This window comes from Vicia villosa, linkage group LG1, assembly GCF_029867415.1.
Source record: "Vicia villosa cultivar HV-30 ecotype Madison, WI linkage group LG1, Vvil1.0, whole genome shotgun sequence".
NCBI lineage: Eukaryota > Viridiplantae > Streptophyta > Magnoliopsida > Fabales > Fabaceae > Vicia > Vicia villosa.
In genome coordinates this window covers 54,242,996-54,373,619 of record NC_081180.1, presented here as the reverse complement: position 1 = coordinate 54,373,619, position 130,624 = coordinate 54,242,996, and the positions used below count along the sequence as shown (strand labels likewise).

General features: G+C 34.8%; 8 protein-coding genes and 1 pseudogene across 9 annotated transcripts; 6 read left to right on the top strand and 3 right to left on the bottom strand.

The window, feature by feature from the left end:
- Positions 1-9,147: 9,147 nt before the first annotated feature.
- Positions 9,148-14,571, top strand: LOC131638189 (ATP-dependent Clp protease proteolytic subunit-related protein 4, chloroplastic). Of its 2 annotated transcripts, none has more exons than XM_058908744.1 (8): positions 9,148-9,488; positions 11,426-11,629; positions 12,290-12,345; positions 12,982-13,108; positions 13,205-13,282; positions 13,495-13,608; positions 13,693-13,800; positions 14,355-14,571. In XM_058908744.1, the coding sequence occupies exons 1-7, from the start codon at positions 9,228-9,230 to the stop codon at positions 13,762-13,764; spliced, it is 912 nt and encodes a 303-aa protein (XP_058764727.1). In that variant the 5' UTR covers positions 9,148-9,227; the 3' UTR covers positions 13,765-13,800; positions 14,355-14,571. The 2 variants fall into 2 exon arrangements, with proteins under 2 accessions (XP_058764727.1, XP_058764720.1); XM_058908737.1 differs by having other exon boundaries at positions 14,335-14,571.
- Positions 14,572-16,886: 2,315 nt separating this feature from the next.
- LOC131638201 (expansin-like B1) lies at positions 16,887-18,101 on the top strand. Its single transcript, XM_058908755.1, has 3 exons — positions 16,887-17,089; positions 17,197-17,303; positions 17,392-18,101. The coding sequence occupies exons 1-3, from the start codon at positions 16,951-16,953 to the stop codon at positions 17,902-17,904; spliced, it is 759 nt and encodes a 252-aa protein (XP_058764738.1). The 5' UTR covers positions 16,887-16,950; the 3' UTR covers positions 17,905-18,101.
- An 11,678-nt stretch (positions 18,102-29,779) lies between these two features.
- Positions 29,780-46,651, bottom strand: LOC131639861 (uncharacterized). The gene is made up of 5 exons (XM_058910330.1): positions 46,269-46,651; positions 45,821-46,178; positions 45,592-45,660; positions 44,740-45,326; positions 29,780-30,146 (listed from the first exon to the last, which is right to left on the bottom strand). The coding sequence occupies exons 1-5, from the start codon at positions 46,649-46,651 to the stop codon at positions 29,780-29,782; spliced, it is 1,764 nt and encodes a 587-aa protein (XP_058766313.1).
- An 8,161-nt stretch (positions 46,652-54,812) lies between these two features.
- Positions 54,813-56,198, top strand: LOC131638181 (expansin-like B1). Its single transcript, XM_058908729.1, has 4 exons — positions 54,813-55,179; positions 55,254-55,363; positions 55,439-55,753; positions 55,837-56,198. Exons 1-4 carry the CDS (start codon positions 55,044-55,046, stop codon positions 56,032-56,034), a joined length of 759 nt encoding a protein of 252 aa, XP_058764712.1. The 5' UTR covers positions 54,813-55,043; the 3' UTR covers positions 56,035-56,198.
- Positions 56,199-65,961: 9,763 nt separating this feature from the next.
- LOC131638165 (uncharacterized) lies at positions 65,962-68,445 on the top strand (annotated as a pseudogene).
- A 4,565-nt stretch (positions 68,446-73,010) lies between these two features.
- Positions 73,011-75,528, top strand: LOC131638153 (uncharacterized). The gene is made up of 2 exons (XM_058908705.1): positions 73,011-73,918; positions 74,030-75,528. Exons 1-2 carry the CDS (start codon positions 73,011-73,013, stop codon positions 75,492-75,494), a joined length of 2,373 nt encoding a protein of 790 aa, XP_058764688.1. The 3' UTR covers positions 75,495-75,528.
- Positions 75,529-77,629: 2,101 nt separating this feature from the next.
- On the top strand, positions 77,630-78,956 carry LOC131638174 (expansin-like B1). Its single transcript, XM_058908721.1, has 4 exons — positions 77,630-77,961; positions 78,032-78,141; positions 78,229-78,543; positions 78,625-78,956. Exons 1-4 carry the CDS (start codon positions 77,703-77,705, stop codon positions 78,820-78,822), a joined length of 882 nt encoding a protein of 293 aa, XP_058764704.1. The 5' UTR covers positions 77,630-77,702; the 3' UTR covers positions 78,823-78,956.
- A 17,001-nt stretch (positions 78,957-95,957) lies between these two features.
- On the bottom strand, positions 95,958-100,580 carry LOC131638144 (GATA transcription factor 26-like). Its single transcript, XM_058908695.1, has 8 exons — positions 100,089-100,580; positions 98,573-98,950; positions 98,020-98,455; positions 97,837-97,909; positions 97,456-97,559; positions 97,144-97,264; positions 96,783-96,894; positions 95,958-96,590 (listed from the first exon to the last, which is right to left on the bottom strand). The coding sequence occupies exons 1-8, from the start codon at positions 100,126-100,128 to the stop codon at positions 96,316-96,318; spliced, it is 1,539 nt and encodes a 512-aa protein (XP_058764678.1). The 5' UTR covers positions 100,129-100,580; the 3' UTR covers positions 95,958-96,315.
- A 1,522-nt stretch (positions 100,581-102,102) lies between these two features.
- Positions 102,103-102,636, bottom strand: LOC131639779 (uncharacterized). Its single transcript, XM_058910261.1, has one exon. It carries the CDS (start codon positions 102,634-102,636, stop codon positions 102,103-102,105), a length of 534 nt encoding a protein of 177 aa, XP_058766244.1.
- Between the last annotated feature and the right edge of the window lie 27,988 nt (positions 102,637-130,624).

The window sequence follows — 130,624 nt, the reverse complement described above, 5'->3', positions numbered from 1 at the left end:
TATGCATCTCACCCTTGATATCATAACCAGAGGATTCAATGGGAGAAGGGAGACCAATTCCACCTGCAGGAGGTATGCATGCAATATTTTCACCATTAAAGGGTCTCCCACAAACCCCGACTTAGGGAAAATAGAACCTTGGAATTTGAAAGTAGCTTATCTGAGAAGAACATTGCAGACATCCACCCACACGGTAACAACCCCATGGTCATAATGGTAGGGTGTGACGATTAGGAGATTAAGAGAGTGTTGATTGATCAAGGAAACTTCACAAACTTCCTCTATTTGGATTATTTTGAAAGACTTTGCCTATACTTGAACGACCTAAAAGCTTTCCAAGGATCATTGGTAGGGTTCTCGAGTGAGAAAGTATATATAAAGGGATATATTACCATTAAGACCATGTTTGGTGATGGGGAGAACGTTGAGCTGATCAAGGTAAGGTATCTTGTTAGAGATGCACCTTCCTCATATAACATGATTATATGTGGCCTACTTTCAACCATTTTTAAGTCTACCTATATATATATATATATATATATATATATATATATTGTATCTATACATGAAATACTCACTTGCAGATGGGCAAGTTAAGGTTATATAGGGGGTCAAAAGATCTTTAGGAAATGTTATGTAAAGAGTCTAAATTTGAAGAAGATAATGGCTGTGACCCACACACAACAAACATATACAAAAGAAGTGAACATTGTAGACGTGAAGTTGGGGCTTAAGCCACAAGATGCAACTTTCGAGAATGAAGATTTGGCCACCCTACTCCAGGAGAGCACATAGATGGCTAAAGAAGAGACTTGTTGAAAACCTTTAATTTTTTATGCGTTAAGCCATATTTAGTTTACTTTAACTTATTTTTTTGATTTGATTAAGGCGAGATATTGTCTATGTCGTTTTAATTCTTATGGCATTCTTTGTTTTGTGGGGAACACTCTTTTCCCATGCGTTGGTAATAAGGCTCATGGATTTTTAATGAGGCGCCACATGTTATCCTATAAATTTTGGCATGTTATTCCTTTATTTTTTGGGAACTAAAGATTGAAAGGAAACATGTACTGGTCAAAAAAATACAGGTGTGTGTGTGTTCCCCCTACAAGGGCAGGGAAACTCATAGGACTTTGTGGGGATATTACATTGTAAGGTGGTTTGTGTAACACCCTTCTATTTTCCCGCGTAAATTATAAAGCAATCAGAGTTTAACATGAATAAAAGGGCGTCACAATTCATTTAAATAAATTCTACATATGATCATTCTCTGTTGAGAAACAACATTTGATTGGAATAAAATTCATGTTTATCACAGCGGAAATTAAACAAACTTTGGATAATTCTTAAAACCACATAAAATACTATTCATAAGGTCACATGCCTTAGTTTCAAAAGAAATAATTATCCAAACAATCAAAATAAAATAATAGAGTATAATCAACTCTCAATCAAGCGTCCCCCAGTGTTACAAGTCTCAGAGCATGACACCGACACCTATTTATTAAAACTAAAGACATGACTTTACAAGTCATCCTCACCGATCGCTTAAGCCGCTACTTCAATCTGAAATCATCAAAGTAAGGGTGACACTACATCATAAATTAAATAGCATTATAAATCGTCAGATATAGAATTCATAAGCAATTATCCACCCTACTTAGCATATTCAGATTTACCAATTCATACCAATCACAAGCACAAGTCAAAAGTATGCACCAATAACACAACACAATCATAACACCGGATTTCATCCTGACATGTCACAATTTATACACACATCCACCAATCACAATCATTAATCAACACACAATATTATAACATTGGAACACTTCCATTCTAGTTATAGTGATTCATACACCTAATGCAATGCAACTATATGCATGTGGTACCAAACATGGGATAACTCATCTCACCGATCCACCATCGTCAAGGATACGGCAACACCCACTCACTAATTCCACACAATGGGAATTAGCTACCACTGATCCACCATCGTCAAGGATCAGCCACATGATGATTATGAAATGCATGCATCACCCATAACATGCTCATCATCAACATTAATCAACCAGATGTCATAATCATCAACCAACACAACAATCAATAGCCACACACAGTTATGCTATTTCTCAGCCATAACAACACATATTTTACATCAACAATATATGTATATCAATCACCAGTTACAACCACGACATCATAACAGATAAAACATTCCTCCAAACACATGATAACCATATTTACCACGAATAACATCCATTTGTATAACAAGCAGAAGCAATCACATTATAACAACTCACATCATTGCACATATTCAATTATGCAAACAACAAATCATTGCACCTCATTAACTATGCAAAACAAGAATAAACCACATTTGGAGAAAACGATACTTTTCAAAATAAAATCAAGTTATTGTTGTTTTCTTTATTTCATATGGTAGAGCATTCAATTTAAGGAACAACGTCCAAAATGGACTTACGGTTTGAAAGTTAGAAGCTTTTAAAGTTAAGTGAAAATTAAGAAAAATCTGTGGAACCCGGTTCCTCCCCATCTGGGAACCGATTCCTGCTGGACAAAATCACCCCGTTTCGGGTTTTTACTATGGGAACCCGGTTCCTCCCACCTGGGAACCGGTTCCTGGCGCTGCTGTAGCAGAAAACTCCAATTTTATGACTTTTCTTCATTCCTATCTTCACTATCAACACCAAATACGAACCCACACATTATAGTGACCAATTTTCATCAATTTTCATGATTCTAACACAACAACAATGCAATATAACTATCATCCATCAATTATAACAAACCAATTGTATTATATTCATCAAATTAGGCATGTCAGTGTCAGAATCTCATAAACCTTAACATCCTAAATAGAGGTTCAACTCTTAATCTATTCTACCATCATCAAAACTATAATACTATTTAATAAAGAATAGTCACCCCTTACCTTAATTCACGGTTGGATTCTATTTCTCTTCGCGTTCTCTCTACGTATTCCTCCATGTTCTTCGTGCCCTAGCTCTCTCCCTCTGCCTCTTCTCAAAACTTTGATCGTACATAATGATTACTTATTTCCTCTTTTCTCTTTTTACCCCTAGGACCCCTAATATGGTCTTCCCATATTTCCCTCACTTACTCTTCACAAATGACCACTCTTACCCTTAATATCTCTAACACTGATATTATTTTATTCTACTAATTAAAATAATTCCACTTATTATTCTAAAATACGCCAAAATTCATCAATGCACATAAGCATCACGCAAACCATCACGATATCAGATGAATCACCAAGACATCACATAAGTCATCATAATCTCAAACATCACAGATCATCACAAACCATAATAAGGACTCAATATATCATCACTTTTTCAATACTTCACAACGACTCATAGATTCACGCTAAAATAATTAAATAAATAATTAGTCTAGAATTTGGGGTGTTACAGTTTGGGCTAATCCACGATGACGAGAAGCCTTGTATGATGGTGTTTTACAATGGTTTTTAAAGTCCTGCTTACATGAGGTGAGAGGCTTTATAGATGAATGTTGCGCTTAGGTATAAGCACGAGGGGTATGATCAATATGAATTATGATCTTATTGAGCTCTATACTCTAGTGTTTAATTATTTGTATCACTTTTCTATATAGGAGATTATTTATAGAGGCCTTTTGAGCCTAGGGTTTGAGTAACCTAAAGTGGCAACAATCTCTTCCTTCTTATCAAGAGAGGTTATTCACCACCTATCCTTCATGAGTTAGTGGAAGGCTCTCTCTCTCTCTCTCTATCTCTCTCTCTCTCTCTCTCATTTGACTAATATTCTTACACATCACCAGTGCCCTCGGGCGAGTCATTGGGAGTCGCTTAGGCGGTACCATTATTTGGAGAGGGTGCCCTTGTTCAGGACACTCACAAATATAACACTACATAGTCCCCTTAAGCACGAGTGATTTGCTAAGGATGAAGTATTTTCAAGCTCCTTTTTCATTGAAAGTGAGCCATTCGCCTTACCAGTGAGTCCCCCTGCTGAAGGCAACTATATTTAAAGGGCGAGTACCTTAGCTTGAGGCAACTCCCACGACATAAAATGACTATCTTAAAAGGAAGAGTCCCTCGACTATAAGTGAGGCTCTCAACTTGAGGTGACTACTTACTTGAGCCCTCGATGGATGAGTCAGATGCCAGATGTTTCCTGGATAACTAAAAAATGTTAGTTTTGGAATGTCAGTCAATCATCCAGCATGTCACACTTACTTTCATTTAATGTAAGCAATTATAGTTTGTTTTCGAGACCCTATACGTTAGTGGCACGTGTCGGAAACATGCTGATTTTTTTATAAAAATATTGTGAGGGAATCTATATGGTCATTTACATTTTGTTCCATTGCATTATATATCTTGCAAGCTTGCCTGAACTTTTCACTTTTTTCATCTCTCCATTCGCAACCTCCTTCCAAGTATGACTTCCTTTTTTTTCTTTACCTTCTACATTGAGTAGGTTTTACGAAGATTTTATCTAGATAGGGTTTAAGCTAGGTACATGCCTTTAGGTTAACATTCTTTTTTTTTTTTTATGATTATGGCGATGGTGGTGATTTATTTTTGTTCTACTATTTTCTCAGTAACATAAAGGATAATGTCTACCTCCTTCATCGTGTCCAACAACGCTGATGATTTTTAGTCTAGTTACCCCTTTGAGGCTTCTTCTTTAGAGATCTTAAGGGTTTTTAGTTTCGCTCCCTCTTAGTTGTTTCCCAATAGTTTGGGTTTCATCAAGGCTTTTGAGATGGTTTGTGAATACATGGTTATTACATCAACCGCATGAGTCTTTTTCTCCTTCTTCACCACCAAGTTGGCGAAGGATAGTTGGGGTGTCTTTGAGTAGTTGTCTGGGGATATCCCTTTTTACGTCCCACTATAATTGCTCGATTCTGTCATGCGTACCTGTGTATTTTTTGTCGCCCTTGGCCATAGGGATTTGATTGTTTCCCGAATATGCGTCCATGAACGATAGTAGTTTAAAACTGGCGGAATTATCTACTAGTTTATCTATGTTCGATAGTGGGTATGCGTCTTTAGGGCAAGCCCTATTGAGATCAGTATAGTCAATATACATGCGCCATTTTCCATTATTCTTTTTGACAAGTACAACATTGGACAACCAAGTAGTATACTTGGCCTCCAAAATAAAATTCGCCTCTAAGAGATCCCTAACAACTAACTCAGCCACGACCGTTTTCTCTGGGGACCGTTTCCTCTTCCTATGGACGATGGCTTTACACGCAGGGTCGATCATCAGTTGGTGACACGCTACCTCTGGGTCGAGACCGGGCATCTATGCGACGCTCAAAGCAAATAGATCAGCATTCTCTCGTAGGCACGCCTCCAGCTATTTTTTGGCCAATTTGGGCAGGTCGGCTCCGATCTTTACCCATTTGGTCGAGTCTTCTCCGAGTGGTACGAGCTTGAAGTCTCTGTCTAGGATGGGACACAAGATATCCTCTATTTTCATCGCCATAGATTTCCTTGCTTCTACTCTTCCTTCGGATTCCCTGTAGAAGCGACTATCCAGATCGACAGCATCTATGTGCGGCAACGGCTTGGATGCCCCGTAACTGGCAGGCAATGTTAACTTGGCCTCTAGCCGAGGAGCAATCTTTATGGAGTTGAGGCTTTTGGCAGATGCTTCGAAGGAATGTGAGTGTTCGTGAGGGGGAGTCTCGGCGAATGTTGACGTTTCTTGGCTTCCAAGGTATCCTGCTCGGAACGTGAGTGTTTGTGAGGGGGAGTCTTGGCGCGGTGCCTCTATTCCAATGCTCCACTCCGATCGTTCTACTGTCAGATCAAGGTGTTGGTCTGATTCAGGGTGGCGAAGATGGCGACCATGGTAGGGTCGGCCTGCGTTGGCTCGGTGACCAGGAAGGTGTTCTCAAGAATTTCCTCTTGATGATCTTTGTCGCTGGTGCCTTCGTAGTGGAAGGTGGTATTGTTGCGGGCATCCTTTGAGGAAGAAGAAGTCGTGTGACCATCACGAGGCTGAGAGACGTTGGTGTTGGGAGGTACGACGAGCTCAACGTCGTTCTTTCCCATCTGCGCAGCGTCAAGAGTGGAGAAATCTTCGTTGTTGCCAACCATGAGAGATGAAAGGTAATAACTTTGGTTTCTGAGCTCTTGAAAGCGCAAGAAGCGGTCAAGAAAGAGAAATAGGGAAGCTAGAGTTTCCCACAAACGACGCCACTATTCTCTACGGGCAGAATAGGTGGCCAGCAACGGTGGGCTTGATCTTCAGTGATGGTAGAGGAAAAAAGGGGGTTGTACCTGCAAGGTACTCCGATGCCAAAGTAAGTAAGAGAACAACAAGGTACAACAAAAAGTATGAGATTTTGGGCAAAGTTTGGGTTACCTTGCCCTCTAGGGATAGATGGCTATTTATAAGTGTTCTCATTGGAGTATAGTGGATCTCATATCTTCATCGGCCTGCGCGTTATTTCCGGCCCAGAATATAGGGGACTGTTGACTAGGTCTTAACTAGTCGTGCCCGGGATACTAGCCATTTCCAGGGACGGGATCCCAGCGTGCTCGACTAATCTCTAATCGTGCTCAGAATGAGGGGGAGAAATTTACCCTATTGGCTCTCATGGGTTGAACCAATGCTTCTTGGGCCGATTTACGCCAAATAGTGGATTGAGCCAATTGGAACATTTGGGCTAGTCCAGGACAATGTTAGATAGGAAAAACGTGACAAATTTGTGAAGAAGTTGGAGGAGAGGCTCCAAGAGCAGGGGGCTGCTTATCACGAGAGCTAGAGGTTGTTGTTATCCCTTCAACAAGACAAAATATAAATGGTTTTATTCATGAGCAGGGGGCTGCTTATCATGAGAGCTAGAGGTGGTTGTTATTCCACTTATATTCATTCATTTATTTTTTATTTCCAAACTCCATTGTATGAACCTCTTATCGCATACAATAAAAAATAAATGAATGCGATGAATATAAAAATGACTCATTCATGTTATCCAGGTTCCCCTTAGAAAAGGTTAGTCCCGTCCACCCGCCAATGTGATTTTTCCTTAGAAAATGACTTAACCCACTAATCATCAAAATGATTACAATTGCACGAGCCAATTGCCGGTGACTAACAACCAAAGCATTGATCAATCTGTTAGTGATGTCTTAAGAATTCTGACCCACCTGGTCCCCTAAGAGATATAACGATCAATGACTCCTCAAGAATTCTGACCCAACTGGCCGCTTGAAGGAGATTTCTCCATAATGACAAACTATCAAAGTCTTGTTGAGTATACAGACTAACACTAGTCACTCAAGGAACAAATAACTAACAGTTTCTTAATGTTTGTGTTTACATAATTGCTTCTATTAAGCTGATTACACAAATGTTTAAGTACAAGAGAAATTAACACAAAAGTGTTAAGCAAGATATGAGCAACAACTCCTTACTTTTACATGATTCTACAAAGATGTATTTGATGAATGTTTGGGTAACATCTTGTAGTAATTTTCTTTCTCTTCTTTCTTTTCTTTCTCTTCATTCTTTATCCTATTTTATGTCTGGCTTCAGCTTTCAGCTTCGCTTGAATATTTTGGCTTCTTTAGCATCATTGGTGGCTTCAGCATGAGCTTTTGGCATTCGCTATTTTAGTGTTTGCAATCAGCATCTTTGGTATTGAGCATCAAGCCTTGGATATTTCCAGCAGTCTTTCTTCTGAAATTTTGATCTTCTTTTATAGTCTTCTGAAAAAGAGTCATTGTGAGGATATAAGAGTCTTTTCCAGAGCCAACGGTTACTTTCCAACGGATAGTATCAATGTAGATGTTGGATAGTACAACACGTTACTTCCTTAGCCTGTAGCTTGCAACTTCATCACGATAGTGTGGAAGACAACTTTTGAATAGTACAAACGTCTTTGAAATTGTTAAGCATACTGTTGTACTGAAATCTTCTTGATAAAGTTTTTTATCTTATCTTCAAATGAAGTACTTCTGATATGAAGTAATAAGCTAGGAAGAGATCAACTTTTTGTCTTTGTTTTTCTGATGAGTTTTTTTGATGAGTAGTTTAGAAACTACTATGTTATGATATCATGAAAACATCAGTGCCATTAGAAACAAAACCTTGTATTTCATAATTGATTGCAACATCCTTTATGAAATACGATGCATAACTTCCTAAATTAAATACGTATCTGAAGTAATATAAATAATTTGAGGAGTGAGAAAGAATCCATATAACATTACGTGCAATAGTGTCCGAATCTTTCAGAAATAGAACAAGGTTTTTCAGATATCTAAAGCAACAACTTTTATGAAAACAAGTCATAATATCTGAACTTTGAGTCATGACAACTAATCTGTACTTCTGATCATGATCTTTATCAGCTGATCTTAACTATGTCATCAGAGTTGAAAGCAACAACTCTTTTGACAAACATATCTTGAAATTTGATCTTTTGAAGCAACAACTTGTATATGATGTAGACTTGTTTTCTGATCTCGAAGCAACAACTTCTTATAGACTTATTTCTTCTGGAGACACTTGAGATTTCTGAAGCAGTAGCTTATTCAGACGTACATGAGATTCTCTTTCTGGTTAACATTCAACATTCTTCAGAACTACTGATGTTTCTTCAGAAGTAGAAGAGAATAGTCTTTCTAACGTGCCAAGCATATTTGATAATTCTTTAGACAACAATCCTGAATCAATAAGCATTTCTAATCTGCACACTCAAGAAACCATTAAAAACAAAATTATTTACATATAAAATATATGTGTTGTTATCATCAAAATTTAAAGATAAAGTGCAAAACCAAATCTTATTCTAACATAACATTCCTTCTTTCTCATTTTTTACCTCTATGCTAAGATAATATGAAAGTCGTCCAATATCAATCATCTAAAACTCCTTGATCTTACACTCTGTGAAGATCAAGTCATCCACATATATGCACACAATAAACTATAAGAGAGGCATTATTGGTATTATGAAATTAAATAGGGGGTGCAGGTCAGCTTGTGGGGTGTTTAGTACATTCTTCGAGATATTTTTAAAGAGTATTCAATTAGGCCGATGGCCCAATTAGATGAGTGGCCCAATATAAAAAAAAGTACGTAATCAAAATTTGTGGCAATCTCCCTCGACCCTCGCATTTTCACTATCTGAATTCCGAACACCACCGTGGAGTGTAGAACATAACCATGGAGGTTGCAACCGCCAACTCAGCTTTTACCTTCGCAGTCAACAAGCCCATGCTACTGTTTCCTTCTTCATCAAGAACCCTAACCCCTATCAAAGCCATCAAATCCTCTTTCAGGAACTCTATCTCCACCGATTTCGTCGCACCTTCAACCGTAATCACCAGTTCCTCTAGCCTTTTCTCCGGTCACAAGCTCCGACCTCCTTGCCTCAATCCGGCGTCATTTCAAAGTTCCGGCGCCAAAAGAGGCGTCGTTACTATGGTACTAATTTTTTCTTAACATTTTTCAACTTATCTTTACATTCATATTTCTAGTGTAAAATTGGTATTGGATAAGCAATTGAAGTTAAAATTCATAGCATGTAATAATTTCGAGTATGGTTTTAAGAATTTAAACATTATTAGAGGGTTTTATTTTAAGGGTTTATAACTTTCGTTTTGCAAATGAGAAAAAATGGTTGAGTTACTTGTGTTTTAAAATTTGTCATGGCTAATGAACAAGGAAGAAGTTTTGTTTTTCAAGAGTTTTACTCTGGGATTGGAAATGTATTATGTAGTCAACCAAGTCAAACACACTTTATCCAAATGCCCTACTGTATGTTTCCCATTTTAGCCGAAAAGGAACATCTTCATCCTTGAACCGAAAGAATTCTATATCAAATGCAGAATTCCTCAGAGCATACCTTACAAAGTAAGGAATTTTGAATCAGGGTTGCTTCATCTTACCATTAAATGAAAATAACCTATCATCAATTGACAAAATGTAAAAATGAAGATTTGAATACTTCTCTTCACAGAATTGATCTTATATTTGGTATAAATGACCTCTCCCTATGTCAGTCTTGGTCATGTGGGGTACCTCAAGTCTGGAGAGCACGCAATTTTTTGTTTGCTCGAGAGGTTTGGCAGAAATGGGAAGTGGATACACTTTAGTTCAGTCTTCCCCGACTGTTTTGTCTTTGATTAAAGCATATATTCAAATTCTTACATTGCAGGGGAAGACCTTTGTTCATTTGTCCTTATACTTTATATGATATATTTTGTTTTTTTGGTACGGGGAGCTTCTTTTATTGAAAGGTAGACTGATGTGTGTTTGGTAAATATGGTGTAACATATAGAAGATGTAAATAATCATCATTATGCATTGTCTCATTCAAACTAACACTCCATTACCTATGATATCTAGAGTCTAGTTTGATTCTAGAACCTGTGGGTTATGGGCCCACTTTTGAGGGTTTCCTTGCCGCTGTTCGAGTGTTTCATGACTATGCGTTGTTCAGCCTCACTTGACTTGGTTTTAATTTTCTGCCTTCGTTAGGTGGTTGTTAAGCTTTGATAATTTTGCTTCAGTTTTGAGTGGTTAAGACTCATCTTTTACATTCTGCAGTTGATGGTTAAGCTTTGGTAGCTTCTCCCTTATGTAGTTGTTAAGCTTATATTTGCTTATGTTAAGTAGTTTAGCCTTGAGTTACGGGTTCTACTTAATGGTCAAGCTACTATCAAGTTATTCATATCATTGATATTCATGGTCTTACATAACTTCAACATGGTATCTAGAGCTTGATTCAATCCTACCTGATATGTTCTGTTGCTACTCTGCTGTTGAGTTCCCGTAAGTTTCGGAATGTAATGACAATTGTATTCAAAATAGTTTCCTCTTTTCTATTGTGATCTGTGCTCGTCTTTGTTAAACCTTGTTTAGGACACCTACCGGCTCAAGGTCCTACTTATGAAGGTTTCTTTACTGCTGATTGAGTCATTGAGCGTTTCTTGACTACTGCCCTTTGTTCGGTCTCACTTGACTTGGTTTTAGCTTCCTCCTTAGTAGGTGATTAAGCTTTGATATTTTTGTTTTTCTCTCAATGGTTTAGCTTTGGTAGCCTCTGATTCACGTGGGAGTTAAGCTTGTTTTATTATGCTAAGTGGTTCAGTCTTGAGTTATGAATTTTGCTTAATGGTTAAGCTTCTATCAAGTTATTTTATCAATAAATATTCAAGTTCTTATTTTTTTCTTCTCTTTTTATTTTTAAATTAAAACCCTTAAGTTCAACAGATAATGCTGCTCATGCACAATTTATACTTTATGCAAATAAATATATAACATGTATGTACAATAATTTATGGCACACCAAGCTACAATATATGCTACTTATATTATTTATACAGGCTTGACGTTCAATTTTTCTTGTCTTTGGATAGGTTATTCCTTTCAAAAGAGGGACTGCATGGGAGCAACCTCCACCAGACTTGGCTTCTTACTTGTTCAAAAATCGAATTGTTTACTTGGGCATGTCTCTCGTTCCATCTGTCACAGAGTTGATGGTTGCTGAATTTCTTTACCTTCAATATGATGATGAAAAAAAACCCATTTATATGTACATAAACTCCACTGGGACAACCAAGGTAAATGATGTTTTTTAATTTTCGGTTTAAATATGTATTATCTAGTATAGTACCAGGTTGGGATGGAAATGGACCAGGATGCCTATTGGGAAGTCTATGACCTATTCTACATCAGGTCTAGACAAGGCCAACCTTATTTACTAAAAAACTAGGCCAAAACTTTTCTCAAAGCTTATTTTGGCTATCTACTAGCCAATTTTTAAGTTAAAAGGTTTTTTAATCTTGGAGATATACAGTGATATCTAACCTTTACCTAAGGCATGTATACTATTATAAATTAATAATTCAATAGTTACTTTAAATAGCATGTCTATCCGAAGTTAACAAAATCAATACAACCTACGACATTTATTTTTGTATCAAATTGTAGAAGTTATTTTCGAGTAGAGAACTGCCTAATTTCAGGAAAATATCATATTCAACATTGACAGGAGCAACAATTAAGACTTTTCCTGCCAGGAGTGTTGGCTACATTAATCTATATGATTGGGCTATAGCGTTTCATTTCTGGCTTCGGACATGTGAATTATTGTTCCAATTTTTTTGCCAAGCAGAAATATCCACAAATAATTCTGATCAGATACTAAAAAAATGGGGCTCAAGCTCAAGTTTCCATGAAAAGATCCATTTGTTTAACAGAATATTGTTTCCTTCTTTCAGGGAGATGTGAAGTTGGGTTATGAGACTGAAGCACTTGCAGTTTATGATTTAATGAGGTTATCACCTGTTAGACCCTGTCATCTATTTTCTTTTATCATACTTTTGTTGGGTCATTAGAAAGTGTTTTAACTACTTCAACTGACTGGCTAATTGCTAAATTATGTTTTGGCATGATTTATGAAGATATGCTTAACATATAAGAGTGAGCTTAAAATGAGATCTATTAGTGAAGATAAATTGTATTTTCTAGAATTTTGTTTTTTTTAGGCATAACAGGTAACAGTGTTCTATTCTGTAACCAAATGCCATTTTGTCTTTAAAAATGTTAATTTACCCGGGTTTGCGCCTACATAGTCATGCCGTGCTGCAGGCATGCTACTTGGTGGAGATTTTGCACTAACATATTACCTTCTTTCTCTATTCTATTTGTTTTCTGGATTCACATTTCTCCCCATAGTTATTAGAAATATGATGTCAAATGGTCAATATCTATTGGTGGTTTTTAAGTGGACAACTGGACATATTGCCAAATATTTATTAATGGAATAATTATATTTTACTCTTCTCTGCACCGCCCCAACCTCAATGAATTGGCATACTATCTCTTTATCGTATAACCTGTTCCCAACTTGTAGAAGTCCCTGTAAAACATTTATATGATTATTAAACCTAGCTAAGTAATTCTCGTACAGCTATATCAAAGCTCCTATTTTTACTCTATGTGTTGGCAATGCTTGGGGAGAGGCAGCCTTACTTTTGGCTGCTGGTTCAAAGGGTAACCGTTCTGCTTTGCCATCATCAACTATAATGATAAGACAGGTTTGATTTCAACCATTTAGTTCTATATTCAGTTTATTTTGTGTTTGACTATCTTTTTCCAAACACCTTAACCATGTTTTCTTTTTCAATTTGCAGCCAATTACACGGTATCAAGGTCAAGCAACAGATGTCAACCTTGCAAGAAGAGAAATCTCGAAAGTGAAGACAGAATTGGTTAGAATAACAATCTTTTAGCTTACTTCAATCTAAATTGAGATTATGAATAACGACTTATGTTTTAAAAGCTATATATTTGGGCTTCACAATAAACTTTGTCTTTTGAAGTATGATTCTTATCGGTGTAGTTTTAAATCATCATCTGTGACAAAGATTGATATAAAGATTATTATGGTAACTGACACACCCACTGTTTGATTTCTTTCAAGGTTAATTTGTTAGCCAAACACACTGAAAAAACACCCGAGCAGATTGAAGCTGATGTTCGGCGTCCAAAGTATTTTAGTCCTAGTGAAGCTATTGAGTATGGAATCATAGACAAGGTATTTGCCATATCTAGGTTAGACTGTTTTTTTCTTGGAGTCAGTTATTTACTTTGCAAACTAAAATAAATTGTCTTTTTGCAGGTATTGTACAATGAGAGGGGCTCTAAGGACCATGGCGTTGTTTCTGACCTTAAAAAGGCACAGCTTATTTGACTTACAGGAGATAAACCCTATTTTCTTGAAGTTGAGGTAATGTACATCTGGTGTCATTGTCATATTAAAAATTGAATGCAACTTCAACATTGAATAAATTTATCTAAGTAAAGGGTGAACATTCCCAATAACCAACACTTTTTCAATGCTGTGGTTCTTCATTTTTTTCTGCCTGGTTGTTTGTGGTGTCTAGCAACTTGATGCATATGAAGCCATGGTTGGTCAATTAGGCGATCACTTGTTTTTATCATTTTACCCTTCCCCCTTAGGGTTATGCGTTGCATTTGGTATTTGCTACTATAAAATGGGTATTTGGAAATGGTCTATTGACTGCACTGCACCGACCATGAGTTAACGTTTAATTTTTATGTAAAAGTAAAGTCCTAAAGCTCGAATGTTTAAACTCGTTTGGGAAAATCATCACCCTTTCAATCAACCTCTCACTCTTAAATGACATGAAGAGTAATTTTTAAATCCTGTGGTTCTTCATTATTGGGGCATATGTAATATGTGGCTTTTGTGATATGTTTTTCTTACGGAATAGTTCCTGATCATGATTCATGACTACAGAAATTTGCATGGAAATGTAGATCAGCGAAAATGAAGGACCTAAGAGATCAGCAGCCAAAAAGATACAACTGTGCCAAGTACTGGTACAATTAACCTGCAATATTGGAATATCATGTTTATAACACCATAGACTGCTTTGTATCCCATAAGATAAGGTAGTAGAAACAAATCCCAAGTGTTTGTAAAATGCTGTATACATGTTTGATTCTGATTTATTCAAATTTGAAATTTTATGAATAGTTGTCTCACTACATGAAAGAAATGCAACATAGAGATTAGACCAGAAATGCACTACACAAGTGCAATAGCGAACGGTGAGAGTAGAATAAAAGTTTCTAATGGCATAATTATTAGTAATTTGAGTGGAGCATTTTGCGTTTTAATGAAATAATGATTGACTTTCAAATTCAAAGAACTGTCCTCATAGTGTTTAGCATATCAAGTATCAACAGCTGCATGTTAAGCTCTGTTTTCAACTTGGGAGCCACCAGATGGATGGCTTGGCTTAAGAAGCACCTACTTTAGTCCCACTTATTTATATGAATCGTGCCAACACGTAACGAATATACACGTGCTAGTTACATATTTGTATTTTATTAATCTCACATCTAATCTCTGCCTCTTTGGCATTAGAAAAAGGGTCATGCTAACGAGACTGCTTAAGCATTCTAAATAAAGAAAATAAAGAAAATATTCAAGCTTCCAAATAAAGAAAATAAAGAAAATATTCAAGGTTCCAAATAAAGAAGGGAAAAGCTAACATGTGCCCCAAGGGCACAAGTTAATGAGATATTTATAGAAATATTTTTTTGGAACGCGTGCATTCAATGTATTGAAACTTTAAATATGATTCTATTGCATTTAATTACATTTAACTTTTTTTAATTATAGTATCCATAACATCTGCCCTTAGGACACATGTTAGCATGACCCAATAAAGAAAATACTCAAGAAGGTTCAATGCATTGAATACACAAAATATTCTTTAAAAAGATACTCCCTCCGTTCCTTTTTAAGTGTCGTTTTAGCAAAAAGCTCTCCAACCAAGATAGTGGATTATTAGAGTTAATTTTCCTAATATACCCTTATTTATTTTTCTCTTTCCAAATAAATTCAATCATACACTCTCTTTTTCCAATAACTAATTGAAAATTTTGAGGTGAAGTTATTGAGAAAATAAGGGTATAAATGACAAATTATAACATTAAATTATAAAACGACACTTAAATAGGAACAAAAAAATTCTTCTAAAACGACACTTAAAAAGGAACGGAGGGAGTACAACTATGCCAAGTACTTTTAAAATTCAATACAAGTATTATTTTGTCAAAAATGATTTTAACTACTTACCACACAGAAAAAGTAGATAGAATGAGACAATAAATAAATAATCATTTTATCCATGTATAGTCTAATTGGACTATTACTAACTATCATTATGACTAAGGGTGAAGATGAGTTACATTCTATTCCATGAACTCAAAGTTTTCACAATTAAATTGCACAATGTCTTAATAGATTTGTCATAGTTAAACTATAATATAATTATTTTGTTACGGTTAAAACATAATTAACATACACAACACATAAAAAAAAAACTTATATCAACCCTAATTATAACATAATTAACATACACAACACATCAAAAAACTTGAATCAACCCTAATTATGACTACCACTTTAGCCATTATCAACCACCACTCTAAACACTACTGATCATAATTCAAACTATTTTTGATCACCATTTCATTCAAAATAATCATTATCGATGACCACTCATACAGTTACTTGTCACCACACTCATACAATAACCCCATCACCACTTCATTCATTGTGAACCACCACTTAACCAAAGTCGATCACTATTGCATTCATCATCGATCACCAATTTAATAATTAATTATGATTCTAAATCACCATTACAACCATTATAAGCTGCCAGTGACCACCACCTACTACTACTTCAACCACTATTTCAATCACTAAAAACCACAACAGAATCTCATTCATCATTACTGATTACTATTATAACAACTAGCATTCACTACTATGTCTATCGATACCTACTTTTTTAACAAATAAATATATTATATATTTGTAATATTTTGCAATTGATTTTTGTATTTTTGTAAAACTTAAAAAAAAAAATTTTAATTTTTGAAAAATTTAAATATAATACAAAAATTACTTATGTTTATAAAGCATATCTTGATGTAATCTATTCTCACTCTAAAATTATATATATATATATATATATATATATATATATATATATATATATATATATATATATATATATATATATATATATATATATATTTTTTTTTTTTTTTTTTTGTGGGAGTAATTATTATTACTATAATTTTGATTTTTGAAAACTAATACTTCATTTCGGTTTAGATTTTTATGATTGAGGCTCTACGTGTACATATCATTATTATCTCAAGCATTTTGCACATCATATAGTCCTTAAGTGGGAGAAAACCTAGACCACCACCTGTACTACCAAGTATGGCTTGGGTGCACTATAAATATAACCCATCTCATTTCTCAGCTTCCCATCTCATAAAGCTTTGTATACTCTTAATTACTATTCTGAGTATTTGTCCTTTCAACATGGAACTCACTTTTAACCACCAACAACTTGGCCTTGTTTGTGTCATACTACTCTTACCTCACCTTTGTTTCTCACAAGACTCTTTTACTGACTCAAGAGCAACATATTACGGTAGTCCAGATTGCTACGGGACCCCAAGTATATATCACCCTCCTCTTCTGTCTTAAATATAAGTAAATATGTATGTTATATATGCATATAACAAATATATATAACATGATTTGTATTATTCATATATATTTTAGGGGGAGCTTGTGGCTTTGGAGAATATGGAAGGACAGTGAATGATGGCAGTGTTGCAGGTGTGTCTAAGCTATGGAAGAATGGTAGTGGCTGTGGTGCATGCTATCAGGTAGAGAAACAAAATATTTATTTAATTTACATAACAAAAACTATTCATTTCCACTAATATTGGTGATGTTTGATCGATTTATAATTAGGTGAGGTGTAAAATACCTCAATACTGCGATGAAAATGGAGCAAACATTGTGGTAACAGACTACGGCGAAGGAGATAGAACAGACTTCATAATGAGTCCTCGCGGCTACTCAAGATTAGGGCGCAACGAAGACGCATCTGCAGAGCTCTTCAAATACGGTGTAGTAGATGTTGAATACAAAAGAGTTCCATGCATGTACAACGGCTATAACATAGTGACTCAAGTCCATGAAAACAGCAAAAACCCTGATTACTTGGCTGTTGTGGTTCTGTACGTAGATGGAATGTATGATGTCAATGCTGTTGAGATATGGCAGGAAGATTGCCAAGAATGGGAGCTAATGAGGAGGGCCTATGGAGTGGTGTTTGACTCGGCGGATCCTCCAAATGGTGAAATATATTTGAGGTTTCAAGTGAGTGGAAATGATGGTGTTTATTGGGTGCAGTCGAAGAATGCTATTCCTAGTGATTGGAAAGCTGGTGCTGCATATGACACCATGGTTCAGCTTAATTAGAATTAGAAAGATCTCAGGAACACAATAAATATATTGGCACCAGTATCCAATTAGTTTCTGATAGTGATGCTCTTTTGTCTTAAGGTTTCTAAATAAGAATTCATGTACTTTTCATCTTAGACTATACATGGAATTTGAATAAAATAAAATGTACTACACTTTCTCTTTAATGAATAGAAAGATCCTAGACATTTCTCTTGGTACTTTATCAACTGAGAATCATTCATTTGGAATTCAACTATCATCTGTCATGTGAGTAACTAAGAGTTGCTCTTGGCTCTGCGGTTGGATACTTCTATTTCCTTTCTAAGGCCATGCTTGTAATGAAAGCTTCATACTCCGTTTGATTGTTACTTGATTTTATTTAAAGCGGAGATTGTTCGATTAAGATTCCGTCCGATCATTCTAGCACCATACCAGCCTCATTCCCCTCAAGATTGACGCTCCATCAACTGAAATTGTTAAAACTTGAGCAATTAATTGTTAATTAAGACTGATTGTTCCACCGAGAAATATGCTATAACTTAAAACGTTAATTTAGTACTTCCTTTAAATACGAAGGCGGTATACTGTAGTAAAATATCTTTGAAAATCTAAAATTAATACTAATGAATTGAAAGTAACCAAAAAAATGTCAAATAGTATAATCAAATCCATGACAAGTAAGAGAAAGATAAAGGACGAGCATATTAAATTTGTTTAATCAGTTTGATCAAACCGATCTAATTTAAAGGAAAGAGTAACTATCCGATTCACTATACTTTCAAAAGTCGTTATTAGAGATTACAAATATGTTACAAGAAAATAGTCTTTAAATTTTTCAAAAACATACTCTTTTCTACCAAAGTGTTTCTCAATCCCTCTGACTCTATATGAATCACACAAACTAAGGTGTTTAGAAGTGTTTTCTATTCCACTTAAATACCTTAGAAATGTTTCCCATATTTTTTAAATAAGTGCATTTAGAAGTGTTTTCTATTCCACTTAAATACCTTAGAAATGTTTCCCATATTTTTTAAATAAGTGCATTTTTCCCATCTCTTCTTCATATTACAATCACATATGCCTTATATATACCCAACCATGTGATTTATATACCTTGAGTCAAGATATCATAACTTTCACAGATGATTTTCATCAATGGTTGTGACCATTAGCAAAATTACTTATGATTCATAGTCATCATCATGAGGTATGTATATCTCTTCACCACTTATTTGATTCCTCTCCTCTTCTTTCTTGCACCAACATTCATCAGAAAATGTTCAAACTTTTCACATAACATTGTATATTTCTTTAATCAAATTCCTACTTCTTTTTTGGTTGGTGCCAAAACCACCCGATGAAGATTATTGTAATTACTGCTATGGTTGCGAGGATAATGGCAGACAATTGAAACAAGTGACATTCTACATTTTTATTTTTTTAAAAAATATAAGCAGAAATTATTGATTAGAGTACAAGGGATACGAAGGAGATAATGTATCGGTGAAAAACAAATTAATCGACAATTTCAAGCAAACTTAGTAAAACATACTATTTGGAAGCAAAAGAGCGCCAAATTCACCTCATCTAATTTTAAGCAAGAACCAAAAGAGCCCAATAACAAATGGATGCATCAGATATCAAATAGCCATTCTTGTTGTTCATATTTGAAACAAAGATGCAGCTATTCTTCCTCTATCCTATCCTTATCATAATGTAATCACAAAGTAGTAGACGATGACGGTTGAACAAATACACAAAGGCTTGTGCGTTCAGAGCATTATGCTTCAGACTGACCAATTCAATCACTTACGAGGCAGGTGTTGGATCCTAAATATATTGATGTTTAACTTACAAAGGACAACACAAAATTCAGTTTCAGTTAAAATTTTAACGAGGCATGTTAGTATAAGTAACAAAATGCTTTCCAGTACAACAAAGCCAACATCATAACCAAATGAATCATGATGTTTAACTCACATAATAGCAGAGAAATTTGAAAACATTTCACATTCATATTCTTAAGGTGGTTGATATTAATTCAAGTTCAGAAATTCCAATGGATACTTAAAATAACTTATGACCTTGCTCTAGAGAGATAAACCCTTAAGGTTGATCGAGGTCAACTGACTTCCTTGGTACATGGAACAAGTGGAAAATATGATCTGTGTAGGCACACTGTTTTTATACTCACCAATAATGGAAATATTTCACATATGAATATCGCACTAGATGCAATTGAGATGGACAAGCTTCCACAATCAAACATGTTTAGCAATACTTTGGAAGGACAAGCTCCAACAATGCAATATATCATTAATAAAACTTCATATAATATGTGGTACTATAGTGTATATGGTATATATCTCAAGTGGACAACATGTGTCTAGATCATTCCAATGAAGGAGTGAGAAAAGAGATAATCACTCTCCCAACAGGAAGAATAAACAAGAAAGGACTGCTACCCATCTCAATTTGTGACTATATGTGGCTCAATGCATGATTGGCACATGAATACGCTTTAACATACTCCTATAACATGTTAAAGCCTATTCATGTGCCATTGAAAACAAACAACATATAGATGAAGATAATTTTGATTACTCCTATAATAACGAGCATAATCGCGTCTCCAATTGAAACATGTAACAATCTTCATTTTAATCTTGTAACAAGACTACAAAGACAATGTATCCATAAAAATCGTCAATTTCAAGCAAACTTATTAAAACATACTATTTGGAAGCGAAAGAGCGCCAAATTCACTTCATCTAATTTTAAGCAAGAACCAAAAGAGCACCCAATAACACATGCATGCATCAAATATCAAATAGCCATTCTTCTTGTTCTACATATTTCAAACAAGGATGTAGCTATTCTTCCTCTATCCTACCCTTATCATAATGTAATTAAAAAGCAGCAGAGGATGACGGTTGAACAAACACACAAATTATGGTTCCTCTAGAGGCTTGTGCATTCAGAGCATTATGCTTCAAACTGACCAATTCAATCACTTAGGAGGCAGGTGTTGTGTTGGATCCTAAATATATTGATGTTTAACTTACAAAAGACAAGACAAAATTCAGTTTCAATTAATACATTCTTGAGGCATGTTAGTAAATAGTAACAAAATGCTTTTCTGTGCAACAAAGCCAATACATAACCAAATGAATTATGATGTTCAACTTACATAATAGAAGAGAAACTTGAAAACATTTCACATCCATGTTCTTAAGGTGGTTGATATTAACTCAAGTTCAGAGCCACAGTTACAAGTGATAGACAACATTCACAAACTGATAGAAATTAGAATTAGAATCCTACCATAGATCAATTAACATCAAAACACAATTGAGAGTCCTCCATGAAAGCACCATCAACCTACTCAAACAAACAAAAATTTACCCAAAAAAAGAGTTTCATTTCCTCTACTCTTTAACCTAATCATCAAAGTTGAATAAATCGGATTTCATATGGTCAGGCCACCACGTAGGACGGGGTAAAGTCATACCAGAATGCTTTGCAGCTTCCAAGACTGTAACACCATCATCATCATCATCATCATCTTCTTCAACAGTGTTCTCAGAGAGAATTTTCAATACATCAAAAACAAACTTTTTCTCCTCATCATTTGCAGTTGCAAGTGATTTCTCCAATAGACAACGGATTGAGTTTGGCAGCACCGAATCCTCCTGAATCCCAGAACCTTCTCCGATCTCACCGCTTGAGCTATTCCCCTCAACCAAGTTAACATCCCCAGCATTTTGAACAACTTGAGCTTCAACATTTTCCTCAGGAACCGAGTTATCATCCATTGGAATTTCTCTGCAAAAATCATCATTATCATCATTGTTCACAGCATTCACTTGTTCACCAACTACAACATTACAGGGACTTTCCACCTTTTCCACCTCAGAACTTCTCATACCTTCTACAACATTCTGTGACTGCTGACCTCCCAAACTATTCCCCAAGGAATCAAAACCTAATTTCAAATTTTTCATCGGCGACTTACCCAAATCAGAAATTCCTCTTTCGGAAACCCTAAATTCATTCTTCAACCGACCGTCCAAAAACCCTAATTCAGAATCCTTACCAGAATTCACAAACTCCGAACTATCTGAATACCCAGCCAAATCAACAGACACCTGGGAGCCAGAGTCAACATCAACGACCTGATTAACCGGACAGTGAGGAACATCGACGTCGGAAGAGGGGAGCGAATACTCCTCGGGTGGAGCGTGGAAAACGTCTTGGGGGCCGTCTTGGGTATCGGGAGGAGAGAGAAAGAGAATGGGGGCGGAGGAGATTGGGATTTCGGGTTCAAACTGAGATGTCATATCTGGGAGGGTGCGAGTGTCTCCGACGAAAGGGGTGTATTGTAAGAGGCACTCCTTGAGTTATTATATAAACTAGACTTTGACAACGCGCGGCAAAATAAAATGTATTTATTTATTTTAAAAATTATTGGGGTCTATGATTATAATTTGAAGGATGATGGTTTCAATTAAGATAAATAAAGATAAATAGTGTTAAAAGTTTTTAAAAGTTTAAGATAATGTTTTTAAATTACAATTTTACATTTTAGTAAAAACTAAGGGCAAAATATTATTTTAGTCTCTTAACTATATTAGATTGGTTCCTTAATTTTTTTTCGTGTTACTTTAGTCTCTTAACTTCTAAAATATTTTATTTTAATATTTTTACTAATTAGAGACAAATTTAGCGACTGATTTTAAAGTTTTTTCATCGCTAAGTAAACAAAAAGGAGAAAAATGAAACATTTTAAAAATTAAGGGAGCAAAATAACTCAAAAAAAATTAAATGATTAATCTGAACTCAATGATATAATTAAGGGAGCAAAATGAATATTTTACTAAAAAGTAAGTACTACAATAATAAATTATGCATTATTTAAAATATTAAGAACAATTCAAAATACATAATAGATACAAATGACCTATTTAAAATAGGAAATTTCTCGAAAATATAAAGATTAATGTAAATTATCGCTTGTTGCTTTTTCTTTTTTGATTTTCGGGGAGTTTGTGTGTAGTTCCATTTTCTTTTCAAGATATCACCATACAATTATAAATTTTGAAGGTATCATAATTGTAATTTGAAAAACATTATGAAATAATTATAACGGTGGAATATTAAAGACATTAATGAATATATTATGATTGATAAAGAGTTTTTATTAATTACAAACTATTTTATATTATGATAATTATAAATATTAGTGGAAAATCCGTGCGTCTGCATAGATTCTGGTGTGGACCGCGGATATGTCACCTGTTTGTCATGAGAATTCAAACAAATTAGAAAAAAAAAATTATTGATAAAGGAAAAAAATAGATTGCAAGATAATTGTAAAAGTTTTCAAAAATTTCTATTATTAAGAAAAAATATTAAACACGTAATTTGTAAAAACAATTTGTGAAAAATAGAAAAAATAATTTTTTTTGGGGGTTGATAGAAAAAAATTAATAGTTAATAGTATAACTTATAAGTTTTACTTTATTTTTCTAAAAGAAAAACATATTTTTAAAATAAAAACAAAATTATATCAATTTTTTAAAAATGACAGCAATAATATAAATTTCAATTATTCGTATATTATCTTAAAAATTATTGTATTTGAAATTAAAAATATAAATAATTAAAAAATAACACATTTTGTTCGTGTTTAAATTTATACATTATTTTAAATATATATATATATATATATATATATATATATATATATATATATATATATATATATATATATATATATTTTGGCTTAATTACAATTTTAGTTCCCATATTTTCTCATTTTTTGAGTTTTGATCCTTTATTTTAAAATCCGAAATTTTGATCCCTTTATTAAGTTTTTTTTGTATGTTAGTCTCTCATTTTATTTAAGTGTTATTTTTATGACGTGGTGGTTGAATCGATGATGTGGCATGAGTTAAGTGACAAAAAAAAAATTCCACATCATTTAGAATTATTTTTAATTCATACTCATTTTTTATTTCATATTTGTTTAGGTTAATGTTTTTTTAAAAACTTATTCATTTATTTTTAAAAATAAACCTTAAGAAATTGACATTTATATACGAAGACTTCTCAACTTCTATTGTTCTTCATCAAGATTGGGTTTCAATAAAAATGAACTCTTTCAAAATCCAATATCACTCTACTTATCAATTTTAAAATAGTCAATCAACAACAACCACTTCTCTCTCAAAACTCATTAATCTTTCTTCTTCCACTCTATACCCATTTTCATAACTCCAATCCATACCCAGAATCAAGGGCGGTTTTAAGGCCCGGCCAGGCCGGGCACATGCCCAGGCTCTGGCACAATTTTTTTATTTGTGGTTAAAAAACGAAGCAAACGATAGGTCAACAAAAGGGAAAAAAACAGGAAGTCGAAAAAAGAGAGGAAGAAGGTCCTTCCGCACCACTGTGTCGGCGTTAGAATCTGCACCGCTGTCACCATAGGAGAATCACCCTCGCCATCGCGCCACCATATCACTGTCGTGCTTCCACCCTCTGCGAGATCTACAACAGTCTCTCTTAAGGTTACACTATAGCTTTTTTTGTTTGAAGTAAAGGGTTCACATCAGTGTTGTTAATATCGGATCGCGGAAACTATCGGATCACCAAAAACCCGATATGAGAAATATCGGATATCGTAACGGGCAAATAGCGGAAATCACAAAGGAGATTAAAATAAATAATTATATATAAAATAAAACATGAAACACATATAAAAGCAGAAAGCTAATAACATAAACAATTTTTAAAAAAGTTTACTTAAGATTAAACTAAAAATGTCAAGTTCTAACGACCAAATAGTTCAAACTTCAAAATCAAAATGACTTAAAACTTAAAATTATATAGTTCAAAATTTAAAATAAGTAATAACTAATAGTTCTTCTAAGCATAACTAGTGATAAATGACTAATTATTCCCCAATCTAATTATTCTCCAACATAATCCTGTTTATGATGATGGAGGCACTATGACTCCTATAAGTCCTATATATAATCACACCAACTAATATTACTTCTATTCTCTTGAGACTACCAAGATTATGTTAATATCCATACTGCTCTCCACTTTATTATTACTTCACCTCTTCAAATTTGCACTTGATTACTGTGCACCTCTTCACCTCTTCACAGCCTACTTACTAATTATTACTGTCCACCTATTACTGTCCACCTCTTCACCTCTTCGTAGCCTACTTTTACCTTCCACCTCTTCACATTCAATATTTCAATTATTTTTTAATATAACTTAATAAAAAATATCAGAAAAATATAAATTCTGATATGAAATTCAAAACCGGTATACCGGTATACTGGAAAACGGCCGATATGCGGAGCATGGTGAAGTTGAAACGGAATATCGGATCTCGTATCGGATAGGCAAATTCTGATATGGAAAACCGGTATATCGGCGATATAACCGATATTTGACAACACTGGTTCATATTACTGATCAATCTAGGGTTCAAGATTTTTTTTGGGTTTTGATATGATTCATTTGATCTATTTCCCTTCTTTAGTTATTTTAAATTTCTGGGTTTTGTTGGATTTCATGTCTTGAGTTATATTGAATTATAAAATTGTAAATTTTAGGTTTTATTTGGGAATTGGTTATCTGGGTATGTGTTGGAGGTGGAGGGTGTTTAAGGTTTGATGATTGATTACTCGGTTTGATTGTTTAGGGCTTGATGAAAATTGGGTTAGGTGGTGAGAATGCTAAGGTGGTAGTAGAGTCTTTGGATGTGTGTAAATCAAAATGGAGAAAGAAGGAGAAGAAGCAAGATTGGGGTAATGGAAGATGAAGAGACTGAATCCATGCATTGTTCTTATGATTCAAAAGGAAATAGTGTCCTGATGATTCAAGTTTGTTTGTTTTCTAGTTTGTTTCATGGATCCCGTTTGATGTTAAAATTGATATGGAGGACAAGGTATCTTGGAACTGCATTCTAGAGCAATCAATAATGTACCTGGCATTCATATGTTGGGTTATTGATCTAAATCTCACTGGTGTTTTTCTTTCCACACAGGTGAATATTTTAAGAATGAGTTTTCCTTCATTGATGGTTCATTTTTTTTCAGAGGCATCTGCTAAGATTAAGAAGGTGACAACCCTTTATTCTTCTGTCCTTCATTTTCTTTGATTTCTCAACAGTTCCTTTTTCTAAATGCCCAGTGGTGCTTTTATTTCTTGATTTCCAAGTTTAAATTCTAATCATGTTTTTCTTGCTAGGTTAATGTTGTTGCTCCAGGATTTATTGCATCTGACATGACTGCCAAGTTAGGAAAATACATAGAAAAAAAGATTTTGGAGGCAACTTCATTAGGTGAACAAAAGAAATTTTTATAAGTTGTAATTTATTGAAGATGTTGTTAACTACTTAAACTTACTATTATCACGTTGGATTCATGATGTTATTTCCAAATGTATTTTTCATAAGTGCATCATGTTATAGTTCTTTAGTTTTTGTTATTTTCAAGTGTTTATTTTTTCCATCATCACAAAAGCTTACTTTTATTATATGATTATTGGGTTACCAGTTTTCACCATTGATGAAGGCATGGTGATGTAAATCAGCAATTTGTTTCTGTAGTAGTCTTAGTCTGAGCTCCCGCACCTAAATCATAGTTTATTCAAATGGTTTTCAACCACTTCTATATATGATAAGGTCATTCTTTTATGAGCTTTTCTTGAGCTCTACCTTGTATTTTACAGTAGAAATGTAGTGTTATATTTTAGAAATGTAGAGAATGAAATGCACAGATATCTACCTTGTTGATTATTGTGATGCTTGATACTATATACAATGGAAATTTGCGGTCCTTAAATTTTTGCCCAGGCTTTATAATTTTTCTGGCTCCGCCACTGCTCAGAATATTCACTCCAATAAACATTGAAATTAGCATTTTCTTCTTGTTGAGATTTGAAAGAAGAAGTTTTAGAGTTTGTTGTTTTTTATTTCCATTGCTTTTTGAGTTAGATTAAGTTGAAAATGTCATAGTAAGGCTTGTTGTTGCAATTTGTTCATCAATTTTTAAGAGTTTTGCTAGTGTCAAATGAAATTAAGTTGAGATTTAGGTAATGACATATATCAAGAAGAAATAAAAGAAGTGTTTAGGAAGGAGAAAAAGAAAATTAATTCATTGTACTGATTATTAATTTTACCCGCTTAAAAATACAACACAGTTCTCATCTTTTTGATATAACTAAGTTAAGCTTCCAAGTAATTGCAATTTCTAACAAAAGAAAGTTTTCTGCTTTTGCTTTCCATGAACTTCTTCATGAATGAACGATGACAGCAAGGCACCATTTTGGAGAGAAGAAGAAAATTTGAAACGGCCCAATGTAGAAAATTCAGTCAATAAATAGGTCAATCTTCAACTTTAAAAAAGTTTAATTTTTTTTAGATAGGTGATTTATTTTTGACGTGGTGATTAGATTTTCTAGGCTTGGATAAAGGTGTGTATAGAAGGGGATGAATGAGAATGGTTAATATTAGAATACAAAATAATAATTTATTCTACTATTTTTTAATCATCATAATTTAATTTAAGTTTTTTTAAATAAATATAATAATTATTATTAAAATAAAAAATATATAAATGATGTGGAATATCAATTATGCCACATAACATATGCCACCTCATCAATTTAGTTGCCTCGTCATAAAAATTAACACTCAAATGAAGTGAGTAGGGGTGGAAATAGGCCAGTCCGATAACAGGGGCCTACAGGCTAGTCTATATAGGCTCAGGGCAGGCCACAAATTATTTTTAAATAGAAAAGGCCTAGGCTTTTTTATAAGCCTATCTAGTTAAAAAGGCTAGGCCTCAGACTCTAAAAAAAACCTTTTAAGATTATCAGACCGGCCTATTTAGATAAATATGAATACTTTTTTTTTATTATCATTATGTTATGTTTTGTACTTTGAATTAAAATACATCAATAAAACTTAGTTATCTTGAAGAACTTGTGAAAATAAGATGAAAACACCTGATGAACATCATTCTCTTAAGTTCTTTTAGTTAGTTAGTCTATTTAAACATCATTTTAATTGCTTATCTACATATGTCTAAAACAAATAGGCTTTTATGTAGGCTAACAGGCTAACCAGGCCTTCGGAAAGACCAAACTCAGGCCTAAAAAATAAGCCTACGATAGGCTACTGGCCAGACTTAGGCTCAGTCTTTTTGACAGGCCACGCTTAGGCTTGACAAAGCCTAACTCGGCCCAGCATATTTTCACCCCTAGAAGTGAGGGACTAAAATGTAAAAAATAACTTAAAAAAAGACCAAAATTTCAAGTTTTAAAATAGGGGGATCAAAATTCAAATAAAAAAACAGGGGGACCAAAATTACAATTTAGCCTATTTTTTTAATTGTATAAAAAAATATAGGCTTAATTGCAGTTTTGGTCCCCCTATTATGCATTTTTTCCATTTTTGATCCCCATAGTTTAAAATCCGGAATTTTGGTCTCTTAACTATGTTTTTTTTGAGGATTTTAGTCCCTTTGTAAATCTGAGACCAATTTTTGATGACATGGCACATAACCTCATGACGTGTCACATGCCAAGTCATGTTTTACTTTTTTCAGTTTTTTTATTTATTAATTTCGTATTTAATTTAATGTTATATTAAGAAAACATTAAAACAATATAATATTAGAAAAACTTAAATAAATAGATTGGAACCCTAAATTTGTAACGTGAATGTAAAACCCAGCAGCTCTATTGTTCCCTTGCAACCAAGCGACAACTACCTCCATTGTTCTTCAGTTTTTTCTAATTTCTTCTTCTGTTTCATCTTCTTCACTAATGGCTGGCTCAAATTTCTCATTTACCTCAACTAACCAATCAGGTCTTAGAAAAAGAGGGATTAGATGCTGGTGTGATATTGAGTCCCCATTGATGACTTCATGGACGTATGAGAATCCTGGAAGGTTTCATGGATGTGGTAATTTTAGGGTCATGAGGAAAAAGGGATGTAACTATTTTCAATGGGTTGATGAATAAATGAGCAGTCGTGCAAAAGAAATGCTTTGTTCTTTAAAAGACAAGAATGATGAGCTTATGGATCTAATTAGGGACACAAAGAAAAATGAAGAAATGTTGAAGATGAAAATTAAGTTCATGGGATATTTTTTGATTTTGTCATTATTGTTGTTACTGTTAGTAGTATTTGTCTTTGTTACAACACATGTAATGAAATGATGAAATTGGTTTGTATAATATGATGTAATATCTCTTTTAATGAAATGAAATGTCTTGATTTTGGCATAATTTTGACATAATCTGTTAGTTTCATAAGATCATGTAAATATGGCATAATTTATTCCCAGACAATCTTTCTAATGTTAATGACTGGCCGATATTATATGAAATTGGATGTAAATTTGAAGATGTTATCAAGGCCTAACACACACCATGATTACATGTATTTTCTCTATTAGGGATGCCAGTAAGCAACTTCAAATTTTTGATATACTTTTCAATGCTTACATGTATTCATTTTGAAGGAATATTGTCTAAAAGAAAATGGACATAATGCAACTTGTAACTTAGATTTTAGCAAAATTTTGACATAATCTATTTGTTTCACACATAATTCAACCTGTAATTTATAACATAATGTAACCTGTATTAACACTTGGTTCAAAAAGCTAACATAGCTTATAGCTAACAAAACCTGTTTTAACATAGAGCTAACATAATGTAGCCAGTAGAAACACTTGGTTCAAAAAGCTAGCATAGCCTGTTTTGACAGTAGCATGGTCCAAAAAGCTAACATAACTACTTGTTTTGACAGAATAATAACATAGTTCAAAAAACATAATAGAAAATAAACTAATAACTAGTCTTGGATTGCTTGCGACCCTCCTTCTATAACTGTTTGTGCAGCACCATTCATTGACTTCTTTCCCTTCGCCTTTTTGTTGCCACCTTTTGGAATCACTCTCTCAGCTGGAATTTTCCCTTTGCAAGCTCGTTTGTTATGTCCCATGTTCTCGCATTTTTGACATTTCACAGTTTGATGATTTCGGGGCAAAGAGTTTGTATTTCTAGGTTCATCATTTGCCTTGTTGGGGTTCTTCTTTGGATGGCCAATTGCTCTCCGCATGATCGGTGGCTTGATTGGCTCAGATCCTTCGGATGGCCATATTTGTGGGCCATTTGTCGGCAAAATAATGTGGCTATAAGTAGCCAGGACAGTAGACCTCCTAGATACATAAACAAACATAGACACATAATATGGTAAGCAATTTGATATGACTATAAAATGAAATAATTTGCATATAGTCAATTGATTACCTATAATACGAAGAAACATACTCTTGTGGCTCTTTTTTGTTATACCATATGCATGCTATAACATGACAACATGGTATCCCAGTTAGATCCTGTCATACCCCAAAATTTGCCCATGCTATTTTTCATACACAAAACCAAATCAAAAGACAAAGCTCCCAAAACACAGTCTCCTACACAGAAGTTCTAAACTAGGGTTTGAATAATTCAGAGGAAAATCATTGAATCAATGGCTCAAGGGGGTTCCATAGGGTCACTAACATCCCAAAGTATCTCCATATAAAGTTTCAAGTCGAACAGAGCAAATTTAGTCCCTCAAATCCTGATTAGGTCAACAGTCGACACCCAAGGGCAAAACAATCATTATACAGTCAAAACTCAAGATATTTGGTCAACAACATTCTCATAACCCTAAAATCATCATTTGATCAAGGGTTGATCATGATGATGCAAGGAAAGATCAGAGAAGTCAAAAGTCAAAAGTTACTATTTTAGGCATGAACTGAAAAAGTCAACCAAACTTTGAAAATTCACCAAGTATTCATACTTCATCAGAAAAATTCCCACCAAAGCTCATTTTGAAGAGAATTCATTCCTCTATCCAATGATCCAAGAATCAAAGCTCACAGGTCAATGGTTCAAGAAATATGGCTTCATACATTATAGGTCCTCTTTAAAAGTCAACAAAAAGACATGTTTTTCAAAAGGTCATAAAGGGAGAATGGAAAATGATTTTGATACGAGACCAAAGACATTGGTTAGAGGATTCTCTAAGGTTTCCAAAATGTCTTAGAACACCTCCATACCTCAAAAATTGAGGGAGATGGGCCTTGTCAAAGTTAGGCTATTTTGGAGGGAAAAATGTGAAGAAGTTTGATTTTCTTGCTAATGGGCCTATATTTTTAAATCCAAAACTTGTTCCTTAGGACATTGAGAGCCCATAGATCATTTCCCACGAATTTATTTAAATTATTTGATTTATTATGGATTTTTATTCATATTAAAAGTGATTTTAATCCAAATAAATCATATAATTGAAAAAGATTTGATTTGATTCAATTTTTTAACTAATGCCAATCACCATTAAACCACATATTTCATATAATTTCGTGCACAAGAGATTGAGAGAAAATTGATTCAATTAAAGCCAAATTTAGAATGAATATAAACCAAATTTCAATCAAATTTGCATGATTACAAATCAAAGATTCAATGAGATTTGATCATATTATGTTGACCTAATCCTCCTAGTATAAGTACTAATCAGCATCAGGGGCAAGGGGGACGAATTTTTTCTGCAAGAAAGAACCCTAAAACGAATTGAAAAAGTGGAGAAAATTTCAAGAGTCAATTTTCGATTGCAGCCTGGTTCAGACAATTTGAAGCATTCCAATACGTTCCTGGACATCCATTGAAGGTGTGTGGATCGTTAAACGACTTCAGCAACCCCAGAATCACCTCCATTAAGTCAAGGTAAGTCGCAAATATTCTTGATTCGATTTGCATAATTCATGACTCATTAGCATGTTTTGATTGCATAATATTATTTGTGATGATGTATGGATGGATTCTGGATCGTTAATTGCAATTCTGTGCCGGTATATGCTAGTAGCCATTGTTAGGGTTACGAGCTTCAAATTAGGGCTTTTCTTATTATGCAAAATTAGGGTCAATTATTGGTACCATTGGGACCGTGAGGCCTGGACGATCACGTCCATGGGGTCGCGAAACATTTTTGGTGTTGTTTTGTTGTATTCGTAGATGCAGGTTTGTAGCAACGGATGATTCGTCCGTAGGCAAAAGCTGGAGAACCTAAGGCGACGGTTCTGAGGAAGGAGATGACTGCGTGGCGTCATCTGAGTGGCCCATTCAAATCCCATACGCGCGCGAAGCAAATTGGGAATGCTCAACAATCCAGTGCATTATGACTCACGACCATACGGTACTCCCTCAGCGCATCACCTTCAGATTTCCAGATGGACTCATCCAACGTTTCCAGAGCTGCGACCACACCATGTTCCACACACGCGAGCCACACCTGATCGCAAGCTAAGTTTTGCAATTTTTTTTATATTTAATTACATAAGTCTAATCTTATTATTTATTTTAATCATTTATTTTTTCTTTTGTATTAATAAAACCTAATATATTATTTTTCATCAAATTTTTCATACAATAATAATAATTACTTTATTTATTAATATTAATATTTATATATTTTTATCTATATTATTTAATCTATTCTATTTTAATTTACCTTTAAAATCTCTACAAAAAAATCATAATAATTTTATTTAAATTCCAAAAATTCCATAAAATTATTTTTACACTCGATTTAATTATCCCGATTTAATTAATTAGGTCGTGAGACCAATAATTAATTAAATCGGTTGTATTCTCTTATTTTCATTTTGTGCCCTAATCAGGGTTTATGGAGAATATTCCAATACACTAAAAATCTTCTTCTTCTGTGCCTTTTTCAGGGTTATCTTTTCAAACGCCTTCCGACTACGCGCCTGACTCAAAAGCCAAAGTTAAGCGCTTAGTTTAATTTAATTTAAATTATATTTGATTTATATTTTAAATTAGGGTTTGCCTTGCCTTCACCCATTTTCTGCCTTGTTTCAGGGTCAATCCTAAAGGCGCCTAACAACCATATCAGATCAAATTCGAATCAAAGCTAAGTATTCCCTATTTATTCATTATTAGTTTATTTCTCTTTCATTTTATTTACGTTAACCCTGATTATCTTCGAATTAATAATACACTCACGCCTTGTCCGTTTCCTTGTCTGTTCTAATGATCAGAGTCAATGTTTCTGATAAACCCTTGCCCTCAACCCTGTCAGGCAAACACCAAAGCTAAGTACACTCTCTCTGTTTTACCTTTATTTCATTATTTTATTTTTCTTAATTAATGAAGTCTGCCCTCGAACCGATTATGCACTCACCTTCAATTTTCTGTTTCTTCTTTTTTGTCAGGTTTATCAATTGTCAAAGCTACGTTACTGGTAACCCTGTCTTAATATTTTCTCTGTTTTATTATTACTTGTGTCAACCCCGATAAGGGATCCGCTGGTTACAATTCCCCTCTCCTCCGCTGGTTTCATTTTCCCCCTTCCCTTTATTGCTTTATATACTGCGTGGTTAGTAATCTTAGGGAGTGCAAGCCTTAAACTGAATTAGAATAATTAATTAAAAGATAAATATCCGAATTGAATCACGTGATTGATGCACACACGCACACTTTTTTGGGTAACCCTCTCTGTTGCCTGTTGCCTTGTTGCCTGTTGCCTTTGTGTTTTTGCAGAATAAGCCACGTCCCTCGAATTCGAGGATACCTCAGCCATGTTGCCTCGATAAAAAGGTCACGACCCTAATGATGCTGCCTTCGATACACAAATGACCTCGACCCTCGGATGTTGCCTACGAAAAAGGCTGAGGTATCTTCTGGCTGCCTACGAAAATGGCTTATTCTGATCCTTGCCTTAGACTACCTGCCCTTCTATGGCATGGGACAGTCTTATGGCAAAGGATGCTTCGATGACCCTTCAACCTCCAAACGAAAGGCTTCCTGCCCTCTTATGGCAAGGATAGACCCTTTCATTCTGAAAGGCAAAAAGAGACCTATCATCTGAGTTTAAGGTAATTGCCCCTAATTGCCTTGCAATGCTCAAACCTTTTTATTATATTCTTTCTCATAATTTTTCAAAAGGGCAACGCTTATTCACAAGCTAAAGTCCCTATCTTTTTCATCTACTTTTTTCTGAAAACGAGCAAGCAAAGCAATTAAGAGCCCATGGAAAACCATGGATGCAAAGGGTGCCTTACACCTTCCCTTTGCATAAATTACCCCCCGAACTTAGATTTCTTTAAAAAGGTTTTTTTTCTGTTTCTTTTTGCCTTTCCGAATTTGTTTGGATAAAATAAAAGTCGGTGGCGACTCATGCTTAACCGCGACATTCTCGATTATAAAAAAGTCAGTTCACCGTGTTACAGAACTGGCGACTCTGCTGGGGAAATTTCGATTAAGAGGGGTTACCTTAAAGGTTTAGGATTCACTTAAATGTTTTCTATTGCTTGTTTTGCTTGCTTTACTTTTGCAGGGCTGTTTTGGGTATTCTGTTGTGTGAAAGATCCTAACCCGGATCTGAGTACCTTAGGTGTGTGGCATGAGACCAGGGAGGCTGTACGACATGTATCGTTACGGTTGAACTGGTGGCCACCGTTAGTGCGACGCTTTGGTTTGTCCTGATGGCCCTTGAATCTGATCGAGGAGACATTTGGCTACCGCGTGGTGTCATGAGCACTAATTCGCCCTTAGAACCTTAGTCGAACTTGACTTTGGCTTATAAGAAGTAGCGAGATGGCTGGCTTCGGATTCCTGACTGAAGCCGGTTGATACTCGATGCTACACTCATTGAGATTGGACTCAAGGGATGCTTTTGGCTGGCCGATTGAGTGCTATGTTGAGACAATGCCCACGAGAAAGATCAGGGATATGAGCACCATAGAACCTGGTTACTTTTTAGGACAGGTTGAACCAACTAAACGAAAGGAAGAAGGGTATATACCTATGAACTTCATGCAAGCCTACCCTTAAGGCAATTGTGTGACTTGTTTGTGTTTGTTATCTACTTGGCATCATAACATCATAACATCATAACATCATGACATATCATAACCACTAACAAATTTCAAGGACCGAGAAATTTATATTTACACTGTTTTGTAGGACATGGCTTTTTCTACCAGAGATTATGTACGACTCAACTTTGTAGGGATACCTTCTGAGCTTAAGGAGCTCGCCTTGGAAGTCCCTGGAGACTCTAAGTTTGCTGAAAGACATGGTTACCTTCTTCGACTGGTCACCTCTCAATTTGAAGAAGATATGATGAGAGTCTTATGCCAATTCTTTGATCCCGAACATCATTGCTTCACTTTTCCGGATTATCAGTTGGTACCTACTTTGGAGGAGTTCTCAAACTTACTTGGTGTACCTATATCTAAGCATATGCCCTTTACTGGATTGGAAAGCACTCCGAAACTCGAGACTATTGCTGCTGCACTTCACCTAAAGAGGTCAGACATCGCCTCCAACTGGGACACCAAGAATGGAGTAGAAGGTCTCTCAGCCAAATTCTTACTTGGAAAAGCTCGACAATTTCTGAAGGCCATGAGCTACCATGCTTTTGAAGATGTTTTGGCTTTATTAATATATAGTTTGGTTTTGTTTCCTAATCCTGATCAATTCATTGATGTGCACGCAATCAAGATTTTTCTGACTCACAACCCCGTGCCTACACTACTTGGAGATATTCTACATTCCCTTCACTCTCGTATCATGAAGAAGCGAGGGACTCTTATGTGTTGCACACCCTTGCTGGCTAGGTGGTTTATTTCGCACCTTCCACGCTCAGTAGTCAGAAACGATCAAAAGATGCAATGGTCTCGAAGAATCATGTCACTTTCTCACTCAGATATCCGTTGGCACGTTATGTCTCAAGAGTACGTCACTATCATCGATCATTGTGGGAAATTCCCTAATGTGCCTCTCCTTGGCATTAGAGGAGGAATCACCTACAATCCTTCATTAGCCCTACGACAATTTGGTTATGCTCGAAGGGATGGTCCTCATCATTTGCTCATTGAAGGGGTTGTTTTCAACTATGAAGAAGATGTTCGTAATCAACGCCAAGAGTTCATACGCGCTTGGAACAAGGTGTACAGGGTGGATAGCAAAAGTTGGGGGCAAAAGAACTCCCTTCCCTCGGAACCTTATCTTAGATGGGTACGCACTCGCGCTCAACGTTTCGTCATGCCATACCCTTATGTTAGACCTGTGATTGTTGAACCTGAATGTGAAGAAAAGGTTCCTTTGGTTGTTCTCCATCCAGACATGCCCACTGATCTAGAAGAACTACAAAAGTCATGGGTTCAATTGAAAGAAGAAAGGGATACTTTTGAGGCTCAATTCCGCGCCAAAGAGAAACAAGTGTTAGAACTCACAAGGCTACTTCAAGCAGAACAGAACGTCAACAGCTTCATCGGATCAAAGAGGAAGCGTCCATGGGAAGCTTGAAAAAATTCTAGTTTATTGTTATTATTATTCCTAGTTGTTTACATATTTATTTTTGTAAGCCAAAATGGCAAAGAACCATAAACTAAAGTACAATTTAATTATTATTATTATTAACAAAGTTTTTTCTTTCTTTCTTGTTTAAAGTGAATTTAAATTTTAAGGTCCTTGAAAACATTGCATATGCATAATCATATCATTCATAAACATCGCATCACAGGTTTCATAAAATCAAATGCCTCATCTTTCCGCTGTTTATTTTAGTAAGAAAGATGGATCTCGAACAATCTGTCAAAAATCTTCAGGCTCAGAATAACCAGTTCCAAAAAGTAATCTTTCACTTGGCCAAGGGGCAAGAAGAATTGAAGGCACTTCTGATCGAGAAGGAGAAGAATCAATATAAGTATCAAGGTGGTCAAGATAATCAGAGATCCAAGCCTAAGCGGTCATTTACTCCATTACATATGCCGCTGTCTCAAGCTCTGCAACAACTGCTCAATCAGAACTTGATAACTCTATTGCCTCCATATTCACTTCCTACTAATCCCACTCCTGGGTACAAGTACCATGCAAGATGTGCTTATCATTCAAACAGTCCTGGTCACGATACAGAGGATTGTGGACCGTTGAAACACAAGATCCAAGACCTCATTGATTGCAAGATCATTGACTTCAATTCACCTGAGAAACCTCATATGGCCAATACTGGGTACAATCGGAAAGGTCGCAATGAACCTAACCAATCTGTGGGGACGATTCTAATCTCTACACCAGTTCAACAACAAAGACACAAGTCAGATACACCTAAGCGCCAATTCGCAAAGATCAATATGACTCTGGCCGAAGCGTTGCAACAATTGCTGAAGAAAGGGCTAATCACTTTGAAGGATCCTCCGAGAAACCCTAGTACTTCCTCTTCTCGTTATAATCCTAATGCAAGGTGTGCGTATCACTCTGATAGTCCTGGACATGACACTAACAACTGTTGGACACTGAAGAATAAGATCCAAGACTTAATCGATGACAAGACCATTGACTGCCACTCTCCGGAGAAACCTCACACTGTGTACGACCAGAAAGATCACGATGAACATAACCAATCTATGGGGACAGTTCTGACTTCTACACTAGCTCCGCAACAAAGACGCAAGTCAGATACATCTAAACGTCAGTTTACAAAGATCAACATGTCACTGGCTCAAGCATTACAACATTTGCTGAGAAAGAACTTGATTACTTTAAGGGATCCTCCTGTAAAGCCTAACACTTCCGCCCCTAGCTACAAGCCCAATGCGAGGTGCGCATATCACTCCGATAGCCCTGGGCATGATACGAATGATTGTTGGCCATTGAAGAACAAGATTCAAGACATGATCGATGCGGGTGAAATTGAATTCTATCATCCCAAGACCCCTGTGGTGATCACTGCTCCCATGCCTAATCACGAAAAGATTGATTAATACCTAGAAGGATGAACTTTTTAGATCATTAGATTTACTTTCACTTGCAATTTCTATTCTGTTTGTTTAAACACTCCAATTATGATAGACATTATTTGTTTTAATAATCATCATCAGTGCATTGCATATGTTTGTCTTGAATAAATTATTTCGCTATCACTCTTTTTTAAATTATGTCGTTACTCTGCATATGTTTTGTGATACTCAACTCCGGCTAAGCTGTAAGCTTTTTAAGGGAGGATGACGAAAATGATACCGCAACCTCATACAGTATGCTTTTGAGCGGACTATGCTGACGATGTACAGGCATTGTTTCAATTCCTAAACAGTGGAGATATAAGGATGTTAATCCCTCGTCAACCCCTTTGAGCCTAAGAAGTAGAAGTTTTACACTAATTAAAACCCTTGATCATAACCTGGGGCAGGGTAGTCCTCAGTTAATTTGGCTGCGCATTCTATTTTAAGAGAATCATTCAGTACACCTTCCAATAAAGATTTCAAACACAAGCGTTCATCCGCACACATCAAAGAAGTGTTGGAGATGTCAATCAAAAGCCAATGATGGTTCATCAATCATTAAGCAAGGCAGTCAATATCTTTCAAAAAAAAAATGGAAGAAACATATATACAAAGAAAAGCCTGCTAAGTCAAAAAAGACTTAGGCAAAAATCAAGGCGTCCCGCTGACTGTAAGCTCAAAAGAGACAGTTCAGGCAAAAGTTAGGGATATCAAAAAGATGAAAAAGAAGTCAATAAATTCTTGAACAACTCAAAGTTATGACTACCAAAAGGAAGAAGTGACTGCCATCTCAAAAGTTCTCTCTGCTTGTGAACCATCATCATTATCAAAGGTGCAAATCCAAAAGTCTCTTGGAACCTGAATGCGTAAGTTGAATTAACTGAGCTTAGGACTGAAGATCATCACGAAGAGGGGTGGGTACAATCAAATTTTGAGCCTTTATCCTTTGTTTCTTAAACCGTGAACCAAGCCACGTTACAACCCTTGAAAGTCCTAACTGAAGCATGGTTAGTTCGAAAGCATACTGTCACGACAAAGGTATCCTGACTCCTTAAGGTTTACCACAAATGCCGAGTTGATATCACGTTTTTACAAACATCACATTGTTACAAATATCATGTTTTTACAAATATCACGCCTTTACATATCCTGTTTTAACGTTTTTCAAAAACTCAAGACAAACGTATGCATTGCATCTCATGAATTCATTATTAAACATATTCTGCTACATAATTTCAAATGTTAGCATCAGAAAGAACTTGCACAGGGTACAACTAATGACTGAAAGTTATCCCGACAGACAAGATTACGCCGAGAAGCAATGCATCCTACGTATACAAGGGGCATGGCATGCTTTGCTCAACCAATCTGGGGCAATCCAGTCAAGATTATAAGAATCTCTCAAAAGCCAAACAATCAAAGGCATACACCTCAAGTGGGTTTCAAACTATTTGTCCAAACAATCTGGGGCAATCAAGTCAAGATTCCGAGAACCTCTCAAGGATGCCAAAATAATCAGGGGCACGCATCCAAGAAAATCTGAAGCTACTTCTCAACCAACATAGGACATCATATTGGGCATATGATTACTAGGGGCATGTCTCCTAAAGTGCACATCTTATAAAGGCCTCGCAAGGCGAATCTTTCCAAAGTTCCTGCTAACTGGGGGCAAATCTATACAAGTCCAGTTTGACATTTTAAGTGACGTGTCCTAAATCAAGTAGTAGTTACTATAATACTGGGGGCAACTTTCACCCATGTCTCCCCACAAAGCCGGGTTCACAAGATCATATCCCCACAGAGTAATCATTAAGAAGATATCTTCAAACGCTCCCGATAGAGACATGACTGCCCAACAGAGTTTACATCTTCAACACTGTCGCTCCCCTCCAACATGATTTATCAATATCTTTATCACCAATCAGGGAACATCAAGTCACTGATCATCTCCAAGCAGAAATCATAAATTCCCAGCTGAGCATCTTCAAGACAAGATCAGACAGTACAATTACAAGGACATAAAGATCTACTTTCTTAATCAAAGACAACATAAATCACATTCACATATCATATGTCATAAACATGTTCATACACTGCATACATTACCTCATAATGAACTCATACATAACATGCAAAAGATCTCATTTATTTTGAGGGATTCATTACATAACCCATGCATCATGACATTGCATAAAGATTAACCTTACCTTTTTCAGAATACAGGTACCGACAAATGAACGAAATCTCCATCTTTCCAAGATCTAATTCAGCTACTACGAATGGTACTGACACGATCAATGCTCGAAGATCTAATTCATTTACCACGAACGGTAATGACACGATCACTTTCAAAGTCTAATTCAGCTACTACGAACAGTACTGACACGACAAAAGATCTAATTCGGTTACTACGAACGGTACTGACACGGTCAACTCTCAGAGATCTAATTCTATCATCACGAACGGTGTAGACACGGTCACTGACATTCTCAGTCTAATTCAGCTACTACGAACGGTACTGACACGACAGAAGATCTAATTCAGATACTACGAACGGTACTGACACGATCAAATTTCAGAGGTCTAAGTCTATCATCACGAACGGTGTGGACACGATCACTGGCCTTCCCAGTCTAATTCAGTCACTACGAACGGTGCTGACACGACAAGAGAATCTAATTCTATCATCACGAACGATGAAGACACGATTATCTCCTCAGATCTAATTCTATCATCACGAACGATGAAGACACGATCATCTTTCCAAGATCTAATTCAAGTATCACGAACGATACTGACACGATCAATTCCCAAGGATCTAATTCATATACCACGAACGGTAATGACACGGTCAACGCGCAAACAACATCTTCTCAAAATTCAACTACCAGATGGCATCCACAAGCCCATCTCCGACAAAAGTCCCTACTTCAAATAGGGCAAATTTCTTGGTATTCTTATGTTCAATCATCTTCCACCTTCAGATACCGACTGGCGCGCAAACCACTCTACATCTTCAGGTTTAAGATAATTGAACAGGGGCAGCTGTCATACCCCAAAATTTGCCCATGCTATTTTTCATACACAAAACCAAATCAAAAGACAAAGCTCCCAAAACACAGTCTCCTACACAGAAGTTCTAAACTAGGGTTTGAATAATTCAGAGGAAAATCATTGAATCAATGGCTCAAGGGGGTTCCATAGGGTCACTAACATCCCAAAGTATCTCCATATAAAGTTTCAAGTCGAACAGAGCAAATTTAGTCCCTCAAATCCTGATTAGGTCAACAGTCGACACCCAAGGGCAAAACAGTCATTATACAGTCAAAACTCAAGATATTTGGTCAACAACATTCTCATAACCCTAAAATCATCATTTGATCAAGGGTTGATCATGATGATGCAAGGAAAGATCAGAGAAGTCAAAAGTCAAAAGTTACTATTTTAGGCATGAACTGAAAAAGTCAACCAAACTTTGAAAATTCACCAAGTATTCATACTTCATCAGAAAAATTCCCACCAAAGCTCATTTTGAAGAGAATTCATTCCTCTATCCAATGATCCAAGAATCAAAGCTCACAGGTCAATGGTTCAAGAAATATGGCTTCATACATTATAGGTCCTCTTTAAAAGTCAACAAAAAGACATGTTTTTCAAAAGGTCATAAAGGGAGAATGGAAAATGATTTTGATACGAGACCAAAGACATTGGTTAGAGGATTCTCTAAGGTTTCCAAAATGTCTTAGAACACCTCCATACCTCAAAAATTGAGGGAGATGGGCCTTGTCAAAGTTAGGCTATTTTGGAGGGAAAAATGTGAAGAAGTTTGATTTTCTTGCTAATGGGCCTATATTTTTAAATCCAAAACTTGTTCCTTAGGACATTGAGAGCCCATAGATCATTTCCCACGAATTTATTTAAATTATTTGATTTATTATGGATTTTTATTCATATTAAAAGTGATTTTAATCCAAATAAATCATATAATTGAAAAAGATTTGATTTGATTCAATTTTTTAACTAATGCCAATCACCATTAAACCACATATTTCATATAATTTCGTGCACAAGAGATTGAGAGAAAATTGATTCAATTAAAGCCAAATTTAGAATGAATATAAACCAAATTTCAATCAAATTTGCATGATTACAAATCAAAGATTCAATGAGATTTGATCATATTATGTTGACCTAATCCTCCTAGTATAAGTACTAATCAGCATCAGGGGCAAGGGGGACGAATTTTTTCTGCAAGAAAGAACCCTAAAACGAATTGAAAAAGTGGAGAAAATTTCAAGAGTCAATTTTCGATTGCAGCCTGGTTCAGACAATTTGAAGCATTCCAATACGTTCCTGGACATCCATTGAAGGTGTGTGGATCGTTAAACGACTTCAGCAACCCCAGAATCACCTCCATTAAGTCAAGGTAAGTCGCAAATATTCTTGATTCGATTTGCATAATTCATGACTCATTAGCATGTTTTGATTGCATAATATTATTTGTGATGATGTATGGATGGATTCTGGATCGTTAATTGCAATTCTGTGCCGGTATATGCTAGTAGCCATTGTTAGGGTTACGAGCTTCAAATTAGGGCTTTTCTTATTATGCAAAATTAGGGTCAATTATTGGTACCATTGGGACCGTGAGGCCTGGACGATCACGTCCATGGGGTCGCGAAACATTTTTGGTGTTGTTTTGTTGTATTCGTAGATGCAGGTTTGTAGCAACGGATGATTCGTCCGTAGGCAAAAGCTGGAGAACCTAAGGCGACGGTTCTGAGGAAGGAGATGACTGCGTGGCGTCATCTGAGTGGCCCATTCAAATCCCATACGCGCGCGAAGCAAATTGGGAATGCTCAACAATCCAGTGCATTATGACTCACGACCATACGGTACTCCCTCAGCGCATCACCTTCAGATTTCCAGATGGACTCATCCAACGTTTCCAGAGCTGCGACCACACCATGTTCCACACACGCGAGCCACACCTGATCGCAAGCTAAGTTTTGCAATTTTTTTTATATTTAATTACATAAGTCTAATCTTATTATTTATTTTAATCATTTATTTTTTCTTTTGTATTAATAAAACCTAATATATTATTTTTCATCAAATTTTTCATACAATAATAATAATTACTTTATTTATTAATATTAATATTTATATATTTTTATCTATATTATTTAATCTATTCTATTTTAATTTACCTTTAAAATCTCTACAAAAAAGTCATAATAATTTTATTTAAATTCCAAAAATTCCATAAAATTATTTTTACACTCGATTTAATTATCCCGATTTAATTAATTAGGTCGTGAGACCAATAATTAATTAAATCGGTTGTATTCTCTTATTTTCATTTTGTGCCCTAATCAGGGTTTATGGAGAATATTCCAATACACTAAAAATCTTCTTCTTCTGTGCCTTTTTCAGGGTTATCTTTTCAAACGCCTTCCGACTACGCGCCTGACTCAAAAGCCAAAGTTAAGCGCTTAGTTTAATTTAATTTAAATTATATTTGATTTATATTTTAAATTAGGGTTTGCCTTGCCTTCACCCATTTTCTGCCTTGTTTCAGGGTCAATCCTAAAGGCGCCTAACAACCATATCAGATCAAATTCGAATCAAAGCTAAGTATTCCCTATTTATTCATTATTAGTTTATTTCTCTTTCATTTTATTTACGTTAACCCTGATTATCTTCGAATTAATAATACACTCACGCCTTGTCCGTTTCCTTGTCTGTTCTAATGATCAGAGTCAATGTTTCTGATAAACCCTTGCCCTCAACCCTGTCAGGCAAACACCAAAGCTAAGTACACTCTCTCTGTTTTACCTTTATTTCATTATTTTATTTTTCTTAATTAATGAAGTCTGCCCTCGAACCGATTATGCACTCACCTTCAATTTTCTGTTTCTTCTTTTTTGTCAGGTTTATCAATTGTCAAAGCTACGTTACTGGTAACCCTGTCTTAATATTTTCTCTGTTTTATTATTACTTGTGTCAACCCCGATAAGGGATCCGCTGGTTACAATTCCCCTCTCCTCCGCTGGTTTCATTTTCCCCCTTCCCTTTATTGCTTTATATACTGCGTGGTTAGTAATCTTAGGGAGTGCAAGCCTTAAACTGAATTAGAATAATTAATTAAAAGATAAATATCCGAATTGAATCACGTGATTGATGCACACACGCACACTTTTTTGGGTAACCCTCTCTGTTGCCTGTTGCCTTGTTGCCTGTTGCCTTTGTGTTTTTGCAGAATAAGCCACGTCCCTCGAATTCGAGGATACCTCAGCCATGTTGCCTCGATAAAAAGGTCACGACCCTAATGATGCTGCCTTCGATACACAAATGACCTCGACCCTCGGATGTTGCCTACGAAAAAGGCTGAGGTATCTTCTGGCTGCCTACGAAAATGGCTTATTCTGATCCTTGCCTTAGACTACCTGCCCTTCTATGGCATGGGACAGTCTTATGGCAAAGGATGCTTCGATGACCCTTCAACCTCCAAACGAAAGGCTTCCTGCCCTCTTATGGCAAGGATAGACCCTTTCATTCTGAAAGGCAAAAAGAGACCTATCATCTGAGTTTAAGGTAATTGCCCCTAATTGCCTTGCAATGCTCAAACCTTTTTATTATATTCTTTCTCATAATTTTTCAAAAGGGCAACGCTTATTCACAAGCTAAAGTCCCTATCTTTTTCATCTACTTTTTTCTGAAAACGAGCAAGCAAAGCAATTAAGAGCCCATGGAAAACCATGGATGCAAAGGGTGCCTTACACCTTCCCTTTGCATAAATTACCCCCCGAACTTAGATTTCTTTAAAAAGGTTTTTTTTCTGTTTCTTTTTGCCTTTCCGAATTTGTTTGGATAAAATAAAAGTCGGTGGCGACTCATGCTTAACCGCGACATTCTCGATTATAAAAAAGTCAGTTCACCGTGTTACAGATCCCATTTCCTACATGCACATATCTTCTGCAGCAAATTAACCGCGTATGTTTCAACACCGTTTGACACCCCAAAAATCGTAAAATCGTCATCAGAATGCCATGTTGCAGTCCATCCTTCAGCTTCCCTCTTCGTCTCTTCTAGGACTTTTTGGATTTTAGGACTTAAGATTCCTTTGCATCTACTTAAAGCTTCCTTTTGAGCAACAATCCTCACAGTTATGTAATGTTTGATTCCTTCAAGTAGGGTAATGATTGGTTTGTCTCTATGCTCCAATATTGCTCTATTGAATGCCTCGCACATATTGTTGACTTGCAAGTCACATTGTGTGTCTGGCTTAAAGTGAGATCTACTCCAACAAGCAGCGGGCATATCCATCATGTCTTTCCAAGCTTTAGGATTGAGCGCTTCCATATGACTCATTGCTCTCTCCCATCCTGGCATAGTTGTGGCCCTTGCATCCCTCCAAAGAGCTTCCTTCATCTCTAATCCAGGATATTTTTTTCTCCAATTACCATACAAATGTTTCACACACAACCTATGCTCAACATATGGACTGTTCTCTAATATAGCTGGTACTAATCTCTGTAATAACATTAACAGTGCATAAAAAACTCTATAACATATCCTGTACATAAACTTTGTACCAATTAAAACATAAAGTGATTGCACTAAATAACATAATGTACAAATTACTTTAACTTGCACTAAATAAATTCACGGTCCATTAATCCAAATTGTACTAAAACATAACCTTGTACCAATTAATCCAAATTAGTGATACTGAACCAAATAAATTCATGGTGTTAATTAGCATATCCTTTCATTCACGGTCCACTTTTTAGCATACAGAACCAAATAAATTCATGGTGTTCTTTAACATATCTTTAACATATCCTTCATTCATTATGTTATTTAGCTAGTTAATTAACAGAACCAAATAGTATAATAGATGTATTGAAACAGAGTATGGTTCCTGTACATAAACATTTGCTATTTGTATATCAATTGTATTTTGTCACTATTCACTATAAAAATTAACAAGTAAGCTAGAAGGTTGTCATTCAGAAATAACGTACCTTTTGTTGATCAAAGATAAATCCATAGACTTTGTGATGGACGGATTGTAAATCATAAAGTAATAACTTTATGAACCATTTCCATGAATTCTTTGTTTCTGCTTCTACAACCGCAAATGATATCGGCATCATCTTGTTATTTCCATCCTTACCCACAACAGATATCAATTGACCTCCAAATTCACCTTTTAAAAAACATGCGTCTAACCCAATCAGTGGCCTGCATGTGGTTGCAAATGCAGCCTTACATCCTTCCAAGCACACATAAATTCTCTCAAAAACAGAAGCACTTTCGGAAACAGCACACTGTATCTTAACCGATGAGTTTGGATTTGATTTGAGCAATTCTTCAGCATACCTCCTTAAATGGGTAAATTGTTCACGACCAGCACCCTAAATCAGATCTATAGCTTTTCTCTTGGCCCTGTAAGCTTGGTCATTCATCAACTTCACACCCCATTTCTGAAGGGCTTCAGCAATAAATTCTTTAGTCTTCATGTCAGGACTATGTCTTAATGTATACACAAATTGCCGAGCTAACCAATTCGTTTTTGCTTGTATATTCTTTGGTGTCCTATGGCAACTATGTTCGTCGGTGAAGCTAACAAGTTGCCAAAACCCATTGTTAGTCCTCATACTAAAACGTATATAAAATGAACAACCTTCCATGCATCGTACAGCCATTTTTTTCTTGTCATTCTTTCTTAAGACAACATTCTTCTTGTTATCCATTGCATACTCTTTAATAGCATCTCTAACTTGCAGCTTATCTTTAAACATCATTCCTAACTCAAATTTCTTGCTCTCTTTAAAAATTGGAAACCTCTCCATCTCATCTTAAACATCACTTCCTAGTGGAGTCTGAAGCTCATCTGAATCAAAACTCTCGTTATCAGAAATAACATTATGACTTGAAGAATGTTGAGTTTGATCATTGGGTAGCACTATTCACTACGCCAAATTTGGCTTTTAGCAGCGCATCTACGAAAGCGCTTTTGGGAAAAGCGCTGCTATAGGTTGCGCTAAAAACAAAACTAAAAAACAAGGGAAAAAAGCGCTGGTAAAGGTGGGGCTACGAGAGCGCTTTTTGAAAGCGCTGGGAAAGAGGGGGGTACGAGAGCGCTTTGTTAAAAGCGCTGGTAAAGGTGGACTTATGAAAGCGCTTTTGAAAAGCGCTGTCGTAGCCTTTTTTAAATATTTTTTTTTTGACAAAAGCCTTTTTTAAAATTAAAAACTGAAGTTAGGGTTATACTGTTTCTCTCTTCCTCACTCCCGTCCTGAATTGAGTTCGACACTCTTTTCCTCTTCGCAAACTACGGCGGCGGTACTCCGTTCCCTCATATCTCGTCTTCTCCGGCGAACTTCACACTCACGACGACGACCGGTATAGATCCCTCAGTCGCTCAGCCTCTCTTCTCCGATGGTCTCTTCGATGGTCTCTTCGCTTCCGATCTCCTCTCTTATCTCATCGCTAATATCAACAAACAACAACTATGTCTTGCCAATTAAACTTCTTATCAGATGAAAATTAGTGACTTTCAACAGTCTTGAGAACGAATTGAGGTAGGCTTCGAAGTCACTTTTCCTTCCTCTTCTACTTCCATTCGGCTTGTGGTGGCTGCGTTCTTCCTTCTCTTCTTTGTCGCTTATTCTCTCTTTGGTTTTGAGAAATTGAAGATTTTAATTTGGTTGCTGAGTTGATGTTGTTGATGTTGAAAGAGTGTGTTCGCAGATTGTTTGTTGAATCGGATCGATCGGCTTCGTTGATGAAGTCGTTGTTGTTTGCGTTGCTTATTCTTCTTGAGATAGAATTCAGGTTTTCCCTCTTAATCCATGTTTTCAGTTTATTGTTCTTCATGTACTCACTCTTCAAATTAGGAAAGAAAGAAGTTCAAAACACAAATTTCCTTCTTGAAATGCGACGTGGACATTATCAAACTTATGTAGGGGAAAGCCACAACCTCCATTTGAGCTGGTAGTATAATATCTATTGTTTCATTTAAATGATATCTATTGTTTTATTGAAATCAAACCTTAGAGATAGGTCCGTTGAGATTTTGGCTATTCTTTTTGTTAATATGTTGTATGACAGGTGAGACCTGCTCTTCCAGTTCTTGGGCATTTGGCTTTATCATACCTTTCTGATGACTCAAATGATAAAATACAAGAAATTATTGATGCTGGTGTATGTGGCCGACTGGCGCAGCTCCTTCAGTAAGTATTAGTTGTACTGTACTTTATTTAAAATGATCCTGATCATGTTGTTTCAATGGTTGATTGTTTGCCTAACTTTGTGTATGGTCTCATTCTCAAACACCCATCTCCTTCAGTATTGGGTCTTGTTGTTCGTACAGTTGGAAATATTGTGACTGGAGATGATATGCAGACTCAGGTAGTGATCTGTAACTGATTGAAATTATAATTTGATAGTTTATGCGATCAAAAGGTTCATTACGTTCACTTTCACTGTATTTGGGATGAGATCCATAAATACATTGTTGCGTTCATGAATGCTAAGTCGCGTCAGTTATGATCTAAACAGGGAAGTCCATTAAGTAAGGTGAGAAAACTGTAATTGAGTATCTTTCTTGCATTCAATGAACTGTATATATTCTTGACTCAATTGATGATCAATTTCGTTTTGTGATCAATTTGAAGCTATTCTTGGTGGTTTACCTACTGATGAGTTCAATGCATAGCTTCTATTAATCAATATTGTACTAGTTTGTGTCAAATTATAGCAGCTGAATACATGCTTCTTTCTCATTGAATACATGCTTCTTAATTGTTAATTTGTATTAGGCTCATTCGTATGCTTGCTGAAAATGGTTTTGATCAGCTCTGTAGACTTGCTGAAATGACAATCCTTCAAAATGGAATATGTTTCTGAATTTAGTAGTAACCTTTGAATTGTTTTTGCAGGGCCTTTTAAACTAACTTCCATTGAACTGGCAGTACAACTTTTCCCACACTTGTGGCCCTTGAAATGAACCCTTTTCATACAGCTTACCATCAAAGAAATCTACCATCGTGCTGAACCAGATTGAAAAATAATATTGTTGAGAGGTGTAGTATCTGTATCTATATAGATTTCTATTTTGTTTGTAGTATCATGTTATAGAATCCATATGTTCTAGGCTAGTGCCCATCAATGGATATTGACTTTCCAAATTTATGGACACAATTAAGTTGAAGAACTTAGTGTGCAACAATAATAGAGAGGCTTACCGACACACTAAAATAAATTAATTTAAACACATCAATTAATTAATAGTTTATGTGATTTTAGTTTCAATCCTCTTAGATTATATATATACAAACATTGAATACCTAACCAAACGTTTGTGAGGATAGAATAGGGACAAATCAAAACCAACTAACTTTTCCAACCTTGTCTCTAATGTGGTACAAATTGTCTTAAAGAAGCACTGAGTTAGTATTATATATTTGTTTATTTAGAAAATAAATACCAAAAATCCAAAGTACATTTTAGATTCTACGTAAGTTTGTATATCAAAATCACATGCAACGTATATGGATTATATATCAAAATCGCATGACCATATGTTTTTCATATGAAAATTGCAGATTTATTTAGGGTTATAGTTAATATTATTGGGGCTTTTTTAATTTATCAGTGATTTAGGTTTTATCAGTGTGATTTAGAGTATTGAAGACAAAGTTTGTTAGGTTTTTATCAGTGATTTAGAGTATTGAAGACATGTATCAAGTAAGTAGAAGATGTTATTGATAATGAAGATTTTGTGTGATGTTGATGTAGGAGTTATAATCTTCTCCAGCACTGTACAACTCAATGAGGTTTCAGGAATCCAGTTGGTCCAAAGATGCAAGTTAATGGTAGAGGGCATGCGAGAATGATACCTACAAGGGATATCTGTTTCATCAACTTTTACATGATTCAAGATTTTCTATATGTAGTTAGTAATAATCACGTTTTTCTATTGTAGGTTGAGCTTCAAACAGTGGATGGACTGGTAAAGGATAGAACACAATGTGCCCCTGCCGATTATGTTCCACAGAATATGAATCAAGTAATTGTACCCTGAAGTCTTCTGTGGCAGGATCCTCCGGGGTACAGTTACTTGATTCATATTCTGTGACACAATACAACATAGCTCAAGTGACTACTGGTTCTCCACTAAAGCATCAATACAACATAGCTCCAGATAATACAGGAAGCGTACATTGGTTGCATAAGAACTCGGAAGTTGTTTCCCATTTAGTTGTTTTGGTTTAGAAATATGTGAATTGGTTTAGTTGTTTTGGTTTAGAAATATGTATATATGTATTTTGATTTACATTAATGGTATATAATATAATACTTTTTTTGTATATAATCGATATCGATTATAATGGTATATATCGATTAGAAATGATAAATTATAGGTTCATGAAAAAATACTGCCAAAAAATAGTAAATTACAGGTTCTGAAATATTGCTGCCAAAAGTGCAGGTTTAGAAATAATAAAAAAATTATAAAAATAATAGACACCTACAAAAGCGCTTTTCCTTTAAAAGCGCTCTCATAGGCCACCCTACGAGAGCGCTTTTTCCAGGAAAGCGCTCTTATAGGGGGGTCTACCAGAGCGCTTTTTCCAGAAAAACGCTCTTATAGGGGGGGTCTACCAGAGCGCTTTCAAAAGCGCTTTTGTTACCTACGCCAGCGCTGGCTTTCACAGCGCTTTTAAAGCCCAAAAAAAGCGCTTTTAAAGCCTACGCGTGTTGTAGTGATTGTCCAATCGACATTAACTTCAGGACCTAAATCAACATCACTTTCACTTTCATCCTCATCGTCCTCATCCTCTTCACTAGCCTCATAATCTGGATATGTTTCACTTTCATCTTCTTCCACATTAACCGGGTTATTAGCTTCCACATTCACTTTAGCAGTCTGCACGTCCTCCACATTATCTGTATTTACTTCTTCAGCTTGCACATTAACCAGGTTATTAGCTTGCACATTAACTTCAGCAGCATCAACATAATCAGGTATTTCAATTGGGTGCTCAACATAAACATCAATGACTTTGTATCCTTTAACATCTTCAATGAAGGTTAGAATATCTTGGTCATTATTCAACGGTCGAAGGCCTCGAGTAAATGATAACGCGGGGATCCAATACCAAATACATTTTATATTTCCATATCCTTCACTTTTAATCATGGATTCAAGGTCCAGATAGGACATTAAGTCCACGTCCCAGTCCTAATTCATTTTAGAAACAACTTCACCTACGTACAACTTTACAGGATGTTATATGAATTCTCCCTTATGGTGAATTCTAAGTCTGACGGTTTGGTTTGCAAATGGCCTACACAAAACATGTTCAAGAAATAACCATTAGAGAATTGTGGACCACACCTAATAAAATACTCATGGAATAGAGTACAATCTAAAACATTTGGGACCATACTATAATGGACGTTGGGGACCACAACCAATAAAATACTCATGGGATAAAGTACAGTGTAAAGTACCATATGTCTGAATTTTATTAGAATGCAACACAATAACAGTCAAACAATATACTCAAACAAAGCACCAACAGTTAGCATGACTCAAACAATAGCAACATTATTAGAAAGCAACACAACAAGAACCAAACAAACAATTACAGGAGTCTGACAAAGCAAAAGCAGTTCAAACACATAATCATTTACCTTGAAACATAGGTTGGATTTGACATTGTAAACCGCCGGTTGTATATAATATGAAGGATACGAAGTACTTAAAGCAAAAACCCGACAAACTTGCGAGTTGCGATTGAAGATGAAAACGAAATATCTGCGAAATCAGCTTCTGGTAATCGAACAAGAATAACTTGTGAATCAGCTTATAGAAATCAAAATCAGGGTGAAGAAGGACACGCGAAGAAGAAGGTGAGTAGTGATAGAGGGAAAATGTAACGACTGAAGAAGGTAAAGTTCCAATTAGGTGTTCTCAAAATCGCATCCAAATTATTCTTGTTCAAGTAGTTTCCAAAGAATGAATTCTCACTCTCTGATCTTGAGGTTGTTCTCAAAATTCCAGAAACACATGTTTAAAATAAGCCGGTGTCCACATGCTTCTAAGATCATACATTTTAGAAAGGCAACCATTCTCTTCTGACTTGAGATCAATAATAATATTCTTTTCCATTTTAATTCAAATTCTTATGATGACTCTACATTCCAATCACATGACTTAAGACGCTTATTAAAATATGTATTCGAATTTAAGGAACCACCCAATTTTTCTGAAAGTCTTTTTAGAATGTGCCACATAGAAAACCTATGAGAAGACCAATTAAAAACCTCTTCCACTGCATTCTTCATAGCCTGGTTTTTATCTTTTATTATCACAACGGGTTTATGTCCTCTCATTGCTTTCAAAAATGCCTCAAACAACCATACAACTGACTCATATTTTCACCGATTAATAATGCAGCCCCAATGGTTATGCTTTGATGATGATGATGATTTAAGCCCCAATGGTGTATTCAAAGAAGAAGTTTACATCGAGCAACCACCCGGATACATGAAAGTCGGAAAAAAAGAAAAAGTGTTAAAATTGAAGAAGGCGCTATATGGGTTGAAGCAAGCACCGCGAGCATGGAATTCACGCATCGACACATACTTCAAAGAGAATAGTTTCAAGCAATGTCCCTACGAACATGCTCTGTATGTAAAGAAGAATGGAGGTAGTTTGTTACTCGTTGCTCTCTATGTCGATGATCTAATTTTCTTGAGTGACAATGGTAATATGATAAAAGAATAAAAGGGCATAATTACACGTGAATTCGAGATGACAGATTTAGGTCTGATGAGATTCTTTCTTGGTCTGGAGGTTCAACAAGAAGAAACAGGAATTTTCATTTCATAGGAGAAATATGCAAAAGAAATCTTGAAAAAATATAAGATGGGCAGTTGTAATCCGACTTCGACGCCAATGGAACCAGGTGCAAAGTTGTCAAAATTTGATGGAGGAGAACATGTCGTAGCAAGCAAATATCAAAGCTTGGTAGGAAGTCTTAAATATCTCACATGTACAAGGCCATATCTTTTGCTTAGTGTCAGAATTGTAATTCGTTTCATGGAGAAACCAATCTATACACATTGGAAGGCATTAAAAAGAATCCTTCGATACATCCAAGGAACTGTGTCACTTGGAATGTTCTACTCAAGAATAGAAGATTACCAGGTGATTGGTTATTCCGACAGAGATTGATGCGGAGATATAGACGATCGAAAAAGTACGTCAGAATATGTGTTCTTTATGGGAAACACTGCATTCACCTGGCTTTCTAAGAAGCAACCGATAGTAATGCTTTCGACATGTGAAGCTGAGTATGTGGCAGCATCTTGGTGTGTTTGTCATGCGATATGGCTTAGAATATTGTTGAGCAAAATGGAGCTAAAACAGGAAGGTGCAACAGTAATACAAGTGGACAACAAATCAACAATTGAGTTAGCAAAGAATCCAGTGAATCATGAAAGGAGAAACCACATCGACGTTCGCTTCCACTTCATTCGAGAACATGTGAAGGAAGGAAGTGTCGAATTGAGTTATATAGTAAGCAAGGATCAAGCAGCAGATATTTTCACAAAACCATTATCGAAAGAAATTTTCGACAGAGGCAAGAAGTTGATAGGCATGATGGATAGAAGAAACATTTAAGTTTACATGGGATTTTTGTTGAATAAACTTTAATGTTATGTTAAGTGAGTTTTTATTAATAAGTTAGTGGAAAAACAATGAGTCTCTTGTAGTTGAAAGACCAAGAGATAATGGCCTATTAATAGTATCAATTTGCTTTAAATTTCCTAGTATAGCAGAAGTCTCTTGGATCTATATAAAGATTTGATTGTATTCTCATTTTCATCAAGAAAGTAAAAAGTGAAGTCTTAAAGTAAGATCTCCATCAGTGAAAATATAGTGAAAAGGGTTTAGGGTTTAGTGAATCATGAAAGGAGAAAACACATCGACGTTCGCTTCCACTTCATTCGAGAACATGTGGAGGAAGGAAGTGTCGAATTGAGTCATGTAGCAAGCAAGGATCAAGCAGCAGATATTTTCACAAAACCATTATCGAAAGAAATTTTCGACAGAGGCAAGAAGTTGATAGGCATGATGGATAGAAGAAACATTTAAGTTTACATGGGAGTTTTGTTGAATAAACTTTAATGTTATGTTAAGTGAGTTTTTATTAATAAGTTAGTGGAAAAACAATATTGAGTCTCTTGTAGTTGAAAGACCAAGAGATAATGGCCTATTAATAGTATCAATTTGCTTTAACTTTCCTAGTATAGCAGAAGTCTCTTGGATCTATATAAAGATTTGATTGTATTATATTTTCATCAAGAAAGTAAAAAGTGAAGTTTTAAAGTAAGATCTCCACCAGTGAAAATATAGTGAAAAAGTGTCCAAAATATTATAATTGTAGTAGTCAGTTTTTACAAAGTGTCCATGTTTTATAAGGTATTTTACTCCGACTTGAGTTAATATTGTATTTTGATTGAAATATAAAAACCTAAATCAATGTAAAAAAAATTCTGTCACGGTGATGTATTTAAATAAGTTATCTGCTATTATAGACTAACAAGCTATTATTAGATTTTTCTTTTTTTTAAAAGTACATTCAATTTTTACTAAATTATTAAAAATTAAAATGAGCATGGATTAAACTTATTGATACATATCCATTTGACTTACAAACCCGGAATAGTTATAATATGTTTATTAGTACATATATAATAATTGATTAATTAATTAACGAATCAATGGGTGAATTGCAGCAAAACCATTGCTAGTTTGTTCTTCTATGATCTTAACAAAGAATTGTCAATATTTGAACCATGATAATTAATCATCCAGCCGCACATTATTGTTTTTTTCTATTCAAAGGATGATGATGATGAAGTGTGTCACATATTATATATCAAGACTCATTCTATACACGTTCTCGGTGTTTCCTGTGTACACTGTTTGAACCAACCCTTTGATTTTGACCCAAAAGTTGAAGAAATTAAAACGGTGGTTTCATCACCACTGGTATGCGTTAATCTATACCAAAGGTTTGGTGGTGCTATAAATAATTATGTCTCTCGTAACTTTGTTTTTCATCTCATAATTCTCTTGTTAATTGCTTATATATACCTTCAAAGTTTATTGCATTTGTTATAACTACTTGTGTTCATTGGTTCATTATATATTTAAGACAAATGGAGCTTGGTTTTAAGTATCAAATTAGTCTTGTTTGTGTTATACTGTTATTTTCAGTACTATGTAACTGCGAAGAATATTATGCCAAATCAAGAGCATCCTATTATGCCACCTCTGACGGCTATGGAAATTCAAGTATGTATAATGAATAATGTGATTGTCATACTTCACATCAAGACATATGATTAATTAATACTTATTTCATGTAGGGGGAGCTTGTGGTTTCGGAGACTATGGAAAGATAGTGAATGATGGTAGTGTCGCAGCTGTTTCTGCCAAGTTGTGGAAAAATGGTGGAGGATGTGGTGCATGTTATCAAGTATACCTTTCCTTCATTTTCAATTTCAAATAAAAATACTCCATCATGCATGTTTAATTTTCCATCTTGATTTAGGTGAGGTGCAAAATACCACAATACTGTGATGATAATGGAGCATATGTGGTGGTAACTGACTATGGTGAGGGAGATAGGACTGATTTCATATTGAGTCCACGTGCCTTCTCAAGATTGGGGCGCAATGCAGTTACATCTGAAAAATTAAAGAAATATGGAGTGTTGGATGTTGAATACAAAAGGGTTCCTTGTACATTTAAAGGCAACAATATTGTATACCAAATCAATGAAAATAGTAGAAACCCTGGCTATTTCTCTATCAATATTCTTTATGTTGGAGGAACATACGATGTCACGGCTGTTGAAATGTGGCAGGTATGTATAATCAATTATTTGTCTTGTTGCTATAAAACAATAGATAATCAAATTAATCTTGTGTGTGTGAATGATATATGCAGAAACAACAACACCGATGGGAAGCCATGCGTAGATCTTATGGCGCTGTTTTTGACTTTGCTAATCCACCTGAAGGTGAAATCCGATTGAAATTTCTAGTGAGTAGCAATGTTGGGTCCAATTGGGTGGTGTCACCGTTCACAATATCCGCGGGTTGGAAGGCCGGTTCTACTTATTCCACCAAGATTCACCCTTATTAATTATCTGTTGTACATAAAAACAATTTAAAAAGTCCCATAAATTGTTTGTTTGTTGTTGCTGTTTTCCAAAGTAGGGACTAAAATAATGGATTTGTGTAACTTGTTAACTCCATGTCATACTAAATAATATTGGAGTATCTATATCAATAAAATAAAATAAATGTAGTACATTAGTACTCTATATTAATAACTTTATATTTGAATTTCCTTACAATTAGATATATACTAACTGGTTATTAAAAATAAGGTATCTTGTGTTTAGCGAAAGTGTTGAAAGATATTATAGGTTTCCTACTAACATTGAATGAAAAAAATATTATAAGTTTTCTAGTAGGATTGAATTCACCAGCATTTTTTTTCAAAAATTGTGAATATACATAAATGTATGTAAGTATATGGGTGAAACCATATACTTCTATGTACATAGTTAGTACATGATGGATCAATATCAACTGTTAATGAAGATTTGAGTATAACCTAGTTATTATATATCTGGTATACCTTGTCTAATCAATATGGTTTACTTATTATGGGATGCTGATTCAAATTTAAGAATGTTGACTTATTAATTTTTATCCTTATAGGCGCAATCGAAAAGATTACTTGCTAAAAATAATATTTAGGTTCTAGAATAAAATGTATATTAAATAAGTCATCTCCTAAAATGTGTGGTCAGACAGGAAAGTTCGTCTTTGATGCTGATCTCTCACTAGGTCATGTTTTCTTTCCCTTTGCTATTTTCTTGTTTGTAATGTGTTATTTGTTTTCAAACTTATTTGTTTTTGAATTTTAATATTAATGAAACGAGCGTTGCATATTTTGAATAAATCCATTCGTATCCACTCTGCACATATTTATGCTTTCTTTTTTCAAAAAGAAAAAATGTCTATATTTATCTCATTCACTTTTCTTTATCAAACTTTTATGTATGCAAAGATCAGAGGTAGAATGACGAAAACGAAATACCTAAATTACTGAACAGTATGCTTTTAAATAAAACATTGTTGACGATGTAAGACATTATTTCAATTCTCTATCACTGAAGAAATAAGAAAGTTAATCCCTTATCGACACATTTGAGCCTAGAAGTTGGTGTTTCTTTTTGTACGAAAAAACTTATAATCTTAACCTAGGGCAAGATAGTTCTCAGTTAATTTGGATGTGCATTCAAATTCAATAGAATTATTCCATACACCTTTCAATAAGAGTTTCAATCACAAGCTTCTCTTTGCGCAAAACAAATAAGTATCGAAGAAGTCATGTGTCATACCCCAAATTTGTCCTACCCTTATATCTGGCTTACATTCATGTGCATATTCCATTTAGGTCATAATCCCATACATACATTCATTAGCATAGCTGTTTCTTCAGAAAAAGTTGACAAGAGGGAAGCTTCTATTAAAAGGTTTCTTGAATAAAAGAGATGAATATGAGGTTCAATTGGGTTGTAATATCTTCATCAAAATCCTCAGGAATTAGGGTTTTATAATCCTCAAGATCAAGTCACTGGGTGGAGGATACAAGTTACAAGTTCATCTGATCCTTCCAAGTCAAGGTGTTTTTGCCCAAAGTCAACGCAGTTGACTTTTTGGTCAAAACATTTAATCAGGAGTTGGTTTCATGGTGTGAAGTAGCTTGCAGTTTCATTTGGGTCTATTCATTTGGTTTCATGGGTTGATTATTGATTGGAGTGGAATTGGGGATTGATTAATCAGAAAATCCATCTGAAACTGAAAAAGTCAAGCAGTTGACTTTTTGGTCAAAGTCAATTGTCGAATATTGAAGGGCGGTTGAAAATTAGTCAAGAAAAGTCAGCAAAATAAAATAAAACCAGGAAATGGCCAAACTTTCCAAAATTGGAAAGTTAATTGAAATGGGAAATTACCAAAAATAGAAAATTTGAGACTTAGTGGAAATTTGGAGAAGTTGAGAATAGATGAGCAGCCCACTTCACCATCATTTTACACATGTCAAAAGGATTTATTTCAAGAAAATTTTAACATCAAAGTTGTTGATTTCATGGGGGTCTACAACTTTGTTGTTAAAGGTTTTTCATTTGAAGCAAGGACAAAAAGATACGAAGCTATAAAGTTGGGAAAATACAACTTGGGCAAGTCATACTGCTAGACATAAATTCTGGCCCTACGCAAGAATTTTTACAAGCATGTGGCGTGCCATTTTTGGAGTTGATTCTAGAAGGATACAAGTAGTTATATGATTCAAGCTTAGCATCAAAGCATTCTACCCCATATCATCTTTCAAATGGTACAAGAATCAAAGATTTTGGTCATGTGTGGAATAAGATATCGAGCGTCAAAGTCATGCCCTTAAAGTGGTCGTCGTGGCTAGCATGGGACAAGGCTTAGTGCGCGCGTGATGGCAGTGATGACACCATGAGTTTTTGGTGACTTTTCTCCTACTTCCAAGCACTATCCCAAGAGGCCCTTAACATGAATGTTGGACATCTCCATGCCCTCTACACATTGAGCAAAGAGTTTAGACAAATGATGAGCAGCAGTGGAAGTTATTGGCACTTGAAGGTGGCATTATGACTATTTGTTTGGTGCTTGGCATTTGGCAAAGTGCTCGTGTACATCAGCACCTGAACTGAATCACCACACTTATTAGCAACATCCATGCCTTACCATAAATAACCATGCAGGGCTGACACGTGCAAAGTTCATGAATAAGCTTACCCTTTGCGTGCAACCCTTGCCTCCTGAGTTTGTGAAAAAAAAATATGAGCTGCCACACACCACACGATAATTTCCATATACCACCACCCTATATAAACATAAGCTCCTTCACCAATCACTCTCACGCACATTCATTATTTCTTTCTTCAGTTTTCAAGCTTCTCCATTCTCTCATCTCTCTACTCTCTTCTACACCAAAAGTTTGTTACATTTTGTAACAAACTATTCAACCATGATAACCTCCATCTTCAAGCTTCCACAACAAAACTCTATGGCTATAAGAACATCCAAGATCTTCCATTGATCTTCATCATCACTCACCTCAAGAGTATCTCTCTACCATTGCAGCAGCATCATCGCCATCATCATGGTCTCATCATCATTATTCTGAAGCAAAATCCCATCCCTCTAACTCTACAAAAGCTTTGAGTTTATTTTTCAAAGTTTGCAGCCAAGAATCTGAAGCTTAAACATCATCATCTTCATCTCGTTCGTGTGGTAGCAGGACTGAGGAGCTTATTTTCTTTTCTCCAGTTCAAGATTTATGACAGGTGAGATCTAAAGCTTTAGGTATCTTAGATAGCATATCGTAGAAGCATACACATTTACATTCAGTTTTCAGCTTGATTTCAGTTTGTGCAAAATGCTTAGTATCTGATTGTTTACATGTTGTAGTTGAGTCCTGTATATCATAAGGTTCGTTTTGATAAAAGATTCATGCACTTTGACTCGGATCATGCCAATTAGGGATTAATGTTTGGCTTCAGTTTGGAGTGTAGAGTAAGAATTAGGAAGAATTAAGTGTGGATTTGGATTCAGTGATGAATTTCGAGTCGAAAGGTGACAGCTTTAAGAATTTTTGGGCGAGGCGGAGAGCAACTCCGGCGGAGGCTGGCCGGGGAAGATGACCGGAGCCCTAGCTCCGGCGCCTCCTTCTATTTGCATTTCTCATTCCGCTTTGATTAGGTGGCAGGCATCCATTGGCCATTTCTCCCATTATTTTGCTATCTTGTTTTTTCTATATGATTAGATGATGAGGTGTAGGCGCGTGACTGGTCCAGCAATGTTTTTGTCCTATCTCACTTAAAACCCAGTTGACCATTTGATTCTATGTATGTTAATTCCCATGTCACGTTTTCACAAAACCATATGATAGAATAACGTAACATGATAATAGATAAACATTAGAATAAAAGAATAAAAAGGAATTGGGTTGTAGACTGCTGGGCCACGAAAATTGGCCATTTCTCACATTATTTTGCTACCTTGTTTTTTCTATATGATTAGATGATGAGGTGTAGGCGTGTGACTGGTCCAGCAGTGTTTTTGTCCTATCTCACTTAAAACCCAGTTGACCATTTGATTCTATGTATGTTAATTCCCATGTCACGTTTTCACAAAACCATATGATAGAATAACGTAACATGATAATAGATGAACATTAGAATAAAAGAATAAAAAGGAGTTGGGTTGTAGACTGTTGGGCCACGAAAATTGGCCATTTCTCTCATTATTTTGCTATCTTGTTTTTTCTATATGATTAGATGATGAGGTGTAGGCGCGTGACTGGTCCAACAATGTTTTTGTCCTATCTCACTTAAAACCCAGTTGACCATTTGATTCTATGTATGTTAATTCCCATGTCACGTTTTCACAAAACCATATGATAGAATAACGTAACATGATAATAGATGAACATTAGAATAAAAGAATAAAAAGGAATTGGGTTGTAGACTGCTGGGCCACGAAAATTGGCCATTTCTTCCATTATTTTGCTATCTTGTTTTTTCAATATGATTAGATGATGAGGTGTAGGCGTGTGACTGGTCCAGCAATGTTTTTATCCTATCTCACTTAAAATCCAGTTGACCATTTGATTCTATGTATGTTAATTCCCATGTCACGTTTCCACAAAACCATATGATAGAATAACGTAACATGATAATAGATGAACATTAGAATAAAAGAATAAAAAGGAATTGGGTTGTAGACTGCTGGGCCACGAAAATTGTTGGTACTGGGCTTAGCACGTTTCTTATTCACACCTCAGGAACCAGGCCCAGTGTTCCATGTAACTAGTATTCATGCGAGCCACCGCCTTGTTTGAGCATTTGTGACTGCAGGAATTGTATGAAACCCTGCAACAACTCGTTTTGCTGCTTCAAAGCTTCTGCCATTGTCAGCAGGTGGACGATGCTAGAAAGGGTGCTTCCTTCCGTGGTAAATTATTTGGTTTTCTTCGGTATCGAAGGTAAGTAATTTTGTGTGCGTGGCCTGGGAAAGTTTTACCTAGGTCCCACGGTGGGCGTCAAATGTTCTTGTAAAACACTTTTGATTACCTCTCGGAAGAAGATTCCGGCGAGGTCACACAGGAGTTTGTGATTTGTATTTATAGGGATTTGAGCAGCGCAGCTGATGCGAGCTCAAGAATGGAAGTGTCTTGCTTATCTCTCAGTTGAGAGCCCTATTTAAAGCTGCTAGAGCCATTATTGCGTTCATTAATGGAGGAACCTTAGATTCCCTCCATAATGAGCGATCTGTCATAACCCCCACCGTTTTGGTCTTTAAAGAGCTGTAACTTCCATAACGGTGAAGTCCTTTATCATGAAGGTGACAGTTACGGATGTTCCAGGTTGATGACGCCAGGCTCGTTTGATTCTTGTGCTTGTCGTGCTGTGGGGACTTCCGGGCTTGGCTGGGTGCCCGAGCCAGCTTGCGAGATTCCTCCATGCTGATGGGCGATTGATAAGTGCAAATTGTATCTCTTTTTGTGTATAAGTTTTGTTGCACTTATCTATTCTTTTTGACAATATCGTTTGAATAAACATCGTTTTATTTGTAAATACGTTTACTTTACGGATAATTGTATTTTTGTGTAATTGTGTACCGTTTGATAGTTTTAATGTCTTTTTGTAGGTATTATTGCATATTTGGAGTCTCGAGTAATAAAGTGTCGAAGACACGGATCCGGATGCGCGTTTTGAAAACATAAAGAGCCAAAGTTCTGTCAAACTCGCTAACCGCAAGTTCTAGCACGCTATGGCCTGGTTTTTGTTCCACTGGCAGTAACTTATGCTTCGCGAACTCGCTTAGCCAGCTTTTTCTCGCTTAGCCAGATTAGCTCGCTTAGCCAGATTTAGCTCGCTTAGCCAGCTCATTTTTTTATCGTTTAGTGTAAAATATCAATGAATAGTGTACAGATTAGTGGAAGCTCGCTTAGCGAGATCTGTTTGGCTTAACAAGGTATGCGAGTTCAGAATTGTATATATGTTGTAAAATCAGATTTTCTTAGGTTTTATTATCTCTTCTTTGACAAAGTTGAGCTCTGATCCAATTTTGATAGTTTAGAGGTTTAGGAAACACCATTGGGTGCTACATCATGTGGATTGGCTATGGATTTGTCTCGATTGCCTTGATACGGTGAGAGTTTTCGATTCATCTTCTTTCTTCTCTATGTTTCATTCCAATGGTGGGTTTTGTATGTATATTTCTACTCTTACTGTATGTACATTTGTCGATCTTGGGATCGTTTATATACTCGCTTTACAAATCATCATTGTTGTTGCTCTTGATCTTTTTGCTTAAATGCTTCAGGTTTGTGTTGTTTCAGACATGGACATCATAGATCCTGATTAGGAATGATATATGTTAGTTTCTAGATTCCAGACATGGATTTAGGGCTAATAATTGTAATGGGAATCGATTTTAATGCCTCCGTGTTGTTTGTGTCGGTTGAGACATCGCTGATGTGAATAGCACGGTTGAGCTTTCGTCGGTGTTTTAGACATGGACACTGATGTGGCATCTCGAATGATGCCTGGTGATTTTAATGCGTATTGTGAATGTGTTGTGATAAGATCTTCAGATTTAAGTATTCGATGGGTAGAGTGAAATTCAATTCCATAACTATTTCTCTTAGACTATTAAGATTGTTTATTTGCTTTTATTTACTTTTCCCGCATTTACCTTTCCGCAAACCCAATCATGAAACTTAGAACGCGAGATAATCGAACGACAGTTTTTCTCTACCAATATCTGTGGACTATGATACGATATAACCTATATCACCCGATAATAAATAATACCTATTACTTTTTTCTTGCCGCTTTACCGCTTCTGCAAAATGGCGCCGTTGCCAGGGATTGGTTTTGAGATTAATCGCATTGCGATTTTTAAGTTTCGTAAATATGTTCATATCGTATATTTTGTGCATATTCTTAAACTTGTTTATATTTGTATATTGATACATGTTTATGTTTTAATACTTGTACATGTTTTGTGTTTGTTCTTGTTCCTCTTCACTTTTGCTATTTAGCAAGGTGAAGTTGGCTAAACAAATTGAACTCAGATAGTTCGTAAATTCCAAATCTTCACTTTTCAATTTGTTTATCCAATTAAGGAATTTGTAAATATTGTGTTTTATGAATATTTGTCTTTTTACACATATGTGTATATACTTTTTCTTTTGATTCGTCTGTTAAGTGTTTGGTCAGGGCGTTTTCTTTAGGTTGCGTTGAGGCGAAAGCATTGGCGTTTCGCAAGGAAGTTACTTGCCATTCACGAAACCATTATAGGCGTCGAGCTACTGACGTAAAACAAGCGCTTGAGGGAGGCACCCCTACGTTTTTACTTTCTGTTTTGTTGTTTTATAGGTCAATAAGTGGCGAGGGAGGCTTGGATTGCTTCTGTTTCCTCCTGGAATAATTGTTGTTGCAGCTGTCTCGCTAAGCGGAAGCAAAGCTCGCTTAGCGAGGTTACCTGCACCTAAATTCTTTCCTCTCTCTCCAAGCAATTCTTGCCCAATTCTTTTGTTCTTATTCTTTTATACTTATTCTTTTGTATATGTGTAATACTTTTGTTTGTTGTTTGTGATCATGTTGCGGTTTACTTCGACTTGAGGAAGCATGGAGCAATTTTGGAGATGAGTGTTTCAACATGATTTTGTACGGTAATGATTGATTGAGAGTTTTGTGCGTTGTCAAGGTATGAGTTTATCGCTTTCTATATTATGACATGTCCACGAAACTTAGGCTCTTTACATATTTTAGGCTGTTCATTCTTTTGTATGCCTGTTCATTTGTGAATCACTTTAGTTCCTACCCTTTTTTTAGTGAGGTAGATTTCCATTGTTTACATATGCTGGAGACCACAATTCTTGTTTTAACTGGATTTTATAATGTTTAATCTTTTGTTTGTGTTGATTGTATAAATGTATGAAAGTGATCAAGGCATTTTTGTTTCATTTTGAGCATAACTACCTTGGCCAAATAGTCTTTTCACCTTGTGAGTGTGTGATCATTAGTAACCCCTTTGAGCTTTTTGTCAACATCCATGTTATTTTTGAACTTAATGCTTGTCTATGAGTGTTTGGTTTTCCTTTTTGTATGGATGTTGATTTCTTTTTTCTTGAGCCTTCAACTTTGTGTTGTATGAATTTTTACCTTGCCTTAGAAAGTAGGGAGTATTCATATTATGATGTGGTTGAATTCAAGTTGGGGAGAGAATGATTGTGCACTTATCGGTTTGAATGCTATGAGGTTCAGGAGGAGAAAAAGAAAAGAAAGAAAAGAAGAAGAAAAAAAATAGAGAAAGAAAAAAAAAGAGAAAAAGTTTTGAAAAAGAAAAAAAAGTATGGAATAATGTTGTGTTAATAAGTATGTGATTGGTTTGAGAAATTTTGGGTTGATGAAGAAGTTTGATTGAAATTTCATTGTTTGAAACTTTGTGGAAGTAATTACTCCCTTAGATTTAGGCAAGTTTTGTTTCGATTAGCTTTAGGACTTATCCCTTGTTTGTTGACCAAGCCACATTACAACCCTCTAAGTCCTTGTGATTCTTGGCTTTGTGTTTTCTACATGAACTTTTGGATGAATGCATAATTTTATCTTTTGTTTACAAGATTGTGTGTGAGTGAAAGTACCTTATTTTGTGTGTTTTTCATCTACCGATGATTGTTTTTCTAGGTGTGATTCATGAGTGAACTTGTGTTGTTTTAGAATGTTTGACATAATTTTTGTATTTAGTCTTTGTTTTGTGATTATGTTATAGTTGTAGGATAGTGGTAAGTAAATTCTTTGACTTGTACGTTTCTCAATTTTGATCCGTGCAATTGTTTTTTGTTTTTCAAAACTTGTTGATTCATGATTCTTTGATTTTTGTTTTGTTTCTTCATTGTTCGAGTGACCATTGTTTGAGGACAAACAATGAAATAAGTTGGGAAGAGTTTGATAAATGCAAATTGTATCTCTTTTTGTGTATAAGTTTTGTTGCACTCAGGGGCGGTTCTATAGCCCGGCGAGCCCGGGCACGCGCCCGGGCTCAACCCCTATTTTCTTTGTATTTTCCCTAATTTAATAACCAATTTTTAAATGGAACCAAGGGCAAAATTAGTAAAAATAAGGGTGTAAAAATTAAAACATATGAATACCCAATGGGCCAAACAGATCCAACCCAATCAATTATTTATGACTTAGAATAAAAATTAAAAAAAAAACTATTCCGTACAGTCTGCTCCTCTCTTTATGTGACTATTCATATTTCTTTCTCCCCCTCTACTGTCACTTCACCGTTTCAACTTTCAATTCAAACAGCAAGTAGGAGCACGTTGGTTTGCAGCAACTAGCAGGAACAAGAACAAGTAATGTCTTTCTATTATTTTTTTCTTATTATAATAATTCTATTATTATATTATATATATTATATAGGTTATTCATACTTTATTAAATTTTTGTTCTTTAGATAGTTAGACTTACACGCAGTAGATTGTTCCAATTGGCAATTGCAATATAGGTTCTTTAGATAGTTACGCACAGGAGATTGTGCAATTGCAATATAGGTTCTTTAGATAGTTACACCGTACCGCAAATTATAATTGCAATTGCAGTATAGGATGTTCTTTAGATGTATTGCAAATGAATTATAAGTTTAAATTTTTATTATTTTTAAATTGTTTGTTCATTGAACTCATAAGACAATTTTAAATTATTATTAACTTATTATATATTTTTTATATCATAGTAAAATAGTTTAATTCTTTTTTAGAATCTAATACTTATATTTTAATTCTTTCAAAGGTTTTGGTTAATTTAATAGGTCATTCATAATAGTAAAATTCTCTTGTAATTTTTTTGTAAAGATCTATTTATTTTATTTAATTAGTCGGTCTTGTCTATTTGTGTGTTACAAATTATTTATCTAAAAATTCTTTTCACTGAATCATTAAATTTCAGAGATGAGGAGGTTTTTGGTTCCTAGAACAAGTATTGAGAAAGTGAATGTTAAGCAATCGGAAGCCGAAGTAGAAGAAACACCCCCTAATGTGGCCAACGAGTTTAATCCAAATGAGATTGTGCGTGATCCAGGATGTAGGAAACAAATTCACGAGTATGCTCCTGATATTCAAGACCAAGTGAGGAGGGCATATATATTGAAGGGTCCAACGCAACCAGATTTAGCAAGATTTCCTCGTACTCAATTTGGGAAGTCTTCAAGAGCATTTTGTAAAGCTTGGTATAAGAGTTATACATGGATTGAATACAGTGAGTCAAAGGATGCAACTTATTGTTTCTATTGCTTTCTCTTTAAGCCTCCCGGGAGGGCCGAACACTTTGGTTATGAAGTCTTCAACAAAGACGGATTTAAAGATTGGAAGCATGCATCTAAAGCCTTTAAAGATCATATTGGTAGTCATGATAGTAAGCACAACTCATGTATGAAGCACTATGATGATTATAATAATCAAAGACAAAGTGTGACAAGTATCTTTGCTAGAGCAACTAGGGAATCAGAAGAATTGTATAAGATCCGTTTGACTTGTTCTTTAGATTGTACTAGATATCTCATAGCACAAGGCATTGCTTTCCGTGGCCATGATAAAAGCTCTACTTCTCTAAACAAGGGAAATTTTAGAGAGATGGTGGATTGGGTAAAATCTAATGATGAAAAAGTAAGAGATGCTTTTGATCGTGGTCCAAAAAATTGCACAATGACTTCCGGTGACATTCAAAAGGAGCTTGCAATGTGTTGTGCACATGAAGTCACCAAGGTGATTATGGAAGAGCTTGGTGATAGACAATTCTCTGTGCTTATTGATGAGTCACGTGATATATCTGTCAAAGAACAAATGGCGGTGATGTTGAGGTTAGTACAATGAGCTTGTTATTGAAACTATTACAATTATTAACTTAAACTTTTTATTTCATTCAAATATAACATAGATGAATACATTTGAATTTTTATTTATCTTTCTAGGTTCTTGAACGACAAAGGGAAAGTTGTGGAACGATTTATTGCTCTACATCATGTCAAATATACTACATCTGAGGCACTAAAGGATGCTCTTTATGGTATTCTCGATCGCCACACGTTATCTATTTCAAGGATACGAGGGCAAGGATATGATGGGGCTTCAAATATGAGAGGTGAGTTTAATGGTTTACAAAGAAAGATTCTAGATGAAAACCCTTATGCTTTCTATGTCCATTGTTATGCTCACCGTTTGCAATTGGTGGTTGTGTCCGTTGCTAGTAGTTGCTCATCTATTCATGATTTCTTTGAGTACATCTCCTTGATTGTAACCACAACAAGTGCATCTTGCAAGAGAAATGATGCTTTGAAGGAGGCACAACACCGAGAAATTTTGAATAGACTTGAGAGTGGTGAGATATCTCAAGGAAAGGGCTTGCACCAATCATCTAGTCTTGCTAGACCCGGAGATACTAGATGGGGTTCACATTAAACTACCTTGATTCGTTTGGATCAGATGTGGTCCTCCGTGTTAGAGGTGCTTAGTATTGTTGATGAAGATGGACGTGGACCATCCCAAGCGGCGGGTTTGATAGAAAAAATGGAGAGCTTTAAATTTGCTTTCATTTTGAAGTTTATGTTAAAGTTGTTTGGTATCACAAATGAACTTTCAAAAATCTTGCAAACAAAAGATCTTAATATTGTGCTCGCTATGGAATTGGTTGATGATGTTAAAGCTCGGTTGGCTACATTGAGAGAGAGTGGTTGGGATGATTTATTTATTGATGTCCAAGAATTTTGTTTTGCTCAAAGTATTCCGGTGCCAAATATGGATGAAGAAATACCAGTTCGGGGACGTTCAAGAAGAGAAGGGAGGACTGTCACTAATCTTCACCATTACCGTGCAGAGATTTTTTATGTTGCTATTGACAAAATATGTGTGGAGATGGATCACCGGTTTTGTGAAGGAAGTAACGTTGTGCTGGATTGCTTCTCATGTCTTGACCCCAAGAACTCTTTTTCCAAGTTTGATGTTGATAAGCTTTCTCATCTTGCTAATATTTATCATGTAGACTTTTCTGATGATGACCGTGGAACAATAAGGGAGCAACTTGAGACTTATGTACATCAAATGAAAAGGCATGCTTCCTTTACTTCTTGTGAATATGTTCAAAGTTTGGCTATGAAGATGGTTCAAACTGAGAAACATTTGGTATTTCCATTGGTCTACAAGCTCATTGAGTTGACTTTGATATTGCCGGTGTCAACAGCATCCGTTGAAAGAGCTTTTTCAGCAATGAAGATTATCAAGTCTAATTTGCGCAACAAGATCAACGATGTGTGGTTCAATGACTTGATGATATGTTACACCGAGCGGGAGATATTCAAGACACTTAAAGATGTTGATATTATTCGAACATTCACCGCAAAGAAGTCTCGGAGAGGGCATTTACCTCTTAATTTTATTTAGCACACTATTCGCATGTTAAGTTTCATCTCTTTTATGTAGCAGACTTTATGACTATTTATATAAAGTTCAGTTAATTTTTTTGCCCAGGCTACATAATATTTCTGGCTCCGCCACTGGTTGCACTTATCTATTCTTTTTGACAATATCGTTTGAATAAACGTCATTTTGTTTGTAAATACGTTTAATTTACGGATAATTGTATTTTTGTGTAACTGTGTACCGTTTGATAGTTTTAATGTCTTTTCGTAGGTATTATTGCATATTTGGAGTCTCGAGTAATAAAGTGTCGAAGACACGGCTCCGGATGCGCGTTTTGAAGAAATAAAGAGCCAAAGTTCTGTCAAACTCGCTAAGCGCGAGTTCTAGCGCGCTATGGCCTGGTTTTTGTTCCTCTGGCAGTAACTTATGCTTCTCGAGCTCGCTTAGCCAGCTTTTTCTCGCTTAGCCAGATTAGCTCGCTTAGCCAGATTTAGCTCGCTTAGCCAGCTCATTTTTTGTCGTTTAGTGTAAAATATCTGTGAATAGTGTACGGATTAGTGGAAGCTCGCTTAGCGAGATCTGTCTGGCTTAGCGAGGTCTGCGAGTTCAGAATTGTATATATGTTGTAAAATCAGATTTTCTTAGGTTTTATTATCTCTTCTTTGACAAAGTTGAGCTCTGATCCAATTTTGATAGTTTAGAGGTTTAGGAAACACCATTGGGTGCTACATCATGTGGATTGGCTATGGATTTGTCTCGATTGCCTTGATACGGTGAGAGTTTTCGATTCATCTTCTTTCTTCTCTATGTTTCATTCCAATGGTGGGTTTTGTATGTATATTTCTACTCTTATTGTATGTACATTTGTCGATCTTGGGATCGTTTATATACTCGCTTTACAAATCATCATTGTTGTTGCTCTTGATCTTTTTGCTTAAATGCTTCAGGTTTGTGTTGTTTCAGACATGGACATCATAGATCCTGATTAGGAATGATATATGTTAGTTTCTAGATTCCAGACATGGATTTAGGGCTAATAATTGTAATGGGTATCGATTTTAATGCCTCCGTGTTGTTTGTGTCGGTTGAGACATCGCTGATGTGAATAGCACGGTTGAGCTTTCGTCGGTGTTTTAGACATGGACACTGATGTGGCATCTCGAATGATGCCTGGTGATTTTAATGCGTATTGTGAATGTGTTGTGATAAGATCTTCAGATTTAAGTATTCGATGGGTAGAGTGAAATTCAATTCCATAACTATTTCTCTTAGACTATTAAGATTGTTTATTTGCTTTTATTTACTTTTCCCGCATTTACCTTTCCGCAAACCCAATCATGAAACTTAGAACGCGAGATAATCGAATGACAGTTTTTCTCTACCAATATCTGTGGACTATGATACAATATAACCTATATCACCCGATAATAAATAATACCTATTACTTTTTTCTTGCCGCTTTACCGCTTCTGCAAAATGGCGCCGTTGCCGGGGATTGGTTTTGAGATTAATCGCATTGCGATTTTTAAGTTTCGTAAATATGTTCATATCGTATATTTTGTGCATATTCTTAAACTTGTTTTTATTTGTATATTGATACATGTTTATGTTTTAATACTTGTACATGTTTTGTGTTTGTTCTTGTTCCTCTTCACTTTTGCTATTTAGCAAGGTGAAGTTGGCTAAACAAATTGAACTCAGATAGTTCGTAAATTCCAAATCTTCACTTTTCAATTTGTTTAGCCAATTAAGGAATTTGTAAATATTGTGTTTTATGAATATTTGTCTTTTTACACATATGTGTATATACTTTTTCTTTTGATTCGTCTGTTAAGTGTTTGGTCAGGGCGTTTTCTTTAGGTTGCGTTGAGGCGAAAGCATTGGCGTTTCGCAAGGAAGTTACTTGCCATTCACGAAACCATTATAGGCGTCGAGCTACTGACGTAAAACAAGCGCTTGAGGGAGGCACCCCTACGTTTTTACTTTCTGTTTTGTTGTTTTATAGGTCAATAAGTGGCGAGGGAGGCTTGGATTGCTTCTGTTTCCTCCTGGAATAATTGTTGTTGCAGGTGTCTCGCTAAGCGGAAGCAAAGCTCGCTTAGCGAGGTTACCTGCACCTAAATTCTTTCCTCTTTCTCCAAGCAATTCTTGCCCAATTCTTTTGTTCTTATTCTTTTATACTTATTCTTTTGTATATGTGTAATACTTTTGTTTGTTGTTTGTGATCATGTTGCGGTTTACTTCGACTTGAGGAAGCATGGAGCAATTTTGGAGATGAGTGTTTCAACATGATTTTGTACGGTAATGATTGATTGAGAGTTTTGTGCGTTGTCAAGGTATGAGTTTATCGCTTTCTATACTATGACATGTCCACGAAACTTAGGCTTTTTACATATTTTAGGCTGTTCATTCTTTTGTATGCCTGTTCATTTGTGAATCACTTTAGTTCCTACCCCTTTTTTAGTGAGGTAGATTTCCATTGTTTACATATGCTGGAGACCACAATTCTTGTTTTAACTGGATTTTATAATGTTTAATCTTTTGTTTGTGTTGATTGTATAAATGTATGAAAGTGATCAAGGCATTTTTGTTTCATTTTGAGCATAACTACCTTGGCCAAATAGTCTTTTCACCTTGTGAGTGTGTGATCATTAGTAACCCCTTTGAGCTTTTTGTCAACATCCATGTTATTTTTGAACTTAATGCTTGTCTATGAGTGTTTGGTTTTCCTTTTTGTATGGATGTTGATTTCTTTTTTCTTGAGCCCTCAACTTTGTGTTGTTGTATGAATTTTTACCTTGCCTTAGAAAGTAGGGAGTATTCATATTATGATGTGGTTGAATTCAAGTTGGGGAGAGAATGATTGTGCACTTATCGGTTTGAATGCTATGAGGTTCAGGAGGAGAAAAAGAAAAGAAAGAAAAGAAGAAGAAAAAAAATAGAGAAAGAAAAAAAAGAGAAAAAGTTTTGAAAAAGAAAAAAAAGTATGGAATAATGTTGTGTTAATAAGTATGTGATTGGTTTGAGAAATTTTGGGTTGATGAAGAAGTTTGATTGAAATTTCATTGTTTGAAACTTTGTGGAAGTAATTACTCCCTTAGATTTAGGCAAGTTTTGTTTCGATTAGCTTTAGGACTTATCCCTTGTTTGTTGACCAAGCCACATTACAACCCTCTAAGTCCTTGTGATTCTTGGCTTTGTGTTTTCTACATGAACTTTTGGATGAATGCATAATTTTATCTTTTGTTTACAAGATTGTGTGTGAGTGAAAGTACCTTATTTTGTGTGTTTTTCATCTACCGATGATTGTTTTTCTAGGTGTGATTCATGAGTGAACTTGTGTTGTTTTAGAATGTTTGACATAATTTTTGTATTTAGTCTTTGTTTTGTGATTATGTTATAGTTGTAGGATAGTGGTAAGTAAATTCTTTGACTTGTACGTTTCTCAATTTTGATCCGTGCAATTGTTTTTTGTTTTTCAAAACTTGTTGATTCATGATTCTTTGATTTTTGTTTTGTTTCTTCATTGTTCGAGTGACCATTGTTTGAGGACAAACAATGAAATAAGTTGGGAAGAGTTTGATAAATGCAAATTGTATCTCTTTTTGTGTATAAGTTTTGTTGCACTCAGGGGCGGTTCTATAGCCCGGCGAGCCCGGGCACGCGCCCGGGCTCAACCCCTATTTTCTTTGTATTTTCCCTAATTTAATAACCAATTTTTAAATGGAACCAAGGGCAAAATTAGTAAAAATAAGGGTGTAAAAATTAAAACATATGAATACCCAATGGGCCAAACAGATCCAACCCAATCAATTATTTATGACTTAGAATAAAAATTAAAAAAAAAACTATTCCGTACAGTCTGCTCCTCTCTTTATGTGACTATTCATATTTCTTTCTCCCCCTCTACTGTCACTTCACCGTTTCAACTTTCAATTCAAACAGCAAGTAGGAGCACGTTGGTTTGCAGCAACTAGCAGGAACAAGAACAAGTAATGTCTTTCTATTATTTTTTTCTTATTATAATAATTCTATTATTATATTATATATATTATATAGGTTATTCATACTTTATTAAATTTTTGTTCTTTAGATAGTTAGACTTACACGCAGTAGATTGTTCCAATTGGCAATTGCAATATAGGTTCTTTAGATAGTTACGCACAGGAGATTGTGCAATTGCAATATAGGTTCTTTAGATAGTTACACCGTACCGCAAATTATAATTGCAATTGCAGTATAGGATGTTCTTTAGATGTATTGCAAATGAATTATAAGTTTAAATTTTTATTATTTTTAAATTGTTTGTTCATTGAACTCATAAGACAATTTTAAATTATTATTAACTTATTATATATTTTTTATATCATAGTAAAATAGTTTAATTCTTTTTTAGAATCTAATACTTATATTTTAATTCTTTCAAAGGTTTTGGTTAATTTAATAGGTCATTCATAATAGTAAAATTCTCTTGTAATTTTTTTGTAAAGATCTATTTATTTTATTTAATTAGTCGGTCTTGTCTATTTGTGTGTTACAAATTATTTATCTAAAAATTCTTTTCACTGAATCATTAAATTTCAGAGATGAGGAGGTTTTTGGTTCCTAGAACAAGTATTGAGAAAGTGAATGTTAAGCAATCGGAAGCCGAAGTAGAAGAAACACCCCCTAATGTGGCCAACGAGTTTAATCCAAATGAGATTGTGCGTGATCCAGGATGTAGGAAACAAATTCACGAGTATGCTCCTGATATTCAAGACCAAGTGAGGAGGGCATATATATTGAAGGGTCCAACGCAACCAGATTTAGCAAGATTTCCTCGTACTCAATTTGGGAAGTCTTCAAGAGCATTTTGTAAAGCTTGGTATAAGAGTTGTACATGGATTGAATACAGTGAGTCAAAGGATGCAACTTATTGTTTCTATTGCTTTCTCTTTAAGCCTCCCGGGAGGGCCGAACACTTTGGTTATGAAGTCTTCAACAAAGACGGATTTAAAGATTGGAAGCATGCATCTAAAGCCTTTAAAGATCATATTGGTAGTCATGATAGTAAGCACAACTCATGTATGAAGCACTATGATGATTATAATAATCAAAGACAAAGTGTGACAAGTATCTTTGCTAGAGCAACTAGGGAATCAGAAGAATTGTATAAGATCCGTTTGACTTGTTCTTTAGATTGTACTAGATATCTCATAGCACAAGGCATTGCTTTCCGTGGCCATGATGAAAGCTCTACTTCTCTAAACAAGGGAAATTTTAGAGAGATGGTGGATTGGGTAAAATCTAATGATGAAAAAGTAAGAGATGCTTTTGATCGTGGTCCAAAAAATTGCACAATGACTTCCGGTGACATTCAAAAGGAGCTTGCAATGTGTTGTGCACATGAAGTCACCAAGGTGATTATGGAAGAGCTTGGTGATAGACAATTCTCTGTGCTTATTGATGAGTCACGTGATATATCTGTCAAAGAACAAATGGCGGTGATGTTGAGGTTAGTACAATGAGCTTGTTATTGAAACTATTACAATTATTAACTTAAACTTTTTATTTCATTCAAATATAACATAGATGAATACATTTGAATTTTTATTTATCTTTCTAGGTTCTTGAACGACAAAGGGAAAGTTGTGGAACGATTTATTGCTCTACATCATGTCAAATATACTACATCTGAGGCACTAAAGGATGCTCTTTATGGTATTCTCGATCGCCACACGTTATCTATTTCAAGGATACGAGGGCAAGGATATGATGGGGCTTCAAATATGAGAGGTGAGTTTAATGGTTTACAAAGAAAGATTCTAGATGAAAACCCTTATGCTTTCTATGTCCATTGTTATGCTCACCGTTTGCAATTGGTGGTTGTGTCCGTTGCTAGTAGTTGCTCATCTATTCATGATTTCTTTGAGTACATCTCCTTGATTGTAACCACAACAAGTGCATCTTGCAAGAGAAATGATGCTTTGAAGGAGGCACAACACCGAGAAATTTTGAATAGACTTGAGAGTGGTGAGATATCTCAAGGAAAGGGCTTGCACCAATCATCTAGTCTTGCTAGACCCGGAGATACTAGATGGGGTTCACATTATACTACCTTGATTCGTTTGGATCAGATGTGGTCCTCCGTGTTAGAGGTGCTTAGTATTGTTGATGAAGATGGACGTGGACCATCCCAAGCGGCGGGTTTGATAGAAAAAATGGAGAGCTTTAAATTTGCTTTCATTTTGAAGTTTATGTTAAAGTTGTTTGGTATCACAAATGAACTTTCAAAAATCTTGCAAACAAAAGATCTTAATATTGTGCTCGCTATGGAATTGGTTGATGATGTTAAAGCTCGGTTGGCTACATTGAGAGAGAGTGGTTGGGATGATTTATTTATTGATGTCCAAGAATTTTGTTTTGCTCAAAGTATTCCGGTGCCAAATATGGATGAAGAAATACCAGTTCGGGGACGTTCAAGAAGAGAAGGGAGGACTGTCACTAATCTTCACCATTACCGTGCAGAGATTTTTTATGTTGCTATTGACAAAATATGTGTGGAGATGGATCACCGGTTTTGTGAAGGAAGTAACGTTGTGCTGGATTGTTTCTCATGTCTTGACCCCAAGAACTCTTTTTCCAAGTTTGATGTTGATAAGCTTGCTCATCTTGCTAATATTTATCATGTAGACTTTTCTGATGATGACCGTGGAACAATAAGGGAGCAACTTGAGACTTATGTACATCAAATGAAAAGGCATGCTTCCTTTACTTCTTGTGAAGATGTTCAAAGTTTGGCTATGAAGATGGTTCAAACTGAGAAACATTTGGTATTTCCATTGGTCTACAAGCTCATTGAGTTGGCTTTGATATTGCCGGTGTCAACAGCATCCGTTGAAAGAGCTTTTTCAGCAATGAAGATTATCAAGTCTAATTTGCGCAACAAGATCAACGATGTGTGGTTCAATGACTTGATGATATGTTACACCGAGCGGGAGATATTCAAGACACTTAAAGATGTTGATATTATTCGAACATTCACCGCAAAGAAGTCTCGGAGAGGGCATTTACCTCTTAATTTTATTTAGCACACTATTCGCATGTTAAGTTTCATCTCTTTTATGTAGCACACTTTATGACTATTTATATAAAGTTCAGTTAATTTTTTTGCCCAGGCTACATAATATTTCTGGCTCCGCCACTGGTTGCACTTATCTATTCTTTTTGACAATATCGTTTGAATAAACGTCATTTTGTTTGTAAATACGTTTACTTTACGGATAATTGTATTTTTGTGTAACTGTGTACCGTTTGATAGTTTTAATGTCTTTTCGTAGGTATTATTGCATATTTGGAGTCTCGAGTAATAAAGTGTCGAAGACACGGCTCCGGATGCGCGTTTTGAAGAAATAAAGAGCCAAAGTTCTGTCAAACTCGCTAAGCGCAAGTTCTAGCGCGCTATGGCCTGGTTTTTGTTCCTCTGGCAGTAACTTATGCTTCTCGAGCTCGCTTAGCCAGCTTTTTCTCGCTTAGCCAGATTAGCTCGCTTAGCCAGATTTAGCTCGCTTAGCCAGCTCATTTTTTGTCGTTTAGTGTAAAATATCTGTGAATAGTGTACGGATTAGTGGAAGCTCGCTTAGCGAGATCTGTCTGGCTTAGCGAGGTCTGCGAGTTCAGAATTGTATATATGTTGTAAAATCAGATTTTTTTAGGTTTTATCATCTCTTCTTTGACAAAGTTGAGCTCTGATCCATTTTTGATAGTTTAGAGGTTTAGGAAACACCATTGGGTGCTACATCATGTGGATTGGCTATGGATTTGTCTCGATTGCCTTGATACGGTGAGAGTTTCCAGTTCATCTTCTTTCTTCCCTATGTTTCATTCCAATGGTGGGTTTTGTATGTATATTTCTACTCTTATTGTATGTACATTTGTCGATCTTGGGATCGTTTATATATTCGCTTTACAAATCATCATTGTTGTTGTTTTTGATCTTTTTGCTTAAATGCTTCGGGTTTGTGTTGTTTCAGAAATGGACATCATAGATCCTGATTAGGAATGATATATGTTAGTTTCTAGATTTCAGACATGGATTTATGGCTAATAATCGTAATGGGTATCAAGTTTAATGCCTCCGTGTTGTTTGTGTCGGTTGAGACATCGCTGATGTGAATAGCACGGTTGAGCTTTCGTCGGTGTTTCAGACATGGACACTGATGTGGCGTCTCGAATGATGCCTGGTGATTTTGATGCGTATTGTGAATGTGTTGCGATAAGATCTTCAGATTTAAGTATTTGACGGGTAGAACGAAATGCAATTCCATAACTATTTCTCTTAGGCTATTAAGATTGTTTATTTGTTTTTATTTACTTTTCCCGCATTTACCTTTTCTCAAACCCAGTCATGAAACTTAGAACGCGAGATAGTCGAACGACAGTTTTTCTCTACCAATCTCTGTGGACTACGATACGATATAACCTATATCACCCGGTAATAAATAATACCTATTACTTTTTGCTTGCCGCTTTACCGCTTCTGCAGCGATACCAGCCTAATATCTCTCTTTGGATCTACCCTGCCCCTGTGCTTTGGACCGACTTGCCTGACCGGCTTAATCATTCCAAATATGTACAATAACGTATTATCGTATTCGATACACATATCATGTTTGTGCTTTATAACGTATTTTACTCCGATTTGAGTTGATATTGTATTTTGATTGAAATATAAAAACCTAAAGCAAAATAAAAGAAATATATGTATTTAAATAAATTATCTGCTTTATCATTATAGACTAACAAGCCGTTAATAGATTCTAAAAAAAAGTATATTCAATTTTTACTAAATTATGAAAAATTAAAATGAGCATAGATTAAACTTATCATTGGTCATAGATTTGATACATATCCATTTGACTTACAAACCCGGAGTAGTTATAATATGTATATTAGTTTTAAAATATTAATTAACTAACGAGTTAATTAACGAATCTATGGGAGAATTGCAGCGAAAACATGGGTGTGCAATCTTGAACCATGATAATTAATCAAACAGCCGCACATTATTGTTTTTTCTATTCCAGGAAGATAATGATGAAGTGTGTCCCATATTGTTTATATCAAGACTCATTCTATACACGTTCTCGATGTTTTCCTCTGTTTACTGTTTGATTGGTTTTGACCCAGCAAAAGAACTTTAGACTCAAAACAACTATGCATCAACTCAAAAGTTGAAGAAATTAAAACGGTGGTTTCATCACCAATGGTATGCGTTAGGCTGTGTACTATAAATACTTATGTCTCGGTATCTTTGTTTTTCATCTCATAATTCTCTTGTTAATTGCTTATATATACCTTCAAAGTTTATTGCATTTGTTATAACTACTTGTGTTCATTGGTTCATTATATATTTAAGACAAATGGAGCTTGGTTTTAAGTATCAAATTAGCCTTGTTTGTGTTTTACTGTTATTTCCAGTACTATGTAACTGCAAAGAATATTATGCCAAATCAAGAGCATCCTATTATGGCACCTCTGACGGCTATGGAAATTCTAGTATGTATAATAATGTGATTGTCATACTTCATATCAAGACGTATGATTAATTAATACTTATTTCATGTAGGGGGAGCTTGTGGTTTCGGAGACTATGGAAAGATAGTGAATGATGGCAGTGTCGCAGCTGTTTCAGCCAAGTTGTGGAAAAATGGAGGAGGATGTGGTGCATGTTATCAAGTATACTTTTCCTTCATTTTCAATTTCAAATAAATCTTAGTAAAAAAATACTCCATCATGCATGTTTAATTTTCCATCTTGATTTAGGTGAGGTGCAAAATACCACAATACTGTGATGATAATGGAGCATATGTGGTGGTAACTGACTATGGTGAGGGAGATAGGACTGATTTCATATTGAGTCCACGTGCCTTTTCAAGATTGGGGCGCAGTGCAGTTACATCTGAAAAATTAAAGAAATATGGTGTATTGGATGTTGAATACAAAAGGGTTCCTTGTACATTTAAAGGCAACAATATTGTATACCAAATCAATGAAAATAGTAGAAACCCTGGCTACTTCTCTATCAATATTCTTTATGTTGGAGGAACATACGATGTCACGGCTGTTGAGATATGGCAGGTATGTATAATCAATTATATGTCTTATTGCTATAAAACAATAGATAATCAAATTAATCGTGTGTGTGAATGATATATGCAGAAACAACAACACCAATGGGAAGCCATGCGTAGATCTTATGGTGCTGTTTTTGACTTTGCTAATCCACCTGAAGGTGAAATCCGATTGAAATTTCAAGTGAGTAGCAATGTTGGGTCCAATTGGGTGGTGTCACGGTTCACAATACCCGCGGGTTGGAAGGCCGGTGCTACTTATTCCACCAAGATCCAGCCTTATTAGTTATCTGTCGTACATAAAAACAGTTTAAAGTCCCATAAATTGTTTGTTTGTTGTTGCTGTTTTCAAAGTAGGGACTAAAATAATGGATTTGTGTAACTTGTTAACTCCATCCATGTATGTCATACTAAATAATATTGGCGTATCTATCAATAAAATAAATGTAGTACATTAGTACTCTATATATTAATAGCTTTATATTTGAATTTCCTTATTAGCTAGACATGTGTTTATATTATTCTATTATACAGTTAGATATATACTAACTGATTATTAAAAATAAGGTATTTTGTGTTTAGCAAAAGTGTTAAAACATATTATAGGTTTCCTACTAATATTAAATAAAAATATCATGCAATATAAGGCATACAATACACATACAACACATAGCATTAAGAATCATCATTAAACATGCATCAATTTTTTCAATTATACGTTAAATTTTTTTTTAAAGCCTAAGTTATCAACATAAACTCAAAACCCCATTTCTACATACAAATCATTATACCCAACATTATAGAGTTAGAAGTTAGAACTCCACTCTTACCTTGTATTGAAGGTGTTCTACTTTTTCAATGGAATTTTTGTCCTAGCCTCTTTGTGTCTCTTCTCCTCTTTTGTATTCTCTCCAAAATTCTCTATCTTCTCTATTTTTCCCATTCTATTTTCTCTCTTATTTTATTAATTCCTTACTAACTTTCATCACTCTAATGGACTTAACAACACACCCCCCACTAATTTTAATGCTAATACCATAATAGGCCCAATTAACTAATCAATCATCTATTATATTATTATTATTATTATTATTATTACTATTATTATTATTATTCAACTATATACTAAAATAGCATAAATGCCAATATTTAGCCACACTTTCATGTTTCTACACTTTTAGGCATACACCTCTCCAACAACACAATACACAAATTAGTCACAATTTCACCAAATAACTCACAATTAATTAATTAAATAATTAAATAAAATAAACGAGCGTTACAACATGCATGGGACATTTTCCGAGAGATGGCACAAGGAAACATCATCTTTCCATTTTCTTGTTAGGGAGATGACGATCACACTTGATGACGTCGCGCATGCTTGCTACACCTTCCTGTTAAAGGGAGGTTACTTAACCACTCTCGGATTAGTCGTAATGAAGCGATTGAATGGATGTTCGTATATCTGGGAGCTCAACCCGAACACGTTTTTGACTAGTGTGCCTCAACTAATGGAGTTCATGCCAAGTTTTCCTTCCTGGCGGCACTATATGAAGAGCACTTGAATGCGGTATAAGTATCTGCAAGCGAGGGCAGTGATATTTTTGTGCAGTACCATCGTGCTTGTGCTTTGCGGTGTTACTTCATGTTATTGGTTGGCAGATCCATTTTTGTGGACAAAAGTGCAACCTACATGGATGTTGTATGCTTCCAGTACTTCTTTGATTTGGATACACTTAGCGAGTAGAATTGGGGGGGCGACTGTTTGGTATACTTGTACCAAAAGCTGAATGAAGCTTCTAACTGAAGGACAAGGCAGTTGACAGGCTCTTGCACACTGTTGACCGTACTTTTCATTCTAACTATTAATTTTAATTTGATATTAATATTTTTTGTCATATAACTCATTCGTTTTTCAGGGATGGATCATTTCCCACCTCTATAGCATTCATGATTTCTACATTGATGAGCATCTTTCAGGATTGAGAGCATTATATGGTGTCAGAGGAGTATCAGATGATGCTAATATCGAGCACCTGGCAGGGATGTCACATGGTTCTACATAGTACCACACCTCATCATGACATCGGACGCTCCTGGACGTCCACCAAGGCTAACTCATGAGAAGATCTTGGAGAACCAACAGGGTCGTGATGACCATGCCACTGATGTATTGCCAATTTGTCAACGTATACAGTTGATAGGGAAAGAAGCTTTAGACTTACACATACACAATAAGGATAGTTACGAAGGCATCGAGTGCTGCAAGATACAAGAGGGAAGAAGGGTAGGGGGTAAGGATTAGACATACACAATAAGTTATGCCTTCTTTTTTATTTGCCGAAGTATTAATTTTACATTTCATACTTTCTAAACAATATTTGTATTATTTTTCGCTATATCAAAACAATATTACCAACCTTCATTGTGATTTTTTTATTGTTTTTTGTATACGTGTTTATTAACGATTTAACCAAATTACGGATCAAACCAACATTGATTATTTTTAGAAAAGGTCTAAAGCAATTATGTTTCTACCAACCATATTATCCAGCCATGTTTTCGGAGATGCATATCCGAACTACTTTATTTAAACTTCATTATGGTGTTTTTGGAAATGCATATCTAAAGAATAATTTAGAGGTGTGATTCATCCTATAAGGGTGTAATAGAGATGTCAACTTGCCTCCGTTAGCGGGGATTCCATGTTTGAGGCTCCAAAGACGGAGAATTTTCCCCCTGTGGGAATGGAGAACAAAGTCTCCCCGAGGACACTTCCGGGACAGGGTGGCGTAAATATCCCCCGCCAGTGGAGTCCCCGCCCCGTCTAAAAAAACAGACCCAAATCTTGAATTGGGTAAAAGTGGGTTTTTATGTCAATAATGAGAGGAAGTTTTCAATATCAAGAAGAATAAGAGAAATTAAACTGATATCCACCAAATTATATTTGACACCACCCATTTTTTAGTATTTCAAAAATGTCTATGAACAAATTTGAAGCGTGGTCAAGAACGAAATTTTCGATAATTTTATGATAATTTCATAGTTTATTTATAAATTTTCAATATTATTTTTTTAAATATACTAAAATTTTCTGTTGTGTAATTTTTTTTTAATTACACTACACCGGATTTTTTGAAAAAATACAATGCATTTTTTAAAACTTCAATAAATTTTTATGAAAATTTTGGGAAAAAAAATCCAATATTCTCATAAAATCTGGTAACGCAAAAAGAACTGGCATATTTGTAATAACATTATTTATAGAAGGTGTCAGAAAAGAGCAACAGTGACAAGGTAATTTCTAATAAGAAGAAACTATGGAAGAAGATAGTACTAACCTACCGAACGAAGATCCATTCGCCATGATTTCAAAAACCTCTCGTGTTTCCACTTCCCAGGAACACCTCTTACAACTCACACCCTTCATCGGAGACACTCGCACCTCACAAGACACGCCATCCCAGTTTGAACCCGAAATCCCAATCTCCTCCGCCCCCATTCTCATTCTCTCTCCTCCCGACACCCAAGACGGTCCCCAAGACGTTTTTCTCACTCCACCCGAGGAGTATTCGCTTCCCTCTTCCGACGTTGATGTTCCTCACTGTCCGGTTAATAAGGTCGTTGATGTTGACTCTGGCTCCCAGGGGTTTGTTGATTTGGATTTTGGAAAGGATTCTGAATTAGGATTTTTGGACGGTCGGTTGAAGAATGAAATTGATGATGATTTTGTCCCGGAGAATGAGCATGTGGTTCAGGGAGATGAGTTTAGGGTTTCAGAAAGGGGGGTTTCTGATTTGGGTGAGTCGCCGGTGAAGAAATTGAAATTAGGTTGTGATTCCCTGGGGAATAGTTTGGGAGGTCAACAGTCACAGAGTGTTGTAGATGGTATGGGCAATTCTGAGGAGGAAAAGGTGGAAAGTCCCTGTAATGTTTTAGTTGGTGAACAAGTGAATGATGTGAACAATGATGATAATGATGATTTTTGCAGAGAAATTCCAATGGATGATAACTCGGTTCCAGAGGAAAATGTTGAAGCTGAAGTTGTTCAAAATGCCGGGGATGTTAACTTGGTTGAGGGGAATAGCTCAAGTGGTGAGATCGGAGAAGGTTCTGACATTCGGGAGGAACCGGTGTTGCGTGTGCTGCCAAACTCAATCCGTTGTCTTTTGGAGAAATCAACTGCAACTGTGAATGATGTGGAACATGAGAAAGTTGAGGAGAAAAACAAGTTTTCTGTTTTTGATGTATTGAAAATTCTCTCCGAGAACACTGTTGAAGAAGAAGATGATGGTCTTACAATGTTAGAAGCTGCAAAGCGTTCTGGTATGACTTTTCCTCGTCCTACGTGGTGGCCGGACCATATGAAGTCCGAATTATTCAACTTTGATGATTAGGTTAAAGAGTAGAGGAAATGAAACTCTTTTTTTGGGCAAATTTTTTGTTTGTTTGAGTAGATTGATGGTGCTTTCACGGAGGACTCTCAATTGTGTTTTGATGTTAATTGATGTATGGTAGAATTCTAATTCTAATTTCTATCAGTTTGTGAATGTTGTCTATCACTTGTAACTGCATATAATGTAAGTTTAAGCGTTTTCATGTGCCAAACATGCATTGAGCCACATATAAATATATAATCACAAATTGAGATGGTTGCAGTCCTTTCTTGTTTATTCTTCCTGTTGGGCGAGTAATTATCTCTTTTCTCACTGCATCATTGGAATAATCTAGACACATGTTGTCCACTTGAGATATATACCATATACAATATAGTACCACATATTATATGAAGTTATATTAATGATATATTGCATTGTTGGAGCTTGTCCTTCCAAAGTATTGCTAAACATGTTTGATCGTGGAAGCTTGTACATCTCAATTGCATCTAGTGCGATATTCGTATGTGGAATATTTCCATTATTGGTGAGTATAAAAACAGTGTGCCTACGCAGATCATGTTTTCCACTTGTTCCGTGTACTAAGGAAGTCAGTTGACCCTGATCAACCTCAAGGGTTTATCTCTCTAAAGCAAGTATACGTTGATTCATTTAACAATTTCAAATACAAATTCTTCTTTGTCGTCTCCATCAACCATGAAGCACATGAAACACTGAGATCCCATAAGGGACATTTTTGGATGTAGCGGGATATGGAACTTGACTTGAAGAGATGCAAAGATAGCTCATAATCCACTATCTCTAATGATTCCTTTAAGACTCCGATGAACACTAAGGATGAAGCAGATAGCTATTATGTCTGTCTAGAATGTGAGGGCTATGTTTGGGAGTTTGGAGGGGAGGGAAAGTGAGGGTTTCGAAAATTGATTTTTTTTTTTTAAAATATAGGGAATTTTAACATTTTAAAAAAAAAAAGATTTTGTTTAGAATGATAAAATAATGTTTATCATTGATGTATTTTTACTTTTTGAAATACTATAATAACAAAAATTATAATTGGACATTTTGTCTAAGCTCTCCAAAACCCTCTGAAACTCTCCTTTAATATAAATTTTGAGTTTCCCAAATTAGGGGGTTTTTGGTGTTTTGAAGAAAACCAAACCTTTCAAAACCCTCCGAACTAAAATCTTTCTATTCTTTTTCTCCAATCCTTCATATTTTTTAAAGTCTTCCCCTCACTTCCCCTCCAAACTTCCAAACATAGCCTAAGAGTTTTATGTCATACATCTACAAGGAAGTCGGCCTCTCTGTTGATAAATTGTTATTAAAGGAAAGACATCTCTGTTGATAAATTGTTATTAAAGGAAAGACGTAGATATTTTGCGCAACTTTGAGTGTGAAATGGAAGTTGACCATGAGGATGATTCCCTCCTCTAAAAAGAAATTTTGTTACATTGAAACTCGTTTACTTATCGACGCGAGTAGTAATGAGGAGAAGAAATTGTTACATTGAAACTCGTTTACTTATCAAAGTAAGTAGTAATGAGGAGAGTAATGATATTTCCAATGACAAATGACTTCAGGAAGATAGCCTAACTAGAACAATGGAAAAAATGAGAGGGAGAAAGGCTACCTCCACCCCAACTAAAGTTATAGTATCTTCATCTGAGGACGTCATAAAAGATGTTTTAGAGATTAAAAAATACTCCCTCCGGCCTGAATTATAAACAATTTTTTTTAGATTCATTGAGTAATGAATATATCTGGTCTACATAAAAGACCTGATACATTCATTATTCAATAAACTTAAAAAGAGAATATTTGCTTATAATAATGACCAGAGGGAGTATCACGGAGAGGTTAGATGTCGCGATAAGGTTGATGTCATAGAGAAGAATTTCACAACCATGAAAAAAAAATGGGGTTTCTACAAAAGGCTGCAAAGGAAAATATGGTCCCTATAACACCCCAGTTTTAGTTTTCATATTTTTATTCTTATTTTTAATATTTTATTTTGAGTGTTATAGTGTTTTATTTGATTTAATTGCTATTTTTGGGAAGTATTCACTACTACGGAAAAGGAATTTCATAACGGTTAGAAAAGGGATACCACAACGGATGACCAACCGTTATGAGGTAGAGGTGGTAATATGTATTATTCTTTCCACCACAAGCGCGAGATCGTGATTATATGTCAAGTAGCGCTACGTACCACAACAGTTATTCTCAATAACCATTTGATATAATTTAAAGAAAAACATTTAACAACGACTTTTCTAAACAACAGTTATGGTATATACACTAAATTTATTATAAATTATGTGGAATGCTTATGTTCACTAAATATATAACCTTTCATTCTAATCTAAAACATTATAATATGACAAATTAAGTTATATTAAAAGAACAAATTACTATACAAGAATCCTTCAGCTTCTTATCCGCATTTTACTCTTTATTTGTTAGAACTTATTTTGTTGCTCCTAGTTCTTTAGCCCCTCTTCCTTCGCCTCTAGTTCATTTTGCAACATGTTATTTACATTGCAAACTAAATTAGAGGTGAAGGAATTGGAGTTTTAAAAATAAGAAGCATTAAACCAAGTTCTAACTATTAAAGAGCAAAATGCAGATAATGGACAGAAGGATTCTTGTCTAGAATTGAATGTGTACCTTGTTTTCAAATATAACTTTATTTATCATATTATAATTTTTTTAATACAATTCGAAATGTTACATATTTGGTAAAAACAAAACCACATAAGATATAATAAATTCATCTAAAACAAATATTAACAACAACATTCATCAACAACAAACCTTAAACAACGTAGAACGTACCTGACACATAATGGAATCCGGAATGAAAGAAAAGGAGGATGAAGCTAAAGTGAGAGCATCAGACATGTGTTTGCAGCGCCCACACAAGTTTACTGCGCTCACTTTAGCTTCATCCTCGTTAATTTTTTCACCCATTCAACCATACCTACAAGTAAAAATATACAGAAACATAAAAAAGTTAGAACATTAAATCTTCGGGTTTGAAACAAAAACAATAGCTAAGATTTAAATATTATAAGTTAGGGTTTGAAATATCAACAATAAGCAGAAACAAAAACTAAACAATAATAGATAAACAGAAACATAAATGAAATCGCTACATAAGTTTAATGAACGAACCTGAAGGTAACCATTGGTTAGAAGAAGATGACATAAATCTATTAGTTTGGTGAGAACGAATTTGAATGGTTGTCGTAGGTGAGATGAGTGACATAAATGTTAGGGTTATGTTTTGAGAGAGAAGAATAAAATATGCTAGGGTTTTCTTTTGAGAGAAACAAATGTTATGTACTGAGCGAGAGATAATTTTGTTGATATATAAATAAATATCACCTTTCACACCGGTTGATAAGAAGAATCATGATGAAATGATTGAACTTTACACCACGGTTAACTAAAAGAATTGTTGTGATATACAAGAACAATCCCATTTTGTGACGATAAAATGGAAAATTGAAGGAGATGGGATTTGAACCATGTAACTCCTAGTATATTTCACTACAAGTTTTAACTATGACCGTGGTGAAATGTATTTTAGTAAATACAAAAAAAAAAAACTCTCAAAAACGAGTTATTATCACGGTTAATATGGAGGCTGTTGTAATATTGGTTTACGAAATGTATTTTTTTGTAGTAGTAATTGGATTTTTACTAGAATTTTATAATATTTAAATCATAGAGAAAATAGAAAGTTGTGGTTTTACGGATGAAACTAGAAATTTATTTAGAAGTAGTATAGTGAAGTGGAATTAGTGGGAACTTAGAGAGAATTGTAGAAATAATTAAAAAAAGAATTAGGTTAATTTAAATAGAAAATAGGGAGAACTTTTGACAGTGCGTAAAAAAGTTGTCAGCAGAGTTGGAAAACCATAGCAAGCAAGAGTATAGCATCCATAGTTGTAGATTCAAGGTTTTCGCTGCAATTTTTGAGGTAAGGGAGGACACTATTTATATTATGGTTAAATATGTTATTGGTCCCTATAAATATCTCAATTTTTAATTTTAGTCCCTATAAAAAATATTGACTTTTAGCCCATATAAAATTACTTTTGCACGTAGTTTTAGTCCCTATATATATGGACTAAAATTACGTGCAAAAGTAATTTTATAGGGACTAAAAGTCAATATTTTTTTATAGGGACTAAAAGTCATTGTTGGTAATTTTATAGGAACTAAAAACATATTTAATCCTTTATATTATGAGTGTATTATGCATGAAGGATAAAGAGAGATCCTTACCTTCTTCCGTTTTCCTTTTCTTTTCCCTCTATTGTAGGGGTTTTGGATCTTGAGATGGTTGTGCAAACCTTTCTAGATCGTAGTGTTTTGATACTGATTTTATGTTGTGTTAATTAATGAATTTCTTATAGATTAATATGCATAATTTTGAATAATATTGATGAATATATGTTTCGGGTTTTTATGAACATAATGATAATTTGATGGATGATTAATGACATAAATATGTAATTTGTAAGAATTTGATGAGTTAATTGTTATATAATTGATGTATGACAAAATTTGGGGTGTATTGGGTCTTCTATAATAAAAATTAGAGCTCGAAAGTGCTCTAATGGTGAAAATTGAGAATTTTGCATTCTGCACAGCGGTGACGGGTGTAACCTTCGTAACAGATCAACTGTCACTGCATTGGGGAAGCTGGCGGGCATCAGCGGGGTGACAGGTCGACCGACATGGTCTTAGGGACGGGCTTCTTTCCCAAGCTTCAACCCAATGACGGGTCAACCTTCATGGTCTCAAGGATGGGTTTCTTGGGTCATTATGCTCGATTTTTTGAGTGGATTCAGTTTTTGGTGTTTATTCAATATTCATATTGTTTGCTGAGTATTGGTGAGATAACTATATAATTTAGATTATTATGTTGTGTTGATGATGAGTGCCTCGTGGTGAGAAAAAAAAATCGAGGTTATGTTGAGATACATTGATTCACTGGAATCATTAATGTGGTCCTTTTGTGGTGTTAAGTAATTATGCTGAGTTTAGGTTTGAGAGAAAACAGTGACGAGTATTGGAGACGGAGGTTGGGACGATTATTGCATTTTTTTTATCATTTCTGCATCATCGGTATCAGAGAAAGGTAGGACTTTAGTTTTTGCTTGTGTTGGAAGATGGCGTGGTTGGCCTTCTTCGTTGCATACTACTCTACGTTGTTTATTTCTAATTGTGACTCTAATATTGTAACACTGTGTCACAATCATTTGATTATGTTTTCTGCGAGTTGTTGAGTTTATCTAATTGATGATTTATGATTTAAATAAAGTTTAGTTCTATTTTATGAGACGATAGAAGTTGTGTTAAATGTTTAAATTTCGCTGCTATCATAAAATGATTTGAGATTTTATGTTGAGAAAATGTAGCACCATTTTGAGTAATTGTTCTCGTATGTGTTTATAAAGTAAGCGCTCGAATTTAGGGTGTTACAGTCCCCCCATACTCGCTCGGGGTATTTCTTCACAAGCACAAAGTGACATTAACTTTAAGATTAAGGGAAAATAGCACAAAATTGAGGAGCATGCTGCGAAAAAGCATTAACAGCCCCTAACCAAAGAAAGGTTAGTGCTAGGAAACAAACATTGACATACCATCCCTTCAACAGCTACTCGTGTTGGACTTGATCACTTTAAGTTTGCTAAATTATTTGGACCAAATGTCCCCATGATATGGAAGTATTATCATGATGTTGTTACTAAGAACTCCGCTAAGCGTGACGAGGAGTCTATAAATTTGGTTCTTCTTCAGAGTTCAAGGAAAGGTGAATTCCCTTGAAAGGAATTTTGCTAGCCAAATTAAATCCATTGGTAATAAAGTGGTTGCTTTTAAGAAGGAAGGTGAAGCTATTACTGTTAAGAAGACCACCCTCTAAGAGGCTCGTCAAGCTCTAATTAATAAGGGGATCGATCTCAAAAAGTCCTCGCGAGGCTGTTGTCACTATTTAGAAGTAAACTTAGGAATCCTTATTTGTGACAACGTCGGAAAAGCCAATCTTGGAGAAGTGGGTGAAAAAGATCATTGATGAAAATGTTTCTAGTATTAAAAAATCTTTTGACAATGCTATGGGGAAGATATGGCTTCTTTACCCTTACGTCAAAATCTCAAGGCAGATAAACAATCTAGATCAGATAGTCATGGACGAGAAGATTATCCCCATGGAGCTTGACACTTAAATCCTTATTTCTTTACTTAATGAAATTTAAGTTGATTTCTCTTTTTTCATGGTATTGTTTTTTTTTAATTCAACAATGTATTGCTTTTTACCTTTTCTTCGTCGATCCCTTTTTCGAGGTTTATGTCCTAATAACTTTGTGTTCATTTTATGGATATGTGTCCATTTGTCTTTTGATGTCTTTGGGAAGCAACTTTCCCAAAGGTGTGTTTCACTTTCGTGTCCCCTAGTAACAACTTGGTTTGAGGTCAACAGTCTTAATGATGTCACCGCCTCTATTTTGTAGTGGTTAGCTAGAAGAGGGGGTTAGTCATTCTTTAATCACGCACCACCTACGCATTCAAGGTTTAGTGTCTTTTCTTATATGCCCTCTACGCGTTGGATGTTTGGTGGTGTTGTTTGTGGGATTTGAAAAGATTATGTAGGTCGCACTTTAGCTTTCTATTCTCCCTTCCACCACTTACACTTATGAGATTTAGTTTCATCTTGGAGAGTTTGAGCTTGACCTCAGTGTCTTTAGCTTTTCCCTTTGTTGTGGTACAAGCTACGTATTCGAGGTTTAGTGCGTGTAAGAAGGAAAAAACTTTACCTTGTCATTAGTTGAGTAACAATAAGATATAGTGGTGAAAATATTGTTTATTAAGTATACTCTTGTCAAATATTATATTGTGAAGACTTACACAAGGAAATTAAAAAGAAATGGGACTTTAGTGTAGTAACGTTTGAGCTTTGTTGCATCCCATATTTTTGGAATGAGCTCTCTGTTGAGGGCCTCAATCATGTATACTCCCTTGTTGATGCTTGTTCGGACCATTAGTGAGAGAAACAAAATATCTATTTTCATCTAGGAAGTCAAACTCTTCCTAGATTGCTTATGATTTTTCTTCGTCGTGGAGAGGATGTGTCATTATTTAATTACGCTCTCCAACTTCTAAAGGAATGATGACTTCAGTGACACGTGTAAGTCTGAAAGGTGTCTCCCCGGTGGTGGAGTAAGTCGTGATCATAAACGAGCTAGATTTTTTTTGAAGAAATTCTAAATGTTGGTGTTTGTGATCTTCTCCAAGTCTTCAACATTTATCCATTTGGATAAGTAGTCCACAACCATAATAAGATGTTTTAGCTACCTGAGTGCTAGTGGGAAGATCCCTAGTATGTCCATGTCCCACTTGAAGAAAGACCATGGAGCATTCAAGGTGTTATGTTTGGAATTAGGGGCTATGTGAATGTCTTCGAGCTTATGGATACTTTCACACTTCATCGAATATTTTTTGGCATCTTTGACCATCACAAGATAATAGTATTCAAATATGAGGACCTTCTTAGCCAATGCTTTTTCTATGAGATTCTGTCTAGATATACCCTCTTAAAATTTTGGCGGGGATGTATATGGCTTCTTCATGCACTAAAAATTTAAGAGGGGGTTGTGTAATCTGCCACTAGAGTAGAGTATGAGCATGCTCTTTTTCAACAATAATAAATTCATCATTGTCTGTTAGCAGGCTTATGTGCTATATGTACACCATGATCGAGATAATCCATGACGGTGTTATATGTACGCCATGATCGGGATAATCCATGACGGTTTTGACATAACTGTTGCCAATGCCATGAGGACCATTGTGACCAATGTATTTGGATGAAATAACGGTTGATGCTAGCCATTCATATGATTCCTAGTTTTGATAAGACATCTCCCCTTGTGTTCTGCTCCCTTGGAACACGTGTGACATCATATGCTTTGGATGAGATAAATTTCTCTTTGACCATGGTTATGTACTTTTATAATAATGAGTTTCTAGCTTATGTGTCTCCTTTTGTTCTACAAGACCACTAGATAGGAATCAATGCGCATTTTGACTTTTTCTGCCACCACTTCTTGTAAGTTATGTATTTTTTAGAGTTGGCATTATTTTTTTATAAAACAAATACTAGCTGCAAGAATGGAATATAGTATGTTTGTATAAGAACATGTACAAAAAAGAAGTCCCACTGAAATGATAGAAGATGTTATGTTGAAGTAATTCAACATCTGGAATAACATGTCACATGGGATGTCACGACTTATGCCTGAGCTGAAGTGAAGAGTCTTAGGTAAATCTGTTATGATTTAACTACTACAGAAGAGTGCAGAATATTCCTGAATATTGTGCAAATCATATACGGCGTGATTGACTTAACAAGTTCAAAGAATCAAGAAGAATATTGAAGAATAAAGACTTTCTATAATTGGAGACAATTTAAAAAGATTTGATTGAAGACCTATTTTTTGGCAGAAGATTTTACTGATTTGTAACTGAAAATATGCTGCGATTAGAAGTCCAAATCCAATTGGGAATAGGTTATAAATAGAAGCATTGTAACCTAGAAAAGTAAGACAACTGAGAATAGAAAAGATGTAATCATTACGGTTTGTTTAGGTAAACCTCCCGGCCTGTTGGAAGGTTACCATGTGAACCTCGAAGCCTGTAGGTAAGAGGTGTATTATTCTTGGAGGAAGCTTTGAAGTAACTCCATGCTAGGGTTTATAGTCAAGAGTTTTGGCTAGGGATTATCATGGAAGTATGTCTTCCAAACTGTTTGTCTGTGTAATTAGAATGTTGGATATTAGGTCGTTGGCACAACTCTTGGGACTGGAGAACTGTACAACATCACTGCGGTGTTAGGAAGTGAGATGGGGCTATTCCATATCTAGAGAGGATCTATGTAGAAGGGTCATTGGGTAAGGATTAAGTGAGAAGTTATAAACTGGGACTGTTTAGCTTCGAATTAATACTGTTGATAGTGGACTTCATTCCTGGCTTGATATGCCCTCAGAGTAGGTGTGTTTGTCACCGAACTGGGTCAACAATTACTGGTGTCATTTATCTTTCAGTTTAGCATACATCTGTGTATATACCTTGATAATGTTTCTTGACAGATCAAATGTCTCGACATCTTTCAAGACATTTGGGTCTGTTATACCAGAATTTCCCTTCTAATGTTAATAAGAGTCTGTCGATGAAGGCTTTGTATTCAGTTTGATTCTTGGTGGTGGATAATTCCAAGCGGAGAGAGACTTCTACTACTAGCCCCTCGTCTCTCTGAAGGAAGGCCAACTTCACTTTCTTTTCTATTTGATAACCCATAAATGAGGATGGTCCATTTCGTGCAGGGTTCAACTATGGTCGGTATTATTTGTGCAATAAAATAATATAATGAATGTGCTTTGAAGTCTTTCATGTGTTCAAAGGAGATGTCAAACTCTAAGGTCTCAATGGACCACTTATTCATTCACCTTTCTAGTTCTGACCCAAATAACACATACTTTAAAGGTTGGTTAGTGATAACCACTATTGATTGGCTAAAAATTAATGACGCAATTTTCTTGAAGATACCACCAAAGCTAGGGAAATATTTTCAATTATAGAATAGCTCTTGTGTCTCGAATAAGAAAATTTTCAAATATAGATAACCACTATTGTTGACATCCAAGTATAAAATAGGGACTTTCCGACCATGCGTCTCGAAAGGACCAAAGGTTTGGAGAAGGCATGCTTCATTTGTTGGAATTAAAAGTGTACCTTTTTCCTCTCAAGAGTTTGTAGAGATGAAGGGTGTGTTGAGAGGACTTGGAAATTAGTTTTTACGGCGGTGAGCATAACGTTCAACTACATGAGTCTTTCTTTGGTGGACAGAGTTTCCATCTTGATAATGGCATCTCATTTGACTGGATTTGCTTCAATCCCTTTCTTAGTGAGGTAAAATCCAAGGAATTTGTCGGCCTTGACTCTGAACGTGCACTTGTTTGGGTTCAATATTGTATTGAATTGGCCATCGTGTAGATGCTCCTCCTCAAGTTTGAAAAATATGTTCTCCATGTAAACCTCAAGCATATCGCCAATATCTTGCTCGAAGATCTTGTTCATCATCCTCTAGCAGGTGATATCTAAATTTTCTTAACCAAAGGACATGATATTGTACATGTACCTCATATGCCCTCTCATGAACGTTGTCTTATTCTAGATTTTCCTATGAATTAGGATTTGGTTGTACTTGGAATAGGCGTCTATGAAGGACATAAGTTAATACTCGACCGAGTTACCCACTAACTTTATTATGTATTGAGGTTGATATAGTCGACACACATGTGTTACTAACCATTTTCCTTCTTAACCAGCACCACATTTGATTGTCATTATGTGTAGTTAAACTCTAATACTCAGTTTGCTTGAAGGTGCTTATTCATAATACTCTTGGTGGCTTTAGTTTTCTCAGGCGATATATGGTGTCTTATCTGATCGGCGTACTTAATATAAAGGTATATGTGCAACTAATGGAATACCATATTGGGTTTGATATCCAAAATCTCCCCGAGCAGCAAGCAAATAAGTCTGTTTTGGCCTTGAGGCCTTTTTTGAGTTTGTTTTCCATTGAGTTTGAGAGATTTGCCCCAATTTTCATAGTGCGTATGGATTGTCATTGAATTGGATAGACACGAAATCACCATTTATGATTGGCCTTTGTATCTTCGTGATGGCCTTCATAGGAAGATATATATTTAGGTTGTGTTAGTCCTCAAACGTAGCCTCCTCTAGACATCCATCGAAGTTCGTGACATTGACGTCTAGGGGGTGTTGTCCGAAAGTGTTGGCCTTCTTTACGTTCCTTTTTTCTTGGACGCCTTCTAAGTCAAGGATCCTCGAGAGCTTTGTGACAGTTCCTAGCTCTTTCTAGTTATGCAAACATCGTCACTACACTACTTCGTCTTGGACATTGTGGTACTTAATTTTTGGATGGACAACAGAGGCAATGAAAAGCTATTTCTCCTTGTTGCTTCCTTTAACTATGTCGATTTTCTTTCTTGGCGGGGTGTCACCCCGATGGGGGAACCATTTTCATTGTGGGATTCATTCCTACAGGTAATTTTTCATGGAGAATTATTGTATATGCTTTTATCCTCTCTTCCAGTATCTTCCTTAGGTTTTGACTTGCATTTTTTAGATGGATGCACTTATAAGTATCATGCTTGTGACGTTTGTTGAACTTGCAATGCTTTGTTTTGTCAGTGTATGCAGATTTCTTCATAACTTGGGGATATTTCATCCTTGGCTTCTTTGAATTGTGTTGACACATTATTGTAGGATTATTTATCTAGACACATTTAAAAAGGTGTACTCTAAGAATTATGACAAAAGCATCTTGTTCTCATCCTTCTCCCCATCTTCATGACACTTGTTGTCCCCATGTTTTCTAGACGTCTTGTTCTTCTCAATTTTCAATCAATAATTTTTTTTATAGTTGATGTATGGTTGAGCACGAACTAGTAGTTCGCTCATGTTCTGTGGTTCTTCCAACGCTGACTTCCCTCTAAACATGAAATCTTGCCTCGTGCCTTTCATGAAGATTCAACATTTAAAATTGTCATTGACCCCTCTAATTTCTACAACATACTAAACATGAAATCTTGCCTTTCTTGAAGATTTAACATTTGAATTTGTCATTACCCCCTCTAATTTCTACATCGTCCTTGGTTAACCTATCAATATAATCTCGTAAAGTCTCGTGCTTTCTTTTCACGGTGGGCCTAAGAAAGGCCATTGTCTTTGGTTGGCATTTTAGTGATACGGAATAGGATATGAACTCTTTGCACATTGTTCTCGAAGAGCTGATGAATTTGTCTTTTCAGCCTTTAAACGAGGTCATGTTGACTCCCTTTAATGTTAAAAAAATCTTGCGTTTCACGGATCCTATAGCGTGATGTTAATCTAATAAGGTATCTACGTGCTCGACGTACTCGTCAGGGTCTCCTGTAATGTCATAAATTTCTAGCTTCGGAGACTTCTCCAAAGACTTAGGGATGAGGTATTTAGTGATTTATTTTGTGAATGGGGTGTGTCGACAATGGGTGACACATATTTGGGGGTGAGGCCTCCTTAAAAACTCTTGAGCTCTTGACAGTTATGAATTGGCATTGATTAGAGCATCTAGTAGGATAACTCTAGAGTTCCTCTTATTGTGTTGTAACATCTACTGGAATCTTTTTTTGGTTTTCTTCGACGCGGAGGATCCTCCCGTGTTTTTATGTAATAGATTGAAAATGTTAAACAGATGCGTGTTTGCGTTTGATCCAGAAGCTCATTATGCGATGAAGAAAGAACTCTTGCTGTAAGGGGGGTTCTTTGCCAGATGGAGAAAGAACTCTTGCATCATTGTCTTGAAGGATCTCAATGGTTGATCGAAGTTGATCATTGACGGCGTTTTGAACATGAGTTGACTTCAAGCTAGCCATAAAAGATGAGATTGAAAGTAATTGTAGTTGCAAAATTGAAGAAATCCGGAAGAATAGAAGAAAATAAATTCCAAGGATTGATTTACTAATACCAATATGCATGTATACCAAGGATTGCCAAATTCTCTCTCAAGTCAACTTGCAAAATTAAACAAATTCACTACTGCAAGAAAAAATTTGTTTACTCAGCCTTAAACTAATGTCTTTGTAGAATTGTAAGTCTCTCGAGACAACCATGTTTTAACTACTCCCTTCACTGTCTTATCCTATGTTTGGTATCACTTTGAATTTGTCAAAATTACAATAAATCAATGTGATTTTGACAAACCCATCATGATATCAAACATGCACTCATTATCTCTGCTCTTGTTCATGATTCAACAAACATGTTGAATAATCAAAGCTACATATTTGTGACCAATGCAGATAATTTTCTAAAGACCTAACAATTCATCCAACACTATTCCATAAAACCAAACACATCAAGTGTTATATGCTTTGCAAGTTAATTACAGCCAAAATAATTGTCTAGTTCTTCATTCATTTATTTCTTCATATGAATGGTGTTTCTGTGGAGGGAGGGTATCAAATAATTCACAAAACATAAGATACAATCGCATACAAAACTATGGAGTATACCACTCCACATTTCGTGCTATATATTTATATATGTTACAATCTATCATTTACCTATACAAAAAAAGTCCATCCAACTTGCATCCCTTGGCAATCCAAGCTCAATAAGGTTGCAAGAAAACAAAAGAACAACCAGCAGATCTCTTGAACAAGGATTCCGATGTTTATAAGACGCAAGCAAAACATGCGGACCATAACCAAACATAAAATTATGTTCATAGTGAAGATTAGTCAAGGACGAGTAACACGAGAGTGTACCGAGCTACTACTGGTGCTTCCTTGAGCAACCGAGCTAGAAGTTGGGAGCAAGAGCTCTGCCTGTGGAAAAGAATTGTTGGATGGAAAATCTAGCAGCAGATCGTGATCAGTACTCTCGTCGACAAAGATGTTAGAGCCCTCTGCAATTTCTTTGCCATCACTGATGCTAGAGCCTTCTACAATTTCTTTGCCGCCACTGCTAGCTTTTATGATGACCCTTTTGGGACTCCTCATTGTTGCCTTCAATTCTGAAATTTGCAAGATGAATGATTCTTTGGTTAAATTTTAAACAGGTCTAGTTAACAATGGATAGCAAAAACGCGACTTACATTGATGTATTTTGAAGTAAAAGCTTAACATATATTCAGCATTTTGTATCATAGGTATTGTAATATTTTCATACTCGTCTTTTTTATGATGACAAGAGATTTTCAGCTAACCTGGAAAATTTTGGTTTTGGCCGACACGCAATCTCTTAACATTTGCAAAATTACTTGATTCCACAGCAGGAGATTCCATATCATCACATTTTCCAGCTTTGTTTCCACCACTCTGCACTCAGAAAGAACCAAATAAGTTAATCCAAATATATTTGCACTGGATTGAATTTACATTTTGAACTGAACAATCAAAAGGTATTATTCAGAGACACTGATTAAATTTCATAGTTCTAATTATTCCTAAAAATGGATGCAAATTCTGTTCGCAAACCCCCCTAGATGCAATATCTGACAAGTATCATCATAAATTAAGTTATCAGCACAAAAGCATGAGCATCTAGATAAAACATTCATCACGAACCTTGAGATGATTATAGTGTTCTACCCATTTTGACTTTGACAGGTTAGACAATGCAAGCCTTTTCGGCGTCTTACGGTCTTCAGGGTTGTCCCCCAACAAAGAGCTATCGAATACACCTTCCCTGAGAAATTTCTGAAAATAAGTTAACCCCTTCTTGAATTCAAAACTATCAAACATAATACTAAGGCTGCACATGATACAACAATACCGTTCAATAACTTCAATTCACTATTCCGGAAAGATGGAATTGAAACTTATATTCAAGGACTATAACTTAAAAAACAAACAAAAGTAACACTAGCAGATTCTAACCTATCAGGAAGTTTTGCAGTATCAACCACAGGGAGATACTTCAGTAATTGCTGCTGCTCTTCATCTGTCAAGTTTCTTGAAAACTCCTCGTAGTTCACTGCATCCTAACCAAACATAACAGATATTGCATTTAGCATTCAACAATTTTATGGATATGAAATGAAGCTTTACCGACCAATTTAATAAAAGATTCCAAAACATATTATAATGGTATGTCTAAAAACTAAAGGCCAACATTACTTCTACAAACCATGTTAGGATAGAATTTTTTATTTGCATAAAAATGGTTTCATTACTTACTACAAGCCTGTGAGTCAGTATTGTTGCAAACTTATGCTGAACAATCTATAAAAAGAGAGGCGGAATTCACATGCAACTCACTTTTAATTCTATTTGGAAGAGTGATGAATCATGATTTTCTAGAACTTCTAGTTTTTCAAGCTGAGAGTTGTTCCTGAAATTTCAAAAAAAATAAAAAATGAAGTCGTAGCTTCAAAATCATCATCACTTCTCAAAAACAAACTCGAGGTAAAAAGACTATTCATAACATGTGTAGAAACATACCGCTCAAGTTTCTCTTGCTGCATTCTTTTGCCAGCAGAGCTTTCGATCTTCGCAACTCCCCGAGAAGAGAAATTCATGCTAGTGTAATCGCTAAGCATGGGAATTGAACCATAACACGAATATGCCTCATTCACTAAGCATTGTTTATTATCAACTGAAAGAGAGCTAGCCTCGGACTCTTCATCTCGAGCTATAGAGCTAGGATGCCTAATGAGCATGCTTCCATGTCCAATCTCTACAGAGACCATTGGTGCTTCATTTTCATATAGAAGTTCCTCTTCAGAAGAAGCAGAAAAACAAGACTGCTGTTGCTGTTCGTGAAGAATATTACACAACTCTTTCGTGAGCTTTTCAACAGACGAATGCTTCAGACGACCAGCACATGTTCTCTTCTTCGAAGGCACCACGGTATCCCAGACCACTGATTGAGAAGCACCTAAATTAACCAAACAAATCAAGATATCATATGATATTTCAACGGAAAGGACAATGCTGCCATGATCGGTTATAAGAATAAGATTTCAACGAAATTAGCAAACAGTAATTGTCCAACCTGTCAAATCACTAGGATCGATACCACCAAATTGAACACAGCTTTCAGAATTAGAGATGGCTGACCCTGAACTTGATCTATTACTAGTATCCTCATCCACAGCCTTTAGAAATCCATGATTATATTCAGGGTTGAGCCATCCAGATGCAGCATAAGCATTATCATGGTTCTGCTCTCGTTTAACCAATTTCACTTCTTTGTTCTTATTCACTGATACAATCTTTAACCTTGAAACTCTTTGATCTTCGTAATCATTAGGTTCTGTTCGAGCATGTAAAGGGGTATAATTCGCAAGTGTTCCCTTTGTCCTCCATCGAGAACCACATGCATTGCACAAAATTGGCTTCTCAGGTGGGCCATTACGCCAAAGTGGTGTGCCTATTGCAAAGATTGTTTGTTAAAAACATCAATAAAATGTAACAAACGTCTTATAAACAAGAAAAGAGATTATCTCCAATCGGATAGACAGTTAACAATCACATCTACGTATTTCAGAGATATAATACAGAGCTGAACTCAACAAACATCTTAAGGTTGAGAATTGCGTCATCTATCAGTATTCAGATCATAAGGAACTACAAATTCCTGATTGAATTCTCCATTTTAAATACTTTAGATGATGCAAAGCAACACACTTTTGTAAGGAATATAAGATACCGGCTTGCAAATAAATTCCTCAAGCAAATATGCATAAACTCAAATTAACATTTATATGTTAAGTATCACTATCACTGCATCAATGTTCGTGCATTCTTAATGAAACATTTCAATTTTTAAAGTGCACCACAACAGCTACAACTTCAACATCTGGAAACTGTTTTCAAATTTATCAGAAAAACAATCAACATTGTAAGGTTTAAGTTGCCGCATTAGTTCAATTGCGGTGATCACCACAAAACAACACCGTTGTTTCAAAACCGAATGGAGAAACATCCAAAGGATGAATGCAATGCATGAACTAATATCCATTGATACAATAAGGAAGTTGCATAATCCTTTCAAAACACACGAGTAGATTAACAATAGCCATTTCACAAATGCACAATATCCTCATTTCAATTTCCCTTATGTTCACATTATAATCCAATGAAAGATAAGTGAATTATGAGTTGACTCTTTTCAATAAACAAGAACAGATTCCAAGCTTAATTTTGCCCCAATTTTATTCGCTCAACATTCAAACACAGTCGAGAAAATAGAGAAACAAAAAACCAACAACTAAGTGACACAAAACACATCAAAGAACAAAATCAACAGAGTTTCCAATAACTTCCAATTCCAAACACACCAAACAACAACAACATTACAACAAAACCTCTTGATTGTTTATATTAACCAGCAAAAAACACCTCAATTTTATCAAATTTATCAAAATCAAAATCAGTGGTTGTAGAACACACTTTGAATCAAAACATAGCAATTAATTTTAATTTTAAAAAAAAAGTCAATAATCACTCCACAAAAAATTGCAACAAAACAAAAACAAAAACCATATTTTGGAGAAACAAGAACTCACTTGAAACTCCACAGTGATAGCAAGGTCCTTGTTTACCCATTTCTCAATCTTTTCCTCAAACAAAAGCAAAGTAATTACAAAAACAAAAGGTTCAATAAAAGAAAAAACTGGAAATTTTCTGAAAAATAAACCAACAGTTAGTTTAATTAATTTTCGACGAGAAGAAGAAAAAACAATAAACCCTGCTTGCAAGAAGAAGGAGAAAAAAAAAAGCAAAAATCAATAAAACCAGAAGAAGAAGCAGTTTTAGTTTTAAAGTCTTTAAAAGTACTTTTTTTACAGAAGCAAAAATCAAAGAGAATTACAGAAATTAATTAATTAGTGGAAATTTTAGGTGAGAATCTGAAGAGTTGAATGAAAGAGAAAAGAGCATTGGAAGAATCTGAAAAATGAGAGAGAAAAGAAGAAGGGAAGGTGCAATGGAGAGAGAATGAAAGAAGGAAGGTCTCTGTTTGGAGTTGTTTTGCTTTGTACAAACAAGTAAATGCTGAAAGCTTTTTTATTTTTTTCACCCACTCCCTCTCCTCCTTATACCTTTATTTTATTTTATTACTGTTATTAGAAAATTTTATTATTATTTATTTAGTTAAAAATTATTTTTTTTTGAATAATTTTTTTCCACCGATTCCGACCTACTTAATATATTGACTAATCAGGCTCGTGCTACGGAAGCACGTGCACTGATCATTGTTTCTACAAGGAATCGAACTCGATATTTTCCAAATGTCGTCATTTGTAGAAATTCGTTTGTCACTCGAACTCACTCATTTGAATAATTAAAATTGAAAATTTAGCTATTATCATATATAATTCCTATGTCCCACATTAATATATCTTCTTACACTAATTAACATAAACATATAAATTATAGAGATTCACTAACATTTTTTTTACTAACAAAATTAGAATGAAAAATAATTTTGTTACTATATATGTTTATAAATATAATTTTGGTGTTGTTTTCTTTTTTCAATTTTATCTTATATAGAATGAATTTTTATGTTTATCTGAAAGCAATTGTGTACTGATAATATTTAATTTTTAAGAAAAAGATCATATATTATTTTATATTTTTGGAATCAATATGTATTTCATTGAAGCCAAAAACGATTACAATCAAGGCAATCAACGATCCAACCATCTAACAAAACTGTCTAAACCATTCAAGACATCAATAATTTAGCTATGTGTTGTCTTAGTTTTGGCTTAGTCCATAATCTATTTACAATATTCTCAATGATACTATCTCCTATATCCACATTGTGTTGTGTAGTGTTAAAACATACTTTGTTTCTATAGATCCAGCACGCATACACGATCTCCGTAAATGCACACTTGAGGAGAAAGGCACGTCATCCTTTTCCTTTGCAACTCCGAGTGATCCACTGAAGTTCATCATTCAAACCTTGTGGTGTATATTGAACTTTCATCTAGCTCAACACTTTACTCCAAATTTTGTTCATAGTAGGCCATTCAAACATGAGGGGACTAAATGTTTCTTGACTAGTACAGAAACAACAAGTGTCCTCATGGAGCATGTTAAACTGTTTCAACCTTTTTTTAGTAGCCAAACATTTGTGGAAAGCCATCCACACAGTAAACACTACACGCAGTCTCACGTGGTTGTTGTTTATTATATTGTACCAAACAACTCGTTGTTGTGCACCCAGGATTTTCAAATAAATCTGTTTAGATTGATACTTGTGAGTTTGTTGCAGTTGAGGCCAAAGCTGCAACTGGTTGAGGAGCTGCCTTTGCTTCAGTACTGCTTTCAAGATCCATGAACAGTTGGACTTGAGAGGCACAATAACAATATTATCATTTATATAGTAGCAATTAACCCAAAATGTATCCATATATTATCCTTCCTGCCACTGAGGTTCCAAAGGAGTTTTATCATGCTAGCTTGATTCCACTCTTTTAGATATATCATACCAAGTCCTCCTTCATGTTTGGGTCCGCATACTTTGTTCCAGGCCACTGGTGATTTTCTGGTGATGTTGTCACTACCACTCTATAGAAAGGACCGACATAAAGCCTCAATTATGTGTATAATTTTTTTGGGCAATGGGAGAAATTGCATCAAAAAGTATGTAGTGGCTAAAAGTATATTGTTAACAAGCTGCATCCTTCCAGCAAAACTGAGGAGTTTGGAGCTCCAATGTCTAATACGAGCTACCAGCTTATCCATTAATATCAAACAGTGAGTATTGGTTAATTTCTTACTAGTGAGAGGGATGCCAAGATACTTGAAAGGGAGACTACCTTCTTGGAACTTGGTGAGAATTTGTATAGCTTGCCTTGTGTCATCTTCCAAACTTCCAAAGTAGACTTGGCGTTTGGATGGGTTCACCACAAGGCTAGTAGATTGGGAGAACTCCTCAAAAGCTTCCATTGCCAGAGCCACAGATCTAGTATCACCTCTGGGAAAAATCAACAGATCATTAGCAAAGCTCCAATTAATAATACTAAGCTTCTCACATCTAGAATGGAAATTGAAATCAGGGATCCTTTTGAGCCTTTGTAATACCCTACTCAAGTACTCCATGATGATGATGAAGAGAAGAGGGGAGAGGGGTCCCCTTGCCTCAATCCTCTCTTTTCCTTTAGCAAATTATTATGATGACCATTAACTTTGAACCTATAAGCAACAGTGGTGACAGTTAGCATAGTCCACCTGATAAACTTTTGTGCGAAATTCATCTATCTTAAGATTATTTCTAGGGCTTGCCAATCAACTGTGTCATAAGCTTTTTGTATGTCCACTAAGATCATACATCTAGAAACTCCTCCTTTTGTAGTATAACTTTTTAAGAGTTCATATGCTAGCAAGATATGATCTTGAATCATCTCCTCTGGAACAAAGACCGAACGTATATTTTTTTAATCTAATAATCAAAATTTACTTTTTTAAAAGTGAAAAAATATAATGCTTTGAGTTTGAACTTCCATCCTTGAAATTAAGTATTTTTTTTTCAAAATATCAATAAAATTGGTTTAATAAAACTATTCAATAATAATCAATAAAAAAAAAACTATTCAATAATAATTATTGTTTATTTATTATTTATAAAAAATAATTAAATAAAATGATTAAAAATATTATAATACAAAAATAATTAATAAAGTTTAAAATTTGAAGTAATTTTACAAAAATAACAATAATTTTTTAATAAATAAATCATATAAGTTGAATATAAGTTGAATTAGAATCCAACAAGATAGGATAAGAAAATAATTTACTAATTTAATCCTATAAAATATTATTTAAAATAAAAAATAAACATGATAAAATATAAATAAAGATTAATTTGATTTTAAATTTAATAATATTAATAAATAATTTTTAAAAAATATGTATTATTTTGTCATAAGAGTAATTTTGTAACATTATATAATATAAAAAATTAAAAACTTAATAAATTGAAATATTTAAAATAAAATATACATTAAAATTTTAAAGATAAAAATACAAATATTTTTATCAAATTAGATATATTTTCTTACAAGGGTAATTTTGTCAAATTATATATTATTTTATTTTACTTATGTAATATATATAATAGAATTCTTGATTTATAAAAAAAAAACTACATTTATTTATTCAGTAGAGTTCATGAGTTTCTTTTTAAAACATATAAAATTATTTTTTTATCAATTTATAAATTTTAAAATATTTTACAAAGTAATTTAAAAAATATATAATTGTTTTATAAAAGTAAATTTGACAAAAAAAAACTATATATATATATATATATATATATATATATATATATATATATATATATATATATATATATATATATATATATATATATATATATATTGCAATACTTGGTATCATATGTTAATCAAATACATGACAGAATAAGTTTTATTAAATCTTATCATGTGAGTCTTTATCATATCTTGCGCATCTAGCCAAATAATTAAATGTGTTCAAATACGATAATAAGATAATTATTTGAATAATATTAAGAATAGTCATAATAATTATTAAATATCTAAATCCGATTAAAATATACTTTTTTTAATGACATGATAAATGGATAATTGGAATTATTTTTTCATTCATATTTTTATATTCTCTCTTGTGTGTGACGATGTGACGTTGATTAGTTTTGGTGGATTTTTATGGGTTAAAAAGAAGAATAAACATAGGATAGCATTACCTTGAGACTATTTTGTTGTCACAAAACCAAATCAACACCGTTGATTAAGCCATTACACTTGATTTAGGGTCCCACCATTTTTAATATGCTTTGGCTTGTTTTTGTTAGGTCTTATGTTTGATTTAAATTGACGGTGATTAAGGAAGCTAGTGACATAACCACATGAATCTTGAACTCAATAATTCAAAGCCCAATGTTGTAGTTATTAGTAAGGACTTCGTAAAATTATATATATATATATATATATATATATATATATATATATATATATATATATATATATATATATATATATATATATATATATATATATATATAATATGTATTAAGTAGGAGATTTTTTAAATAAGAGATAAGAGAATTAAATTTTACTCATTAGATTGGATATTTGGTCTTGCTGAAATCATGTGCAAGCATAGACAATAACTGTTCATCAAGATCAAATACCTAATCCAATATGTAAAATTTAATCCTCTTATCTTCTATTTAAAAAATACTATACTTGATACATCCCATATATATTCACACATAATCTCCACCATTTATTTTAAAATTCAATGGTTCAGATTCATTCTCAGATTCTCGTATATATATATATATATATATATATATATATATATATATATATATATATATATATATATATATATATATATATATATATATATATATATATATAATATACATGGGTGTGTTTGTTTCATGGATAGAAAATATATTCCTAGGAATATGACATGGGAAATACAATAATTTCATGTTTTTTTTAAATTGTTCCCAGGTATTTTTTATTCCCAGGAATTATTTTACATATGATTTTTCTTATATTTATTCCCATGTATAAAAAGTGGGAATCCAACATTCCCATGGGAATAAAGTTAATTAACTACAACTTCTCACTAGTATTCACATTAATATTTATTTTGATTTTTTATAATTTTAAAATTAAATAAAATATGTAAACATTCCCAAGGAAATATTATTTTTATCCGAACACATAGATAGGAATATTATTCCTAAGAATAAAAACCCTAGGAATATGATTCCAAGGAATATTATTTCATAACTTGAAACAAACACACCCTATATATATATATATATATATATATATATATATATATATATATATATATATATATATATATATATATATATATATAGTGTGACTGTCCTACTCTGTTTTTTATACGACCTTTTGCAGACACGTGCATTAACATAAATTTTTTATTTTAAGCTTAAAAAGTGTCGTGCCCGCAGGTTTAGTCCGCCCCATCCTCACTTTTTTGCGGGGAGGACCAATATTTTTATTCCCGCATCCTCATTCATGACTTTCCCGCTCTGTCCTATTTTCTTGCGAGTTTTTGTGGATTTGGCCCAAACAGGACGAACATGTCTATTTGCCAATTCTTACACAAGACTAAAATTTTCAGCGTATAGCTTATAAGTTTATATAATTAAAATGAACATGTTTGATAATTATTTATTTTCATTAATTTATAATTTATATTTAATAATTTAACTTATTATTTTGAAAAAAAAATTAAATAACCAAGTTTAATAAAAAAATACAAAAAAAAACCATGTTTTCAAAGTATTTACAAAAGTGTCTAGGTTTGGCAAACCCCCTAGGGGTATGGGCCAAACCATTTGGCGCATTGTTTGTGACATAGCCATATGAAATGGCGCAAACATTATGGGAAATAGGGGAAGCCATTCCAAATGGCGCATAAGAAGGGAAGATTACACATAGGCGCCATTTTAAATGGCTCCTATGTGTTTGAGTTATTTTTAAAAAAAAATACCCCATTTTGTTCATTTTGCGCAAAGTTTTCGATTCCGGTCTTTGATTTTCGTAAAATTATCCGATACGCCGATTTCGTAAAATTGTTATTAACCCTAATTAATGTTTGTGTTGTCGATTCCTGCGTTTAATAAAGTAGAGTTTATTGATAAAAAATATGTTACAAAGTCGAGTACACGAAGTCGATACATTATCGTAAAAATATGTTACAAACTTGATTAAACATGTGATGAGGTTGTTCCACGGCTAGGACATTTTTTTTATTGTGCCCTAGTTGACGACAAATGCTGCATTTTTGTTCCATTTTGTCATGCACGTCCATCTCGGTTCGAATGCGAGTACTGTTGGGGCGACCCTTTTTATTTTGTCGCATCGTGTCATTATGCCATACTATCTCCCCATCATACTCAGGCCAATAATCCTCCTTTGCCACCACTGGAAATGCCACACTGTATACTTGGAGCAATGTCTCAGCCTTGTAAATTGGAGATAGTAGCGATAATAATGCGTCTCGGTGTGCAAATGCACATGCTGATATAACATGCGAGCAAGGCATAGGAAATGCTTGAAACTTACCACAGCCGCACCAATGATCATCTAGTAGAATCCAATATTGTTGTCTCGACAATCCTTCATTGTGGTCAATTGTTTCTCGAACACTGAAGGTGCGGTTAAATCGATCAAAAGCAGTTACATAATGACAGTTGGCCTTAGTAGATTGTTCTTTCATAAATTTCATGCAACTCTCGCTGAACAGTTGACCTGATTCTCTAACAGCACTCCACCTTTGACCTCTTGTTGAGAATAGCGAAGCCATCCTAAAGTAGGTTGCCTCCACCAGTGCAGTGATTGGAAGGTTTTTGATGCCCTTAAAAACACCATTCATGGATTCTACTAGATTTGTTGTCATGTGGCCCCATCGCACGCCGTTGTCGTAAGCCCTGGTCCATTTCTCTCTGGAAAGGTTATCAATCCAACTTCCCGCATCCGGATTTGACAAAACAATTTCACTCCGATAATGTTAGAATGCAGGCTAAGTAAACGCATATCCCGCATTGACCGGTGTTTTCAGGAGGTGCCTATCCTTGATCTCCCGCATGAAATTTTGGGCAATATGGCAAATACAGTAGACATGTGTTGATGGTGGGTGTTGCCATCTGTTCGCTAGATTGTTGTAAACACTTTCAATAGAAGCATGCCTATCAGAGATTAAACAAATATCAGGCTGAGGAGCAACATATTCTCGATAGTATTTTTTTTATTAAACCTGGTTATTTAAATTTTTTTCTATTATTTTTATCAATTTTAAATTTATTATTTTAATTGAAAATAAATAAATACAAGAACAAGAATGTTTTATCCTATTAAATAGAGCAGGTTATATGGATTAATTATATGTTCTATCAAATATATATTAATATTCAATTCGTTAATTTTAGGGATAATAGACATTTACTCCCTACCATATAGGCGAGATTCGGATTACCCCCCTATTAATTTTTTTTTTGGATTACCCCCTATATTTTTAAGGTACCCCCTAAGCGTGTAAAAAACAGTGAAAAATCAGGAGTAAATAAAAAAAAACAAGTTTACAGGGGTCCTAGGGGGTAAATTATAGAAAATTAACGAATGATATACAATTATATTAATTCTTTAAATATAATTTATATTATTATAATTTTCTAAATGTTAAAAATATGTGAATGATATACAATTATTTATCGTTTTATAAAAAATTATTATTTTAAAAATATTAATATTTTCTTTATTTTTATTTAAATTTCTTCATCTTAAAACTTTATCTTTCCTTTACTTCAAATTTGAAGAGAGCTTTAACCTTTATTTAAAAATATCAAGAAAAAAAGAATTAAGAAAAAAGAAACTAAGTGGAACCAACGGAGGTATGTGGATGAAGATAGTTTTGATTTTGAGTGAGTTTATTCTTATTTATAATATACTAGTGTGTATACCCGTGCGAGGCACATGTTTAAATTTAGTATGATTGATTTCGATCAGTAAGACTATAATGAAATTCAAAATAACCATATAATGATTAGTATACTCACAGCTTTGGATCGTCTCCGTGCGAGGCACGGGATAAAAAGATTCAATAAAATTTTATACATAATAAAAATATTTTCTCTCATTTCAAAGATTCAATAAAAAATAGAAATAAAAAATATTTGACAATTCATTTATTTTCCGAAAATATTGACTTTTGAGATGGAATTTTTCAAATATTAAGAATAATTTTTATTTATTGACTCAAGTTTTAAATTTAAGAATTGTTTTTTACAAAGGTACATAAGATTCATATAGTATGAATTTACATTAACAAATAAAATTCATATATTGTACATTTACATTTATTCATCTTTCTTATAAATATTTAATACATAATAAAATAATAAAATAAATTAAATATATAATTATCGTGGTTTCTATACATCATATTATCTTAAAACAAATATTATAACAACTTTTATTTTAAATGTTACCATTTTAGAGGACCCATGCACCATAGAATCTCCACGTTATTTTTAAATCTTTTTCCTTTGAGTTTGATTTTTTAACTATATTTTATTATATATAGTAATACGTAATAATGATAATAAAGTAATTTACTATTACAATCATATTTATTTTATTAAATCTATGGACTAATCTGTCCGTGTAACACATTTGTGTATCATAACAATCGTAAAAAAATTATTTAGTTTGTATTAAATAAAATGAGATATTTTTGTATCATATATTTTTTATTCTATTAATCAGTATATATTTTTTTGTTTAATACTAATTATAAAATTGCTATTGTCAAATTTAAGTACAACATTAGCGTTAAAATTTATAATATATTTTCTTAAGTAAGTGCATTATTTGTTTTTAATCTATATTGATTTAATTTTATGTTTTTCATTCTATTATCTACTATTAAAATTAAAAAAATAAAATTGACTTCATCATTATTACTGCCTTAAACGTTTTTTTATATGATCGGACAAATAATTATGACTCACGAAAAATGGTTAATAAAAAAAAAAATTTATTTCTTCTATTACCATATCAAAAACTTTCTCGCATCAACTCTAAATATTCATTTTTTCTATTAAATGTTTCCTTAATAATGGGATTTAAATTGAAAATCAGGAATTTAAATTTAAAATGAATGTGACAAATCACACTTTTAACACCTTTTTTTTAAATAAGTTATACAAATTTGAAATTAAATTATTTATGGTTTTTTATTGAAAATAATAAATCATAGAAAAATATTTTACTAAATAAATAACTATATGCTTCTTCAATATTAAAATCAATTATTAAAATTATTTATTATTCAATCTGTTTATTTATGGCAATTGAGCTTCTCATACGGATTAAGAAAATGTGATAAAAAGAAAAAGAGAATTGAAAATGGTTTGTTTGTTTTGCGTTATAAAAATTAGAGGGAAATATTATAAATATTCTCACTCCAAATAATTAAAATTATCCATCAAATTTTGATAATGGACCATTTCCAAAAAAATAATTGTTAAATTAGATTAATTGGAACATAATAAAATAAATATTAATTTTTTTTGCCTTTATACCAATTATAAAAAAATCCTATGCGCGCCCATTTCCTCTAATTCTCAGCCTTTTTCTCTCTATAGATTTAACAATCAAAACATAAGTAAAATACCTCAACCCACAAAAAAAAATACCTCAACCCACAAAAAGAGGGTATATGGTGAATGGTTGAGCAAATTTGGATTAGTTGATGGAAGATTTTGGCAGAGGTTTGTAATGAGAATTCTAGATGACTTCAAGAAAGTGAAGGTATGGTTTTATAGCATGAGGAATGAGTGAATTTGGGCAGCTTTGCATTGATTAATTGTTGGCCCAATAAATTCCAAACGTGGGAATCAAAACAGAATGAGCAAGCTTAATTTTTGGCCCAACGTGGGAATCAAAACAGAATGAGCAAGCTTAATTTTTGGCCCAATAAATTCCAAACGTGAGAATCAAAACATAAAGAGTGATGTTTGATCTTCCCAATGGTTCAAGCACTCCAATAAAAACAAAGTATCATTGATAAAGGATTATTGAGATTTCCAATTGATAAGGGATAGTTGAGATTTCCAATATTGAAAATAATAATAACAACTTCATGTGTTTCAAACAATTTTAATTATATAAATAATTAAGTAAATATAATTAAATAATTAAATAAATAAAATAAATAAATAAATAAAGAAGTAATAAAATTTACTATAAATAGAATTAAAAGAAATTGTTAGAATGCATAAGGGAGTGACATTTGGCAAACTTGCCAAAATATTCCTTTTGCTTTATTATATTAAATGATTTGCTGAATTCGGTAAAACACAATTTTGAGTTTATAGCTTATAGTTTAAAAGCTCATATGATAATTTAAATTTGTTATGTAGCGATCTTTTTATCTCGAGCTTATAGTTTATTTTTCATACACTATTTTAAATAGCGTTTTAGCTTATAGCTTATAACTTGTTTTTTTTTCTCTTTATTATTTTAGTGAAAACACTTCACATTTCAATTAGCTTATCAACTATTAGTCTCAACCATTAGCTATAAGCTATCAGTCATCAACCATCAATTATAAACTATAAACTAGCTTATCAGTCAACCGCTATTTTTTTACCAAACAGACAAAAATCCTTTTAAGTTTTATTTAAAAATTTTGTTGGAAAAAAAAGAGATTTTGAAAAGAAAAAAGAAACTTAAGTGGAACAAACATAGGGATATGGATGAAGATGGTTTTGAGTGAGTTTATTTTTATTTATAATATAAAATTCTTTTAGTTTTGAAGGGACTCAAAAATTATATTAGATGACGATTCTGGAAGATTTAAAAAAATATAAATAAATTCTTTAAATATATTTTACAGTGTTATAATATTTTGTTAATTAGAAATATTTTAATAATAAACATTTATTTATTCCGTCTAAAGCTCTCATTTTCTCTACTCTTCAAACTTATAAATAGAATCATAATATTTTTACGTCTTTCTCTATCTCTAAAAGTTTAACTTTTTTCTATAAAATTTAATTTTCTTACGATACAATTTACAAGTCTTCTTTCTATATATCCAAACCGCAAAAATATATTTCCACTATATTTTTTATTATAGACATTATCCAACACTCTTTCAAATATTATCATTTATAATTTTATATAGGCATTATCCAACACTCTTTCTAATATTATCATTTATAATTTTATCTCGTTGTGTTACCACTCATTCAACACAATATCTTCATCTCTTATACACTTATTTTATTCATGTGTTGATTGTTTACCACACAACATTATATTTCGTACAATGTCACAAATTTTGGTGATGTTAGATAAAAAAATTCTCTTCAACTTGAACGGTACTTTTGTGTCATATAAAATTTGTAAGGTCCTCCTCTATTTCAACCACCAAACTTGAATTAGATGGTTAACATTCCCTTCTATTTTTTCATATGTAATGTATAGACTCAAGATATTTAAATCGTGTGACTTGTTGTATGATATGATTTCCAACTTTTACCTCTAAGTTAGGAACGCTTCATTTTTTTATTAAACTTACATTTCATATACTTTATCTTACTTCTGTTTAGTCATAAGTCATATGTTTCTAAGGTCCATCTCCAAGTCTTCAATCTCCTATTTAAATTGTATTTCTACTCTTTAAGTAACACTACTTCATATGCAAAAAGCATACATCTCAATGTTCTCTCCACTCTTTGTCTGCACATTATTCGATATCCCTTATACATATCTTATATAGCTTAAATATACGTAATCCTAACTACTTTCTTTTTTAGGGTTTTCCACAAAATCTCTCTAGGCACTATACTGTACGCATTTTTTTAGTCAATGAAAATTAAGTGTAAGTCTTGTTGATTCATCTGATACTTCTCCATCACACATCGTAGTAAATAGATCGCTTTCATGATCGACTTCTTGAGCATAAAACCAAATTGATTATCAATATTTTGAGTCAATTTTCTTTATCTATGTTAAATCACTCTTTTTCATAACTTTATGTTTATTCGGTCTCAAATCCGAATGATAAAAGAGAGTTATGTTAGACATAAGCACAAATACGTAAATAAACAAATATTAATTACAATTTTTTTTTTTTATATTTATTGGTTACTTCAACTCTTAATTTTATCAAATGCTATAAATTAAATTTCCAAAATCATCAATTGTCGTTCATCCACTAACAATTGACTCTATATACTATAATTATTTTACTAAACATGGCTTACATTTTGTTCTCCAAAATAAAATAAATAAATGTAATAGCTGAAAATGTAGCAAGATAATATGACAAATAGTGCGTCCATGATACATAGTGGGTATCTAATGAATTTGACTAATTTGGTGCCTTGTGAATTTCCTTATCTTTTAGTCTTTCTTTTCCCCTTTAATATAGGTTTGAAAAAAAGGGCCATGGATGATGGAGTTTGTGTACTTTGTGTAAAGAAATATGGTCCAAACCCATATCTTAAACTGCAATATTAGGTCATCTTGATTGACTAATTAAGGTACCTTAGAAGTTGAAGCCACTAGATTATTTGCCTTTTTCCATCAAAGTATGGCCACTTCTTAGTACTTTCTACCCATTAAACAATTTGATATTGTATAAAAGAATCCACACTCTTTCTAAAAACATTGGTAAAATCAATGCCCAATAGGCCTCAAACAAAGACAAATCTAATGGTCATTCCAAAGAACATGTCTTGCATTATGGAAAACCTTTATTTTATTTTTAAAAGTCTTCTAGCAATATCAATTTAGGAGTTTACAAATCACCAACTTGACAGATCTTGCAAATAAATATATAAGATTCAGTCAGGTCAATTATATAGCCCCCTTTATATTGTAGATGAAATAGCCATTTCAACCTACATTATTAGTTTCTTATCAATGTAATGATTTTAAAACCAATTATGATATCACAAAAACAAGCCAAGGGTCTGTTAAAATTTATAGTTTGTTTGAATTAATTTTTTTTATGCTTATTTATTGGGGTAATATTGGACAGGCAATAAATAGCATACCACAGTTTGCCACACTATCATCACATGAGTTTTTTTTGCCGAATCACACATTTGGTATCACCCAATGTCATGCATGGTAGGATTTGGCTTTATTACTCTTGTCTCAATATTTATTGTAGATATCATTTCAAAGATATCAATCAATCAAACTTTATTCCTTGCAATTTATCCTTATTTTTTATTTTAGTTTTACATACATTTTTCTAACTACTAATGTTATGTACAAATCATTGTCTGACTTAACACTCTTCTCTTCGTAGTAGTCAAAAAATTCATAACTAAGGAAAAAAATGCTTATTTCGTACTAATAGTCAAGAAATTAATAACTATTATTTTTGTGTGTGTAATTGTTTGAAGCAAAATGAATCATTGTCTGAGAGTTATTATAAAATTACGGATTAACTTTATAATTCAACAAGTTGTAACTTTGTTATGGTCTAGAACACAATCCTATAACTTTTTATTGGTTATGGATGACTACCTAGGATTTTAGGATGTGTTTTAGTAGTGATCCTTTGATCCCTCTCCTATAAGCTAAGTTCTCCTTTTATAGTTCTCAACTAGGGTTTTGTAGTTTTCGGGCCCTTAATTTATTATTAGGCCCAAATTCATATGAGGTGCAAACCTTATAGATTATTATGCTCTTAGATGGCAATGTTTGGATAAGTTACAAATGAGTATCTCGTGGTTAGAAGCAACATGTAATAATCAAACGTATAATATGATATATATAAATAAATAAATATTCATGGAGGCGTATAATATGATATATGTGTTCGTTCCGTTGAATAAATATGATATTTGTATCCGTTCATATTCGTGTGGGTATCCGTTAAACGGATAACACACGAGTTAAGGTATCTGCAAATATTTACTAATATTCATGAATAACATTTTTTTTCTAAAGTTATTTTTTGAAATAAATATTTTCAATTTTTTTAAAGACAGTTATTATCACATAACATTCATACAATTCGCTTTTATTTTAAAAAACAAAATATACCATATTTTAAAGACAATCACATAACATTCATATATTAATTTTCTTCTTTTTCACAAAAACATAATAACATCCAAACATAATATATATATATATATATATATATATATATATATATATATATATATATATATATATCATTTTTTTAAAAAAATAAAGATATTGTGATTGTGAGTTATGGTAGAAGAGCGAACGATAGAGAAGGAAAAGAGGTACTAGTTGGACAGATGAAGGTCGGTACTAGATGGTTGGATGGTGGAATTGTTGAAGTGAGGTATGAAGTATAGAGGAAGTTTAAATATAAAATGACTAATAGGATTTGTATGGAACGTAAAAGATTTTCTTCAAATAATTTTTAAAAAAAATGAGAAGACTAATTTTTTAGAAGATGAAAAGACAGAGTATAATAAATGGTGGATTCTAGGGTGAGGGCTCAATTGAGTCCCTCACCGGTGAACCCAATTATTTGCACCATAAGATCAAATGAAAGGTTCAGATTTAATGTAAAATAAATTGAGAACACGAAGAAATTGTCACACACAATTAATTTTTTTCTATCCTCTCCTTCCTTTTCTCTCCTCTGTTACAACTCCAATTCTAGAAGGATTTTAAAAATGAAATTAGAAAAACTGAACAAACTTCATATAAATGAATTAATTTTTTTTTTGAACACAACAAACTCAACGACTTTCATTAATCAAAAGATGTTCAATACAAAGAGGAATCAAACTCAATAAACTACGTCGAGCCCAAGAATTGGCCGCCCTCGCAAGGGAATGAGCAACCGAATTCGCTTGACGTTTGACAAACTTTACCTCAAAGTTTGAGTAGGATAGTAATAAATTACAAATAGATTCAATAATAAGACAAAATTCAGAGTCGCCCTTTTTATTTGATAGGACAGCTTGTGTAACCGTTTGGGAGTCACTTTCAAAAATCACAAACTCCAAATTCGAGGATATAGCCCCAAGGATAGCTTCTTTAAGAGCCAAAGCTTCAGCTTCAATGACAGGTAGAGTCCCTGGATCCCAAGTTATACCTGCATATATAAAGTTGCCAAAGTGATTACGTACACACCAACCCCTATTAGTAGTGCCGTTATTATTATTGAAAGCCGCATCGACGTTACACTTAAGCCAACCCACGGGAGGTGGACTCCACTCTAAAGCATGATTGAGGCGAGCATTGCTAGTCAATCTCTCTTGGGCTTGAAACCATTCGTTCCATAAATAAGTCGCTTTTAAACCCAAAGTTGACGCTTCTTCCTGCTCATTATGCCAAACATAATCATTCCTGTTTTTCCAAAGTACATCCAACATAACTGCAAATCTTCCTGAAACTTCTTTGCTCTCCTTCGAACAGATATCAAAAATAAGAGATTTAATATCCTGAAAGGAGTGTAATCGGGAATCTATAAGATGAGACAAACCTGCTGCCCTCCAACACTGATTAGTAACTGTACAAGTCAGAAAAAGATGCCACTCATCCTCAGTTGTAATATCGCAAAACTGACAGTCGGGCGGGCACTCCACAAAGCGATTCCTGAGTCTCTCTCGAGTAGGAAGGCAACCCCTACAAGTTCTCCAAATAAGGTGCTTGACTCTAGGAGGAGCTTTGATCTTCCAAACAATCCCCCAATTCTCAGTAACTCCCATCACCTCTTTACTTCTTGCCGCATGATGCCAAAGTTTATAGCCCGTTCTCACACTATATACACCATCCTGCTCTTCCTTCCAAATCATTTTGTCTTTTGTAACATCTTCAATCAAGGGAACCTGAAGAATTTTTTCCATATCCGACGCGTCAAAAAGATTTCTAACGGTATCAACATCCCATTGCTTAATATTGGCCTGCATAAGATTATTAACAGACATATGGTAGACCTCATGTTTCTGCGGTCCTCTTAATGTACCTTCACTGCTGCCGCGAAGCCACGGATCCTGCATAACACTTATCTGACTACCATCTCCAATACTCCACCTGCATCCTAGAGTTAGAACCTCACGGGCTTTCCAAATACTCCTCCAAACAAAACTCGGGTTATACCCAAGGGAAGAATCAAAGAAAGAATTATTGGGAAAATACCTTGCTTTGAAAATTCTAGAGACAAGAGTATCTGGCTTCGATAGTAGGGACCAACCTTGTTTTGCAACCATAGCCATGTTAAAAGCTTTAAAGTCTCGAAATCCTAAACCTCCATCTTCTTTAGAACACGTTATTCTATCCCAAGACATCCATCGGATTCCTCCACCATCTCTCCCACCTCCCCACCAGAACGCATTCAACATCCTTTCAATATCCTGGATAACCGCCTCTGGAAGAATAAACAAACTCATAATGTACGACGGTATGGCCTTCCCCTCTTTTAACTTCCTCTTAAAAATGAACTACAGTTCCTGACATAATGAATATCATATTAATAGTACTGAAAACCATTCATTAATATCAACCAATATAGAAATAAAAATATGGAATTATACTTCCCTGAAACAATGAACAATGAACAGCCGATGGACTAAGTTATATTAATAGTTACATGGTTTTAAAAAACGGTCTGCGACTGCGAAAACGACCGGGACAAAACGGTTTTGACAAAAGCCGTCACTGATACCATTATTACCGTTTTTTATATTGAAGAACAAATTGTGGTTAATTTATATCGTGACGACCGCAATCAGTATTGTAGCATCTGTATCAACTGAAATTACGAAAACCTTTAGACGACCGTGACGCGACCGCGACCCCTTTTTTAAAACCCTTTACACGTTAATTACGCCAAGAAGAAAAACTTTGTATAAAGTAAAATAGAAAAAAGGTCACAAAGATGATTTTTACATAACCGATAAAACACTAGTCCCTAAGAAAGCAAGAAATGAAGGCAGCACACACAAACTCATAAATCTAAATTAAAATACTAAACCAATTTAACAAAAAAAATCATTTTGTATGTGAATCATGTTTCAGGAAATATCTAAAACAAAATATATCATTAACTGTTTGTTGCATGATTTTGACAAACACAGCGAAACCTTATTCTAAATACACCATAACAATCCATTGCAACATATTGTCAAAAGCATGGACATGTTCAGGAAAAAATATGAGATAAAGAAATGAAACTAAGGAAAAGCAATTTTGAATCTATAAAAGAGAAGAATGTGAATCAATCTAATTAGACTTGTTAATTTGAAGAAGATGAAGGTATTGTATTTGGACGAACCAAAAACTACAGAGAAGAGATCCTGAAAGCTTAATTTTTGACGAGGAACAAAGGGTGAAAGATGCTCTTAAAAATTGATATAGTAGATAACATTTTAACAAATTTTTTATGATAGTGTGTGTTCAAGTATAAATGTTTCCCTTTTAAAATTGACAAATCTTGTCCATTGATATGATCTGACGAATTATTTTAAATGATATGATCTGACGAATTATTTTAAATGACTCATTCATGAGGTATTTAATAGGGGGTACACGACTTCACCATAATAAATTAATTATATTTAAATAATTTTTATAATTAGTTAACGGACACAGATACACGCGGGCATGGGTATCATTAAACTCATATCTATATCCATTAAAAAACGGATAAATATCAATTTATTTTATTAGCAGATATTTAATAAGCTACCCGCTTCGTACCCGGGGCGGATTTTACCTGCAGATATCTGAGGGTACGAATTTTTTTGCCATCTCTAATCAGACGTGCTCCCTACGTTAAGTTAGACACGGGTCGACCATTTAACAACAATTTTACTTTCATTTCTTTTTATTTAAATAGATCTATTATACATAAGTAATTACATGACAAAAGCTTATGTTATAAATATTTTATTAAACTATTCATTTAAACATTGACATAAATATTTTTCTTTTGTTTGTTTTTTTTATCTTAGCTGTCGCTACCGCGAAAAATGGAATCAGAGTCGCCACTAATATATTTATCCCATAAGGGAAAGGAATACCAGGAAACCTAACTCAGAATAAGAACGAGGTCTTTCGACCAGAGAACAGGGCACGGGAGTCGGTTACGCGAGGGGAAGGTGTTAGCACCCCTCACGCCCATCGTACTCGATGGTATCCACCTATGTTTGTTTCTATCTAAAGGGTGTCTAATGTCTATGTCTAAACCTAAATGTGAATGCATGCAAAAGAAATACGGGGAAAAGAAGGAATTATTTACAAGTGTGCTCGCTTAGGCCCCGCGACCCAATGCCTACGTATCCCTTACAAGGAATCAGAGCTACCGTAGTTCGGCTCCATAGTTTCCATTTGTTTTGTGTTTTTTAGTTGAACAGCGATTAAGGTCGCAATCCACGATGCTCGACCTTTGGAGACTTATACGCCTAGTTTTGGAAAGGACTTAACTTGTTCTTAAGCGCCTAACAAGGCAAAAGAAAAGCAAAAGTTTGGTTTGTGTCTTTTATTGTAATTCCACGATGACGAAGACCCTCTACAGGGCTTCGCATCGCTTCCTTACTCTGTTTTAAGTCAAAGCCTTTATTAATCATTTTGAATGTTTTCTGGTTGAGTATTTTTTTAAGGGAGATTTACTTTGCGACTTAGATCACACCAAAAAAAGAGTTTTGTTTTTGACTATTTAGAGAATGCACATTGAGGTCTACACCACAATCGATTCTCTAAATAACGGATAAGAAATACATCGAAATCTACATTCCAATCATTTCTTTTCCGTTTAGTAGAAAAGAACGTACATCGGGGCCTACACCCCAATCATTTCTTTTCTACTATGTGAGAAAGAACGTACATCGGGGCCTACACCCCAATCATTTCTTTCTCACTACACATCAGAAAAGTCACAGCATGATCTTTGTCAGTTTTTTTTATTAAGTATTTTAGAGTTGAAAAAGAAAAAGAAATGAAAGAGGGGCACTAACCTATTCTCTAATCTAATTGTCATTCTAATTCCTATTTGAAATCTAAACTAAAATCTTAAGGGAAAGCTAAATCTAACGTTAACATACTAATGAGATATATTCTAAAAGGAGCAAACAAGTGATATTAACAAAATAGGCCCAAACTATGGCTAAAAGCTAAGTAACAAGATTACACAACAATTATACAAAAATAGCATGAAAATGATACAAAAACAATTCAAGCATTAGTGCAAAATTAAACTAAAAAATACTACTATTTAGTTTTTTTATAAGGAAATCTAATTCAAGCTTAACTATGTTAAAAATCTATTGACCCTAAAACTAACAATTTTATTGTTTTATATGTCATTTTTATTACCTAAAAATCAAACAAAAATTATGATTCTAACTATTGTTATTACCTAAAAATCTAATAAAAAAATTATGATTTTACATGTTTTATTGTTATCTAAAAAGTATAGTAAAAAACTAAGTAAAAGGACCTAAAATCTATCAATTAAGTGAAACAGGGAGGTGTGAAATCAGAATGATGGTGCAATTCAGTAAACTGGCGCAGGGCCCAAACAGGGAGTGTGAACAGAATTTTCGTACATGGCCCAACCAGAATTTTTGTTATTCACATTAATTCCAACTAATCCCAATTAAAATCTGCTAATTGCAATTAATCTCCTTAATTAATAAAAAAAAGCAGCAAAAGGGGATTAGGGTTACCAATTGAGACGTATCAGCTTCCCTCCCCATCGAAAAATCTCTTCTCCCTCTTCACAGACTCAGAACGGCGCGACCTTCTCCGGTGAACTTCCGCCGCCGTTAACTCCCATCTCAATCTCCCTTGTTTTTTCCTCTCAATTTTCTCGGATGCCTTTCGCTCTCTCGATCTCCAATCGGAGATGTCATTCGTTCTCCTTCGATCTCCAATCGGAGATGCCATTCGGTGTACCTCCAAGCTTGGTGACTGCGACAAAAAAAAAACCAGAGAGGCTCTTCAAGAAATCCGATAAGATTCGATCGGCTTATTCTTCTTCTCTCAAACTCCGATGACGCTCTCATCCTTCACTCCGATCGGGGCTTTTTCTTCCTCCGCCGTGAATCAGAGCACTGTATTTCAGGTAACACTTTGTGAATCTATTTCTCCTCATCTTGACATGTTCTCCTGCTCTGTGCGAATCGTGACATTGCGACCGTGTCATTATGATAAGCAGATGCCGAATTGAATCGGTGAAGAGTGTTGCTCTGGAGGTTCTATAGGACGATGTTACCGTTCCAGGATTGTAACCGAAGGAGTTTACGAAGTTTTTTTTTTGAAGGTGATTGAATGGAAATGATGATGAAGATTCAAAGATGATGATAAACATGGACGATGATTGAAGGTTGAAGTTTATGGTGATTGAAGAATGATTATGGTAGTGAAGATATTGATTGAAGAGGAGTGTTGAAGATTGCAGAGAGTTAAAGTTACAGTGAAGAGAAAGATCGAGATTGAAGGTTCTGAATTTTTGTGAATGATGAAGATGGTGAAGAATTGGTGTCGTGAAGAAGAAGGTGAATTGTGGATGGTGAAAATGGTGGATGAAGTTCTGAATGTGAAGTGAAGAGATCTTGAAGAATGAATCTTGGTTCTGACTTTATAGCTATGAAGGTTAGTTTCCATCTCTGGTTTTTCTGTTGAATCTCTGTTAGTTTTCTGTTAGGAATCAGTTAGAGGTTTGGAAAGTTAGTTATGGGTTCTGTTTGTTAAAAGTTGGAAGGAGAGGTTGTTAGAGGGAGTTGACAGTTAACAGAAATTCTGTTATGTGAGTTTTTCTGTCTTGTGTGATATGAAACTTTATTTTTTCTTTTTTTTGATGCAGGGCTTTTGAACAAGTTGTATGGTTAGTTGTGAGTATGGACTGACATGGATAAGAACTAATTTGTCTTTGCACTGGTTCTTTGTTTTTCTGTTCTCATTTTCTGAATTGGTGTGCATAATTGGGTTTTATTGCAGGTGATGATGCGAATTTCTGCGGTACAAGGCGGTGGTATGGTCACGGTTTAGGCTTTAGTGAAGAAGGTCACCATAGGTTGCATTGGAATGTTAGAATGGTTGTTTTTTTTTGAACTGGTGTATATGGATTGTTTTGTCTTGGATGGATACTGAATGGATGAGGTAGCAAAGATAAGGCAACCACAACAAAGCATGAAGCGGAAGATTATGAGAAAACTTGGTCCATAAATCTTATAATCTTTCTATTTTTCCTTCCATCTTGTACTTGTAATTTGTAAAGGATTTGGATTTTTTTGTAATGAATTTTAGGAATGTGTGGGTATTTGAATACAGTTTTGAACAAGTTTTGAATAACTGTTGAATGGATTATGGATATGGTAAACTTGTAATTCCAATTGTGTAATTTCCTTAACTTTGGATTCTTGAATCGAACTTAGAACCCATGAAAGATATACATGTTCAAACCATGTCTTGCATGTCTTGTGACCATGAGTAATTGCCCTTGCTTAGAATGATGAGTCTTATCACATTTCTTTAGGATTTTCCGAACAGCATGTATAGGTTCACATATTTCCAGACTTTTGTCTTCATGAACTAAAGTGAAATGGTTTCTTTTGATTTTCCTTTCTCGCTAATTCCATAAATCTTGAATGGATTAGCTTTAAGCTTTAACTCTTAAACTTGAAACCTTGAATGGTGATGACCTTGAATGAATGATGTTTAAGTCAAAACTTGCATGAATATTTTTGGTGAATAAACTTCAGTCCACTTGCAAACTTCAATGGATTCAATCTCGGCACTTTGATTCAAACCAAACCACCAACAAATTGAACATATAGCAACACCTTGAATACAATGCTCTCTTTAAGCTCATAATCTTGTATCATGATTTGTTCTCTTTGCAATTCAATCCAAAAGCCCCTTGACTCAATGATCACAAATGGAATATCCCAAGGAGTCCTTTGGATGAAGACAAGACTTGAAGCGTAGAAGAACCCCTTAGCATGACATCTAGTGAACCGCAGTGGAATTAATAAATTTGTGTATAAAAACCATTATCCTCTTGCCTTTGATGAATCTTCATAGAGGAAAACCTTGTAGTTTTACGAGAAAGAAATCCACAATGAATGACCATATAAAAACCCTGGCTTCTAAGATCCTTGATTCAATGCAAAGTTATTGATTGACGATGCATAATGCGTTAGATGACCTAAGGAAGAGATGCAGGTGAATGCAAAGCCTAAGTCAGTTAGTAATAAATATGTGGGCAAATTTTGGGGTGCAACAGCTGCCCCTATTCAATCTGCTTGGACCTGAATGTACGAACGACACAAGTTCTAGACATGAGAGGTGAAAGTGGATTGAATACCCAAAAGTACCATCAAAATTTGCATTTCGTGGTAGCGCAAAGAGTGTTGAGTTATATCAAAGGTAGACCAGACAAGTTGCTAACCTTAGTTAGACTTTGAAAAGATTGCTATCCTTAGATAGACTTGAAAAGGATAGTGCTAACCGTAGTTAGACTTGAAGAAGAGGCGACACCACCGTAGCGTGACTCCGCGAGGAAGAACCATCCTTAGACGACTCAACCAAATTGCTAACCTTAGTTAGACTTTGAAAAGAAGACACAACCGTAGCGTGACTCCACAAGGAAGAACCATCCTTAGACGACTCAACCAAATTGCTAACCTTAGTTAGACTTTGAAAAGAAGACACAACCGTAGCGTGACTCCACAAGGAAGAACCATCCTTAGACGACTCAACCAAATTGCTAACCTTAGTTAGACTTTGAAAAAGATTGCTAACCTTAGTTAGACTTTGAAGAAGATTGCTAACCTTAGTTAGACTTTGAAGAAGATTGCTAACCTTAGTTAGACTTTGAAGAAGATTGCTAACCTTAGTCAGGCTTTGAAAAAGATTGCTAACCTTAGTTAGACTTTGAAGAAGATTGCTAACCTTAGTTAGACTTTGAAGAAGATTGCTAACCTTAGTCAGGCTTTGAAAAAGATTGCTAACCTTAGTTAGACTTCAAAAAGAGACACAGCCGAAGGGTGACTCGATAAAGGATGAAACCAGCCGAAGGGGAATCCGATCCTAATTTGCTAACCTTAGTTAGACTTCGAAAAGAGACACAGCCGAAGGGTGACTCGATAAAGGATGAAACCAGCCGTAGGGGAATCCGATCCTGATTGCTAACCTTAGTTAGACTTCAAAAAGAGACACAGCCGAAGGGTGACTCGATAAAGGATGTAACCACCCGAAGGGGAAACCGATCCTATTTTGCTAACCTTAGTTAGACTTCAAAAAGAGACACAGCCGAAGGGTGACTCTGGATTTGAAAGGGTATGCCAATAACCATTGGACTTGCCGATAACAATCAGACTTGAAAGGAAAGGACTCATACCAATCAGACCTGACCGAAGGATGCCTGTAACCACAAGACTTTAAGGAAAAGGCTAGTAACCACTAGACTTTTGCTGGTAACAACCAGACTTTGAGGGAAAGGACCAATAATAATCAGACCTAACCGAAAGATGCCTGTAACAACAGGACTTTAAGGAAAAGGCTAGTAACCACTAGACTCGACCAAGGGATGCCTGTAACAACAGGACTTTAAAGGAACAGACTAGTAACAACTAGAACTGACCAAAGGTGCCTGTAACAACAGGACTTTTGCTGGTAACAACCAGACTTTGAAGGATGCCCATAACCATGGGACTTTTAAGGAACGATATGCCAATAATCATTGGACTTGACTGAAGAAGACTAGCAATGACTAGATTCTATAGGGGATGTTGATGAACACTGAATTTGAAGGTGATGCCAATAACCATTGGACTTGACTGAATCCCACAGGCCAAAAGGCATGGTGTAACTCTTCAAGAGTGGCAATCATTCGAATTGCCACACACAAAGTATGGGTTATCCAAACGATTGAGCTCTGCAAACGGGAAATAACCAAAGTGGCAATAATCTTGACGAAGAAAGACTTTGTATCCAATCCACACTAGAGGGAGAAAGTGAGACTTCTTCTGGGAATATATTACTTTGTGCCTTTGGAGCACATACAAACTTGGCTTATGCATTGATGTATGTTTGAATTTTTCCATGGCGTAATGCTCCATATTCATGGAAATGCTACGCATTTTTGTAGATGTAATGTGAATGCAATGATTACTATATGCAGAGATAACGAGGGCCCTTTAGAGAATATTCCGCTGACTTGTCGATCGAACTTTGTCTCTGACCTCGGGAGAGGTAAACATCAGGGAGAATCCCCTTAGTGTTAAGAACTCTGTGGGGGTGCCAATAGACATTGGACTTTAACTTGCAGGATATACTTCTGATTATTGACTTGAAGAACTAACTTCTGACTTCTCACCACATGCCATTGCTTGGAGAATTTTCAGCTTGAGGAGATTCCCTCGATTCACCTTATTGGCGATGAGAAATATTGATGAGGAACCCTTGTTGGGAGGATTGGAACGACTCCGAGGAGAAATAAACTCCTATACTTGGGGAGAGAATGAATTCTCAGGAGAAATAAACTCCTACACTCGATGAATGGAACTAACTCTCGGGGAAGTGCATTTGCCTCGAGAAGATCCTTACACCACCATTACTTGAGAAAATTATGCCCTTTGAAATATTCTTTCTCTTGATCCACGGATCCTTGAAGAGATTTGTCGAATCTCGACGTAATTGCCCCAGATTGAGTGAGCTTGAGAGATTCCTCGACGTCACTACTTCGGATTGATTGAAATCGAGAGAGAGATTCCTCGACTTGATTAACCCTGATTGGTCGACTTTGAGATGTCAAACCTTGATTTGTTTGCCCCAGATAGGCTGTACTCACAAGAGAGATTCCTCGTCGTGACTGCCCCTGATTATGCATATCTTGTCAGAATCCTCAAGTTTACTTCCCCTGAAGTCAACCAAACTATGGAAGCAACTTTATCATATTCAATGGAGTCTTCAAACTCTTCCCCTCACGGATGCTTAATCAAAATGCATCTACTCAACAGAGTATTCAGACTTCTCCCCTCAGGGTAATCGATCAAAGAAGGTATCAACTGATTTGCTCAATGGAGCATTCAACCCTTTTTACCCTCAGGGTAACCAATCAAAGAAACATCAATTGTTCATGCTCAACGGAGTCTTCAAGCCATGTGCCCCTTGATAATCAATCAACGAGGGCCACAAACTGCACATGCTCAATGGAGCCTTCAGACAACTTACTTCAATAATGATTTCTTTTTACTCTATGGAGTTCTCAAGTCTCTTTTACTTTGACACGATCAAGCTCTTCATGGATTCTCATCATAGAAACTTCCTTGATGTTTAAGCAAATGTTTTGTATGCGAAAGAATGTTAATTCTAAGGATGACAATTCTAATACAAAGCCTATGCTAGTCTTGAAGTTTAAAAACTTTTTATGCAATGAGGTGGCCAACTCTTGTGGATGAAATGCAAAGAGGGCATACAATACCAACATAGATATGTGTTACGCTTCATTGGGAGTCAGCTAAACGCTATCTCATTGGAGTGCGTCTTCAAAATAAACCCTACTTCAATTAGGGCTTTTGAGGGTTGTAACTTGGCCAGGTTCAGGGTTTTTAGAAAAAAGGATTTTTAGGCTCAAAATTATTTGGTGCCCACCCCCTTCGTGATGTTCTCCACTCCTAAGTTCAATTAACTCAACATGAGTGCTCATCCCTCACAAGGAATTTTTTGAAATGGTTGAGGAATCAATGAGATTTTTCGGACATGGCAGTCGCTCACCTTTTATTCTTTTGATTCATTATCACACGACTTTGTTCTTGCTTTATTTTCACAAATTTTCTTTTTATTTCTTTTTCCTTCTTTTTTTTCATTTTTTTTTTGCCTTTTTTTTCTTTCTTGAACAAGTCGTGTGACCTCGCATTGTCTTTGATTCGTTGGAAGTGATTGTGACTGCCTCATTCCATGATTGATGAAGGATTACCATTGTGGTATCGTCATCTTTTGTCCTCTTGGTAGGTGAAGGATAACCATCGCGGTTTTGAATTTCCTCAACCTTTTGAAGGATATCCATTGTTGTATCCTTAGATGCATATTATTTGTGAGTTTTGAACACTTGATCAAGTTAAATGAACACTACCCTGCCCCTGGGTTAAAAAAATAAGGGTTTTTTCTGATTAGAAAAGAAACTCCTACTTCAAGGCTCAAAGGGGTTAACGAGGGTCTATCTCCCTTATATCTCCAGTGTTTGGGGATTTGAAACAATGCCTGTACATCATCAGCAGGGTTTTATTCAAAAACACACAATTAGAGATTTTGCATTTTTATATCATCATCATTCTCCCTCTGCTCGTTGCCTAAGCAAGAGATTAGTAAAGGTTGGTATCGTAATGCCAAAAACATTTTTTTTTAGTGAAAACGAATGGATTACTTCAAGACAAACATGAACAATGTATTATGATTTTCATTTGACAATTAACAAGTTTTTACATGCTAGCAATGCTTAAACAAACAATGAAATGTTACCAATGAGAATGCAATAAAGAACTTAAATGAATGCCATTGTTGAGGAGACTTGACTCCGTATGGACTTATTGCTCTTGAATGCTTTTTGCAGTTTTGATACCCCATTGAGACTTCAATTTGTGCATAAAACTCATGGAGTGAATGAGATTGCTCTGGAATCATCGAGGACTTGAATTCTGCCTTTGAATGTCCTACCACTTTCAGTCGAATGGCTAGGTGCCCCAGCATGGTAGCCTCTTAGCATTATCATATGTTCCTTCCACACACTTTAGATTACTTCCCAGAAGAATATTCCAACAAAGGCGTACAAGAGTGGCGCATTTTTCCTTAGTTTAGGGATTCGAGCAATACAAATGATGCAATACTCAAGATAGACAATGTCTTGCTTATCCCTCGGTCGGGAGCCCCAAACGTAGATGTTAGAACGGTAATCACCATCATGATTGAAAGAATATTGCATATCATCGAACTCAAGAGAGCTATATGTGGTGAGTAACACCCAAAATACCAACTGAAATACCAACAATCAGGGATGTAACTGAGCACAAGGCACTGAAATTACATCGGTTTATTTCTCATATTCTTTCTTTCTCTATTGACGAGCAAAGGCCACTGAGAAGAAAATTCTGGGAAGAGATGACTCATGATACGAAGCAACAACTTGAGAACAAGAAATGCCTCTGCAGAACACTCTTGATTATCACATGGCAAAAGATTCTGACAAATTTGCATAAAACTTTGTGGTGCTCTAGGGATTCGAGCAATGCGAATGGTGCAGTGCTCAAGACCAGAATACGTCTTGCTTATCCCTCGGTCGGGAGCCCCAAGCAATTTCCATATATGTACAAGTGATGATTACCAGTTTAGCTTCAACATCCAAACCATTCAGAGTGAGAGTAAATGATCCTTGCAGTTTTTTTTATATCAGGCACTAGGTACAAACACACAATGTCTAACTCAACGGAGTCACGACCTTTTATGATTTTCAACCTTTTCTCCAAGAGGTGGAACCTTTTTTCATTTCAATGATCGGAAACTTGAAGACTTCAATTTCCAAATTATTCTCATGATGTGTTTCCTCCTTACCAAGAATAGGAATCTCAACATTATTTCAGACATTCTGATTCGTAAGACCTTCTCATGGGTGAGATTAACATTGCCATCTGGCCTTTAAGGAACTTGCCTCAATTCTTCTTGTAAAAAAGGCTTGAATAACCTCCATACACTGATTCACGTCAATCCCCTGTCCTTATCTCATTCCAGTCCTCACGGAGTTGTTTCATCATTAACTTTCGAGCACATAGCGGTGAGAAGTCAATTTGTTGTTGAAGTCAAAATTTGAATGGAAAGGGCCCTCATAAGCTTCTGAGAGAACTATGAAATGCATGATAATGAATGCATGTTTCATTTATGGAGAATCCTAAAGTCTTTTCACACTTTTGTTTCTTTTTTATTCTCTTTTTTTTTTTTGCATATAGTATCTTTTCTTTTTTTCTTTTCCATCTTTTCTGTTTTTCTACTTTTTTTCTTTTCCTCTCTCTTTTCCCCTTTTTTTTTTTAAAATCAGACTTTAGGATCCCCCACAAATGAAGTGGATAAAGTAATGATGTTATGCAATGCAAAGGCATGGGATCAAGGTCCATATAATATTAGTATCCACTGTACAATCCTCTGAATAACTGATGTAGGTCAAATGTAACAGGATCAAAGGTCCGACACCTTTTTGAATACCAGGAGAACCAATAGTCACCAACAGAACTGAATAGTCACCAACGATGCCTGTCATGTATATCCCTCCCCACTCACGGGTGAATCTAGGCCAAGGTAGGTCAAAATGGCAACCAGCGTTATCAGTCCTCCTGAGGCACCAATGTTGTTGCATCTACATGCCAACAATGATACCCCATTTGGACCTCGACTGGGCGTGGGTCTCATGATCGCACTAGACAAGACCTGACATCTCATCGGCGTCATGACTATCCACTCTATCCTAGGTATCCTATGTGTCACTCTGGCCTGGGTATTGGGCCTTTTACCTCATAGAACATCCCACCCAACCTGCAAAACAGAACAGAAGACCCCAAGGAACACAGAATATAATCCATATGCATGATGTGCAAACAGAAATAAACATGATGTGCAAGCAGAAGAATAAACATGCAAACATATATACAAGGTATAGACATAAAAACAAATAAACACCCAGTAAATAAACAAACAAACGCAGGCTAGGATCGACTCGCTAAGAATGGACCAGCACTGGTCTATCACGTCCCCAGCAGAGTCTCCAGCTGTCGCTACCGCGAAAAATGGAATCAGAGTCGCCACTAATATATTTATCCCATAAGGGAAAGGAATACCAGGAAACCTAACTCAGAATAAGAACGAGGTCTTTCGACCAGAGAACAGGGCACGGGAGTCGGTTACGCGAGGGGAAGGTGTTAGCACCCCTCACGCCCATCGTACTCGATGGTATCCACCTATGTTTGTTTCTATCTAAAGGGTGTCTAATGTCTATGTCTAAACCTAAATGTGAATGCATGCAAAAGAAATACGGGGAAAAGAAGGAATTATTTACAAGTGTGCTCGCTTAGGCCCCGCGACCCAATGCCTACGTATCCCTTACAAGGAATCAGAGCTACCGTAGTTCGGCTCCATAGTTTCCATTTGTTTTGTGTTTTTTAGTTGAACAGCGATTAAGGTCGCAATCCACGATGCTCGACCTTTGGAGACTTATACGCCTAGTTTTGGAAAGGACTTAACTTGTTCTTAAGCGCCTAACAAGGCAAAAGAAAAGCAAAAGTTTGGTTTGTGTCTTTTATTGTAATTCCACGATGACGAAGACCCTCTACAGGGCTTCGCATCGCTTCCTTACTCTGTTTTAAGTCAAAGCCTTTATTAATCATTTTGAATGTTTTCTGGTTGAGTATTTTTTTAAGGGAGATTTACTTTGCGACTTAGATCACACCAAAAAAAGAGTTTTGTTTTTGACTATTTAGAGAATGCACATTGAGGTCTACACCACAATCGATTCTCTAAATAACGGATAAGAAATACATCGAAATCTACATTCCAATCATTTCTTTTCCGTTTAGTAGAAAAGAACGTACATCGGGGCCTACACCCCAATCATTTCTTTTCTACTATGTGAGAAAGAACGTACATCGGGGCCTACACCCCAATCATTTCTTTCTCACTACACATCAGAAAAGTCACAGCATGATCTTTGTCAGTTTTTTTTATTAAGTATTTTAGAGTTGAAAAAGAAAAAGAAATGAAAGAGGGGCACTAACCTATTCTCTAATCTAATTGTCATTCTAATTCCTATTTGAAATCTAAACTAAAATCTTAAGGGAAAGCTAAATCTAACGTTAACATACTAATGAGATATATTCTAAAAGGAGCAAACAAGTGATATTAACAAAATAGGCCCAAACTATGGCTAAAAGCTAAGTAACAAGATTACACAACAATTATACAAAAATAGCATGAAAATGATACAAAAACAATTCAAGCATTAGTGCAAAATTAAACTAAAAAATACTACTATTTAGTTTTTTTATAAGGAAATCTAATTCAAGCTTAACTATGTTAAAAATCTATTGACCCTAAAACTAACAATTTTATTGTTTTATATGTCATTTTTATTACCTAAAAATCAAACAAAAATTATGATTCTAACTATTGTTATTACCTAAAAATCTAATAAAAAAATTATGATTTTACATGTTTTATTGTTATCTAAAAAGTATAGTAAAAAACTAAGTAAAAGGACCTAAAATCTATCAATTAAGTGAAACAGGGAGGTGTGAAATCAGAATGATGGTGCAATTCAGTAAACTGGCGCAGGGCCCAAACAGGGAGTGTGAACAGAATTTTCGTACATGGCCCAACCAGAATTTTTGTTATTCACATTAATTCCAACTAATCCCAATTAAAATCTGCTAATTGCAATTAATCTCCTTAATTAATAAAAAAAAGCAGCAAAAGGGGATTAGGGTTACCAATTGAGACGTATCAGCTTCCCTCCCCATCGAAAAATCTCTTCTCCCTCTTCACAGACTCAGAACGGCGCG

Bases quoted from the DNA above. Each gene is read 5' to 3' on its own strand.
- LOC131639861 (XM_058910330.1), bottom strand. From the start codon at position 46,651: ATGGAGAGGTTTCCAATTTTTAAAGAGAGCAAGAAATTTGAGTTAGGA. The intron at 46,179-46,268 runs GTTGATGAATGA...CCATTTAAGGAG, and splicing joins CTTCAGAAATGGGGTGTGAA to GTATGCTGAAGAATTGCTCA. The intron at 45,661-45,820 runs GTACGTTATTTC...TTAATTAACTAG, and splicing joins TTATCTTTGATCAACAAAAG to CTAAATAACATAATGAATGA.
- LOC131638181 (XM_058908729.1), top strand. From the start codon at position 55,044: ATGGAGCTTGGTTTTAAGTATCAAATTAGTCTTGTTTGTGTTATACTG. The intron at 55,364-55,438 runs GTATACCTTTCC...ATCTTGATTTAG, and splicing joins GATGTGGTGCATGTTATCAA to GTGAGGTGCAAAATACCACA. The intron at 55,754-55,836 runs GTATGTATAATC...TGATATATGCAG, and splicing joins CGGCTGTTGAAATGTGGCAG to AAACAACAACACCGATGGGA.
- LOC131638144 (XM_058908695.1), bottom strand. From the start codon at position 100,128: ATGGGTAAACAAGGACCTTGCTATCACTGTGGAGTTTCAA. The intron at 97,265-97,455 runs GTTAGAATCTGC...GAAATTTCTCAG, and splicing joins ACTGCAAAACTTCCTGATAG to GGAAGGTGTATTCGATAGCT. The intron at 96,591-96,782 runs GTTAGCTGAAAA...TGCAAATTTCAG, and splicing joins CCAAAACCAAAATTTTCCAG to AATTGAAGGCAACAATGAGG.
- LOC131638174 (XM_058908721.1), top strand. From the start codon at position 77,703: ATGTCTCGGTATCTTTGTTTTTCATCTCATAATTCTCTTGTTAATTGC. The intron at 77,962-78,031 runs GTATGTATAATA...TATTTCATGTAG, and splicing joins TGACGGCTATGGAAATTCTA to GGGGAGCTTGTGGTTTCGGA. The intron at 78,544-78,624 runs GTATGTATAATC...TGATATATGCAG, and splicing joins CGGCTGTTGAGATATGGCAG to AAACAACAACACCAATGGGA.
- LOC131638201 (XM_058908755.1), top strand. From the start codon at position 16,951: ATGGAACTCACTTTTAACCACCAACAACTTGGCCTTGTTTGTGTCATA. The intron at 17,090-17,196 runs GTATATATCACC...TATATATTTTAG, and splicing joins AGATTGCTACGGGACCCCAA to GGGGAGCTTGTGGCTTTGGA. The intron at 17,304-17,391 runs GTAGAGAAACAA...ATTTATAATTAG, and splicing joins GCTGTGGTGCATGCTATCAG to GTGAGGTGTAAAATACCTCA.
- LOC131638189 (XM_058908744.1), top strand. From the start codon at position 9,228: ATGGAGGTTGCAACCGCCAACTCAGCTTTTACCTTCGCAGTCAACAAG. The intron at 11,630-12,289 runs GTAAATGATGTT...TCCTTCTTTCAG, and splicing joins ACTCCACTGGGACAACCAAG to GGAGATGTGAAGTTGGGTTA. The intron at 13,609-13,692 runs GTATTTGCCATA...GTCTTTTTGCAG, and splicing joins AGTATGGAATCATAGACAAG to GTATTGTACAATGAGAGGGG.
- LOC131639779 (XM_058910261.1), bottom strand. From the start codon at position 102,636: ATGGAGTACTTGAGTAGGGTATTACAAAGGCTCAAAAGGATCCCTGAT.
- LOC131638153 (XM_058908705.1), top strand. From the start codon at position 73,011: ATGAGGAGGTTTTTGGTTCCTAGAACAAGTATTGAGAAAGTGAATGTT. The intron at 73,919-74,029 runs GTTAGTACAATG...TTATCTTTCTAG, and splicing joins CAAATGGCGGTGATGTTGAG to GTTCTTGAACGACAAAGGGA.